A 143,472-nucleotide genomic window follows, 5' to 3' on the forward strand; every position below is an offset into this window, starting at 1 on the left:
GGGGGGGGGGGGGTGGGGGGGGGGGGGGGTGGGGGGGGGGGGGGGTGGGGGGGGGGGGGGGTGGGGGGGGGGGGGGGTGGGGGGGGGGGGGGGTGGGGGGGGGGGGGGGTGGGGGGGGGGGGGGGTGGGGGGGGGGGGGGGTGGGGGGGGGGGGGGGTGGGGGGGGGGGGGGGTGGGGGGGGGGGGGGGTGGGGGGGGGGGGGGGTGGGGGGGGGGGGGGGTGGGGGGGGGGGGGGGTGGGGGGGGGGGGGGGTGGGGGGGGGGGGGGGTGGGGGGGGGGGGGGGTGGGGGGGGGGGGGGGTGGGGGGGGGGGGGGGTGGGGGGGGGGGGGGGTGGGGGGGGGGGGGGGTGGGGGGGGGGGGGGGTGGGGGGGGGGGGGGGTGGGGGGGGGGGGGGGTGGGGGGGGGGGGGGGTGGGGGGGGGGGGGGGTGGGGGGGGGGGGGGGTGGGGGGGGGGGGGGGTGGGGGGGGGGGGGGGTGGGGGGGGGGGGGGGTGGGGGGGGGGGGGGGTGGGGGGGGGGGGGGGTGGGGGGGGGGGGGGGTGGGGGGGGGGGGGGGTGGGGGGGGGGGGGGGTGGGGGGGGGGGGGGGTGGGGGGGGGGGGGGGTGGGGGGGGGGGGGGGTGGGGGGGGGGGGGGGTGGGGGGGGGGGGGGGTGGGGGGGGGGGGGGGTGGGGGGGGGGGGGGGTGGGGGGGGGGGGGGGTGGGGGGGGGGGGGGGTGGGGGGGGGGGGGGGTGGGGGGGGGGGGGGGTGGGGGGGGGGGGGGGTGGGGGGGGGGGGGGGTGGGGGGGGGGGGGGGTGGGGGGGGGGGGGGGTGGGGGGGGGGGGGGGTGGGGGGGGGGGGGGGTGGGGGGGGGGGGGGGTGGGGGGGGGGGGGGGTGGGGGGGGGGGGGGGTGGGGGGGGGGGGGGGTGGGGGGGGGGGGGGGTGGGGGGGGGGGGGGGTGGGGGGGGGGGGGGGTGGGGGGGGGGGGGGGTGGGGGGGGGGGGGGGTGGGGGGGGGGGGGGGTGGGGGGGGGGGGGGGTGGGGGGGGGGGGGGGTGGGGGGGGGGGGGGGTGGGGGGGGGGGGGGGTGGGGGGGGGGGGGGGTGGGGGGGGGGGGGGGTGGGGGGGGGGGGGGGTGGGGGGGGGGGGGGGTGGGGGGGGGGGGGGGTGGGGGGGGGGGGGGGTGGGGGGGGGGGGGGGTGGGGGGGGGGGGGGGTGGGGGGGGGGGGGGGTGGGGGGGGGGGGGGGTGGGGGGGGGGGGGGGTGGGGGGGGGGGGGGGTGGGGGGGGGGGGGGGTGGGGGGGGGGGGGGGTGGGGGGGGGGGGGGGTGGGGGGGGGGGGGGGTGGGGGGGGGGGGGGGTGGGGGGGGGGGGGGGTGGGGGGGGGGGGGGGTGGGGGGGGGGGGGGGTGGGGGGGGGGGGGGGTGGGGGGGGGGGGGGGTGGGGGGGGGGGGGGGTGGGGGGGGGGGGGGGTGGGGGGGGGGGGGGGTGGGGGGGGGGGGGGGTGGGGGGGGGGGGGGGTGGGGGGGGGGGGGGGTGGGGGGGGGGGGGGGTGGGGGGGGGGGGGGGTGGGGGGGGGGGGGGGTGGGGGGGGGGGGGGGTGGGGGGGGGGGGGGGTGGGGGGGGGGGGGGGTGGGGGGGGGGGGGGGTGGGGGGGGGGGGGGGTGGGGGGGGGGGGGGGTGGGGGGGGGGGGGGGTGGGGGGGGGGGGGGGTGGGGGGGGGGGGGGGTGGGGGGGGGGGGGGGTGGGGGGGGGGGGGGGTGGGGGGGGGGGGGGGTGGGGGGGGGGGGGGGTGGGGGGGGGGGGGGGTGGGGGGGGGGGGGGGTGGGGGGGGGGGGGGGTGGGGGGGGGGGGGGGTGGGGGGGGGGGGGGGTGGGGGGGGGGGGGGGTGGGGGGGGGGGGGGGTGGGGGGGGGGGGGGGTGGGGGGGGGGGGGGGTGGGGGGGGGGGGGGGTGGGGGGGGGGGGGGGTGGGGGGGGGGGGGGGTGGGGGGGGGGGGGGGTGGGGGGGGGGGGGGGTGGGGGGGGGGGGGGGTGGGGGGGGGGGGGGGTGGGGGGGGGGGGGGGTGGGGGGGGGGGGGGGTGGGGGGGGGGGGGGGTGGGGGGGGGGGGGGGTGGGGGGGGGGGGGGGTGGGGGGGGGGGGGGGTGGGGGGGGGGGGGGGTGGGGGGGGGGGGGGGTGGGGGGGGGGGGGGGTGGGGGGGGGGGGGGGTGGGGGGGGGGGGGGGTGGGGGGGGGGGGGGGTGGGGGGGGGGGGGGGTGGGGGGGGGGGGGGGTGGGGGGGGGGGGGGGTGGGGGGGGGGGGGGGTGGGGGGGGGGGGGGGTGGGGGGGGGGGGGGGTGGGGGGGGGGGGGGGTGGGGGGGGGGGGGGGTGGGGGGGGGGGGGGGTGGGGGGGGGGGGGGGTGGGGGGGGGGGGGGGTGGGGGGGGGGGGGGGTGGGGGGGGGGGGGGGTGGGGGGGGGGGGGGGTGGGGGGGGGGGGGGGTGGGGGGGGGGGGGGGTGGGGGGGGGGGGGGGTGGGGGGGGGGGGGGGTGGGGGGGGGGGGGGGTGGGGGGGGGGGGGGGTGGGGGGGGGGGGGGGTGGGGGGGGGGGGGGGTGGGGGGGGGGGGGGGTGGGGGGGGGGGGGGGTGGGGGGGGGGGGGGGTGGGGGGGGGGGGGGGTGGGGGGGGGGGGGGGTGGGGGGGGGGGGGGGTGGGGGGGGGGGGGGGTGGGGGGGGGGGGGGGTGGGGGGGGGGGGGGGTGGGGGGGGGGGGGGGTGGGGGGGGGGGGGGGTGGGGGGGGGGGGGGGTGGGGGGGGGGGGGGGTGGGGGGGGGGGGGGGTGGGGGGGGGGGGGGGTGGGGGGGGGGGGGGGTGGGGGGGGGGGGGGGTGGGGGGGGGGGGGGGTGGGGGGGGGGGGGGGTGGGGGGGGGGGGGGGTGGGGGGGGGGGGGGGTGGGGGGGGGGGGGGGTGGGGGGGGGGGGGGGTGGGGGGGGGGGGGGGTGGGGGGGGGGGGGGGTGGGGGGGGGGGGGGGTGGGGGGGGGGGGGGGTGGGGGGGGGGGGGGGTGGGGGGGGGGGGGGGTGGGGGGGGGGGGGGGTGGGGGGGGGGGGGGGTGGGGGGGGGGGGGGGTGGGGGGGGGGGGGGGTGGGGGGGGGGGGGGGTGGGGGGGGGGGGGGGTGGGGGGGGGGGGGGGTGGGGGGGGGGGGGGGTGGGGGGGGGGGGGGGTGGGGGGGGGGGGGGGTGGGGGGGGGGGGGGGTGGGGGGGGGGGGGGGTGGGGGGGGGGGGGGGTGGGGGGGGGGGGGGGTGGGGGGGGGGGGGGGTGGGGGGGGGGGGGGGTGGGGGGGGGGGGGGGTGGGGGGGGGGGGGGGTGGGGGGGGGGGGGGGTGGGGGGGGGGGGGGGTGGGGGGGGGGGGGGGTGGGGGGGGGGGGGGGTGGGGGGGGGGGGGGGTGGGGGGGGGGGGGGGTGGGGGGGGGGGGGGGTGGGGGGGGGGGGGGGTGGGGGGGGGGGGGGGTGGGGGGGGGGGGGGGTGGGGGGGGGGGGGGGTGGGGGGGGGGGGGGGTGGGGGGGGGGGGGGGTGGGGGGGGGGGGGGGTGGGGGGGGGGGGGGGTGGGGGGGGGGGGGGGTGGGGGGGGGGGGGGGTGGGGGGGGGGGGGGGTGGGGGGGGGGGGGGGTGGGGGGGGGGGGGGGTGGGGGGGGGGGGGGGTGGGGGGGGGGGGGGGTGGGGGGGGGGGGGGGTGGGGGGGGGGGGGGGTGGGGGGGGGGGGGGGTGGGGGGGGGGGGGGGTGGGGGGGGGGGGGGGTGGGGGGGGGGGGGGGTGGGGGGGGGGGGGGGTGGGGGGGGGGGGGGGTGGGGGGGGGGGGGGGTGGGGGGGGGGGGGGGTGGGGGGGGGGGGGGGTGGGGGGGGGGGGGGGTGGGGGGGGGGGGGGGTGGGGGGGGGGGGGGGTGGGGGGGGGGGGGGGTGGGGGGGGGGGGGGGTGGGGGGGGGGGGGGGTGGGGGGGGGGGGGGGTGGGGGGGGGGGGGGGTGGGGGGGGGGGGGGGTGGGGGGGGGGGGGGGTGGGGGGGGGGGGGGGTGGGGGGGGGGGGGGGTGGGGGGGGGGGGGGGTGGGGGGGGGGGGGGGTGGGGGGGGGGGGGGGTGGGGGGGGGGGGGGGTGGGGGGGGGGGGGGGTGGGGGGGGGGGGGGGTGGGGGGGGGGGGGGGTGGGGGGGGGGGGGGGTGGGGGGGGGGGGGGGTGGGGGGGGGGGGGGGTGGGGGGGGGGGGGGGTGGGGGGGGGGGGGGGTGGGGGGGGGGGGGGGTGGGGGGGGGGGGGGGTGGGGGGGGGGGGGGGTGGGGGGGGGGGGGGGTGGGGGGGGGGGGGGGTGGGGGGGGGGGGGGGTGGGGGGGGGGGGGGGTGGGGGGGGGGGGGGGTGGGGGGGGGGGGGGGTGGGGGGGGGGGGGGGTGGGGGGGGGGGGGGGTGGGGGGGGGGGGGGGTGGGGGGGGGGGGGGGTGGGGGGGGGGGGGGGTGGGGGGGGGGGGGGGTGGGGGGGGGGGGGGGTGGGGGGGGGGGGGGGTGGGGGGGGGGGGGGGTGGGGGGGGGGGGGGGTGGGGGGGGGGGGGGGTGGGGGGGGGGGGGGGTGGGGGGGGGGGGGGGTGGGGGGGGGGGGGGGTGGGGGGGGGGGGGGGTGGGGGGGGGGGGGGGTGGGGGGGGGGGGGGGTGGGGGGGGGGGGGGGTGGGGGGGGGGGGGGGTGGGGGGGGGGGGGGGTGGGGGGGGGGGGGGGTGGGGGGGGGGGGGGGTGGGGGGGGGGGGGGGTGGGGGGGGGGGGGGGTGGGGGGGGGGGGGGGTGGGGGGGGGGGGGGGTGGGGGGGGGGGGGGGTGGGGGGGGGGGGGGGTGGGGGGGGGGGGGGGTGGGGGGGGGGGGGGGTGGGGGGGGGGGGGGGTGGGGGGGGGGGGGGGTGGGGGGGGGGGGGGGTGGGGGGGGGGGGGGGTGGGGGGGGGGGGGGGTGGGGGGGGGGGGGGGTGGGGGGGGGGGGGGGTGGGGGGGGGGGGGGGTGGGGGGGGGGGGGGGTGGGGGGGGGGGGGGGTGGGGGGGGGGGGGGGTGGGGGGGGGGGGGGGTGGGGGGGGGGGGGGGTGGGGGGGGGGGGGGGTGGGGGGGGGGGGGGGTGGGGGGGGGGGGGGGTGGGGGGGGGGGGGGGTGGGGGGGGGGGGGGGTGGGGGGGGGGGGGGGTGGGGGGGGGGGGGGGTGGGGGGGGGGGGGGGTGGGGGGGGGGGGGGGTGGGGGGGGGGGGGGGTGGGGGGGGGGGGGGGTGGGGGGGGGGGGGGGTGGGGGGGGGGGGGGGTGGGGGGGGGGGGGGGTGGGGGGGGGGGGGGGTGGGGGGGGGGGGGGGTGGGGGGGGGGGGGGGTGGGGGGGGGGGGGGGTGGGGGGGGGGGGGGGTGGGGGGGGGGGGGGGTGGGGGGGGGGGGGGGTGGGGGGGGGGGGGGGTGGGGGGGGGGGGGGGTGGGGGGGGGGGGGGGTGGGGGGGGGGGGGGGTGGGGGGGGGGGGGGGTGGGGGGGGGGGGGGGTGGGGGGGGGGGGGGGTGGGGGGGGGGGGGGGTGGGGGGGGGGGGGGGTGGGGGGGGGGGGGGGTGGGGGGGGGGGGGGGTGGGGGGGGGGGGGGGTGGGGGGGGGGGGGGGTGGGGGGGGGGGGGGGTGGGGGGGGGGGGGGGTGGGGGGGGGGGGGGGTGGGGGGGGGGGGGGGTGGGGGGGGGGGGGGGTGGGGGGGGGGGGGGGTGGGGGGGGGGGGGGGTGGGGGGGGGGGGGGGTGGGGGGGGGGGGGGGTGGGGGGGGGGGGGGGTGGGGGGGGGGGGGGGTGGGGGGGGGGGGGGGTGGGGGGGGGGGGGGGTGGGGGGGGGGGGGGGTGGGGGGGGGGGGGGGTGGGGGGGGGGGGGGGTGGGGGGGGGGGGGGGTGGGGGGGGGGGGGGGTGGGGGGGGGGGGGGGTGGGGGGGGGGGGGGGTGGGGGGGGGGGGGGGTGGGGGGGGGGGGGGGTGGGGGGGGGGGGGGGTGGGGGGGGGGGGGGGTGGGGGGGGGGGGGGGTGGGGGGGGGGGGGGGTGGGGGGGGGGGGGGGTGGGGGGGGGGGGGGGTGGGGGGGGGGGGGGGTGGGGGGGGGGGGGGGTGGGGGGGGGGGGGGGTGGGGGGGGGGGGGGGTGGGGGGGGGGGGGGGTGGGGGGGGGGGGGGGTGGGGGGGGGGGGGGGTGGGGGGGGGGGGGGGTGGGGGGGGGGGGGGGTGGGGGGGGGGGGGGGTGGGGGGGGGGGGGGGTGGGGGGGGGGGGGGGTGGGGGGGGGGGGGGGTGGGGGGGGGGGGGGGTGGGGGGGGGGGGGGGTGGGGGGGGGGGGGGGTGGGGGGGGGGGGGGGTGGGGGGGGGGGGGGGTGGGGGGGGGGGGGGGTGGGGGGGGGGGGGGGTGGGGGGGGGGGGGGGTGGGGGGGGGGGGGGGTGGGGGGGGGGGGGGGTGGGGGGGGGGGGGGGTGGGGGGGGGGGGGGGTGGGGGGGGGGGGGGGTGGGGGGGGGGGGGGGTGGGGGGGGGGGGGGGTGGGGGGGGGGGGGGGTGGGGGGGGGGGGGGGTGGGGGGGGGGGGGGGTGGGGGGGGGGGGGGGTGGGGGGGGGGGGGGGTGGGGGGGGGGGGGGGTGGGGGGGGGGGGGGGTGGGGGGGGGGGGGGGTGGGGGGGGGGGGGGGTGGGGGGGGGGGGGGGTGGGGGGGGGGGGGGGTGGGGGGGGGGGGGGGTGGGGGGGGGGGGGGGTGGGGGGGGGGGGGGGTGGGGGGGGGGGGGGGTGGGGGGGGGGGGGGGTGGGGGGGGGGGGGGGTGGGGGGGGGGGGGGGTGGGGGGGGGGGGGGGTGGGGGGGGGGGGGGGTGGGGGGGGGGGGGGGTGGGGGGGGGGGGGGGTGGGGGGGGGGGGGGGTGGGGGGGGGGGGGGGTGGGGGGGGGGGGGGGTGGGGGGGGGGGGGGGTGGGGGGGGGGGGGGGTGGGGGGGGGGGGGGGTGGGGGGGGGGGGGGGTGGGGGGGGGGGGGGGTGGGGGGGGGGGGGGGTGGGGGGGGGGGGGGGTGGGGGGGGGGGGGGGTGGGGGGGGGGGGGGGTGGGGGGGGGGGGGGGTGGGGGGGGGGGGGGGTGGGGGGGGGGGGGGGTGGGGGGGGGGGGGGGTGGGGGGGGGGGGGGGTGGGGGGGGGGGGGGGTGGGGGGGGGGGGGGGTGGGGGGGGGGGGGGGTGGGGGGGGGGGGGGGTGGGGGGGGGGGGGGGTGGGGGGGGGGGGGGGTGGGGGGGGGGGGGGGTGGGGGGGGGGGGGGGTGGGGGGGGGGGGGGGTGGGGGGGGGGGGGGGTGGGGGGGGGGGGGGGTGGGGGGGGGGGGGGGTGGGGGGGGGGGGGGGTGGGGGGGGGGGGGGGTGGGGGGGGGGGGGGGTGGGGGGGGGGGGGGGTGGGGGGGGGGGGGGGTGGGGGGGGGGGGGGGTGGGGGGGGGGGGGGGTGGGGGGGGGGGGGGGTGGGGGGGGGGGGGGGTGGGGGGGGGGGGGGGTGGGGGGGGGGGGGGGTGGGGGGGGGGGGGGGTGGGGGGGGGGGGGGGTGGGGGGGGGGGGGGGTGGGGGGGGGGGGGGGTGGGGGGGGGGGGGGGTGGGGGGGGGGGGGGGTGGGGGGGGGGGGGGGTGGGGGGGGGGGGGGGTGGGGGGGGGGGGGGGTGGGGGGGGGGGGGGGTGGGGGGGGGGGGGGGTGGGGGGGGGGGGGGGTGGGGGGGGGGGGGGGTGGGGGGGGGGGGGGGTGGGGGGGGGGGGGGGTGGGGGGGGGGGGGGGTGGGGGGGGGGGGGGGTGGGGGGGGGGGGGGGTGGGGGGGGGGGGGGGTGGGGGGGGGGGGGGGTGGGGGGGGGGGGGGGTGGGGGGGGGGGGGGGTGGGGGGGGGGGGGGGTGGGGGGGGGGGGGGGTGGGGGGGGGGGGGGGTGGGGGGGGGGGGGGGTGGGGGGGGGGGGGGGTGGGGGGGGGGGGGGGTGGGGGGGGGGGGGGGTGGGGGGGGGGGGGGGTGGGGGGGGGGGGGGGTGGGGGGGGGGGGGGGTGGGGGGGGGGGGGGGTGGGGGGGGGGGGGGGTGGGGGGGGGGGGGGGTGGGGGGGGGGGGGGGTGGGGGGGGGGGGGGGTGGGGGGGGGGGGGGGTGGGGGGGGGGGGGGGTGGGGGGGGGGGGGGGTGGGGGGGGGGGGGGGTGGGGGGGGGGGGGGGTGGGGGGGGGGGGGGGTGGGGGGGGGGGGGGGTGGGGGGGGGGGGGGGTGGGGGGGGGGGGGGGTGGGGGGGGGGGGGGGTGGGGGGGGGGGGGGGTGGGGGGGGGGGGGGGTGGGGGGGGGGGGGGGTGGGGGGGGGGGGGGGTGGGGGGGGGGGGGGGTGGGGGGGGGGGGGGGTGGGGGGGGGGGGGGGTGGGGGGGGGGGGGGGTGGGGGGGGGGGGGGGTGGGGGGGGGGGGGGGTGGGGGGGGGGGGGGGTGGGGGGGGGGGGGGGTGGGGGGGGGGGGGGGTGGGGGGGGGGGGGGGTGGGGGGGGGGGGGGGTGGGGGGGGGGGGGGGTGGGGGGGGGGGGGGGTGGGGGGGGGGGGGGGTGGGGGGGGGGGGGGGTGGGGGGGGGGGGGGGTGGGGGGGGGGGGGGGTGGGGGGGGGGGGGGGTGGGGGGGGGGGGGGGTGGGGGGGGGGGGGGGTGGGGGGGGGGGGGGGTGGGGGGGGGGGGGGGTGGGGGGGGGGGGGGGTGGGGGGGGGGGGGGGTGGGGGGGGGGGGGGGTGGGGGGGGGGGGGGGTGGGGGGGGGGGGGGGTGGGGGGGGGGGGGGGTGGGGGGGGGGGGGGGTGGGGGGGGGGGGGGGTGGGGGGGGGGGGGGGTGGGGGGGGGGGGGGGTGGGGGGGGGGGGGGGTGGGGGGGGGGGGGGGTGGGGGGGGGGGGGGGTGGGGGGGGGGGGGGGTGGGGGGGGGGGGGGGTGGGGGGGGGGGGGGGTGGGGGGGGGGGGGGGTGGGGGGGGGGGGGGGTGGGGGGGGGGGGGGGTGGGGGGGGGGGGGGGTGGGGGGGGGGGGGGGTGGGGGGGGGGGGGGGTGGGGGGGGGGGGGGGTGGGGGGGGGGGGGGGTGGGGGGGGGGGGGGGTGGGGGGGGGGGGGGGTGGGGGGGGGGGGGGGTGGGGGGGGGGGGGGGTGGGGGGGGGGGGGGGTGGGGGGGGGGGGGGGTGGGGGGGGGGGGGGGTGGGGGGGGGGGGGGGTGGGGGGGGGGGGGGGTGGGGGGGGGGGGGGGTGGGGGGGGGGGGGGGTGGGGGGGGGGGGGGGTGGGGGGGGGGGGGGGTGGGGGGGGGGGGGGGTGGGGGGGGGGGGGGGTGGGGGGGGGGGGGGGTGGGGGGGGGGGGGGGTGGGGGGGGGGGGGGGTGGGGGGGGGGGGGGGTGGGGGGGGGGGGGGGTGGGGGGGGGGGGGGGTGGGGGGGGGGGGGGGTGGGGGGGGGGGGGGGTGGGGGGGGGGGGGGGTGGGGGGGGGGGGGGGTGGGGGGGGGGGGGGGTGGGGGGGGGGGGGGGTGGGGGGGGGGGGGGGTGGGGGGGGGGGGGGGTGGGGGGGGGGGGGGGTGGGGGGGGGGGGGGGTGGGGGGGGGGGGGGGTGGGGGGGGGGGGGGGTGGGGGGGGGGGGGGGTGGGGGGGGGGGGGGGTGGGGGGGGGGGGGGGTGGGGGGGGGGGGGGGTGGGGGGGGGGGGGGGTGGGGGGGGGGGGGGGTGGGGGGGGGGGGGGGTGGGGGGGGGGGGGGGTGGGGGGGGGGGGGGGTGGGGGGGGGGGGGGGTGGGGGGGGGGGGGGGTGGGGGGGGGGGGGGGTGGGGGGGGGGGGGGGTGGGGGGGGGGGGGGGTGGGGGGGGGGGGGGGTGGGGGGGGGGGGGGGTGGGGGGGGGGGGGGGTGGGGGGGGGGGGGGGTGGGGGGGGGGGGGGGTGGGGGGGGGGGGGGGTGGGGGGGGGGGGGGGTGGGGGGGGGGGGGGGTGGGGGGGGGGGGGGGTGGGGGGGGGGGGGGGTGGGGGGGGGGGGGGGTGGGGGGGGGGGGGGGTGGGGGGGGGGGGGGGTGGGGGGGGGGGGGGGTGGGGGGGGGGGGGGGTGGGGGGGGGGGGGGGTGGGGGGGGGGGGGGGTGGGGGGGGGGGGGGGTGGGGGGGGGGGGGGGTGGGGGGGGGGGGGGGTGGGGGGGGGGGGGGGTGGGGGGGGGGGGGGGTGGGGGGGGGGGGGGGTGGGGGGGGGGGGGGGTGGGGGGGGGGGGGGGTGGGGGGGGGGGGGGGTGGGGGGGGGGGGGGGTGGGGGGGGGGGGGGGTGGGGGGGGGGGGGGGTGGGGGGGGGGGGGGGTGGGGGGGGGGGGGGGTGGGGGGGGGGGGGGGTGGGGGGGGGGGGGGGTGGGGGGGGGGGGGGGTGGGGGGGGGGGGGGGTGGGGGGGGGGGGGGGTGGGGGGGGGGGGGGGTGGGGGGGGGGGGGGGTGGGGGGGGGGGGGGGTGGGGGGGGGGGGGGGTGGGGGGGGGGGGGGGTGGGGGGGGGGGGGGGTGGGGGGGGGGGGGGGTGGGGGGGGGGGGGGGTGGGGGGGGGGGGGGGTGGGGGGGGGGGGGGGTGGGGGGGGGGGGGGGTGGGGGGGGGGGGGGGTGGGGGGGGGGGGGGGTGGGGGGGGGGGGGGGTGGGGGGGGGGGGGGGTGGGGGGGGGGGGGGGTGGGGGGGGGGGGGGGTGGGGGGGGGGGGGGGTGGGGGGGGGGGGGGGTGGGGGGGGGGGGGGGTGGGGGGGGGGGGGGGTGGGGGGGGGGGGGGGTGGGGGGGGGGGGGGGTGGGGGGGGGGGGGGGTGGGGGGGGGGGGGGGTGGGGGGGGGGGGGGGTGGGGGGGGGGGGGGGTGGGGGGGGGGGGGGGTGGGGGGGGGGGGGGGTGGGGGGGGGGGGGGGTGGGGGGGGGGGGGGGTGGGGGGGGGGGGGGGTGGGGGGGGGGGGGGGTGGGGGGGGGGGGGGGTGGGGGGGGGGGGGGGTGGGGGGGGGGGGGGGTGGGGGGGGGGGGGGGTGGGGGGGGGGGGGGGTGGGGGGGGGGGGGGGTGGGGGGGGGGGGGGGTGGGGGGGGGGGGGGGTGGGGGGGGGGGGGGGTGGGGGGGGGGGGGGGTGGGGGGGGGGGGGGGTGGGGGGGGGGGGGGGTGGGGGGGGGGGGGGGTGGGGGGGGGGGGGGGTGGGGGGGGGGGGGGGTGGGGGGGGGGGGGGGTGGGGGGGGGGGGGGGTGGGGGGGGGGGGGGGTGGGGGGGGGGGGGGGTGGGGGGGGGGGGGGGTGGGGGGGGGGGGGGGTGGGGGGGGGGGGGGGTGGGGGGGGGGGGGGGTGGGGGGGGGGGGGGGTGGGGGGGGGGGGGGGTGGGGGGGGGGGGGGGTGGGGGGGGGGGGGGGTGGGGGGGGGGGGGGGTGGGGGGGGGGGGGGGTGGGGGGGGGGGGGGGTGGGGGGGGGGGGGGGTGGGGGGGGGGGGGGGTGGGGGGGGGGGGGGGTGGGGGGGGGGGGGGGTGGGGGGGGGGGGGGGTGGGGGGGGGGGGGGGTGGGGGGGGGGGGGGGTGGGGGGGGGGGGGGGTGGGGGGGGGGGGGGGTGGGGGGGGGGGGGGGTGGGGGGGGGGGGGGGTGGGGGGGGGGGGGGGTGGGGGGGGGGGGGGGTGGGGGGGGGGGGGGGTGGGGGGGGGGGGGGGTGGGGGGGGGGGGGGGTGGGGGGGGGGGGGGGTGGGGGGGGGGGGGGGTGGGGGGGGGGGGGGGTGGGGGGGGGGGGGGGTGGGGGGGGGGGGGGGTGGGGGGGGGGGGGGGTGGGGGGGGGGGGGGGTGGGGGGGGGGGGGGGTGGGGGGGGGGGGGGGTGGGGGGGGGGGGGGGTGGGGGGGGGGGGGGGTGGGGGGGGGGGGGGGTGGGGGGGGGGGGGGGTGGGGGGGGGGGGGGGTGGGGGGGGGGGGGGGTGGGGGGGGGGGGGGGTGGGGGGGGGGGGGGGTGGGGGGGGGGGGGGGTGGGGGGGGGGGGGGGTGGGGGGGGGGGGGGGTGGGGGGGGGGGGGGGTGGGGGGGGGGGGGGGTGGGGGGGGGGGGGGGTGGGGGGGGGGGGGGGTGGGGGGGGGGGGGGGTGGGGGGGGGGGGGGGTGGGGGGGGGGGGGGGTGGGGGGGGGGGGGGGTGGGGGGGGGGGGGGGTGGGGGGGGGGGGGGGTGGGGGGGGGGGGGGGTGGGGGGGGGGGGGGGTGGGGGGGGGGGGGGGTGGGGGGGGGGGGGGGTGGGGGGGGGGGGGGGTGGGGGGGGGGGGGGGTGGGGGGGGGGGGGGGTGGGGGGGGGGGGGGGTGGGGGGGGGGGGGGGTGGGGGGGGGGGGGGGTGGGGGGGGGGGGGGGTGGGGGGGGGGGGGGGTGGGGGGGGGGGGGGGTGGGGGGGGGGGGGGGTGGGGGGGGGGGGGGGTGGGGGGGGGGGGGGGTGGGGGGGGGGGGGGGTGGGGGGGGGGGGGGGTGGGGGGGGGGGGGGGTGGGGGGGGGGGGGGGTGGGGGGGGGGGGGGGTGGGGGGGGGGGGGGGTGGGGGGGGGGGGGGGTGGGGGGGGGGGGGGGTGGGGGGGGGGGGGGGTGGGGGGGGGGGGGGGTGGGGGGGGGGGGGGGTGGGGGGGGGGGGGGGTGGGGGGGGGGGGGGGTGGGGGGGGGGGGGGGTGGGGGGGGGGGGGGGTGGGGGGGGGGGGGGGTGGGGGGGGGGGGGGGTGGGGGGGGGGGGGGGTGGGGGGGGGGGGGGGTGGGGGGGGGGGGGGGTGGGGGGGGGGGGGGGTGGGGGGGGGGGGGGGTGGGGGGGGGGGGGGGTGGGGGGGGGGGGGGGTGGGGGGGGGGGGGGGTGGGGGGGGGGGGGGGTGGGGGGGGGGGGGGGTGGGGGGGGGGGGGGGTGGGGGGGGGGGGGGGTGGGGGGGGGGGGGGGTGGGGGGGGGGGGGGGTGGGGGGGGGGGGGGGTGGGGGGGGGGGGGGGTGGGGGGGGGGGGGGGTGGGGGGGGGGGGGGGTGGGGGGGGGGGGGGGTGGGGGGGGGGGGGGGTGGGGGGGGGGGGGGGTGGGGGGGGGGGGGGGTGGGGGGGGGGGGGGGTGGGGGGGGGGGGGGGTGGGGGGGGGGGGGGGTGGGGGGGGGGGGGGGTGGGGGGGGGGGGGGGTGGGGGGGGGGGGGGGTGGGGGGGGGGGGGGGTGGGGGGGGGGGGGGGTGGGGGGGGGGGGGGGTGGGGGGGGGGGGGGGTGGGGGGGGGGGGGGGTGGGGGGGGGGGGGGGTGGGGGGGGGGGGGGGTGGGGGGGGGGGGGGGTGGGGGGGGGGGGGGGTGGGGGGGGGGGGGGGTGGGGGGGGGGGGGGGTGGGGGGGGGGGGGGGTGGGGGGGGGGGGGGGTGGGGGGGGGGGGGGGTGGGGGGGGGGGGGGGTGGGGGGGGGGGGGGGTGGGGGGGGGGGGGGGTGGGGGGGGGGGGGGGTGGGGGGGGGGGGGGGTGGGGGGGGGGGGGGGTGGGGGGGGGGGGGGGTGGGGGGGGGGGGGGGTGGGGGGGGGGGGGGGTGGGGGGGGGGGGGGGTGGGGGGGGGGGGGGGTGGGGGGGGGGGGGGGTGGGGGGGGGGGGGGGTGGGGGGGGGGGGGGGTGGGGGGGGGGGGGGGTGGGGGGGGGGGGGGGTGGGGGGGGGGGGGGGTGGGGGGGGGGGGGGGTGGGGGGGGGGGGGGGTGGGGGGGGGGGGGGGTGGGGGGGGGGGGGGGTGGGGGGGGGGGGGGGTGGGGGGGGGGGGGGGTGGGGGGGGGGGGGGGTGGGGGGGGGGGGGGGTGGGGGGGGGGGGGGGTGGGGGGGGGGGGGGGTGGGGGGGGGGGGGGGTGGGGGGGGGGGGGGGTGGGGGGGGGGGGGGGTGGGGGGGGGGGGGGGTGGGGGGGGGGGGGGGTGGGGGGGGGGGGGGGTGGGGGGGGGGGGGGGTGGGGGGGGGGGGGGGTGGGGGGGGGGGGGGGTGGGGGGGGGGGGGGGTGGGGGGGGGGGGGGGTGGGGGGGGGGGGGGGTGGGGGGGGGGGGGGGTGGGGGGGGGGGGGGGTGGGGGGGGGGGGGGGTGGGGGGGGGGGGGGGTGGGGGGGGGGGGGGGTGGGGGGGGGGGGGGGTGGGGGGGGGGGGGGGTGGGGGGGGGGGGGGGTGGGGGGGGGGGGGGGTGGGGGGGGGGGGGGGTGGGGGGGGGGGGGGGTGGGGGGGGGGGGGGGTGGGGGGGGGGGGGGGTGGGGGGGGGGGGGGGTGGGGGGGGGGGGGGGTGGGGGGGGGGGGGGGTGGGGGGGGGGGGGGGTGGGGGGGGGGGGGGGTGGGGGGGGGGGGGGGTGGGGGGGGGGGGGGGTGGGGGGGGGGGGGGGTGGGGGGGGGGGGGGGTGGGGGGGGGGGGGGGTGGGGGGGGGGGGGGGTGGGGGGGGGGGGGGGTGGGGGGGGGGGGGGGTGGGGGGGGGGGGGGGTGGGGGGGGGGGGGGGTGGGGGGGGGGGGGGGTGGGGGGGGGGGGGGGTGGGGGGGGGGGGGGGTGGGGGGGGGGGGGGGTGGGGGGGGGGGGGGGTGGGGGGGGGGGGGGGTGGGGGGGGGGGGGGGTGGGGGGGGGGGGGGGTGGGGGGGGGGGGGGGTGGGGGGGGGGGGGGGTGGGGGGGGGGGGGGGTGGGGGGGGGGGGGGGTGGGGGGGGGGGGGGGTGGGGGGGGGGGGGGGTGGGGGGGGGGGGGGGTGGGGGGGGGGGGGGGTGGGGGGGGGGGGGGGTGGGGGGGGGGGGGGGTGGGGGGGGGGGGGGGTGGGGGGGGGGGGGGGTGGGGGGGGGGGGGGGTGGGGGGGGGGGGGGGTGGGGGGGGGGGGGGGTGGGGGGGGGGGGGGGTGGGGGGGGGGGGGGGTGGGGGGGGGGGGGGGTGGGGGGGGGGGGGGGTGGGGGGGGGGGGGGGTGGGGGGGGGGGGGGGTGGGGGGGGGGGGGGGTGGGGGGGGGGGGGGGTGGGGGGGGGGGGGGGTGGGGGGGGGGGGGGGTGGGGGGGGGGGGGGGTGGGGGGGGGGGGGGGTGGGGGGGGGGGGGGGTGGGGGGGGGGGGGGGTGGGGGGGGGGGGGGGTGGGGGGGGGGGGGGGTGGGGGGGGGGGGGGGTGGGGGGGGGGGGGGGTGGGGGGGGGGGGGGGTGGGGGGGGGGGGGGGTGGGGGGGGGGGGGGGTGGGGGGGGGGGGGGGTGGGGGGGGGGGGGGGTGGGGGGGGGGGGGGGTGGGGGGGGGGGGGGGTGGGGGGGGGGGGGGGTGGGGGGGGGGGGGGGTGGGGGGGGGGGGGGGTGGGGGGGGGGGGGGGTGGGGGGGGGGGGGGGTGGGGGGGGGGGGGGGTGGGGGGGGGGGGGGGTGGGGGGGGGGGGGGGTGGGGGGGGGGGGGGGTGGGGGGGGGGGGGGGTGGGGGGGGGGGGGGGTGGGGGGGGGGGGGGGTGGGGGGGGGGGGGGGTGGGGGGGGGGGGGGGTGGGGGGGGGGGGGGGTGGGGGGGGGGGGGGGTGGGGGGGGGGGGGGGTGGGGGGGGGGGGGGGTGGGGGGGGGGGGGGGTGGGGGGGGGGGGGGGTGGGGGGGGGGGGGGGTGGGGGGGGGGGGGGGTGGGGGGGGGGGGGGGTGGGGGGGGGGGGGGGTGGGGGGGGGGGGGGGTGGGGGGGGGGGGGGGTGGGGGGGGGGGGGGGTGGGGGGGGGGGGGGGTGGGGGGGGGGGGGGGTGGGGGGGGGGGGGGGTGGGGGGGGGGGGGGGTGGGGGGGGGGGGGGGTGGGGGGGGGGGGGGGTGGGGGGGGGGGGGGGTGGGGGGGGGGGGGGGTGGGGGGGGGGGGGGGTGGGGGGGGGGGGGGGTGGGGGGGGGGGGGGGTGGGGGGGGGGGGGGGTGGGGGGGGGGGGGGGTGGGGGGGGGGGGGGGTGGGGGGGGGGGGGGGTGGGGGGGGGGGGGGGTGGGGGGGGGGGGGGGTGGGGGGGGGGGGGGGTGGGGGGGGGGGGGGGTGGGGGGGGGGGGGGGTGGGGGGGGGGGGGGGTGGGGGGGGGGGGGGGTGGGGGGGGGGGGGGGTGGGGGGGGGGGGGGGTGGGGGGGGGGGGGGGTGGGGGGGGGGGGGGGTGGGGGGGGGGGGGGGTGGGGGGGGGGGGGGGTGGGGGGGGGGGGGGGTGGGGGGGGGGGGGGGTGGGGGGGGGGGGGGGTGGGGGGGGGGGGGGGTGGGGGGGGGGGGGGGTGGGGGGGGGGGGGGGTGGGGGGGGGGGGGGGTGGGGGGGGGGGGGGGTGGGGGGGGGGGGGGGTGGGGGGGGGGGGGGGTGGGGGGGGGGGGGGGTGGGGGGGGGGGGGGGTGGGGGGGGGGGGGGGTGGGGGGGGGGGGGGGTGGGGGGGGGGGGGGGTGGGGGGGGGGGGGGGTGGGGGGGGGGGGGGGTGGGGGGGGGGGGGGGTGGGGGGGGGGGGGGGTGGGGGGGGGGGGGGGTGGGGGGGGGGGGGGGTGGGGGGGGGGGGGGGTGGGGGGGGGGGGGGGTGGGGGGGGGGGGGGGTGGGGGGGGGGGGGGGTGGGGGGGGGGGGGGGTGGGGGGGGGGGGGGGTGGGGGGGGGGGGGGGTGGGGGGGGGGGGGGGTGGGGGGGGGGGGGGGTGGGGGGGGGGGGGGGTGGGGGGGGGGGGGGGTGGGGGGGGGGGGGGGTGGGGGGGGGGGGGGGTGGGGGGGGGGGGGGGTGGGGGGGGGGGGGGGTGGGGGGGGGGGGGGGTGGGGGGGGGGGGGGGTGGGGGGGGGGGGGGGTGGGGGGGGGGGGGGGTGGGGGGGGGGGGGGGTGGGGGGGGGGGGGGGTGGGGGGGGGGGGGGGTGGGGGGGGGGGGGGGTGGGGGGGGGGGGGGGTGGGGGGGGGGGGGGGTGGGGGGGGGGGGGGGTGGGGGGGGGGAGGGGGGGGGGGGGGGGGGGGGGGGGGGGGGGGGGGTGGGGGGGGGGGGGGGGGGGGGGGGGGGAAGAGGGGGGGGGGGGGGGGGGGGGGGTGGGGGTGGGGGTGGGGGAAGAGGGGGGGGTGGGGGGGGGGGGGGTGGGGGTGGGGGGGGGGGTGGGGGGGGGGGGGGGGGGGGGGGGGGGGGGGTGGGGGGGGAAGTGAACATGCAGGAGAAATGGCATACTTGCAGAGAATTGTTGATGTTGTTGATTTCTCAGAATTGTTGATTTCTCAGAATGAGAAATGGGAGCTTAAACCATTGGATGAATTAAAAGATACTGTTTAAAATTGGCCCCATTACTATACATTTCAAGAAACATTCAAAGCAGACAACAAAAATACCGGTTTTGCAACAAGATGAAATAGTTTAGAAGTAGCTTACTATGTATAAATGAGACCCTTAAACTGAGATTACCTAAGAATGCTTGGCAGGATGTTACTTACTAAAGTGGGATACTACCAAGGAAAAGGGGATTAAATCATTGATCAATAAACTGAGATTGCAGAGTAGCAGAGGAAACTTGTCCTAAATCGGAACAGTAGGGAAGAGATTCCATGGAAAAAAGATCTAGAATTCTGAAGCTTGGTATAATCACAAGAAGAAAATTTCTACTATAAAATGATGTACTGATGGTAATAACACCAAAAATTGTCTAAAATGCATTAAAAAGCTATCAAACAATGCTGGAAATGTCAACAATAAGATGGTTCTTTCTTCATATGTGGTGGAATATGCACAGAGAACAAGATTGGCCCACACAGGATGCAATTTTAAAAGAGGCTGCAAAAAAGATTATAGAAAATAATGAGTAAAGGAAAAATACCCAGAGGAGAACATTCTTAGGGGTTGATGGGGGAGCATATTCCAGATCAATATGGAACACTTTTTATTTACATGACAACTGTAGCAAGAATTTTATATGCATATAAATGGAGGGGCAATAAAATTCCAACAAAACACGACTGGATTTTAAAAGTCGCAGAATATGCAGAGATGGCAAGGCTGATAGTATTTATAAAACACAAGAATATGGACAATTTCCTTAAAGGTTGGAAACTCTTTGCAGACTACCTACTGAAGACATATACAAATAGAGAAATTATGGCAGGATTTGAGATTTAAACGAAAACAGCAAATTGGAATAAAATAGTTTTATAAGAAGGATTAAAAGCAGAGGAAATGTTTAATTACCAGCGATAGAAAGCTATAAAACTAGATTTGAATTTGGATCTATAATGAGGTAGCTGGAAGTCACCATATATGTATGTAGTGATATATTGCATTTTTAAAATTATTGTTATTATTATAGTGGGGAGGGGGAATTGGATTTGGGTTTTTCTTTTTTGTCTGTGTTGTCTACATGTGTAAAATAATTTATTTTTTTAAAAAAGAAAACTTCTTCCCACCTAGATTAACTTCATTAATCCATTCAGATTTCTTTTCCAAAGTGGGCAACAGCAATAGAGGACAAACAGTGTATGTACTTGGTTGCACCAGCATAACTGCTTTGCAGCACCTTGGTGTACATCAAAGGTAGAGGGGACGTTCCACACTAAAAATGGCACTTAGAGCAAATGCTGCCCAGTGTTGAACTGTGCGTCCCATCCCCAAACTCCACGTGGACTTCAGGAGTGAGCCATGCAATTGATTGCTGAATTGATTGCTGTCAGGCCAATCCCAGCCTTTAACTGAACATTCCATCCCCAAACTTCATGTGGAGTTCAGGGGCGGGGCATGCAGTTTGACGGTTGCCCCTTTTATCCCTCCTCTTGCTCTGGGGTGACCACCTACATGCCACCTCTTGACTCCAGAGGCTGTGGGGCATGGCCCCATGCCTCCTTCATGCCCTGCCCACTCCACCCCACCCCACCAGAAAAATGCCTATGCCAAAAAGCCAGAGTACTCATCAAACAGAAGCCATGGGATATTGCCCTTCAAACTGACAGATTACAGGCTCACTCAGCAGCACCAGCAAAAGAGAATCGTAAGAAAAATTTCATTCTATCAAATTATCTTTACATATTAAATTCCTCAAAAATTGCAGAGCCTTTCCTTTGGCCTTATTTAATGCTCTTCTATCTGCCTATCTGCACATATCCCATATGCAGATTGTCTCGGATTCTGAGTCCCAGCCCAGAATGGATTAAGAACAATTGGGTGCATGTTTGCTCAAATCTACCATGACATTCGAAACAGGTACATTACTCCAATTTTGTACAAGTATCCAGGTCAATCAAACTATTTTTATACTTCCCTTCTTCTTGCCAACTGTTTTAATGAAGTTACCCTTAAGACAGCAAAATTTGTGCTGTGCCATATTTAACAAGGAAGAGCAATATGGTCTAATCTTTTTAAATAATTCTAATTTATGGTTTTTATTAATTGTATATTTTTTATACATTGTTTTTTTTGTTTTGTATTTGTAAAGCCTGGTCAATAGTTTTCTAACTGGAAAACTGAGATATTGGTGTACTGAATTAGCACATATGGCCACTGCCAATTCTTTTCAACCAAGTCCCTTCTATTTTTCATTAAAGTTGGAAGAGAGCAAGCTCCCCCAACAAAGTGTTGTTGTTATTGTTGTTGTGTGTGTAAATATACATCCGTATTAATAGCATCAAATTTTGTTTTCAAAACCATTCTCTAATCCCAGACAGCTCTCACTTGAAAGACAAGAAACAGCTCCTTTAATATTATGATACTTTTAATCCACGCAGTAATTCAGTCTACTGGTCTTTCCAGAACCAACAGAGCCAACAGAGAAAAGGCAGGAACCCTTAAGTCTGGGCAGATATCTTTCTGGGCTAATAAAGGGATTGAATCAAAGAATGAAAGACCTTTTCTGTGCTCCCAGATGCAGAACTTAGTGCAAGAAGAGAAACCAGGAAGAGAAAAACTGATAATCTAGAGGAGCATGTATAAGGACCCTAAGTATTTCAATACCGTAGAGTAACTAGACAATCAAATAGTCCCACCTCCTTCCTAATAAACAATATATACTTTTCTACTCTTAAAAAAGTATAAATACATATAAACACATTCTTTAGGACCCACTTGATAAATATAGGATTGGTAGCCATCTCTAACTGCATGAAATTTGTAAAGGCAATACGTAAAGACAATGGCTGCAGAGCAAAAGTAGGTTTCTTGCTGAAATGAAGAAAGAGAACTGGGAAAGCCAAAGTAAGTTCATTATACTGTGAGAGCTAGGAATAACATTTAATGAGGTCTTTAGATGATGAAGATATCCTTATGAGAATCTCTGGCAGAGCTGCTACTCGGTTAGCTTTGGTTATTGGAACTATGTACACTCAAGTTTCTTCCTTTATATATGTGCAATTTAAATTAAATACATCACTCCAGTTTGCAGGTGGTTGTGCAAGGGTTGTCACTGTTGCCTATGATGGGCCAGTGACGTTGCTGACTATCGCCCAGTCTGGAAACGTGTTCAGTTGAAAAAGGCTAATTCCCCAAGTATTTATTGCCACCATAACGACTGCTAGACCAATCAGATTGACACCCAAGCCAGCTTTGACCTAAGATGAAAAAGAAAACATACCACATTAAGTGTCAAGAGATTAATTGGAATCAGTTAGGGCAAAAGTTCTCAAATCAGAGGGAAAAGGCTGTGTATTGAGGGATAGGTGTGTCATACGCAGATGTATGGTACTTTGAAGCCGACCAGGGAGTCTCTGAAATTCTGACAGCCATTTGGATTCCCTTGGAAAGTGAGCCATAAAATGATAGTTATTTTCTGTTGTCTTGTGCTCTAGTTCAGAGTTTTCCAGCCTGTGGATTGGGACCCAAAAGTGGGTCCAAAGCCTCTCAAAGTGGGTCTCTAATGGCTGCCCTGGCCCTTTCCCTTGGTGTCTTTAGTATTTTGGAAACCAAGGTCTGGCCCTGGAAACAGAACCTTCCATGTCATACATTAGTTTCTTCACATCATATTAATTTTGTTCAAGTAAAATGGGTCCTGATGGTTGCTACAGTGCGAAAGGGTGGTCAAAGGTTGGAATGGCACTCTCCATATGCATGTAAGTTGGAATACCACTTGCTTGGGGTCCGTAGTGGGGGGTGACTGCAACATTTGTGTGATGTTTGTTGGGTTCTCAAAAACATCTGATTAACCATTAAAGAAAATGGGATGATGAACTAGATGGATACCAGGGCCACAGTTTGCCTAGGGTGCCAAGAAACCTGGGCCAGCCTTGTATGGGTCACCATATCGGGTAAATTTGAACTTGTGGGTCACCGTACTGAAAAGGCCAGGAACTACTGCTCTAGTTTGTAAAACTCTAGTTAATAAAGTATTCTCTATTTAAGATAGATTGTGTTTCAAATGCCTCCCCCTTGTATCTAGTCCTTGATCACAAAAACACAGGGAAAGGCATGAAGTGGTTGGGAAACTCTGCTCTTTGTACATACTCTGACCCAGTCTTTATTCCTTAGACCAGCCATTCTCAACCAGGGCTCCCTGGTACCCTGGGGTGCCTTGAGCATGTCCCAGGGGTACTGCGGCAAAACTACTGCCCCCCTCATTTTTGTGGTGTCTCCCACCAGTGCCAGCAAGGACATGGAGCTGGCCCATGAGGCAGGGCCTGCCACATGGTCAGAAGTCACCCCCACCCCCAGTGCTACCCTTCACCCTGGGAGGGGAAGGTGGGGTGTGTGGCAAGCAGGGACAATGGGAGGAGAAGGTGGAGGGTGGTGGCAGGGGTACTGTGAAATATGAAGAGTGAGGTCAAGGGTAACCTGACCTCGAAAAGGTTGGGAAACACTGCCTTAGACCATGAGCAAATGGAAAAAGCTGGGGTTTTAGTCTAAGGTAATGGCACTGAAGAAACACGTATTTCTACATGCAAACTTGGGGTGGGTTTGTGACAACTCTTACACAAGTATGCATGAGATGTAGCCTCATTCATCCTCTGGTTTATACTTCCGCTCTTCTGGCATTTCACATAATTTTAAACTAAACTCTGACCACACAATTACAAGACATTATCCACTTTCAGATTTGAGAGGGAACAGGAATAAGTTTGAAACCTACCACAAAAACAGCCACATCATAAAAACTATTATTATTACTTCCCTGCAATAGGGTACTTCATTCTTTCTGAATCTGGTCATGGGTTCATGTATAATACTTACCATGTCCTTGATTTGGCAGTGCCCATAATTGAAAACAATGGCATTTGGAGGATTGCCTACTGGTAGCATCACCGCAAAAGAGATGCACATGGCAACTGGGATCAGGGTATATAAAGGGTTGATTTGTAGGGATTCAGACTGGGAAAAGAACAAGACAGAGGTTGTTTCGTGCTAGTGAAAGTGCTGATGAAATATTCTTTTTTTTTAAAAAAACATGTTTTTATAGTATTTTGTAAATGAAAATGATATATAATTGTTTACGTATAATGAAATTCTATACCTTTCTTTTCTTTGTAACTGATCATAACCACAGAATATAAGCAATGTACTTATAAACAATACTATTGGAAGAATTCAATATACTGCTATTCCATAATATATATATTATGGTAAGGTAATGGCACTTATATATATAAATGACATATAAACATTGACTTACAGAAGAAAGTCATGTCTTTTTTGAGAAGACTGATTATCACGTTAGGAAAAATAAGAACTATCTAATTTATAATAAGCTGTATGAATTATATGCATGGCTATTTGCTGCTTCAAAAATGCCTATTTTAAACATGCTAATGTGTCCTGTGTCAATGTCCATGTGTGTATCCATCTGTGTGTCGTGTCTGTCCTTTTCCATTCCATCACGCAACGTGTGATTGGTGTTTGGAATATGCTGCCACAGGAGGTGGTGATGGCCACTAACCTGGATAGCTTTAAAAGGGGCTTGGACAGATTTATGGAGAAGTCGATCTATGGCTACCAATCTTGATCCTCCTTGATCTCATATTGTCTCTGTCCATTTGCAAGACCACATGTCCAGGAGCAGTATTTCCATATGCTCCTCCATCTTTCTGTCTTCCACCTTCCTGCATGTGAGCTCCCAATGGGATTCCTGGTGTCCACTGGGAGGTTCAGAGAGCTTGGACTTGATGGTCCTTCCACTGGATCCGTCTCGTGTGTTCCATGTGCATCTTTTTTAAATGCACATGGCAACTGGGATCAGGGTATATAAAGGGTTGATTTGTAGGGATTCCGACTGGGAAAAGAACAAGACAGAGAGGTTGTTTCGTGCTGGTGAAAGTGCTGATGAAATATTATTTTTTTAAAAAACATGTTTTTATTGTATTTTGTAAATGAAAATGATATATAATTGTTTACATATAATGAAATTCTATACCTTTTTTTTCTTTGTAACTGATCATAACTAAAGAATACAAGCAATGTAATTATAAACAATACTATTGGAAGAATTCAATATACTACTATTCCATAATGTATATAAATGTTGACTTACGGAAGAAAGCCATGTCTTTTTTGAGAAGACTGATTATCAAGTTAGGAAAAATAAGAACTATCTAATTTTTAATAAGCTGTCTACCTACCTACCTACCTACCTACCTACCTACCTACCTACCTACCTACCTACCTACCTACCTACCTACCTACCTACCTACCTACCTCTCTATCTACCTACCTATCTACCTACCTACCTACTTATATGGTGAGATAACATTTGTGCCATATGATGCAAATCAAAGATAAAAGGTTACAAAACTATTAAAAAAAAATTCCCATATAGCTGTGAGAAGGTAATAAAATAAAGAGGCTATATGTAGCTGGTTGTAAAGAGATCTATTCCGAGGGATCAAGAGTTAGCCACCAAGCATTTTAGTAATAAGGATTTAAGACATAATAAGGAGAATCAAGACATTATTTGTCGAAACTTATCCATTTTGTTCTGTAGTCTTGGCTTTTTTGCTAATACATTCTATCTATATCCAGTAGAACTTGTGCTTTTCAGTATCTGGCTGGCACTGCTCTTGCTGCTGTTGTTAGGGAATAAAGGAGTGTTTTGTGTTTTTGTAGAGTGGTGTCACTAGGATCTCAGAGTGATAGAAGATATAACTCTGGTTGTTTCTCAAATCTGTAATTTAGTGCATCTTCTAGAATGCTATGTGTTGTGTTCCAATACTGTCCAATTTTCCTACAAGTTCACCAACAGCAGAAGATGAAATATCCTAATGAAATTGCAATTTCCAAGATGCTTTAAAGGAAACTATGGTGTTTAACTGCTGTTCACTGACCGGTATTCCTCACACTTCCACTAACACTATAATGACAGACGTCACCTGAAAATCTCCCATTTTTCACAGGGGAATTGAAGTGGCAGAAAGACTGAGAAAGTTTTAATTGAAGCACCATGAAGAGGCCTGCAATAGGAGGGGGAACTGGCTGGAATATCCCCCTTACTGACTGTTAGCAGAGGTACACTATTAGAGCAACCTGATATTCCTTGTGCCTAGCAAGTTTCTACAAAGTCCAAGTGAGCCCCAGATGCATACTCACCATGCTGCTTAAGATAGGCAGGAAGATGGTTATGGTTGCTGGGTTACTAACAAACTCTGTCACTATGGATACCAGGATGCAGGCCAGCAGAGTGACAGTCCAAAAAGGAAGGCTACTCAGGGACAACATCTGTTGTCCGATCCAAGTGGAAAGGCCAGATGTCTGAAAGAAAAAAGAAATTAGCTAAAAATAAAAGTTGTCATAAAACAATGTTGGGGTCTCTACAGAACCGTGATCCTTGTGTCCTGCAAGGATGAGATGAAATACTGAACTGATTTTCCTAATCACCCCAGTCTAGTCACTGCCCAAAGCATACATGGCTTAATCCAGAGTTGGCGGGCGGAGACAGTGCTGCTTGAGTACCACTCCGCCCACTTCAAAAGGCTTTCCCGTGACATGGAGCAAGAAGCCCAAATAGGAAAAAAAACAAAATCCCACCAGAAGCTCTCCCATAGGGGAGAAGAGATGCACCACAAAAAATCATGACTTATCTCCACGGGCAAACCCGCTGGCATATGGGGGGCCAAGAGGGCTCTGAAGGCTGACTCTGGGATGCTGGTAGGGAGCTGGGTACTGCAGTCTCGTGCCCAAAGAACCCTGCTGCAGTCAGGCACCTGTGGGTTTGCCCCTCAGCCAGAGTAAGTGCCTTGGAAAGGGAGCAAAATTAAGCTGGCATAAGAAGCATAGCCACCTCCTACCTGGATTGTGCTGTAGAAATTTCTGCCTTGGCACGAGCTGGAGTCCAATAATTACAGCTGGAGCCAACCAAGAATTTTCAGGTTATAAGGTACCAGTGTTAGCAGTTGCTAGGATGTTTGAAAAAAAGGAGGAAGGGAAGGAGGGAAGGTGCTTCAAACAGAATAGTTTTTGTTGGCACTAGAGGGCAGGAGAGGACATAATCAGAGTTAAAAGAGTGTTCCTATATGAAGCCAGGCACTGCTAGTAGGAAAACCGTCATATTCTGTCTCATTATGGAGGGTCCCCTTGTATCTAAAAGCATCAGTGTTACCTTGCATCCTGCCGCTAAAGCATATCCTCCTCCAACCAGCACAACAATCTCCCAGGGCATTGTCTTCTGGAAGTCCTTCCAGGTGATGATTGGTTCCATCCAGTTATCATCTGTAGAATCTGTAACATCTTTTGTGTGAAAATAAAGGTGGAAAGATAAATGCTATGGATGTAAATGCTATTAAGTAGCAACTCCAGCAAGGGTTAGGCAAGTGAGAAGCGTAGGTGGATTGACAATGCCTTTCTGCAGTCTTCTTAGTGGTCTCCTGTCCAACTAACCACTCTACTGAGCTTTTTCTGATACCTGATGAGATTGTGCTATAGTCCAGTGGTGGCGAACCTGCATGAAAGCACTCCAGATGTTCATGAACTACAATTCCCATCAGCCCCTGCCAGCATGGCCAATTGGAGTGCCATAGGCTATACTATGCTACCATCCCTCCTGTAAAAAGGTAAATTTGAGATTTTTTTCCACATTTTTTAGCAAAACATATACGATGAACCTAGGCAACAGGTAGGAATCCCATAATAGAATTTTGCAAAGACGCTAAAACACACATACTCGATGCTTAGGCTGGAACCGAAACAAGCTGGGAATCATCATGCACAGAATCCATATTTGGAACCTTTAAACTTTTATCAAGATCTTCCAGTACTGTCAATGAATTGCTAAGTATATATCAGAGCTGGGATGAAAATTGTTTCCACATCCCACAAAATGCCAGCATTTCAGGGAAACAACTATCACTGCTCCGGCTGAAAGGAATTCTGTATGTTTGTCATGGAATTTAATATTAATCATGCATGCCGGGTTCTCCCAGCATGGCTCCTGGCCCAGAAGTGGATTATGGAAGCCTATACGAGAACAGCGTGCCAGGAATTTGCGGTTTCAGGGATTTAGTCATGTTCTGTTTTAATAGTGTGGCAGCCAAAGCTAATAAATAATGGACTTATTTGAGTCTCCATACTCCAAAAGATTGTGGAAAACTGATGTACGTTACATAGACTGCTTCTGTAGTTTTCATAGGTTTTACTTTATTCAGTTAGCATAAATAGGTCTGAAATTGTACAGGGAATCTGTTTGTGAAACTCCCTGAAAATTACCATCAGAATGCGATTTATCCCAGTCTCCAGAGTGGCACCAAAGAGATCCTGCTGCTATTGCTTTGGTTTCCCGAATGACCAAGATCAGCTCCTTGGGAGAAAATGGCTGCTTTCAAGTGTGGACTCTACAGCACTATACCCTACTGAGGTACCTCACCTCACCTCACCTCCCCAACCCTCACCCTCCTCAGGCGACATCTCCCAAATCTTCAGGCATTTCCCAACCCAGAGTTGGCAATTCTACCATCAGACATTTTTCTCTCACTGTATCACACAGCTCTTGCTGCATGCTGAGTTCCAGCGGCGGAGCGCCAAGGGGGCAGGTGTGTGTGCATCATACACCGGGCGCACGCCTGGGGGCAGAAAATCGCCCCCAGCCCCTCCCGCTTTTTCCTGCCCCCCCCCCTGCGGCGCCCCCAACCCCTTCCCACACTTACCTATGTTCCTTTTCTTTTTAAAGTACTTTTTAGTACTTCATAGTTCAGGCTAAAAACTGCCTGAGGAATTTTAGCCTGAGGAACTGGGGCTCACAAGGTCTCCTGGGAAGTATAGTTTGTCAGGCATTTTTTCCCCTGAACTGTGAAGAGGCCGCTTTTTTCAGCCTCAAAAAGTACTAGAAATAGAAAAAAGAAGCGTAAAGATAAGAATTGGGAAGGGGGTGGGAGGGTCTGCCGTCAAAATTGAAGGAGTAATGTGCTTCTTGAGGGGGGCATGGGGGATGGAAAAAACACACTGCGCACCAGGCACAGTTTGGCCCAGCTACACCTCTGATGAGTTCACATGATAAACTTGAGTGCCATGATATTCTGAATGGCTGGTGCTGCCATGTGGTCTACTGTGACAAGTCATTGCTTGTTCTTCACCTTAAGCAAATATCACAAATGGGAACCAATAGGGCAAATCCAAAAATTTCATGATGGGAAGCTCATAACACAGCCAACTAATTCCCACAGCGCTGAAAGCGTGAACTCACATCCTCAGGATGCTTGGCGGAGTTAAAGACCACTAAATTCCCTCTTAAGGGAAGAGATGCATAAAGAGTCATTACATGAAATTATAGATTCCATTGTACCTTATTTCTTTTTTTTTCCAAAGCAAGGTTTCTTTGCAGGAATCAAGAAGAGGAGAAAGCCAAGGAAAACTGAGACTGTAGCATCAGTTCGGTAGCCTTTACTAGGGGAAAGATATGGAATTGCTTTACAAAATGAAGGACAGGGGACTACCTTGTTTCCTCTCAGTACAAGGACAATAATATTTCTTCTGTGCTGTGCCTTCCATTGGAACCTGTGCTGGGGAGGGATCTGTTTAATTTATGGTTTTTCAAAGGGAGGAGGCTATTTAATTTTTTTTTGCTACTCTGTTCCAGTGAGCTCCAGTAGTTCTTGAAATCTGCTCTGCTTCATCTAATACATTGATGGTGAACCTTTTTGAGACCGAGTGCCCAAACTGCAACCCAAAACCCACTTATTTATTGCAAAGTGCCAACATGGCAATTTAACCTGGATACTGAGGAACGAAATTATAGAAAAAGCGGCTGTGGCTCCAAAAGGTGTGCGTTACTCGGGAATGCGCTAGGTGAGTAATCCCGGTGACTTTGAAACGGAAACAGCAGCTGTACAACGCTTCTAGCTAAGGTGAATCCACAGCCCTAAGGAGGGTTTACTCCAGAAACAAACCCCATTGTCATGGCAACTGAGATTACTCCCAGGTAAAGGATTAAACTTTCGTTCTTCCGTAGAAAATCAGTAGGGTTTAACAGCGCAACTAACTTCAGGGTTACCTGCATAGCTTCCCAAAGAGCTAGATCGCCGGTTTAGTACTAATAATCTCCGCAGAAATAGTTGCACTATTATCACATAGCAGACTCTGTACACGCATGCCCACTGACACGGAATCACAAATTACCCACCTCATTTTCCATTGCCATAGGTTTACCACCACCACTGATCTAATACGAATTTAAATCTGCAGTACTTTCTGAAGGTGTCCTATTGCAAAAGAAGGCCACAAACTACGGACACTGGGCTTTAAAACTTACGTCATGCGCATGCAGTACAGTCCTCCACCTCTGTTTTGGTATGCTGGACACCTAGCCTTATTAAAAGTTCTGGGAAACCTAAAACCTAAAACCTTGCAAACAATTTGATTGGTCTTAATATAAAACTCCAAGAAGATTACATTGTTGTTATAGTTCTGTAAAGGAGCAGAGAATCCACTGTCGGAGACATCTAGACTCCTGAAAGAAATTTCTTTCTTGTGTTTCAGGAAGCCAGATAATATAGCGATTTGGCATTATAAGAATATTTAGGGGTTGCCAAGGGGGTGGGGCATGGAGATTTTTTGCTATTACAACTGTCCAGATGTCAGAGATCAGTTCCCTTGGAGAAAATGACTGCTTTGGAGAATAGACTGTATGACATTATGTTGTGCTGAGGCCCCCTCTCTTTCCAAACCCCACCTTCCCCAGACTTCACCCTCGAATCTCCTGGTATTTCCAAATCAGGAGGTGACAATCCTATGACTGGTGCTCTAATGCTTAAACAAGAACAAAGTTGCACTTACCTGTAACTGTTCATCCAGTGGTACTCTGTGCAGACACACATTTGGAACTGCAAAGACACAGTTTTGACTGCAGAACATCATCTTGTAAGCCCTAGAAGGATCTAGCTAGGAGTGCTTCCCCTCACCTCAGGAATGGAACCCAGAGGCATGGGGGGGAATGGTGCCCAGGACAAAATGGCGCCCAGCCCACCACCCCACTCCCCCTGTGGCACAAAGAGCAGTGGGCTGAAAAAGCAGCCCGGGGGGAAATACACTACCCAGGAGATCTTGCCAGTCCCAACAGTCAAAATGACCAAGATGAAAATACTGCAAAAAGAAAAAGAAAACTAAAGGAACAAGAGAACAATTTTCCTCAGACTCCAAAATTTTCATCTCAGTGAGGAACAATTGAGCCACAGAGGTCACTGCGTGCTTCATCGCGGCGAAGCGCTTACTCCCTCAGTCCACATTAGGATCTTTGCCTGGGAAAAGCATTCAGGCACCATTGTTGATCCTTCTAGAAACTTACAAAATGACTTTCCACAGCCAGCCTGCAAATTATTAGAGACTTGCACAGAGGTCACGCAGATGGGTTTTATTGCGCTATCTCATTTTAAACGCCATACTTACTTGCCCTTAAAACAGCTGTGACAGTTCTTATTCTTTTCAAAAGCAGCCTCCAGCCAGCATACTTAGAGGCATACTTAACAATCTGAACACACAAAGCTGGCAGACTTCAAAAGATGAAGACTGCTACAGCCCATAAACACGCAGTATTTTATCCCGTGGCTGGCAGAAGGATTTCCAGGTGTTCCGGGAAAAGAGGTCTTCTTAATTCTGCTACCTGAGATCCTTTTCATCGGAGATGCTGTTCCACGATGACCCATTTATATATTGTGTATAACTTTAGCATAGGAAGGCAATGAAGATAGAGAGTTCCACCCGCCCAGTGGAACGATCTGTCCAATATGACCAGGACCTTGTAGGACTTGCTGCAATTTTGCAGGGTCTGTAAGACAGAGCTGTTCCACCAGACGTACAGTTGAAGGCAGCAAAAGTATTTCCAACAGAGCTGGCCTCCCTGCCTCCTTCCTTTACCTTCCTTGCTCCCTTATTCCTTCCCTTCCTCTCCCCCCCTTTTAGTCATGATTTGCTCCTAGATTACACACCTACTTTCAATGCTTGTTTTAGAATTTTGCTACATCTTGTAAAGCTGCACTGGAGCCTGCAAGGGGAAGGGTGACTGAGACCTCAAAGGGTGAGGAGTCAAGTTATATAGGTTTTTTACTCATCATGCTTGCTTTCCAGTCAGGGTTGGCCATCTCCAGCTGGGAATTAGAGATCTTTTGGAATTACCAATGATCTCCAGATTACAGAAATCACCTCCCCCAGAGAAATGGCTTTGGAAGATAAGCTCCATTGCATCACATCTCTGTTGAACTCTCCTTTCCTCCCTAATTTCCACCCTTATCAGGCTCCCCCACCCCCCAAATCTAGAAATTTCCCAACTCCAATTTGGCACCTGCTCTCCAGTCCCGGACAGGCAGTGAGAATGAGACAATTTCAGATCCCAGCAAGTCCAGTCATATGCCACGAGGCAGAAACTTGCTTTTCAAACAAAGGCGCTTAATACCAATTAGGCCTGGTACCAGAAACCACCAGTGAACCACAGCAGTGCCATCAGGATGAAGAAGAATGCAGTCACCATCTCAGGATAGCTGGAAAGGATTTTTCCAAATGGAAAATCAGGAAACTAGTTAGAACTAGAGTGCCAGCTCAGATGGCGGTTTTTTTAACTAGCGAATCTGCTTGATGGATAGCTGCGACTGGTGACAATGATAGAGAAATTGATGTGCTCCAGTGATGTTCAGAGATTTGATTATTTCTCCCTTTAGCGATAAAGCACTTTAATATAGTTTTGAAACTGGGCGAAATAGTTGCATTTGGTTACTGAAATGCAGTTGGTGTATGGTTTTCCCAAATGCAGAAGTCATCCCAGTTGGGTTACGAGGTGTGGATCCTAGAGCTGAAGCCCCATTAACCAAAGTTTATCTGGCATTGCCGGTTTCCGCATGATGTTTGAATATTGACGCCTGGCGTTAATCCTAATGGTTTGCGACCTTTGGTGATGCCTTTCCAGATTATGGAAGAGGGGAAAATGAAACCAGCACTTCTTAGGGCCGAAGCGGGACCTACAAACTGACTGGCTGTAAGATGAATCATAATTTTACAAACCTACCACCAGTACTTATTGATGAGCATTTGTTTTACGGTAAACCTGTCTAAACTGGACCATTCATTTTTTCACTCTCTCTTTGGACCACCCAGAAGCCTTTTTTGTTTTGTGGTTTGATCGCTTGCTGATAATCAAAGGTTGCAGTATCCCTGATTGTTAGCGGATATTTTACCCCAAAACTGGAATATGCTATTGTATGAGGATTGTATATTAGGATGGGTGGAATTGAATAGAAGAGTACCATGGGTTTGGGAGAGAAGATGAGATCTGAATTAACACCAATACCATGAATATACAAACATAAGGATATATGTGACTCTTCCAATCCAAGGGTGAAAGTCAACACATTCTGGATCTTTCTGAACCTGCTACCCCACTTGACTCCTGATCCATAGTCACACACATATTCTATACATTAGTTTTACCTGATACTTCCCAGTTTTTCATACTCTTCTTGGATTCTCTTCTCTGACATCTCCTCCCGTTTGGTCTTCTTCTTCTTGCTTAATGAACACGTCTCTTTGAAACTTCGATAATTTGGAAAATGGAGAGAGAAGGCAATTAGTTGATAGTCTAAAGATCAATTATTATCCAGATGCTGACCGAGTTGACATGCTGACAAATTGAATTCTTGACTGTATATGCATTAAATTCGTAACATGTTGACAATGTTATCGCCTTACTGCAAAAGCGGTATTCCCTCTGGTGAAAGAGCTGCTGCTTAAGCATCCTTTTCCTTCCTTTAAAGGTTCCCTATCCCTCGAAAGAATTCCGTTTGGCCCTGACACACATGTAATGTAATTAGCCACAGAGACTAACTTGGTCCCTCCCCCATGATATGCATAATATGTCACAGGTGCAAGTAAAAAATGCTAAACATTTATTTATTTACTTACTTACTTACTTACTTACTTACTTACATACTTATTTATTTATTTATTTATTTATTTATTTATTTATTTATTTATTTATTTATTTAAACTTCTATACCGCCCTTCCCCGAAGGGCTCAGGGCGGTGTCCATCCATTATATAAAAACAATTAAATACATTATATAAAATAAATTATATAAAAACAATTATATAAAAACAATTAAAATCCATTAAAACCATCTGAGGAAAAGTGAATAAGAACAGCGAAATCAAGGAAAATCAGGAAAAATTCCACCAAGGAACAAGTATTAAGGAGAAATAAAAAGACTGAAAAGAATCAAAAAGTGTTAAAAGCTTCCAGCTTTTAAAGGCAAATGGCATATCGAATGCTTAGTCGGATTTAAGAGTGGTGGACTCTAAGCTGGAGAACTGGGGACGGTTTCCCCCTCCTCCGCTTTGAGGCGGACTTTCTATCTATGGTAAGACTGGATTTTGTTTCCAGCTCCTACACATGAATCCTGCAGGGTGACCTTGGGCTAGTCACAGTTCTTTCAGAACTCTCTTAGCCCCACCTACCTCACAAAGTTCCTGCTTTGGGGAGAGGAAGGGAAAGAAGTTTGTTAGCCATCTTGAGTCTCCTTACAGGGCAGAAAGGCAGGGTATAAATCTAAACTCTTCTTCTTCTCTTCCTCCCCAAAACCCCACACTTTTTTCTATACAAATATGAAATTAGATTAGAAGTTTTGCAGACCTTCTACAGCTTCAACAGCGACATGCCACATCAGCTACATGCTATATCTTATGCAGAAGAAGTAGAAGAAGCAGAGCTTGTTTTTATACGCAACTTTTCTCTACCTTTCAAGAGTCTCAAAGCAGCTTAATATCATATTCCCAAGACCGCTTTGAGAGGTAAGCGCGGTTTAGAAGACTTTTGAAAAAAAGGCCATTGAAAGCTAATAGGAATCCCACCAAAGCGGTTGAAATACGGAGAATTTGGAGAAGAAACAAACCCAGTTCACCAAATTAGAGTTTGCCACTCTTAATCACTGCACCACACTGGCTCAGTAAACAAGTTGATGATGATTTATTAATGGAAAAACCTATTAACAGCTCTTTTATTTGGACTGTACTATACAATTATTTATGATGTTAATAATCTTTTGTCCTGCCTTGTATAGATAGCTGCATGGCTGTATTACACAGAGTCCATTATGCCTTTGCTGGGTTTATTAGGGTACTGCTCATTCTGTGGTGTTGTCATTTACAGATCTGATTGCTATTATTTTATTGCAGTTTTTATTAAGTGGCTATAGTTGCCTTTGCAGCATGCAAAGGAACACTGGTTGCACAAATCCTATGGAAATGAATGCAGCTTCCATGAGAACATGGAGTAATAGCCCCTGAGATCTTGAAGTGGCTCTATAAGGCAGGCTGGTGCTGTTATCCCCATGTTATAGATGGAGGCTGAGGGTGGGGGGAGGGGGATTTCCTAAGGCCGCTTAGCAAGTTGTAGATGAGCTGAGACAAGATGAGAAATGAACCAATGTAATCTTCCATCACAGCTTAGTCACTACGCTGTGCTTTTGAGCGTCAAACTCAGTGATGTGCCTGGAGGTTTGAGTGCTAAGCTGTGCCTTCCAAGGCTGGCCATCTAACCCAAAGCCTTCACTGTTTCCCCAATTAAATCTTCAGATCAGTACACTGAACAATAGAAACCGAAGCTAAAATATCTGGAGGTCCATCAACCCATGCCGTTGTGAAGGTCTCCATAAACCAAATGGCTGCGCTACCCCACCACAAAGGTGATCAGAAGTGGCCTGCTTTGACCTGGACTGTTTACAGTCAGGAACAAGTGAGCTGTGAGTAATTGAAAACTGCACTTCAGTGTAACTCAAGGGTAAATGTCACAACCAAACAGCTTCTGCCTTTTCCGTGTCAGTGATTAAATGTTATGCTCCTATTTGAGAAAGGCAATAACAAGTGTATTATACAGTTGAGTGGACTGAAATCTCATCTACATATATATGCAAATCGGGAGCATCCCTTGAGATCAAGGAGATCATCACTGCGGCACCGTGGAGACTGGACATCCTAATTTAACTGACATTCTCGCAAACTTTCTTCCCTTGTCTTTCTTTGCCCTTGTCCTGTTGCTTGTAATTGAGCTGCTGAACACCACCATGCTTGTCTGGTCAGTTTGCTTGCAACAACGACCAATTTGATTTTCCTTTCTTCTTTTAGAACCGTTTGTGGCTCAGTTGCTGTCCTTGTTGGCATTTGTTTGACTGCAGTCTTCCTCTATGGGATATTCAGCAATGGACAGCTTAACCCCACCCCTCCAATTGTTCCCTGGCTTGGGTTGCTTCCACACAGAAACCCTCATTCCAAAGTCTACCAGACTGTGGCTAAATTTAACCATATTCATCCCTTGTCTGACTCTTGTCTTTTCTCCCTCTTTTCTTTCTCGCTGCCTTCTTCATTGTCTAAATTTAGGCCAATTTGGGAAAGAGACCGGTACACTGATAATCCTGTCCAAGAAAATAAATCATCATTTCTTGCAATCTTCCAACGTGTAGGTTACTGAAAAATAATGCAGTCCTGCGGTTGGACTTGAACCTAGTAATCCTCACCTTACCAAGGCACCTTCTGGGAAGTTCCATCAAGCTTCATTTCTTTGCTTTGCAAAATGCCAGGAATACTAACGTTCTCTCATAGGGCTGAGAGGCAGAACATTGGTACCAAAAACATAATCTTAGCAATAGATAAGATTCCATTGACTAGAGTGAGGTGAATTCTGGGTTAAAGAAAATATTCCTCAACTCCTTTGCATATTTTCCAATCATTGCCTATAAAGAGATTTCAGTACTAACTAATGAATACATTCTTGAATGAACCACCCAGAACAGGAACCAAAGGTTAAGAAGTCTCGGAATCTGCTAATGTTTCATAATAACTTGCTAGCACTTTAATTCTCGTATGGATTAAAAAAAATGTGAGGGTTGATTCTTGGAATTGCAATGTAGAATTTAAATACTCTGAGAAAGAGCTGAAAGAATTGTGAATCATGTTGGGACTTGCAAGAAGATTATAAATCATTTCTGATTTATTACAGCTTTCTTTTATTGGGAATAAGAAGACTCAGGAGACTGAACAGTGAAAGCCCACAGAGCAGTTCAAAGTCAGATAAAGCTAGCCATAACTGGAAGTCATTACCATCCTCCAGCTATTCATGTACTAACTAGCATAAAATCTATTTAATATAATTTTAATGGTTAGTTTCCCACTTTAAAAGCTCTCAGCATGAGGTAAGGAAAAGAGACTTTTACAAAATCACTAAAAATAATATATACACACTACATTACTAAAAATTAACACACAAGCTAAGATCAAGAAGATTAACATTTTAAAATATTGAAAAAAATAATGGCACTGGTAATCTGGGAAAGCCTGTGTGTGTAGAACAACGTTATAACCTGTCAATGGTAGGAAATGAAAGAAGTTGCTAGGACAATCTCTTAAGGCAGGTGCAACCGCACTTGGAGTACTGTGTTCAGTTCTGGGAATTGCATACACATCTCAAAAAAAAAAAAGATATGTGTGAAGAGATAGAAAAGTGCAGAGAGAGGGCAATGCAAGGGATGATTGAGGGGACTGGGAGGCACCTTCCTTATGGAGGAGAGGCTGCAGCGTTTGGGACTCCCCTTTAGTTTTGGAGAGGAGATGTCTGAGGGGGGGATATGGGAGTTGAAGCTCGATAAAATTATACATGGGATAGAAAATGTTGACAGAGAGACATTTTTCTCTCTTTCTCACAATACTAGAACCAGGGGGCATTCATTGTTAGAAATATGCTGGGGAGAATTAAGGACTCAATAAAAGGAAGCACTTACTTCACTAAACGTGTGATTACTGGAGTGTTTTACGGAATATGCTGCCACAGGAGGTGGTGATGGCCACTAACCTGGATAGCTTTAAAAGGAGCTTGGACAGATTTATGGAGAAGTCGATTTCTGGCTACCAATTGTTGGAAGAAAGGGACTTTACGCTGTTTCCTGCCTCATCCTGCAGAGGGGGTTTTTACTAGCGAGATAGTGGCTAGATAGGGACTTAGGAATTTCTCACCTTTACTCTATCATGCTGAGTCTATCCCTTTGATGTAGACTAGAAATTTGCCTCACTCACCATCTGAACTCAAAGAAAGTTCGACCCTTATGTTTCAACCCAAGTGCTCCCTCTACATCTACTCGAGGTTTGACATAGGTTACGTCCTGCTCTGCTCCGTTCACGCATTTAAATTTTTTGAATCCATCAATGATGGTGAGGAGTGGAACCGACGGGCTAATTTCGGTTGAACTCAAGAAAAACCAAAGGAGTGGGAACGTTTGTCGGGTCGATTCGAAGTCCAGCTACAATCACAGAAGCGGAAAGTGTTTTGGGCACGCGCGAGAACCGAGGAAGACTCGGCGCTACCGGGAGAAAGTAACAGTGCTAACACTCTGATCACATCTGCACAGTGATCAAGAAGGGTAGATTGGACGCTTACGCTAGTAATAAACTGTAAATGGCAACGCGTAATTTTTTTTTTTTTAAAAGGGACGCACGTTCGCATTCCCGCCCGAGCGCGGCAGCCAATCAGATATGACGGAAAGTGAATGATGAGTCGCAGGTGAAATCCCGCCCTCTGAACTCCAGCTCCAGCAGAGGACCACACCTCGGCCAAGCTGTGGGAAGCAAGCAGAAAGGGGATTAACACAGGTCGCACTCTTTTTCAGCACTCCTCATGGAGTCGGAGGCACTATTCAGGCCCTCACTCTCGAGTGGAAAAACGGGACTTCCTCCCTTGCTTCCGCCTTCTTCTCGGAGACCCTCTCCATTTTACTCTTACCTTCACCATGCCTAGGGAGAGGATGTGTCTCCTAAGCATCCGCCTCCATCCAGCTAGATTAGACTAGATAGTGAACCTATCTCTCCACCTTTCCATCTAGAATGGAGTTCACTAATAAATACTCTTTTTATTAGATAAGAAACTACAAATGACTCTGACTTTCTTTTGTGTCTGAAGTTCTCTCTAGCAAGCTCAACCACATGTTTGTGTTCAGGTAAGCTTCCCTGTGTTTAGCCTCTGTGCCACTCTGCTACTTTTCAAGGGATACACACGCACCAGGTGTGGATCTCCCAACACCAATCTTGATCCTCTTTGATCTGAGATTGCAAATGCCTTAACAGACCAGGTGATTGGGAGCAACACCGCAGAAGGCCATTGCTTCCTGCATGTGAGCTCCCAAAGGCACCTGGTGGGCCACTGCGAGTAGCAGAGAGCTGGACTAGATGGACTCTGGTCTGATCCAGCTGGCTTGTTCTTATGTTCTTATGAAATTGTGAAGAATGGATGCCCCACCCTTCATCACAACCCATTTTAAACCTGACAAGGGACAATTTTGGAACAACCTCTGCCCCACCAATTTAAGGTGGCACAGATGAAAATTCTGGGAAAAAGTTTTTCTTATATCATTGTGGGCTTAGGACATGAAATATTATATCTAGGGTTGTCAACCTCCAAGTGATGGTGATGATCTCCAGGGCCTGCAACTGATCTCCAGGCTACAGAGATCAGTTCTCTTGGAGAAAATGGCTGCTTTGAAGGGAAGACTCTATGGGATTATGCCCAATTGAAGTCCCTCCAAGTATTTCCCAACCCAGAGCTGACAGTTCTGGTCATATCAGGTCTATCATTCATACAAATTCCATTTAATAATTCCAATTTTTCTACAAGTTATGTGGTGATCACAAGTTGTGATGGTGTGAGGAAATGAAAATACTCCTTCATTCCCTCAAGTCATATTTGGAGACCTTCTTGAAACTCTTGAAATATTTGTTTTAAATGTATACATTGTAATTTATCATTTCAGAATTCTTGGAAGGCACCCTGAGCCCACCTGGGAAGAGCAGCATATAAAACTAATAAAATATATAAATAGAATGAATAAATGCATTTTGCTCCATAGGCCTTTGATGGAACTAGCTGACATCTGGCTGGGTGGTGTTACAGGGAATGAGATGCTGTTGTTTGCCTTATATTGCTTTATGCTTTTATGCTTTGGTGTGTGGTATTGTTGGTATTGCTTTCATTGCATATTTTCTTTCATTTGGTAATTGCCTTGACTATTTGAATAAAAGTGAAATATAATTGCAAGCAATCAAGCCATTAAAAATTATTTCAGATGTTCTAGGACTAAGATCTGCTGAGGTTTTGTTGAAGTTTAACCCTCCTTTGTTGTCAGCAAAACCTAGGAAGCTGCTGCCTGGCCTGCTATTCTGGATCATACCTGTAGCATATCTTGCACAACTTACTTGTGTGTGTTAAGTACCATCAAGTCACTTTCAACTTATGGTGACACTACGAATCACTGTGCTCCCAAACATCCTACTGTTAACAGCCTTGCTCAGGTCTTGCAAACTGAAGACTGTGGCTTCCTATTTAGAGTCAACCCAACAACTTACTTGCAACCGAGGAAAAGCCAGTGCATCCAGAACCAGGTCAGCACCAACATGATGAGAGAAATGGGGAAGCTGAATAGGAACCAGGTGCCGAAATTTACCACATCAGCGTTGGGATAATGGCTGTAAAGCAAAGAACCTCATCAGTGATCAAAAACATATTTTATGCTGACCCCTCTCAGAGGAGAAAAAGGACAAGCAATGTGCAAAGCCCATCAGATCCACAAACGTGGCATTTAACAATTTGAATGGAGATAGGACAATAGGGAAGGAATGAAACAAACTAATCAAAAAGTCAAGTGGGTCAGAATGCAAGGACTGTCATGTTTGGAACTCCCAAGAATGTTTCCTTTGTAAACAGCAGACACACAGGTGTTTGGTTCTGATCAGGATCACAGTGTGGGTAGGGTCTTTTTTCTCTTTTTGATTAATTCTGAGTTGAAACAGCCCCCTAGAGCTGATGTTTATCCCATTGTCCCAACAGTTTGCCCTGGTTCTCCAGATTTAGTGGTTAGGCTGCTGGATTAGATCCCAAGACAGGAAGATTCAGATCCCCTACTTGATCACAAAGCTCAATAGGTCACCTTGGGCCACTCTCTCTCAGCCCACCTCACTGGACTGTTGAAATTACAAAAGCAGAAGGTAGAGCCATTCATGCCACCCTGAAGGAAGGACAATAGACATATATTAGATAGATTCTTCCTTCCGCACTATAATCCCAAACTGGATTGGACCTAACAGCTGTTTATGAAGGAAAGTCACCTGGAAGCACCAACCATTACCATCTAAGCATCTCAGCTAGTTGCAGTTCTAGCAATCAAAAGCAGGTTTCCCAAAGTTACTAGCTATCAACAAACACCAGAAGCTAACAGATAATAGTGAAGCCTGGACACAGAAATGCAGTGATGTAGAAGAAGATGGGACAGACAGCACTCAGAGGCAAACAACTCATCAGATGCAGATGAGTGTAACTAAATCCTAACTTTTTCTAAAAAAACCATTGAAAAGTAGCCTTGGGAAGAAGTGGGTGACAGGGAGAATAGATGCTCAAGCCCTCTCCTGACAGTTGTTTTTATAGTCAAATAGCTCCTAGTTCCATGAAGCTGCTTCCCCCCAGCCCAGGAGCCGCAGATAGTAATGTAATTTTGTAAACAAGTATCTTCAGTGGTGGGATGACTATGGGGATGTCATTTTGAATGGGAAAATGGCCACTGAGACATGTAAGGGTGACTCACTGCATCTTTCCATTTCCTCTCTCCTCTCCAAATGGAATAAAACAAGCAGGATGTGATGCGTAGACTGGGACAGGGGAAGGAATACAGGTGGAATGATATATGGCTTGTGAATCTATACTTTCCCAAGAGTCATAGGAAAAGGGCATGTCAGCAAAATGATGTGCCCGAAAGCCTCTGCAATTGCTTCTGTGTTCAGATGAGTCTAACCTTAGGATATTTCACTCATTTCACTCATTGCGCACATTGGTGCTTCTGTTGCTAGCAGTTCAGCTCCAAGAAAATGTGGATTCTCCTTCAACGACTTTGTTTTGCTCTAGCTGATGGCACTCCAGTGGTTCATTCTTTGTTCTGATCATGTTAATGCTGAGCCATGTTCACACTGAATAATAATACATTTCTTGTGGTGATTTTTTTATAAGCCAATTTGAACATGTTTTTTGAGGGAAAGTGGGCATAATAACAACTTCAAATAGTAAAGGCTGGCTTTTTGTACAGATAGAAGTTCAAGAGGGGCAAACATGGCCACCATTTAGGGCTCTAAAAACCCGAGGTTTTGATTCCCAGGTTAGACAAAATATCAAAAATTGGATCAGGTAGAGGCAATGGTAGAGAGGAAAGGGGGAGAACTGGATTTCCTCCCACACAAGTTTTTGTGGGGACCCCCCCACCCCAACTTATCTATATGGAACATGATTTAAAATTTTTGGTTATCTTAGAAATACTTTACATTTTACATGTATGCTAATATTTTTTTTTGAGTGGAGCTCTGTGTGAAATGGCCTTCAGAACAGCCAAAGAGATAACATTCCTTCTGGCTGTGTAAACATGCACTGAAAATCTAGAACGGATTCTATTTTGTGAAGCTTTTGATGGTATTTTTTTCAAAGTATCTTACTTAAATTCTATTGCCCTCCTAAAGCTTTTCTTTGAAAACAATTCTTAAAAATAAATGTGCACAAAAATGTTCATAAAATCAGATAGTTTTTTCTTATGTAGTCGTTTAAGCATGCCTTTGGCTTCATAAATTTCCATTTAATTTTCTTCATATTGTTTGTTACATTCAAAAACATAATGATGTTGCACTTTGAGAATTATTGCTTTGCAGGGGGGAGAAATCACTAGAACAGATGGAGCCATCTGAGAAACAAAGGAAGCTCTTTTTTCCCCCTTCATTCCAGAGACTATATAGATAACAAAAATTTTTTTTCAGACAACTGAAGCAGCGTACTGTTAAGGATAGTGAACTACAGAAATTCAGCCTGTTCAAGTTTCCATTTGGCCATGAATCCATTGGGTGGCCTTGGGCAAGCTATGATAGGAGCAATCCTAATCAGATCTAGTAGGGTTACCAGGTGCCTGCTAATGGTGGGTAACCTTCCAATGATTTCATCTACTGTCTGCCGAAACTCAGCTACTTGGCAGGCAGAAGCAGGCTGGCCAAAGGGCGTAGTGAATTGTCAGCACATGATGATGTCACTTCTGGTGTGATGTGGAAGCACCAGCATTGCACTGGGGGAACATTCTATCACTGTCCCCAAAACTGTATCATTTCCAGGGCATCACTCCAGTGTGATGCTGGCCCTTCCACATTGCACTGGAAATGACATCATCATACAGTGATGCAGATTGCCACTCCCCTGCAAGAATAAGTACCTGACTGCCAACATCTTCCACTGGTTGTCAGGCAGTTCTAAGATCTACTTGGAACTGTCAGTCTCATGCCTTTTACTGGGGGTTATTCCCAAGCAAGAGTTCTTAGGAATGCAGGGCAGCCCATTACTTGACCTCAATAAGCAGGGCAAGCCCTGATATCTCTATAGACCTGTTGTAAAATTCACAAAAAGAATTCACATAAAGCTGTTGGTGCATTCAGTCTGAAATCTGTGGAATTTAGTTACGAGCAAACATGAGATGAAGTTGGCTGTTAGGGAAAAAGCATATAAAAATACTGGGTTGGATTTAGATGAAATATTTAATGGGCAAACAATTTCTGCCCACAATTTTTCAGCCTCCCTCCTCCTATGGTGGTCGTGCTTGCCAAGCACTACCTTCCTTGGCCATGCAGGCCACAGCCCTTCAGGCTGTAGAAGCCTTGGGAAAGCCAGGAACCACCTTCGCCAGGCCGAATGAATTTTGGGCAGGCCAAGCTCTGCCTCCTCTGCCTGGAATCTCTGGCTGGAATCTCCTTGCATGGATGGGCTGGCTGCTGCCTTGACCACATGGGCCCTTCCTACCACTCTGCTGTCCTGACTATTCAGTCCATAGCACAAAGTCCTGGTGGCCATAATGGCCAATCTGCTCCTAATGTCCAGTTTGGCAATCAGCCTTGTGATGTCACTCCTCTTCTTATTCCCAATCTGACAAACTCTAGGGCACAGGTGAAAAACTCACGGCCCTCCAGATGTTATGGACTACAGTTCCCATCATCCCCTGCCAGCATGATGCTAGCCCCTTTAGATAGTCCCCATGTGGGAAGTTTGCTGGAGGAGGAGCAACCTCTCAGAAGTTGCAACAAGGCCATCTGATCATGGCTCCACACCAGTCTTGATGAACAGAGTATACAGAAAGTGTACATGACTCACTTGTTAAAATACTCTAAGAAGATGAGATTAGTGGAGGTGCCGATGATGGTGGTGAGTCCTCCGATGGTTGCTGCATAGGAGATGCTCAGGGAGAGGCACTTGCAGACCATCTGATCATGTTTGGACTGATAGTGGCGTTTATTGCTGAGATCCAGTTTTTGAGGTTTGGGCGGGAGAACAAGGATCTGAGCCTGTAAAGAAACCATGTCCTGTAAGTACAAACAATCCCAGCACTGTGAGTGCATCTCTAGTGCAAGAAATTAGCTGCTCTTTGCTAATCTGCCCATATTGATTCTTTTTTCTGAAGAGTCACAGCTAATGTATGGTGACCCCTACTGGGGTTTTCAAGGTAAGAGACATTCAGAGCTGGTTTGCCATTGCCTGCCTCCATGTCATACCCCTGGAATTCCTTGGAAACCTCCCATCCAAATATTAATGCGGGTCAAGGCTAAGATTGTGTGACTGGCCCAAGGTGACCCAGCAAGTTTCTATGGCAGAGTGGGGATTTGAACCTGGTTTTTTTTCCAGATCCTAGTCTCACACCTTAACCACTTTACCTCACTGGCTCTCCGCCCATGCTGAAACGTGTAAAAAAAAGACTCTTGAGTTTACAATTGCCTAAGGCTCTAGCAGCATCATTAAAGACCAGCTCCTCCAAATCTAGAAGTTATTTAAATCAGTATTTTCAAGCCATCCATTCTCACCTCTCCAGATCCCTGTGCAACACGAATGTTCTCACTTTCACCTTCCCCTCCCCTCTAATTTTTTTGGACCTTGCTATTTCACAGGTATCCAACAATCAGCAGTCCAAAATGCCCCCTGAAATACTCTTTCTGTGAGATGGGGGACCCCAAAGATCAACACTGAGGGACAAGTGGAGTCCAGGTGCTGCAGGAGAGGAGAACTGTGCCCTTATGTATGTTTGTAGGTATGCAGATTTTTTTAACATAATACTTTTTATTAATTTCCTTCTTAAAAAAACACTGAACATAAAACACACATAAAACCATTGAAACACCTAAGACATCAACAAATATTAACATGTAACAAGTATCAAAAGACCCACGTTTACAGTTACCCAAACATAATCTATCCTACCACAACTACCCATGACATAAACAGATTTTGTATGCAGGTATGTATGCAGATTCTTTTTAGACGAGATCCGATATCTTTCAAATTCTCAGTTTTTCCCAGTTCTGATGGGACATGGGCTGTCTTATCCCTAGGCTGTTGTGAGTTTTAACTTCCTGCCAGATTTTCACATAACTGACTCTTCTCCCTCAGTAGCAGAATATCTGTGAGCAGTCCACAACATTATGACAGATCATCCAGTGAATATTCTTCGATAAGCAGCAGACAATGGCAAGCATACTGGAAATTATGTATGGCATCAATTTGTGGCGGAGCAAACACTATCAAATTCAACTCCACTCCACTGTGTGGCAGAATCATTCATCTGTCAAATATATAAAATCTGTATAATGTAGGCCATGATATACTGTAACTGCAGAATGCTGCAGATAGTTCCAGATGACTCAGAACATCCCGAAATCGAGGACTGTTAGTCACTGAGGATAATTGAATAAGTGATGGTTGCCCAGAGCGCCTGCTTTTAAACAGGATTTGTAATGTGTTGTCGACTTCAGGGTAACCGTTCTAGAAGGCTTATTAGGTATTACAAACTTTAGGCCTGGGTAGGAAGAAAGACTCCCTGGATGGGAGAGCACTGGGGGATGCGCTTAGGATGCTTGATCAGGGTCATTTCCAAACCAGAAGCTAATTACCATGATATGGTCTATTTCTCTCATTCCTGAAATAGCATCCCTTTTTCATGATTCAGAAGATCATGCCTAGAACTTCCTGAAGCACCAGAATATTTCCTGATGATAAACTAACTGCCTTCTGCTTCTTTTCTGTGGGAAATGGAACATTTCAGTCAGACCTTCAAGTCTTTTTGACCCAGCTAGCCTCAACACTAAACCACATTCAAAGAGGCCCCTAATGGTAATATGACAAAACAATTTAACCACAATTCTGTCAAACCACATTGGTGGAAGTGTTATTTTTGACAGATTCTCTGTACTGGAAAATGTTGGGAACCCTATGAAAGGGAAAACCAGAGCAGGAATGCCACTGGTCACTATTACAGAGATTTAATGCAGAAACTGAAGTGCAAAAATAAGGACATCAGAAGGGCACTGCTACATCAGATCAAGGCTCCGAATATTCCAGCCTCCTGTTTCCTACAGTGGCAAACCATGGAGAGTTCCATAAGCAGAGTACAGAAGACAAAGCATCCCCTTACGGTAGTCTCCAGATGTGGGCTACCCTGTGCTGATTTATCTTTTTTCTGGACAGGTGGATTGGGTTATTACCTGAGGTAGATGCTGCCCATTGGTTTTGGAGCTGATAGTTCCTATTGTGTTGGCTATCATGTGTACGCCATTCATGTTCTAAGGGAAAACAAAAGGCCATTCATCAGATGGGCATTTGCTAAAACACCACACATGTAAGAATCTTGATTTAACCATACGTACAGTCGTATAAATGTGCCTGCTATGGTTTATCAGTGCATACATATGTATCAGTAATGTGGGAGGGAGAGGCACATGAACAGGAGATACCAAAATCTTTGGCAAGCTGTGTGTGCTTTCTGTACCAACTTTGAACAAGAAGAAGAAGGGGAACATCTTTCTGAGGGCTGGATGAGATCTGGGAAGAACTTCTTTCCTCCTCTATTTGCGAACATTGAGTCTGGGTGTTGCCAGATGCATTGTTCCTAGTGTAAACCAAAGGGCATGAGCCAACATTTCCCATGGCTTGTAGTCCAAGGCCTTAAGGACTAAACCACGCATGATCTTTTTTTGCCAAGTCAGGTCTGAAATTGACTCACTTTCCCCACCGCTGCAAGAAAAGTCTTTTTGAAAATCAGTGGAAGCCTGATATGGCTCGGAATTGCAGTATGTATATTGGGGGGGGGGGGTTCCCTTTGCACAATTTTGGCTTGGGAAGACAGTGCAGGGAAGAGGCAGGACCCCCTCCTCCACTCACACCCCAGTTCTGAGCTGAATTGGGCTTCCACTGATTTTTATAGCAACCTCTCTTGTAGCTTCTGTCATAAGAACAAGCCAGTTGGATCAGACCAGAGTCCATCTAGTCCAGCTCTCTGCTACTCGCAGTGGCCCACCAGGTGCCTTTGGGAGCTCACATGCAGGATGTGAAAGCAATGGCCTTCTGCGGCTGTTGCTCCCGAGCACCTGGACTGTTAAGGCATTTGCAATCTGAGATCAAGGAGGATCAAGATTGGTAGCCATAGATCGACTTCTCCTCCATAAATCTGTCCAAGCCCTTTTTAAAGCTATCCAGGTTAGTGGCCATCACTACCTCCTGTGGCAGCATATTCCACACACCAATCACACGTATAAGAACATAAGAACAAAATGTCCGGCTATGAGGAAAGTGAGTTAGGTTGGATCTGACTTGGCAAAAAAACATACTGTGTAGTTTGGCCCTAAGGCCCCTTCCACTCATGCAGAATGAGGCATTCACTTTCACAATTGTTGGCAAGTGGATTTTGCTGTTTCACACAGTAAAGTCCAGCTGCAAAGTCCACTGAAAGCACATTATTCTGCCCGTGTGGAAGGGGCCGAAGTGAATCAGGCCAGTGGATCCAGGACTGACCCAATATCAGACGTACTACATTGTTTCTTTCCCCCATGTTTGCTTATTTAAATTGCATTTTCATATTTTGTAAGTTGCTCTGGGTCTCCGTGTGAAGAAAAGTATATACAGTGGAACCTCGGTTTTCGTTGGTAATCCGTCCAAAAAGAACCGATGAAAACCGAATCCGATGAAAACCAAGGCAAACTTTTCCATAGGAATCAATGTAAATCCAATTAATCCGTTCTAGGCTCTCCAAAAAACATACCCAAAACATATTTTTGGTGAATAAACATAGTATTTAATGCTGAAAACAGTAACAAACAATAACACTAGGACCAGCTTCAGAGCCAGTGGACCAATGTTGCACCAGACAGCTGTCCAAAGAGGTCTGTTTCTGACGCCTCTTTAAGATTTGTCTGAAATGGGGCAAGACATTGTCATTAAACAAGTTGCAGACACGGCCTGCAACAGCTTTGTCTGGGTGATTTTTCTCCACAAACCCCTGCACCTTACTGCAAATAGATGAAAACCGAGGCAAATCTATGAAAACTGAGTCAAATTTTTCACTGAAAAAATTGATGGAAACCGAAGGCAATGAAAACCGAGGTTCCACTGTAAAAGTATTTAAATGCACCCAAAGAAATGGTAACAAGGACTTATCTCTACTGCACTGATTCCATTTCAGAGACAGGACCAGCTATTTTGACTTCAGAGGACTGAGAAGGGTATACCTTTGCTTAGGACTGCACTGCAACAGGACTGAAAGAGCACCGAGGAGTCAGGCTCAGTGGCTCTGGTGAAGTAAGCCGCACATTAATCCCTGCTGCTGAGCCAGTGTCTCATGATGATCAAAGAAGGGGAGCCAATAAAAGGCTTCACTCTGATGCGACAGCAGCTTTAGCTTTCCCAATAAAAGCGACTGTCTGGCTTGCTTGCTTTCTGAGCCTTACAAAAATGAATTTTTACATCGTCTCAAACATAACGCTTGTCAATCGAGACAGTTCTCACCCTGGGTTGTGAGGCATCAAGCACAGAAAGACCAAGTAAGGAATGTGAGTTTATCAATCAGTCATCACGTATTCCACGACCAAAAACCGGACCAATATCCCTGCAATCCTTTGATGCCATTAAAGCAAAGCTACAACATCAGCCCTTGAGAAGCATTAAAGCCACATCAAACATTCTCATAAGCATGATGTTCCTTTAAACACTGAGCGTAGCACTCCTTCAACTAGGGGAAGGAGAGGGAGGGAATAGTGCTATCATTATTGTCGAACTTCAAAGCGGCTTTCTGTCACAGATTTGAGTGTCATTTTACAAAGGACTAAGATGGCCTCTCAAACTACCTTGGAATGCATCAGGGAGTTGAAGCCGGCAGCTGTGGCACTAAAAAGAGGGGAAAAAATAAAGTAGATGTTGATTCACAGCCCTTTCATTGGAATACAGTTTTTGGAGATGTAAATTTAGAGCAGGAAAATATTAGGAGGGAAAGGAATGCGAAATCCTCTCCCCATCCACTGTATTTGGAGTTTTCAGCGGATTTCCTCCCAACATGTTCCTTAATGAGATCAAGTATGTGCTGGAACTTTGCAGGAAGAAAATGGCAGGCAAGGAATGGGAGAAAGATGGTGAAGGATGGTGAAGCAGAGAAATTATGGGCAGGGAAAGGATGCAGCTCAGACCCATTAGACATATTTTAACATTTAAAATAAATATTAAATGAACATGCTGTGCCATTTCTCTAAATGTCCCTCTCTCATGTCTGATTTTATTTAAAATGGTGAGAACGTAAAAAAAAAAAAGCCTTGCTGGATCACACCAGTCCTGTATCCTGTCCGACAAAGTGGCCAACAAGTTCTTCTGCAAGTCCAATGACAGGGCATAGAAGCGAAGTTCCTTTCCTGATGTTACCTGATGACACTGGGATTCAGAGGTTTACTGACTCTGTACATGGTGGTTCCCTCATAGTTGGGCTCTCTTATGTATACTTTTTCCCCCCCCCCCCCCCCGTATGTTGTTATTGCAAACTCTTTCATTTTGGCCTTTTTGTTGTTGTTGCTGGTATTCCCTCTGTTTCCTTTTGGGGTTTGTGCTATTATTATTATATCGTGTATATGCTACTGGCATAAAATAACACAGTAGTAATAATGATAGGGTAAATTCTATGAGGGAAAATCAACAGAAGTAAACGGACAATCAACCGAAGGAAACAGAAAACAGTGCAAAAAATAAAGTTCATGGGTTCAATTAACAGATGAGAGAAATACAAATCAAACAGTTTTTTTTCAAAATTAGAACATCAGGGCCAGTGTTGGGAGGATCTCAGGTCTCATTAATTGTTCTGTTAACTGTCCTATAAAGCAATGTCTGTCCCCTTTTGCACACACAATGTCTGGCGCCTTTTGCACACGCAAAATAGTGTGTTTTCAAACCACTTTCACAACAGTTTGCAAGTGGATTTTGCTATTCCGCACAGCTTCAAAGAGCACTGAAAGCAGTTTGAAAGTGCATTATTCTGCATGTGCGGAATGAGCCTCTGTAAAGCACTGTCATGCCACCACCAACATAGGGCAACCCCTTCAGGAGTTCTCAAGGCAAGAGACAAAAAGAGGTGCTTTGCCATTGCCTTTTTCTGCACAGGAATCCTAGTATTCCTTGTGGTCTCCCATCCAAATACTAACTAGGGCTGACCTTGCTTTGCTTCTGTGACTAGATGAGATTGGGCTAGCCTGGGCCATCCAAATCCTGGCATTGTAGACACTAAAAAAATAACCATTTAAAAGGATTGGAGAAACTACAGAGTTTCTTTCTACATTTGGAAAGATTCCTTCCTTCCAGTACAATGGTAGTTGGGTTGAAGGAAAGAAACCATTGATCCCTCTTCCAGCTCCCATTGTCAGTCACACATATGCATGCAAGAAATCACCTTTTGCATTTCCACAGCAATGAACATAATCATAATGAAGTCCCAATCATCCTTGCCTCATGTCACACATCCTGTTATCCTTCCCATAAACTGATCTACCCTGTTTTTTGCAATCTGATATTTGCTTCTCCGGATGTTACATTTTATCTCATTGTGACCTGTAAGGGTTCAAATGTCCATTATTGCTGGACAGGCTTCGTTCTTACTCCTCGTTGATGAAGATAAGCTCCAAGGATGGTTGCCCACGCTTTTCCTCAATACCTGCAGAAGAAAAAAAGGTCACTTCAAAATTTTGCATGCAATATACCAAGAACAGGAAATATAGGAAAAAACTATTGACTCATGTATCTCAGACAACCCCAGTTATCTGACAATACATATGGTGCCAGAAACAAAATCTCATGGGGATTTTAAGTCTGGAGAAATGCTCGCATTGCAAAATGTTGAAACTGATCTCAAATCACTGGAGGTTTCTTAGAACTCAGATTTGGAACATGACATCTAGATTTTCACAAACAAATATAAGCACGGAAAGAAATCTACCTTCTACTGCAAAACAGGAAGAGAGTGAATTTCATAAATATGACATTTGCAAGTAGATTCTTCAACTCTGAGGCTCATTCCACACATGCAGAATAATGCACTTTCAAACTACTTTCAGTGCTCTTTGAAGCTGTGCAGAATAGCAAAATCCATCTGCAAACAGTTGTGAAAGTGGTTTGAAAATGCATTATTTTGCGTGTGCAGAAGGGGCCTGAGAGTGTAAATCCAGTTTTTAGCATAAAATTCCTTTTATCTAGAATTACTGCTCTAGATAGCATGTATACACATAGCCAAATATTATGTGTGATTTGGACTGGATCATGGATTTGAAACACCCAGAATTCACTGACCACGCTGCTGATCTTTGCAGGTTTTGAAGACACAGGACCTTTTCAATTTGGATGTATGAAAGAGACTTCCATGATTTACTCTACCTCTCTCTATTTCCTTTGAATATGCCATAAATGACCATACCAAGTGGCTGCCTTCCTGGATCAGACCAAGGTCCATCTAGCTTTCTCCAACAGAGCACAGTCACAAACCATAGGACATGGAAGTGGAAGAGATGGACATGGCTCAGGAGTAGAGCATCTGCTTTACAGCCCCCAGCATTTCCAGTTAAAAAAAATATCAGGCAGAGTGGACAGTACTTTAATTCATTTAAGTATTTTATCCCTCTTGTTTCTTCAAGGGAGATCTAAAGAGGCTCACAAAAATGTGGGGAAAGGAAATGAAAGGGAAAGAATCTAAACAAGCAAAATACAATTTAAATGACTAAACAAGAAACAAATCCACATATACTCAGCCACAGGCAGGGATGGGCCTAGAAACACTGGGCTGGGCCATGCAAGGTCACAGGATATTAAACATGGATGAAGAGTGAAAGGCCAAGCACTGCTGTAATGAGGGGAGAATGAGGGGGCTACAGCTCCTGGTGCTACTTCCTGTGCATTGCCACCCCCCCCACTCGCAGCTGCACCCCAATCTGGGGCTGGAGAACAGTAAAGGCCAGCAGAACTCCACACTGGACTAGCCCCACACTGGCCTAGCATCCCACCCAGGTCTCCACACGGAGTTTGGCACAGTAGTTTGCTACTGACCTCAGCTGGCAGGTCCCAAGCCTTGCTGAGGCTAGCAGCAAACTGAGCATTCAGCTGATCCTCCTCTACTTTTATACTGTTGGATACACCCCCAAGCTCCACCTCCTACCAGAGAAGGACTGGTTATGTGCTCAGTCTGAGCCTAACCTCAGTCAGGCTTGGATCCAGCTCTAAGCTGCAGGCTCTCAGCCAGGAGCTTAGAGCTGGATCCAAGGCTGGTTAATATTGCTCCAATCTCCATGTGGAGATTGTGTTGGTTGGCCTCACACATGACTTCCACATGGAGATGGGGGCAAGATGAACATGCCTGGTCACACTCCCAACCTCTACAATTGGGCTGGAGCCAGCTGGCTGGCTTCACACCTGACCTCCATGTGGAGATGGGGTGGGGGGTGAGCCTGGTACTTAGCTGTTTTCCCAACGGGGTGCGGTATAGTTGTGGGTGGAATTTTAACAAGCTATGCCCCTGGGGCCAAGAACCATTTGGCTCTTGCCCTTTGGCTCATGACAAAACACTCATGTGTCTAGCCATGCTCCAGCTAAACTCTTTAACTAAATGGACTGATGGATTGACTTGTTATATATGTTAGCACAGCGATATAAACACACTGGAAGCTTCCCAACAGCTTGCACAGGAGAAAGACACAAACAGCACAAGTTGCTCTTTTCCAAAGAAAGGCTTTATCTTTTGGTGCAGAAGAAATATTGTGCAGTTTCACTTTGCTCTCTGCTCTTCGCTCTCCAGCTGTCAGCAATCAAACACTCCCACTTCAACAACCAACTCCAACAACGCCACACGACACACACACTTTGTTAGACAGTTATATAGAGACACTATCCAATCAGCTTGTGGTAGAAATTGCTGACTAGCACATTTTCCTTTGACAGCTGCTGATCTAGATCTGAATATGTCAGTTTCTATTTCATATAGCTCAACAATATAATAGCTTCATGTTTGCAGCAATTAAGTCTAGGGTCATAAGTGTCTAAAAAGGTCAAGATGGTGTTCAGCATGTACCTGTGTTTTCTCGGTCTGCCTGGACAGAGTTGCCCATGGTGCCATTCATCTCATGGTCCTCCTCAACATTTACGAGCTCCTGGAGCACTGCTTCTACAATGGGCATCACCATGGCTGTGGTGGATGTATTGGAAAGCCACATGGACAAGATAGTTGTACAGCACATAAAGCAAAGGAGAAGCCTAAAGTACAGGAAAGAGAAGTCCTTTTGGAGCACATTATTATCTCCCCTCTCCTCTTTCCAACATCTTCACAGATTGTAGACATTTTTCCATATTGCTACCAAAATACACCAATACAGAATTCATTCTGTGTCCCCTAACAGATGTGGTTTGCTGTTGCCTTACTCTGAATAATGACCCTGGTAATCCTTGGAGATCTTCCATTCAAATACTAACCAGTGCCGATCCTGCTTAGCTTCTGAGATCTGACAGGATCACACTAGCCTGGGACATCCAGGTAAGGGCATACATAACATCCAAAAAGAACTCTGCTAAGATACATACTGTAGGGGAGTTCTTCTTAGATGTTACAGTTCACACACACTGGCAGGATGTCAACTATGTATAGACCCTTCAGATATTTCTGGTTGCAATGTTGTCTGAAAAGGGCAATGCCTGACGCTTTAGCTTTGCAACATGCAAACCAGAAACCTGAAAATTCAGAATTTTGCATGTCATGTACCTATTGTCTCTTATTGACAATAAGGAAAGTACATGTAGTCAGAACTGCCAATACATGCAGTTAGCAGTCTCCTGGTAAGCATGACTGCAACACCTGAAAAGTGCCGGGAGGTATCTGGAAAGTTGCTTTATCATTTATTCCTAAATGTCTATCATGCATCCTCAGTTCAATTGGCGACTGAAACAGCTTTTTAAAAGTGCTTCAGTTAAAAGGCACCACATGTTAACCCTTATTGACAGTTTGTGCCTTTGTTTTTAATCACTCCATTTGTGAAAGAGCAGATTCACTCACATGCCTGGCTTTGCTCCAGCCATCATGACCATGCGCAAGGCGATCCGTTTGTGCAGGTTCCACTTCTCGACAGAGGCCGCCACACAAATGACTCCCATGAGAAGCAAAGTAGTATTCTTGACGTATTCAGCAGCCACCTGCAGGAAAGCCAAATTGTAGGCGATCAAACACCGTCCCGATTCTTGATAATTGTAGGTGATCAAACACCTGTTCCTGATTCTTGATAAGTGTTCCAAAACACATGTCTGGAGCTTGTGTGTTGTTTGACCCACATCTTTTGTTGCGTGAAGTAGATAATGAAAAATGAATTGGATTCCGTTTTAAGTGAAGAATGTTTGATGTTTCCCATAGATGTTCTAGTGTCCACTGAAGCCGGCGCTTAACTTTAACCCCATCTGGTTTGTGATTACTGCTTTGAAAATGTGCCACCACAGACGCTTCTAACTTCTGTTCCTGATTCTTGATAAGTGTTCCAAAACACATGTCTGGAGCTTGTGTGTTGTTTGACCCACATCTTTTGTTGCATGAAGTAGATAACATTACATGAGCAACAGTTAGTAAAAAACTTCAATTTTTGAACAAAACCAACAGAGTTCACCCATACTTCCTTGCCTTCTACAGTCAATGTACATGTAGAGCATCCCTCACATTTGTAATGCTCAACTGTGCTAAAAGTTGTTACAGAGTGCCCTTATATCAGCTCTGGTCTGGTAATTACCCCAAAATCTGGTTTTTCCTAGCCCCAGAAGTGGTAGTTGTTGTCACCCAGGAAGGTCTTGAATGACTGGCCAAAAATTCTTAACGATTTGTTGAATCTTGTGGCTAGTCCATGAATATTCAAATGACCCCACTATTTTCTGATGTGTTGTGGACAGTTTGGGGGTAACTCTAAAAGCTGCCAGGAAAATGGAAGTTCAATGACTTAACAGGGGTTATCCCTGGGAGCTGATTGAAAAAAAGCCAGATTTAAGATGGAACAAGTTGACAGATCCCAATCTCCATCTGGGAGTCTTTCTGAATATCGGCTGCTGAAGCATCTGAAGATGGAGCGACCAGTCAAGCAATAGGAGTCTTCTTCAAGGGTTGACTGTTGAGGAGAGGGGAAGGTTGAAACTGATAGTGGCAAATTGGAACAAAGCCCCAAGAATCCTGGGAAATTTAGCAAATAGGGTTACCAGCCTTCAGGTAGAGCCTGGAGATCTCCTAGAATCACAGCTGATCTTTAGATCACAGAGGTTTGTTCTGCTGGAGAAAAGGGCTGCTTTGGAGGGTGCACTCTATCGTACTCTATCATATGGAGGTCCCTTTCCTCCCCAAGCTCCACTCCCAAATCTCCAGGAATTTCTCAACTTGGAGTTGGTATCCCTAAATATAAATAACCAGCTTTTGTCCATGTTTTCCAAATGAGTATCAAGGAGGAATTTTTTAAAATAATGTTTGTCACAATTAAAAAGTTGGTCAATGACTCTTGAATGTTCATATCCTGGCTTGTTTCCACTAACCTATCTCATTAGCCTTTTAATACCCCCTCCACTTCCAGGTTAGCCTGTGCAAGAATTTTTTAATAAAATGTGATTTTGAAGGAACAGCAAAGAGTTATTCGAAACTAGCAACACAAAAGCTTTTATTGTTTCCCTTTATCCCTTTCACATTTTGTGGTGTCTAGACACAACAGCTAATGTTCTTATTAGCACAAGGCTATATTGGCTGCTGAAGCATCGGCTGCTGAAGCATCTAGTGGCAGGATTGCTCTAGATCATTTGGGGAGAGAACCTGCTTGAAGTGCTCAAGCGTACCTGAGTTAAAACTTCACATGCAGATGCTGCTCCATTTGATGGCCAGACTTATAGTTCAACTCTCAGTATACTTACTCGAAAGGAAGAGCTGGTTCATTTGTTACCAGCAGATGCATGGGAGCTGTTGAAGCATCCAGATAATGGATAATGTGGCATGCAACCAACATTGTTCCTCTGAGTCATGCCAAGAACAGCCACACCTTTCTGAGCCTATGAAGTTCAAAAGATTTAAAGGGTGCACCTCTGTTTACAATCCCACTGTAAGCCGCACCATTCATTTATTTCAAATGTTTCAGGAGAAATCTTGCTGGAGCTGTATCAGCTTGGATACAGTTGCAGCCACTGGGTTAACCAGCAAACAGACGGGATCCAGATGCTGCTGCTGCAGTCATCAGAGTTATGGGATAACAGGATTGGAAATTGGAAAGCAAACCAAGCAGAGTAGGAGTAAATGTGAGCAGTGAAGGGCAGGGTTATCTAACCAAGCTTCATCTTCCTAACACAATACCAGCTAACAAGGGATCACATGGTGAACCTGATGAAATGACTGTGCTACAGAATGAATGAAATCTGATGTCATGTTGACCTTATTGAGGGACAACAGAATCAAGTTACAGTGAGTGATAGGTGTCCTAAATCCCATAGTCCTCATCCTGCATGGGTGTAGGCAAAGATGCAAGTTCAGCAAAGAAGGTTAGCACAGTTGTCAACCACTTGCTCCAGAAATACTTCCATCACAAGGCTTCCATGGCCACTGCATAATATAGGCACTTCTCTGTATGGTCTCCTCTAAGAAAGATGCACATTTTAGCTTTATTCTAAGAAGGATGTATATTTTAGCTTTATCTGAAAAAAGCTGATTATTTTAGCTTTATTCTATGAAAAATGAATATTTTAGTTTAATTGCATGTCCCCCCCTCTCATAACCTGCAAGGAGGGCTACCACATTAGGTAGTCACTTTCCACTCAAGCCCTAGCATGTACCATTACCTTCATGCACAACAACAGGCTAAGATATAACAGTTCATTTTCTGGTGTGGGATCAGCTACCCTGCCTCAGCTTACCAGTATCTGCTTTGCTGGTAACATATGATATGACTAATCCTAATAATTCAGTAGGAATTGTTTCTTCAGTAAATAAAATGGTATGGTGTATGGGGAGACTTCTGCTATTGGTATTATATAGGAACTGATTAGCAGATTTGCACACTGTATTCTCTTGGCACTTTATTAAATTGAACTTTTGATGGGGTGCTGTGTGGTTTCTGGGCTGTATGGCCGTGTTCTAGCAGCATTCTCTCCTGACGTTTTGCCTGCATCTGTGGCCCCTTCTGCACACGCAAAATAATGTGTTTTCAAATCACTTTCACAACTGTTTGCAAGTGGATTTTGCTATTCCGCACAGCTTTGAAGAGCACTGAGAGCAGTTTGAAAGTGAATTATTCTGCATGTGCGGAATGAGCCTGTGGCTGGCATCTTCAGAGGATCTGATAGTTGGAAAGGAAAACATCTGCTAGAACACGGCCATACAGCCCGGAAACCACACAGCACCCCAGTGATTCCGGCCGTGAAAGCCTTTGACAATACATTGAACGTTTAATGCTTTAATGTGGTGTTAGAAGCCTGGAGTGCAGGGATTTTCTTTTTCTAGTTCTGTTGCTGCACTGCACTCCACATAGGTTTGTTATTTAGACACAATATCACACAATAAATATGCATATGTGAGTCTATACGACCGATTATAGAAAGACACACATCTGACCTCACTGGACTTCATGACTCCAAACAGTGGGTAGAGAAAAGCAGGAACAAGGGCCGCTGCTCCAAGGGGCACAGCTTCTGAAACCCAGTATATCGCTGTCACAATCAGCACATAGGCGCATGAAGCCTCCTGAAGGAGGAAAGAAAGAAGGGGATAAATATCACCTGAGCATTCTGGACTGCAGCAACATTTGCACATCTGCTATAACTGTGATCAAAGCTTAGGCAAATTAATTACTGGACCAATAATGGAGCTTTTAATTGACTGGTGCTGCTGTCTTATATATGCACCGTTTATCTTCTTCATTTAAAATTGTTGCCATTAAAGCTTCTTTGGAAGTTCATTATTCAAGTGGTATGAGACATATTTAAAAAACAAACAAATGAAATACGTATTTTACAACATTAGAGGCGTTATTGAGGAACTGCTTAAATTACTTTATCATTTCTCAGTTCTGCCAGTTCGTTCCTTGGAATGAAAGAGTTCTGTAACAGTTTTTCTGACAGATTTTAGGGAGAGATTACCAAATCAAACTAAATCAAGCCAATTAAACTAAAAGGGTAAGAAAAATAAGAATTCTACTTCTGATAATCTCCTTTGGTATCTGAATGATATCCTGATGTTTCGGTACTTTATAGCTCAATTCTATACAAAGTTACATCCTTCTATATTCATTAAGTTACATGGGCATAGAAGGACATAACTTTATTAAGAATTGTACTCTTAGGTTATCCAAATGTGAATAAATAATGTCCAATCAAACTAATATTTCAAATGGGCATATATTTCAAATTATGATTTAAAACAGATATGTGATTATTATAACAAGCATGTGGAATTCAACTGTCCTAAAGTGGCTCTTATCAACTATTTGATAAAAGACTTGCAGAGAAGGTAAAAGCGTGCTTCTCTCACGCCTGCCGGAACCGGAAACCGTTATCAACTATTTTGACAAGGCACAGTTTTGATATCACAATAGTATTCATTAGTTTAACCCTGGTGATAGTTTTGATTGTTTTTAAACTTTATGCGTCTAAGTAAAGATAATTCATTTTGACACAATTCATTCTTTTATGGAGATAGCTTCATTGCACCTATGTTTCATGGTTAAACATATCTTGGTTGGTGGGTGGAAGCAGGCCCAGAGAAAGGAGGGGGAGTGATCATCATCATCTTCACAATGATATCACTTTCAGTCTATGTAGAAGTGCCAGCACGGTGAGGGGGGGGGCACACACATTCTAGCACTTGTAAAAAACTGCCGTGCTGGTGGCACTTCTGCATAAACTGGAAGGGACATCGTTGTGTAGATGACACCGATTGCAACACTGAAGTCCCCTTCCTAAACCTCCCTGCTGGTTGCGAGGAGGGACCTTGGCGCCCTATATATGAAACTGATGTGGTTTAAAAAAATAACCTACCAGTTTGCAGGGTGCTAAGGGCCAGCTGATATGGCCATTTTTAAATATGACTTGTTGCCACTGTCACACTAGTTTCAGTTTGCCTCATATTTGTTGCCATCAGTATTGATCCTTCTGTTTGTTTTACCCATTTTTATGCACAGCCATTTATATACCCTTTAAATCCAAAAGATTGCAATTTAGCATGAGGAAAAAACCCAAATGATGCAAAAATTAAAATTAATAATTTATTTCTCAAAAGGGAGAATCAAAACCAGAATGTGAATATTGAAATGGAACCAGCAAGCTTGAAAAATTCAGGCACATCTTTCATGGATTTTTGCAGACATACATAAACAAGAGTCTTGGAGCATCTTAAAGTCTAATATGTATTTATTGTAACTTTTGGAGATTAGGGCCTGCTTAGTCATATGTATCTTATGAATTGGGCTCCAGCCCACAAAAGCTGCTACTACCAGATTCCTACTTGTTTTTGCTGCAACAGAAGGACACATAGAATTGCCAGCCTCCACGTGATAGCTGAAGATCTTTTGTTATTACAACTGACAGAGATCAGTTCATCTGGAAAAGATGGCTGCTTTGGAAGGTGGATTTTATGGCATTATACCCCATTGAAGTCCCTCCCCTCCCCCCTCCCCAAACCCTGCCCTTCTCAAACTCTACTCTTAAAATCCCCAGGTATTTCTTAACCTGTAGATGGCAACCTTAAGGACACAACTACCCTTCTGGTATTATTTTTAAAGAGAATGGTCTGTATCCTGTCACTCTACTCAGCAAAGTGTGAAACCTTCTCTAACCCGAGGATCCTTCCTTCAATTTAAGTGGCTCTTCCTTGAAAGGAAAGATCATGTGTTGGAGGAAGGGTCTTTGGACTGGATGAACTGCCTCCATCCAAACGGAGAATACTGCCAACTATGAGCAAAAGACAGATTAGTGTCTTTGGGAAGCACTTTTAAGCATGGTTATTCACAAATACATGTGATTGTGTCTGTCAGGAAAGTGTTCTTAGGACTGTAGCTTTAAACAGTTTGTCTAAATCCAGGCTGGGGACAAGAGAAAGTGTAGGGTTGCCATTTTACAGGTGAGGCCTGGAGATCGCCAAGAATTACAACTCATCTCCAGATGACAGTGATCATCAGTTCTCCTGGAGAAAATGTCTTCTTTGGAGGATGGACTTTACTGTATTATACCTTGCTGAGCCCCCTGCCCCCCAAAGTCCCCAGCCTGCCCAAGCTTTACCTCAAAGATTTTTCTGGAACTTTCCAACCCTAGGAGAAAGATATGGGATAACAAGGAGAATGCTATTGAAAAGACAATCTTAACCAAGTCAGCAATGCAGTAGAACCACCATATCTACCCCCCCCACCACCATTTTGATGCGGTCCCAAACCCCTTTGCTCTCATTATACTAAAAGGCCATAAGTGAGGTTGTTTAACAATAGAATTATCTTCTGCAATATTTGAATTTCTTATATGATAGTTCTGCATTTTATTTCCCCAGCACACAAAGTATGAAATAGAAATTGTCCAATGCAGATTTTTATTTCTCTGGAGCTCATGGACTCATTCTTAGAGTACATGATCTAGACACTGTGACTGGATGTTTCTTTTGGACAGGAATCAGCCAAGCGCATGGCCTGGTTGGGGTCATGCCACAGTGTCTGGTGTTTGTTTTCCAAACAGCAGCCACCCTGCTGCTCTGAATCACAAGCAAATTCTTGAAAGCTGGTTGAATCTCTAAAGCAGTTGGTGATTAGATTAGATTGGATATTTGATTTATATACCGCCCTCCCCCCGAAGGGCTCAGGTGATGCTGGTTGGGGATGGGGTACAATTCACAGTACAAACACTAATGCCTTTTCAAGTAAAGAAAGGCTTGCATTAAAGGGATTGAAACAATGAAAGAAGCTGATGGCCATTTTCTGAAACATTCTGCTAAGTCTTCAGAGGTCAGTCAAAATTAGAGTTGCCAATCTCCAGGTAGAGTGTGGAATTCTCCTGGAATTACAACTGATCTCCAGAATACAGATAACAGCTCCATAGAGAGGGCTTATCTAGCCCGCAGGCCAGGCATGTCCCCCCTCTCTTGCTCAGGCCTGGCAAACCTACTGCAGGCTGCAGGCTTGCTAGCTGAGGCAGCCACCCTCCCCCCATACCCCAGTCTGACCATGGCCAAATTCCCACTGAAATTTTAATCTAGATACAACCAAGTTTCAAAAGAATCGGCACCTTTTCATCCAGGTTCCGACCTCCTCTCTGCAGCATGTTTCTAGTGAAGACTTCTAGGCCTGCCCCTTGGGGGCAGGGGTGCCTGCTGTCAGGGGTGCAATTGTTAAGCTAGCAGCACAAAAATTTCAGAGTATCTTTAGGAGACTGTCCTGATGATACCACCCAGATTGGGTGAAGCTCATGGGGGCCAAAGTTATGGACTCTCAAATATATAGCCCCCATCTCCTGCTAGCTCCCATTGGACCCCCTGGACCAAACTTCACAAAACCTGGGTGGTATCAGTAGGAGACTCTCCTGATGATACCACCCACATTTGGTGAAGTTTGGTTCATGGGGGCCAAAGTTATGGACCCTCAAATGTGTAGCCCCCATCTCCTATTAGCTCCAATTGGAGTTTTTTTCAAAAAGGTGCATATACAAGCAGATCCAGGAAAACCCTGTGATAAGAGGAGGGGGGAGTGCCAGAAACAGAACTGATCTGTGTTCCATGGTTCGGCAGTGGGGAGATCGCGAGGAAACCTGGATATTTCGGGTGATTATCCCAGGATTAATCGCCAGTGAGGATATCACCCAAGTTACATTTATGCCATACCGAGCCATCATAACAAATGAGTTCAGCACCCTGCTCTATAGTATACCATAGATTCTAGGTAAAATCCCTTCCAAATTTCCCCCTCCACAGGCAGTGCCCCCAAATCACCAAGATTTCCCAGATTGTAGTAGTCAACCCTACTCTTTGTAGCCCTGATTGGTTGCCGCTTTTTTGTTATTCTTCTTTTTCTCCCAATTGGGTCCTTTTCATCCTATTAAAATCATCATGTGGCTGCATCTGATTGGCTACTTGATGGCATCACCATTGTTAGGAGGAAGAAGACCTCTTTAAAAGTACTAACCAACCAGGGCAATGAAGAGGTTAAAAAACCGTAACCCTGAGAAAGTGTTTTTAAGAACATTCCACATCCTCGGAAAGATCACTTTTCAAGCTAGAAATGTTTGGCCCCGAATATTCAGCTCCAAATGCCTCATCATTCCTGTTTTATTGCTTTCTCTTGTCAGCATGGAGTGTCCCAGCAGGGGGTGCTTAAAAAGTCCAAAGAAGCATCAGAATAAAATTGGGTATAAGGAGTTAATGAAGGTGGGTAGGGGAAACACATTAACTGGCAGCCGATAAAGAAAAGGAATTTCAAGCAACATGGGATCAATATAGACTCTGCAAAAGTGGAATTTGAGGTGAGATTTAAGGGAGATATAATGCATAGATCTTTCATATGCCAAGAAAAGTAAACCAGTCAAAAAACTGATGCAGATATCTGCTTGGCAAACAATATACTTTTATAATCCAGTAGTGAAGTCAACTAAATATTTGCATACTTAAATCTGGTGACTGGAGCTGTTAATGGACAAGACAGATATTTCTCTTCTCAGTCTTCATTGGCACACCAATAAAAAAGAGATACAGTCCATAAAACTTCATTAGAACATCAGTAAAACATACTACATATTGTATGAAGTAAGTACTAAAATAAATACAGTATATAAAATTCAGTTATGATTAAACAAATTTACATTTAAAAATTTATACTAAAACTCTGGAGTCAGTACTAATGATTTCAGAATTACCATCTTCCAACAAATATTGGATCACAGATTCTTTATGTGTAGAATCTCTAAACTGTAAAGTGGTCACAAATAATTATCTTCTAAGATCACCAAAAAGACCCCATATTTGTAGAAAAATCTGAAATCTATAAAAAAAATTTGGGTGTTTTAAAAACCTTAAAATGTTAAAAGGAGCATGTAGCTTTAAGCAATGAATTCCCTCAGTGGCCATTGCTAGACAACTACAGATTCCAGGCTTGACTCTGTCAGTAAAAGGCAGGGAGAGGAGGCAGGGCCCTTTTCAGATCTCTTTTGCCCTTTGAGGGCAGCACATTGGGACCAAACCTAGCTAGGGTTGCCAACTTCAGTTTAGGAAGTTCCTGGAGATTTTGTGGTGGAATGTAAGAAGAGCAGAGTTTGGGAGAGAAGAGAGGCCTCAGCTGGATAGAACAACATAGAGTCCACATTGCAAAGCAGCCATTTTCTCTAGGGGAGACATATCTGTGTCATCTGAAGTCAGGGCCAAAACGAAGGGAACTGCACCTGGGGCACGCATGTGCCCTACGCTCTGCCACGTCCCTGCTCCGGAAAAACCCTGCCATGCCCTCGCCACACCCCCATACTGGTGAGCACCTGGTGCGTTGTTCACCCCCTTTCCCTTTGGTGCTATGCCACTGTCTGGAGTGCAGTTTGGAGGTTTTTAAAGAGGTTTTTAAAGAGAGACTGGATTGCCATCTGTCAGGCGTACTTTGATTATGTGTTCCTGCATTGCAGGGAGTTGGACTTGAATGGCCCTTGGGGTCTCTTCCAACTCTATGTTTCTATGATTCTGGGATTCTGGGAGATCTGCAGGTCCTACCTGGAGGTTGGGAAACTTAGGCATGGCAGCTGTCTCTGGCTGTCTTGATACAACCCAACTTGCACGACTCATCAGACCTAGCTGCTTGCAGTTTTTCAATAGCAGGCACCTTATGAAAGTCAGCTTCAGACAGATAAAGGGGCAGATGAAGGTGGGTGGGAAGGAAATAGGGTTACCAATTCCAGGTTAGGAAATACATGGAGATTTGGGGGTAAAACCTGGGGAGGGTGGGCTTGAGGAGGGGAGGCACCCCAGAAGGGTATAATGCCAGCAGCCATTCTCTCCAGGAGGACTAGGGTTTCCAGCGTCCAGGAGGAGCTGGTGATCACCCAAAATTACAGCTGATCACCAGATGACATAAGAACATAAGAACATAAGAACAAGCCAGCTGGATCAGACCAGAGTCCATCTAGTCCAGCTCTCTGCTACTCGCAGTGGCCCACCAGGTGCCTTTGGGAGCTCACATGCAGGATGTGAAAGCAATGGCCTTCCCCCACCCAAGCACCTGGTCTGTTAAGGCATTTGCAATCTCAGGTCAAAGAGGATCAAGATTGGTAGCCATGACAAAGAGGAGTACTCCTGGAGAAAATGGCTGCTTTGGAGGATGGAATATATTACATTATTCCCTGCTGAGGTTGTATCCCTCTCCAAATCTCATCTCCCAAATCTCCAGGAATTTCCCAACCTGGAGCTAGCCATTCTGAGAAGAGAAAAAAATGAGTAAAAGGAGTCTATGGTGACTGCTCTTAACCACTGCACCACACTGCCCCAAGTTGCTCAGTAGTCCTTGCAGGTTCAGTATAATTGCTTCTACTTATACTCAGTGGTGGGATTCAGCCGGTTCGCACCACTTCGGCAGAACCGGTTGTTAAAATGGTGCTTGTAAAGAACCAGTTGCTAAATTAGTTGAATCCCCCCACCGGAACTGGTTGTTAAATTGTTTGAATCCCACCACTGCTTATACTGTATAATTGCTTATACTTGGTCAGTATAATTGCTGTATTAATTTCACATAACTATGCTATTAGATAGCTAGGCTACGTAATGGCTAAGTGGTTAACAAACCAGCTTGTCTGCAAATGCTAATCTTTTGTCGATTCCATTTAATTTGTTGTTTATGGGAACTAAGGCTGGGAAAGAGCGGGGAGCTTTTTCTTAGTTACGTAATGGCTCAGTGACTGCTGACCTTCCCATTCTTCCACACGGAACCCAAAAGGATCAGCTAGATTAGGGATTCTGAATTTGTGAATGAAGTTTCTCCAAAAGGGTGGGGATGAGAGCCTGGCAGTTCCATTGCTATTTTGGAGAAGTGGTGGCAGCACAAGTCACTCTTTCTAGAGACAAAAACATCAAGTGCCATCCGGCCCAAGTGGCTCAGCGGCACTTGTTTACAGAGGCCATTTTCCACACGATCATCATAGGACCACTGAAGAGGATAAGATGGAACATTAAGATTGAGGAGAGGACATTCCTAACTTTCCTTCAGCTTTTGTCAGAGTTTCTGTTTCTTTTGCATGTATTTATTCTATTTTAGTTTTCTCTCCTCAGGAGCTGCTTTCAAGGCCTGTTGCCAGGCGGGAAGATAGAATGTAATTTTTTTTTCAAATAAACATAATAGCGTTTCAGTTCCAAAGTCAGTTGAAGCTCAGAGAAGGAGCTCAGTGAAGAATGAATTGTTCTCCTCTGTTCCATTTTATCCTCACAGCAAGGTTTTGAGGAAGAGTAGACAGAGGCTCTCCTGGAGATGAGGGTGGTATATTGAAGAAGAGTAGTAGTAGTAGTAGTAGTAGTAGTAGTAGTAGTAGTAGTAGTAGTAGTAGTAGTTTGGATTTAGATCCCCCCTTTCTCTGTAGGAGACTCAAAGGGGCTTACAATCTCCTTGCCCTTCCCCCCTCACAACAAACACCCTGTGAGGTGGGTGGGGCTGAGAGAGCTCCGAAAAGCTGCGACTAGCCCAAGGTCACCCAGCTGGCGTGTGTGGGAGTACACAGTCTAATCTGAATTCCCCAGATCAAGTTGCCAATTGTCCAGGAAAAAAAAAAGTTCTTTCCCTTTAATATGCAGAAATATGTGGTGATAAAACTTTTCACAGCGTAGCATTACATAAATAACATCACTTGAAAAGTGCTGCTGATCAAGTTGTTATGAAAGGGATAGTTAAGAAAACCTTACGAGGAAACATGCTGTCTGCCATTTTATCCTCACAGCACCCCTGAGAGGTACACTGGGGTGAAGGATTGTGACCGGTCCAAGTTGCACAGTGACCATCACAGTTGGATGGGAGGTTGCGCACGGATCTGTCTGGTCCTTCCCTGGCACTCTGACCATTCTCTCCACTGTGTCCCTTCCCTCAAAATCTGAGCGTTGGTTTGTTTTGCCACCTGGCCTAGAAAAAACAAATGTACTGTCCCTTTAATGGATGCTTAAGCAAAAGCTTCAGCAGATCATTTTGCCATGTTAAACCTCCTATAAAAGTACAGATCTTTTCTGAAGGTTTGTTGGCAACCTTACAGATCAGTGTCTTAGTGCACGTTCACACAGATAGTGCTTCTATTTTTGCTGACTATCTCTGTAGAGAAACAGGTTCTGTGTTTAGCTTATGTCCTCCGGAACACTATGTTCTTTTGGTCAAGAATGGCCCTTCTGAGGCAATTTAAGTCATTTGACTGTGCTGAATGGGAGTAGATACAATGTTTAATACTTTTTTGTGGCTTACGTCTGCTCACTGTTCTACTACCAAGGTTCAACTAATTTTCCTCAGGAACCGAGACCCTGACAAATGCATGCCAAACTCTTTGTCTGTGTCAGATTCTGATATTTTGAATAAAAATACCTTTAACACATCTATCACATTTTTATGCCGGCCTTCCTCAGAGGAGCCACAGGCTGCAATCCTAAGGACATTTTCCCTGGAAATAAATGCCACTGAATTATACAGGACTGCAGAGGTGGGATCCAGCAGGTTCTCACAGGTTCCTGAGAGTAGGTTACTAATTATTTGTGTGTGTCGAGAGGGGGTTACTAATTGGTGATTTTGCCACATGATTTTTGCCTTAGTCACGCCCCTCCTCTCAGCAGTAGCGCGCAGAACTTGAAGCAGTCTAGCAGGAGGTGCACCGGCGTGCGTGGCAGCCTTCTCCTGCGTGCATTCGTTTCCCGCCCAAGGACTGGCGCAGCGGCTGCGTCCTTGCCAGAGCCCCGCCCAGGAATGCCCTGCCCCCGAAATGCCTGGCTACACACCTGTCGTGCCCCGCCCAGCCCCATTGGAGCTACGCCACAGTTTGAAACCCACCACCATGGGAACCTGTTACTAAATTTTTTGGATCCCACCACTGCAGGACTGACTTGAGTAGTCCTGCTTAGGATTGTTCCCCAGCATCCATATACAAGAACAGCCCGGCTGGCTCAAACCAGCAGCCCAAACCAGCAGCATCTTTTTCACACAGGAGCCTTTGCTTTTGAATCCCTTGCTCAATCTGGTGCCGTACTAAATGTAAGCTTGCAAATATTCTCTTTTTTATTAAGACTTTTAAATGTTCTCTGTATCACATATACCTCCACCATCTTGGGCATGCTGTTTTATGAAGGGAGTACCAAGGGGGGGGGGTAGGCTGGCAGTTGGCAAGCAGGTATTCCTCCAGACATGCACCAGGCTGTTAACCATCCCTGAGGTACCCAGGAGTGGGGAAGTGAGAGACACAGAGACAAGACCCTAGAGTTGGAAAGGAAGTGGGGGGCTGCGGTGGCTGACCCTCCCCAGTGGGAAATTCCTACAAAGGTCAGGTGGAGACAACACACACACACACACACACACACACACACACACACACACACACACACACACACACACACACACACACACACACACACACACACACACACACACACACAGAGAAGCCCCTCTAGGAGTTCAGAATGCCAGAGAGAAGGCTGGGTAGAATACAACCTGCAGGTCAAAGCAGTCCTGTTCTGCCACAGTCATAATTGAACAGTAAATATTTATGATATCATGGTATACTAATTGGCTAAATGCTAGCTGTTTGATATTTTTGTCTTCAGTCTCCCTTAATTCCATCCTCATTAGCCACCTAGGTCAGTAACTTGTAATTGGTTGACTCCTGTCACCTTGAGAGAAGGAATCCCATTCCTCTTCCTTTCCTTCACTCCCAGTTTACTTGTTTAATGAGCTTGAAATTAGTTTTAGCTGATTTCTATGTTGTCTAATTTGCCCGATTTGTTCATTTGTTCTCTCCAACACGGATAAGCAAATGAATGCCGTTCATTAAACAAGTTCCAAACAAATTAATCAAAAGGTGAATCTCAACTTCATTAAAGCAAGCAACATGAAGTAAACAAAGCCAGATTGCCCGAGAATATTTGTAATACTTAAAACGTAAACTCAAAAGGAAATTCATCTGCAAAAGTGATTTGCAAATTATGTTGTTCTCCTTCAATTCAAACGATGGATGTAACTCAAGCCACTAATGTAATTCATCCCTGTTCTTTGATGAAAACAATGCACCACAGAAGCCCAAAAAGAACTACTCTTTTCTCCCCATATGGAAAAAGTGCTGCACCCACAACTGCATATTTAAATCTAGAACAAAAGATTGCATGAGGGATGTAATTTGAGTGGGGCTCAGCCTTGGGAGCAAAAAACAGTGTGTTCCTGGACATTTGCAAAGTGAATAGCTGAGTAATGCAATCCTGGCAATAAATGTCAGAGACTCAAAGGCAGGCCTTAAAACCTGGCTTTCGATTAGATTCACTAATTGGAATGCACCCCCTTTTTAAAAAAAATGACCTGGAAGCTATTTTCCCCCTAGCCTACAAATGCATTAATAGGCAAAGCTTTGCCCTTAGAATTTTTGCTGGTCATGCCTTTGACGACAGGAACCCTGTCAGCAACTCCTTTTTTTTGGTTGGGTCCGGGGAATTGAAAAAATGCTTCCTTGCTCAGATTCTGTAAACAAGATTCTATAAACAAGGAACAGAGGTTCATATACATTATTACAGTACTTTGTTGCAGCCAGGGGCAGAGCGAGGGATAACTGTGTGCCCTGTGCCCCCACCATGCCCCTGCAGGGGCGCGCGCCTGGTGCGTCACACACCCTCCCTATCCCCTTGGCGCTACGCCACTGGTTGCAGCAATATATGCCCTGTTAACTACATAAATGTCTTCCCTGAAGAGCCTGCAAAATGCACCAGGGATTTCACTCTTATCCATGTGCACAGAACATAAGAGGATAGCAGATAGTCCAGCTCAAAGGAAGTATAGCATCCACATAATTTGAAGTGATGGTATCATTTTACTCTGCTCCGATTAGACCTCATTTGGAATGTTGTATTAGGTTTTGACCACCACAGTTTAAGAAGGATGTTGGCAAACTGGAACATGTCCAGGGCAAGTGAGATGGTGAGGTGTCTGGAGAACAAAGCCTATAAGGAAAGGTTGAAGAAGCTGTATATGGAGCAGAGAGGATTGAGAAATGACCTGATAGCCATCTTCAAATGTTTGAAGGGGTATCATACAATGGATGGAGCAGAGTCCTTTTACATTGTCCCAGAAAGTCAGATCAGTATCAATGGGTTGAAATTAAATTCAAAGGATTTTCAACTGAATATTGTGAAAAACTGGTTGACAACGAGATTCCTCAATTGAACAATCTTCTTCAGGAGAAGGTGGACCTTCCTTCTTTGCAGGTTTTCAATGAGAGGCTAGATGCCCATTCAACAATGCTGATTTTGTGAACTTAGGCAGATCATGAGGACAGGAAGGGATGAGTCAGCACTGAGGTCCTGTGGCCCTTTTTCATATTCCTGGGGTAATATCAATAGCCACTTTAGGGTCGAGAAAGAATTTCCATTCAGGCCAGATTGGCCAGAGATCCTGGAGGTTTTTTGCTTTCCTCTGGACATAATGCAGGGGTCACTGGGGGAGGGGGGAGGTACTTGTGACTTTCCTGCATTGTGCAGGGGTTGGACTTAATGAACCTTGAGCCCCCTTCCAACTCTATGTTTCTACGTTTCAAGAAGTGTTTTCTGGCTCAGAGTTCACTAAGCCCACAAATCATACTTATTTGAGAATTGTTTTGTTAGGAAAGGACCTAAAAGGTGCACCCATTGCCTGCTCCCATGCCATCTATAAAGCCCATTGCTTACATGCCTCTGAGGGCTGGGAGTGAGCCAAGTCCCTGTGGTTTGTCACCCCCCTCCTCATGGTGCCACTGAGGAGAAAGGCACAGCATAAATGGAGTAACATATGTAGAAGCTCATTAGGGCCGGTTTCCCTGTCACGTGGCTCCATGCTTTGGAAAGCTTCCCCTGCTTAACTGTCTGCATGTAACAAGCCTTTAAACTGTTGTTTATTTATTGGTCTTGCTGCCAAACTCTCTGTCTGTGTTGGACCTGCCATTCTACCAACAGACACTTATCGGTGTTGTTAGGGTCCCCAGGTGCCATCTGGCCACTGGCAGGGCATGGGAGGAGGGAGGGGAGGGTTGCCAGATCCAAGTTGGAAACTCCTGGAAATCTGGTCTTTAGTCTGGAGATGAGCTGCGATCGTGGAGGATCCCCTGGTCCCACCTGGAGGCTAACATTCCTATCACCAATGCAGGGTTGCTAAAAGCAAAGGCACACAAAGAAACAAAAAGACCAGTTACAACATTGACCCTTTTGCCTGGTGCGTCCCCTGCTGACTGCTTGTCTTGTCTTGATCTGCTAGGCAGCTGGTGAGCCAGTTCTTTCTTTGCTGACCCAATCCACCATTACCATTATAATGAAGACAACACAAAGTACTTACATTACTGGAGTATAAGAGTGGGACAGGCAGAAGCAGGAGGGGGATTAGGATCACCAGTAGCAGATTTCTGGCTCGGAGGAGCTCCTTGACCACTGTCATCCTGGAACACCTGTGGTTTCTCCTCTTCCAGCCCCTGGACTTGGTCTCTGCCGTAGAGCTTCTTCTGCCTCCTGGGTCCTTTGCTGCTCTTGCTGAGTCTTCCTTTAAGAAAACCCTGTCAAAGGTATCCAAGAGCTTGTGCCTTTGTGTTGGGCTGACTAGAGCATCCTCATGACCGTCACACCGTAAGCACCAGAGGAACGCGTGGTGCTCTTTTCATGTCTTCACCAGAAAAACCACCAGGATGCCCCCTCGATGCTGGTTTCCCCCCCAAATTCCATCACTGTTTCTTTTTTGTGACAAAAGTCAACTATGCAGAAACTTAAATGCAAGATCCGTTTTAGGTCTCTCCCACGACCTCAACTGTCTTCCTGCTTTTCCTGCTTTCAGGTACAGCCCAACTGAGAGTTTGTTCAAATTAAACTCCTGGAGAAAATTCTCAGCTTTTATAAAGTTTTATTTTCCTTCCTTTGATGCCTTTTGCATTCCTGGCTGTATTTTTCTCTCTGAACTCCTTAGAGATTATCTCTCTCCTACTTATACCCCCCTCCTTTTCTGCTGGGAAATCCACAGAGCAGCAATTCCTGCAAAGATTACCTTGCACTCAAAATAAAAACTTTCGAGCAAGTCTCGGCCTACTGTAGTTTACCAATGAGTGAGAGGGAAAGTGGTGAAGACTCCACCCTATCTCCAAAAGACAACAAAACCAATATTTGTGCACAAGAAGAGCTATTCCCTCTCCCTCACTCCCTGTTGCTACAATTGTTCCAAATCCAAATAGTTCCAGTGAAATGAATCCTAATCAGCGATACAAAATGCTTAAATGTTCACATTCTTCTCAGTTGCTTCAAGAAACCATGTCTCTGGTATTTTACATTCTGTTGAAGCCACTAGCACAGATCTGCTTAGATTATGAGCCACAAAGCTTGATGTAAATCCCTATTAGTGTTCCAAACTCTGGGCAGGGACCTCACTGGAGATTTGTGGGTGGAACCTGGAAGGACCACAGCAGGTAGGGTTGTCATCTCTGGCCTTGGAAGTACTTGGACATTTCAATGTAGAGCCTAGGAGTGTGGGATTCAGGAGACTGAGGTACCTGCATAGGGTATTATGTCATACAGTCCACATTCTGAAGTCCACCTCAGCCCACCGTCTTTCTCCAGGAGAAGCAGAATAAATGTTTTAAATAATAAACTATCTATATAGTCTGGAGGCAAGTTGTAATTCTGGAGAATCTCCAACCCCCACCTGAAGGGCAAGGTATAATGCCATTGAGTCCACACTCTAAAGCAGTCATTTTCTTCAAGGGGACTGATCACTGCTGTTTGGAGATCAGTTGTTATTTTAGGAGACCTCTGAGCCCGTGTTGGAGGTTGGCCACCTAGACCACGAGCCAGATATGGTGGCTCATCAGGGCCTCATTGAAGCTCCTGTGTGCGGGCTGCTGGCCTGGGATTGCGAAAATAAGGTTGTTAAGGAGCTGTGGTTGAAAACTCCAAGTTATTATTCATAACACATCTACCTAGCACTTCTTCCAAAGAACTCAGGGTGGTTTCTGCATATTTCCCAAAATAAACATTGATTTTGTGACAATTTAAAGAACCACAATGTTTGAATCTTGCATGGAGGAGTTTGACAGAAGCTGACACGGTTTCCTAAGGTAGTCTGTCCCAGGGCTGTTTTAATAGCTTAACAGGCCCCCAGGCAAAGCAGTGCACTGGGGCCCCTACCTTCACAACCACTCACATGAATAAAAATGTAATGCATGAGATATGCACACATACATGCACATGTGGTTTCAGAGGTGACAGTGATACTAAATCAGAGGTGAATGCCAATGTCCACTTGTCATTATCATTAAACTATCATTAATATTGTTCATTATCTTTAGTAAAACACATGCCAACTGTGCATTTTCCAATTTAAAATATTTATAGTTTAATATGACAAGAGTATTTATTTATCGACGGCAAGTTACAACATACATAGATTAGCGTGGAGACCCTGTGCTCATGGGGCCCCTGGACAACTGCCTAGCATGCACGTGCATTAAGATGGCCCTGGTCTCTCCCCCATCAATCTGCCTTCAGGACTGACAGCACTGTCATCCCATTTGGGGACTTGGAGGACAGAAAAGAAACCAGGACGTTTGGACTTCTAGCTCACTCACTTGGAAAAGAACAAAAATGCTGAGGACCAGCTGGGGGAGAAAGGAGAGTTATATGGAAACTTCTTCATTTTTTATAAATTAAAAGGAAAAAAACTTTTTTAAAAAATCCAGTCTTGCTGTTTCAGATGTAGTGGATCCTCACTACGTGGTCATTTTACATAATGGTATAAAAATAAACCTCAGGGTCCAGGGGCTGTTTAAAGCAAGAAGTTTAGGATGAAATGCAATTATGTCAAGTTCAAATTAAATCAAGAGAATACTGAGCCCATTCACTAATTACACTAAGCTAGTTATTTCCAATGACAATTCTGCATACGTAGAACAAAAATCTTAAGGTTAACAAATATGCTTGTTGGAAGTGCAGATCCAAGCAACATGATTTCAAATGTATGTGGTGGATGAGAGGGCTTCCCATCATGAACCCTTTACTGTTCACTGCTCTGATGGGAGGAAGGAGGCATTGTGGAGATGCCATGCTGTTATGTCTGGGTTTTTGCTGGAAGTGACATCATAGTGTGGCCTCAAAGTCTGTACCTCCCAGTAGCTGGCATTTAGCTGGCAATCCTACCTGGCCACCATTGAAGAGTTTTTTGGATGAATTTTTTACTTGCAATAATAATGTTGAAATATAAAGAGCAGTCCTAAGCGGTTCTACTCAGACTCCAATAAAGATCTGTTCAATGGGGCTTGAAAGTAGGATTGTACTGATGACTTTTTGAGAGCCAGCGTGGTGTAGTGGTTAAGAGCAGGTGGATTCTAATCTGGAGAACTGGGTTTGATTCCCCACTCCTCCATCTCAGTGGCAGAGGCTTATCTGGTGAACCAGATTTGTTTCCACACTCCTACATTCCTGCTGGGTGACCTTGGACTAGTCACAGTTCTTTGGAAGTTTTTCAGCCCCACCTACCTCACAAGGTGTCTGTTATGGAGATAGGAAGGGAAAGGAGCTTGTAAGCCACCTTGAGTCTCCTTACAGGAGACAAAGGTGGGGTATAAATCCAAACTCCTCCTCCTCCTCCTCCTCCTCCTCCTCTTTTTGAGGAGTGCCCATTTTTGGGCATGGAGACTTGCTCCATTGGGTGATTGCACTGAGTTCAGCAGCAGGAACTCTTGAGATTCCAGCCGGGGCGTCTGTTGTGTGTGTGTGCGTGTACACATGCATTTGTGTATATACTGTTAATATAACATGTATGTGTGTATATATACATATATATGGGTGTTTCATGCCCTGAAAAAATGCACCCCCTGTCATACTCTTTCTAACTAAGATAGGGTGGGGAAAGTGTCCCCCCCCCCCCGCCCCAGGAGTTCAACATTGACCTGCTATTAATACCACGGAAGTTGTTGTTTCCAGAATTCAGGGTGGGGCGTGAGAGCTTGGGGCAAGTGTGGCTTAAAACAACCCTGCAAAATAGCTCAGTATTATTATCCTCCAATTGTGTTTGTGTTTGCAGCCAATATTGGCTTATGGCAGGGGCGTACACTGACTTCATACACTGTCCATACACTGACTTCAAGACCTGGTGCAAAAAAGTTGTTTGATCATGGTGGGGGAGGGTGGCTGCCCATACTGGAGGGCAGGGGGGCAGAAAACTCAGATTTTGCACTGGGCTACATTTTTCCTAGATACACCTCTGGGAGGGACCAGTAGAAATTGCCAGTTTTGTTTGGATCCCATCAGAGGTGGGATCCAGCAGGTTCTCACAGGTTCCGCCCAGGATTTCCCCGCCCCTGGAATGCCCGGTCATGCCCCCGCCATGCCCCGCCCAGCCCCATTGGCGCTATGCCACAGTTTGAATCCCTCCACCATGGGAACCTGTTACTAAATTTTTTGGATCCCACCACTGGATCCAAAGCATGTCATTTTATTTTCACCCAAAATATGATCAACAACTATACACCATTCCTTCTGGGTAGATGCGAAGACTCCATTTCCACAACAGAATTAAAATCTGCTGATACAGAACTTCCATAACAGAAAATGTTTTTTTTGTTTGTGCCCTGGATTGGGAAGACCAAAGTTTTTATTTTTACTTTTTTACCATAGAAAGAAACACCTAAAGGGTAATGCCAGCCCATTTTTTACTTCTGGGAAGGAGTTCAGACACAGAAAGGTAAATACTTCATGTGACATAACACATTTTAATTGAAAATAGACGTCTTAAATCAGATGCTTAAAACATGGTGCTAAAAGCAAGTGAAAAATGTATCTTCATGTTGTTATTTTAAAAAGATTGAATTCAGATGGGCTGTTTTTTTTGGGGGGGGGAGAACTCAGGGAGGGGTAAAAGAACATTAAAGAACTTCCCAACAGAATAGCATCTCTTATCAGTTTGTGCACCCCCTACTTGGTAGAAGCTATTTTGTTTTTGTTTTTCTTAATACAAAACCTTATGCTAGAAATAAAGTGTTGCAAATATGAGTATTCTTTTTAATCTCATTGCATATGATCATTGATAAATGTGCCACAAATGAAACCATAGCTTAAAATCCTGCTGTTTTATGTCTTCGTTAAAAATTCTTTAGTAAATGAAATAGAAGTCTTGGGGTAGCACAGCTATAGCTTGTACGTCTGACGTTAGCCATGGTGAAAGAGTGGGTGGTAAACAGATCTGGGAAGACTTCGTTTTACTAGCTCGAAGTAGAGAGCTAAATGAGTTATTTCTGAGTGTCAGTGATCCACAGGGAGCCCTGGGGTGTTTTATGCTTTGTTTGTATATGTATTATTCAGAAAGCAAGCAAAGCCCGGAGTTAAATCAACAGTACTCTGTCTTGACTGTAAGAGAGATCGCTCACTGCTCTGCAAATTGTTCTAAAAAACTAAGGCCTTGCTTGCTATGAAGTTGCTAGGCTATTAAAGACTCCATATGGTCAGAAGACCGTCAACTCAACTTGGTAGAACAAGGCAGGATCATCCATCTATCTGCCAACACTCTGATCAACCCAGCAGTGTTTTCAGGGAGCGCATCGAGCGCATCTCCAGATGACACCAGCAAGGATGTTCAAGTAAATCTTACAGAGAGCACTCCTCAGAAATTCTTAAATAGGGTTGTCAGGTTCCCCCTGGCCACTGACTGGGGATGAGGGGGTGGGGTAGGATTGCCAGGTTTAGGTTGTGAAACTCCTGTAGATTTGGGAATGGACCCTGGAGAGGACAGGGACATCAGTGGGTACCATTCCATACAGTTCATCTTCTAAAAACATCCATTTGCTCCAGAGGAAGTAATCTCTGTTGTCTGGAGATGAGGTGTAATTCTGGGAAGTCCCCAGGTCCCACGTGGTGGCTGCCATCCCTAAAGGTTAGAAGAGTTTGGATTGGATTTATTAACAGTTAACAGTGATGCTATCGAAATTTGCATCCCTTAGTCCCGTGGTGGCGAACTTTTGGCACTCCAGATGTTATGGACTACAATTGGCCATGCTGGCAGGGGCTGATGGGAATTGTAGTCCATAACATGTGGAGTGCCAAAGGTTGGCCACCACTGCCCTAGCCTCAACCCGAAAATCCCCATATACCCCATCTTTTCCATGAAAATTGAACCCGCTGTGCCATTTTCTGTTTTCTCATACTGAATTCTGTCTGTTAAACTCTTGCAATTTTAACACAATGTTTTGTGTCCGTTGTCAGCATAAAAATGGCTCCATGGTGCCATCAAAAGGAAGCAAATGGATTGGGAAGACCAATGAAGCAAATGGGAAAAACACAAAACCTCATGACAGCAACATTCGAAAACAAGATGAAACCAAAAAATGACTTCCTACTTGTAGTTCAGAGAGAGAGAGAGTGAATGAGAACAAGAGAGTGAAAGACAAAGGTGTAACGACCCAAAGGACCCCCAGAATATTATTTATATATATTTCTGCTTTAAAATCATATTGGCAAAAGCCAGTTGCCAAAAGCACTCCTATGGGTGTAGGTAGCAGCATGTCAAAAGGTCAAAACTACTTTAACAAAAGCTAAGATAATGAGTTACTCCAGCATAACTTGGAGGCCTCATTTGAGTCACTAGAATGCTTGATTACCACACCTTGCTATAGAAACTGTTAAAGCCAACTTGCTATCAGATACTGTCATTTCCCTATCTCTTCTGGGAACCCAGGTCAACAACAAATAGTTACTTCTCTGCATTTCCTTCCCTTTGTGATGACTCTCCTAAAACTACTTATCCCATCCTGAATCAATCAGCCTCATTCAAATCTGAATGCTGAAGGCAGAGACTGTAAGAGTTACTTTGCATAAAGCCATTAAGAGCAAATGGCCCCATTGTCACGGGTTTAGCAGTAGATGAGATGACTAATGACCTCAGCACCCCCAAAGTCCAGCATGGGAAATTCCAGAGGATTTAGAAAAATAAAACTTAAAACTCACTTATTCCCGCCCCTTTCTGGGCAAAAGGGTGTAAGAGTTCATTTTACCCCAACACATTTGCTCATTTCTGGCCGGTGCGTCTCTTGGACTGGTTGGGTTGAGAACCACGATATAGATCCTTCGCCTGGATTCAGATACTGGTCATTTGAAATCCTTGCCTTCTACAAGATCTTCTTCAGCTGAATTTAGGTAACGTATTACCCTGAAAATCCCCCTCCATTTCTATCATCCAATCTATCTTTCAAACCTGTTTATATCCTAGGAAACTTGAATGTATGTGCCTTTGTGTCTTACTGAGTGTGTGTATTTTTAAACAAATTTATATAAAACATTTAAATTCAATTTGGACTCTTGCTTCTCTGTGGAATATTCATTGCCAGAATTCCTTCCCCGTATCATAAAGTCTAAAAGATCTCCTCTTGGCCCCTCTCCTGATCTGCCAATGTGAGTTCATTCCCCCTTGCTACTTTTAAAAACTATATGTGTGCTGTTACACTTTTTAAGCAGCTGGTGGAGAATCCTATCCCAAATCCCCTTCCCCTGTTAAGGCCATAACAAAGGGAACACCTCCCTCAGTTATTGTCCTGGAAGAGCAGCCAAGAATAACTAAACATGGAGCTGGTGGTACATGTATCTTCTTGTGCCCTGGACTCCTTAACCTGATCTGTGCCAGGGGAGGTGTCAGTGGATGGTTAGATCTGTATTGGGTAGCAGTTAGCCCTGTTGAGATATTTTGCCCCTTCTAAACTCTGGAGTTCTTCAGCATCAGTGCCACCCCTAGCTGTGGACGTGGCTTGGATAGGCCAAGTGTATGTATGTCTCTCCAGGGTCCCATACTAAAGGTGACTCACATAATTCTACAGTTGGGAGAATGAGTGTTTGCATTTAATAAACTGAGCAAGTGATTTGTGAAGTAGCTACAGTTGCTCCAACTTGATCCTTTGCTGGTTGAGAATTCACATTCTCATCATTTCTCTATTTAGATGAGCTCACATTTCTCTATTTAGATGAGCTCACCTGAGAAGTGTTAATATTTAAATAGGCTCACCCTGAAAGCCAGCATGGTGGTTAAGAGTGGGGGACAGTGGCGTATCGACAGAAAATGTAGCCTGGGGCAATAACTGAGTTTTCTGCCCCTCCCCTCTGGGTGGCCCCTGGGGCAAGGAGAAGGGCTGGAAGCTGGCAAAGGCCAGGAGTCTGTGGGACTCACCTTCCTGACGTGCTCTGCCACCCAGCGGAGCCACCCAAAAGGCGCCCAGATGGAGCAGCAGCAGAGCTGGCCCAGCAGCATCCTTGGGGCAGCCAGGCTAGTGCACTATCTGCAGAGGGGTGGGCCCTTCCTTCCTCGTAGAGTGCTGACCCCATGGGACCTGGGGGGGGAAGGACGGGGTGGGGGCGATTTTCCACCCCCCACGTGACTAAATGGGTGCCTCCCAGGGACATTTACTCCTGGGTGGTATGCCCCTGGTGGTGGACTCTAATCTGGAGAACTGGATTTGATTCCCCACTCCTCCACATGAGCAACAGATTCTAATCTGGTGAACTTGGTTTGATTCTCCACTCCTCCATATGAAGCCTACTTGGTGTCCTTGAGCTAGTCACAGTTCTCTCAGAACTCCCTCAGCCCTACCTACCTCATAAGTGGAGGGGAAATGAAGATGATTGCAAGCTGTTTTGAGACTCCCTAAAGGTAGAGAAGAGTGGGGAGTAAAATTAACTGTTGTCCTACTACTGGGAAAGAGTTGTGGCTTAGAAACAGAGCAGCTGCCTCGCATGGGAAAGGCTCAGGATCTTTCTCTGTCTGATATCCTAAACTAGGTGAGTCAATACTCTGACTTGCTATAAGGCACCTCACCTCTTTAATATGAGGTTCCTTTAATGAGAATAACCATTCTGCTACATGGATCTGTACTGGGTATGTGTAAAGTGCCATCAAATCACAGCCAACATATGGCAACCCAGTAGGGTTTTCAAGGCAAGAGAGAAACAGAGGAGGTTTGCCATTGCCTTCCTCTGCATAGCAACCCTGGGATTTCAGGGTGGTCTCCCACCCAAATACTAATCAGGGCCAACCCTGCTTAGTTTCTGAGATCTGACAAGATGAGGCTCACCTACACCATCCAAGTCAGGGCATTGATCTATACTACATGATGGCAGATCTATTGTAGTTGAGGCATCTTGCTAAACATGATTATCTACTTTTACCCCACCCCCACCCCCTGCACAGTGAATCTGGTCCTAGTCCATTGTAGACCAAGTCTAATGTTTTTTAGCAAGTTAAACAAGGTCTGCTGCCTGTAGCTGGTTCCTCAATCAGTTGCTCTGATGTGGCCTTAATCAACCTATCCACTCCCCAGGAAATTCATCAGGAGTCTGACCCATGGCGTAGTGTCAGCCCATTACTAGATAGAAGCAGCCAGAGAATGTATAATTACATAACTAGTAGAGGCTTTGATCTGTTGTTGCTGACCATGCAGGAACAGATGTCTGAACCCACCCAGAGTCCGTTCTAGGCTCAGAGCCATGCAGGAGTATTGACACTGCTTGGGGCTTTCTGGACTGTTTGGGGAAACATGCATAAATATTAGTGTTGCTAGACCTTCTGCGTAATCAATGCTGGCTCTCTACCACATGTGTGTGAAAGTATTCACCAAAATTACTGTTGCGTAGGTACCTTTTAAATTTACTGGCTTAGGGGGTGATAACTTTTCTTTTCATCCCACTCTCTTATCTATAATTCATTGTGTTTGTCTCTTGCGTAATAACAATACATCTATTATTGGTGTCTGTCACCTTCCCCAGCTCTGAAACAGATTGTGCGAAAGATAACTGAAATAAAAACATTCCCGTTAAGACATATGCCAGCCAGGAAGTTGTTTTGTTTGGAAAGTTGACCAAGTCTCAGATCGAAATGCTGTTGTTCAAGGATGTGTCTGAACATTCAAGTTCTTCCTCAGAACATTTAATCGCTGTTTTGCTTGTACTGGAGAAACTTTGCAAACCTTCAAGCAAACCAATATTGAGCTAAGTTACTGTTCGCTGACAGTTACCACTGAAGCATGCTCTCTTTATTTTGTTCCCCTGAGGAAACTACCCAGCAGCTCACTTTTAAAAGCACATACAGATACCTTTGAACAAGAATCACGAACCACAGGAATATGTTAAGAACAGCTTAATCAAAAAAACGTGATGCCGGCAGAACAGCTTAATCAGAAAACAGTGACGCCTGAAGCATACAGAACTTAGAAACACCTTCCCAAGTTCTTCATGTGTTAGAGATACTTTGGTCTTGGTTCTCTTTATCAGAACCCTTCATTCTATCTAAGAATGAAGAAGGCAGGCAGCAGGACAGAGTCACAGCTGCTGGAGATACAAGCACATAAGAAGAGCCCTGTTGGATCAGACCAGTGATCCAACTAGTTCAGTATCCTATTTCATAATGTAGCTAACATAGAAGGTCAACTGGAGGGGATGTAAGCCAAGGCATTCCTCTGATGTTTCCTCCTAGCACTGGAAGTAAAGGTTCTCTGAAGCTACCTTGGCTAGTCACCACTGATGGACCTCTTTTTCAGGAATCTGTTTCATCTTTTTTTAAAGTCAAAGGTAGAACACACTCTGTTCTTTTGGCTCAAAGTTATCTCTGTCTATCAGAGTTCCTAGCTTTTTGAAATGCTACAAATCCATTGAAATCTGTTCGACCAGAAAAGGAAACAGACTTACACAGGGCTACTGAAAAACATTTCCTGCAGGAAAAAGCACCTGGTACCCAAAGGCTAAATCCAGCCCTTGAGAGTTAATGACTGCTCCCCTCTAATGGACACATAAAGCATCAGAGATAGGGAAAAGGAGGGACTGCCAGGGCAATGGAACCAGTCTTCAGGCTTCTTGCATTGAGGTCTTTCTCCATCACTCTTTACTAAGAGCCCCTTTGGCAAAACTAGATGCTGACCAGAGAAGTCTTGCCTGAACCATTTTTTTAAAATAGAAATATCACTACAGGTATCCTCTAGGGGGAGCTAGAGTCTAAAGAAAGTCTCCCTGCCTGAAGGGTCTTAAAAACACTTTCTTTTTCCACAGCAAAGAGAGGGATGTACACTGTTATGCAAATGAATTTCTGATTTATAAAGTCCTCTGAGATGATGGTGTTTGGCGAGATGGGAACATCAGGTCATGCTTCAGGACCTTGTAGAGACTGACAAAGGATTCAGCCCAGGCGTCTTTCTGGTGTCCTTGGGACTGAGCTGCCCGATAGGCTGTGTAGACCATGGTTAATAGTGTCCTTTCAAAGTCTTCTTTTTTCAGTATCCCAGGGTAGCCCAAAAGCCTGGCATTTAGCCTGCGGATGTCTGTGATGCTCTTGGGGATAACATCGTTGCAAAGGATGTCAAATGCCGTAGCGTCCCGCAAGGAAGCCAGTTCCTGGTCTTTGACAGAGATCTTCAGATCCTTGTTGATTTCCAGCTCTGCTAGAAACTGGCACAAACACAGAGAGAGGGGGATTTATGCTTATTAGATTCAAAAGGAAATATCCCATGAAGATTAACCATGTACGAAATGCAAAAGACTACTGAGCTGTCATTGTCAGACTATCAACTTTAGTCCCGATGTGCAGTAGTTTCTGCACGTAGGCCTGTGCTAGAGTCATCAAATGCGTGTCTAGTTTGAGATCCCAACCTGTCATTTGGCAATTGCTCCCCAAGCTGTGGCTCAGAACCAAAGCCTGAGACCTGGCGATCCCAGTGAAAAGTCACAAGTGTATGCAACACTTCTCCAGACAAAAAATGTCCTGTCCATAAAAGACACAGCTGCAGAAAGAAGGATTCTAGCATAGTTTTCTTCCAAACATGATAGTTTTCTGTGTTCATGGGGAAGTATTCCATCCCGTAAATTTACACCTGTGGTTTGAAACAGCACAGTACAGACACAGACATTTTATTTTTTGGTGAAAACTGCGACCTCAGAGTCAGGTGATGGATTGCAGACACCCTTGTACAGTTTCCGAGAGTAGCCATGCTAGTCAATAGTAGAAGAGCTAAATTTGATTCAGTTGCATCTTAGAGACCTTCAGGATTTTGGGGGTATAAACTTTTGAGTCACATACCAAGGGGAGTAACTGGAATATCTTGTCAGTTTCAAGGGTGCTACTGGACTCAAACGTAGCTCTTCATTTTGTACTGTTTTGCTTATTCTCCAATAAATTGAATCAAGATTTGTTCTTTTGGGACACTTGAGTCTGATTCAATATAAGGTGGCTCTGTGTGTCCTCATCTATTTCTATATTCTCTCAAAAATCCCACTGATGACACTGGGATTCCCTTCCAAGAAAGTTTGCTTCATCCCATTTTCAGACATTGCTCAGTGTGTTTTTGCACTGTACAGGCAGGGGTAAGTTTATTCTAAAATTCAGTGGGACAGTAGAAAACCCGCAGAAGGTGCTACCAACTACAGATTATAGTGTCCACTATCCGGGTCAGTCTCTACAAAGGAAAAATGGATTTTGCTCAAGAAATGGCCAGATCATGCGATGGTTAAAAAATAGTTTACAGCTAGTGAACCCAGGGGATTTAAGGCAGTGTGGTATAGCAGTCAGAGCACTGGATTAGGATCTGGGAGACCCAGGTCATGTCATGGAAGGTCAGGGAGTGCCCTTGGGCTTGTCACTCTCTGTCAACCTATTCTACCTCACAGGGTGGTTGTTATGAGGAAAACATGCAAGAGGAGTGAATGATGTTTGAAACTGTTTTGTGTCCTCTTTGGGAAAAAAAGTATAGTATAAATAAACATTGCCATGAACATGCATTAGGTTGAAAACAGGCATATATACGTGAACAGGAACAGGTACATGTTTCCCACACTGCAGAGTGAGCTCAGTTCCCTGCCTTTGAAGGATCAATAAAGTCTGCGAGTCAAATCCTGATTGGGGTGCTGTGTGGTTTTCGGGCTGTATGGCCGTGTATACAGCCCGGAAACCACACAGCACCCCAGTGATTCCAGCCATGAAAGCCTTTGACAATACAAATCCGGATTGTCACTTCCTGTTTGTGTCTGTCCCATTTTTCAGTGGGTTGTTCATTTCAGATTTGTATGTTTCCTTGGTCAAATGTTTGTTCCACGCTTTGAAAACATTTTTCAGCATTTCTCTAGATTCGCTGGTATTATTTTTAGAGATCATGCGATGGTTAAAAATCATCCAAGATGTTCTCTCACACATACTGAACCTCGAATAGAAGGTCCACGTCTTCCTGAGATTTCTGAAGGACCGGGTTGAGAAGAACAGCAGAGGATCTCTTCACTCGTTGAGCCGATGGGAAAAACATTGCTGAGAAAGAAACATGGGAGAAAGAGGTCGTCAAAATCAAATGTCAAAGTCAAATGGCATGCCAGCCACCCCACCTTAAAAATGGTAGCCCTGTTGTCAGTTACAGTGAAAGCGCATGGAATCCATGTACAGATTGTTCTCTGTATATGCCCTGAGTAATTTTCATGCTATATAGCCAATGTGTGTTTAGATCAACATGTGATCTTCCCCCCACCCCCCACCCCACATTTGATCCAGGTACTGGTCCCTGGTTCATTCATTAAGTAAATGGGTGTCGGGCTGGCACTTTCTTACAAAGAGGAGTATGCATGTTCAAGCAGGAGGTACATGTGTTTGTAACCTCCATGCTCAGAATGGGTTGACCCAGAAAGGGGTGAAGACCCAAAGCAGGAGAAGGCTGCAGAACTCATGAGGTTGGAAGAAGCCAGGCTACCATACTTGGACCTTGATTGGTATAAGCCCTTACCACCTTGTTAAGGTTAACTGCAATGTTGTTGGGAACTACTGGGAAGGTAGTTGTATATTTTTGCTATGTTGTAAATGTTGGAGTTTATTGTTTCAGGGTTTTTTAAATGTTGTAATGGGTGACAGTTCTCCTGGAAACCTTCATCATGTTGAATCCTGTTCACCAAGCCCTTGGAGTCTTCAGGAGCCAACCCACTTGCAGGAAGAATTGGACTTGGAAATATCAGAAGACTGTAAATATAAGGACTTGAAAATGCAACCTGAACAGGACCTTGAAGTGTGATGTTAAATGTTTTAAAAGTGTTATTTGTTAAGAGAAGTAAACTGTTTTGTTTAAATTTGGTTCTTTGCAACTCCTTCCAAGTACTGCCCCACAGAACCCACAGAAAGAGGTTACACGTTCACTGTAACATGTGGACAGAGCTAGAATTATTCCATGGTATGTGGTAGCATGCAATATCATGGCAGGTTGATAGCATCGGGCAGCTCAGTATAACATGCGAACAACTATTTCTCTCCTGTGACTCACTATGTCTTTCTGAGAGATCGCTCTGACCACACCACACCTCTTATCTTTGATTGCCAGCTTTTTGCTGGCTGTACTCCAGCAGCATTTGTAGCGGTGTGATGGACGATGAAAACGCCACTCATCACAAAACCACTGTACCGGGAAAAACATTTACCCAGCGATGAAAGCATAAAGTTGTATCCTCTGGACTAGACCAGCTGGCCAGTCAAGATCTGTGTTGTCTGCTCTGACGGGGAACAGCTCTCTAAGGTCGCTAATAAAAGTCCTCTGCTACTTTGTTCTTTTAAGGAGAGTTGCCAGGGTTTGAACCTGGGACCTTCTGCATGAAAAGCAGATGCCGATCATTGAATGACCCTGAATGATAATTATTGCCTCTTATTTGTGTGGAAAGTGTTGTTAAGCCGCAGCCAATTTATGGCAACTGGGCAGGATTTTCAAGACAAGAAACAAACTGGTAGTATTGCCATTGCCTTCCTCTGCATAGTAATCCTGGTATTCCTTGGAGGCCTCCTATCCTAATACCAATCAGAGCCAGCCCTGCTTAGCTTCTGAGACCTGCTGAGATCAGTCTCCAATGCAGTTCTTAAAGACAAGGGGTGATGGTGGAATAGCTACTGGAGCATTTAAGAGTTCCTATTGATTCACTTTTTTGCTGCCCATCAGACTATGGCTTCTTATGGTTTAAAGTGGCTTCCAACCAAAAGCAATCATATCGACAAGAGATTAAAAACAATGCAAAAAAGAATACGTTCCAGAAATATACCAAACGCTGCCTTAATTAATGTATTGTCGAAGGCTTTCACGGCCGGAATCACTTGGGTGCTGTGTGGTTTCCGGGCTGTATGGCCGTGTTCTAGCAGCATTCTCTCCTGACGTTTCGCCTGCATCTGTGGCTGGCATCGTCTGAAGATGCCAGCCACAGATGCAGGCGAAATGTCAGGAGAGAATGCTGCTAGAACACGGCCATACAGCCCGGAAACCACACAGCACCCAAGCTACCTTAATTAATTTAACTGGAATGTTTATATACCTTTTCCTGAAAACAGTAAGCATGCAGCCCTTAAAAAGTTTTGCAGGGTGCCCTTTCCTAAAGAATGGCAATGATGTCACTGCCCTGACTTTCCTGGGCTGCCTGTCCTTTACCTGTGAGGCTGCTGCAGAAGAAGCCCACTATGAAGTGGGCTTTCCCCTCTCACTGACAGGTTAGCACATGAGTCTGCAACCTGTGGCTCTCCAGATGTTCATGGTCTACAATTCCCATCAGCCCCTGCCAGCATGGCCAGTTGGCCAGTTGGCCATGCTGGCAGGGGCTGATGGGGATTGTAGTCCATGAACATCTGGAGAGCCACAGGTTGCAGACCCCTGGGTTAGTAAATACTTGCTGGGAGAATTGGAACACTTTTGTAGCAGTCCTTTTAATATATGGTCCCCAGATCAGAAAAGGCATTAAGGGGCAACAACAGTATCTGGAATTGAACCTGGGGACAAACCTGGCAGCCAGTGTTGATATTTTAAAACACCAGCAAAGGGGAGTCAATCAAGCAACCACCATACCACCGTGGTCAACTTGTGGCCAGTTGTGATTCTGGGAGATTTCTAAGCCCCACCTGAGGGTGAACATTTCCATCTTGTGTTAGAGAAAAAGCTGTCATTGCATCCGGCTTGTAGTTTGCCCAGGGCACTCAAAGCCCTTAAGCCAGTTCTGAAGTTTGGCAGTGCAAAAGTGACTGGTCAAACACCACCCGGTGACCTTTGAACTCCAGCCCTTCCATTCCAAGCCACATACCTCCGTGTGCTCATTGACTTCTCCCCAGTGCCATATTAATTTAGCAGCAAAAGTCACATATGCTAGGGACCCCACATTTTTGAGAGACACACACTGAATGTTTGCAAGCTGTCTGGTGAAATTGGTGTCTCACTGAATTCTCAAGATTTGGCAACGCTATAGTTTACATGTCAGGGTGAGCTGCAGGCTGCATAGTACACGTTAAGGGTTGTGCATATGCGCAGGTATGTCTTGGCTGCTTGTAGAGTCATGTGAAGTAGTAGTGTTAATGAAGCATCAGATGCTGGTCATGTTATTGGACTGTATATCAAATGAAAAAAAAATTATTTTACTATGCAAGGCAACCACCTATGTTTTAATAATTATATGAGTTTTTTTTAAAAAAAATAGGGCCCTTTATAACATATGCCACTGGCCCTGCACCAGCTATCTGGTTCTCCTCTCTATGTGCATCAGCTTACTTCCAGACAGTAAAAGGCCACAGACTTCCTGGGTTGTGCAGTTTGGAACATAAGATGAGATGCAGAAAGATGTGCAGGCAGAAAGTCTGCTCAATGATAATAAATGCATGTCAAAACTTTTCTGCTGACTTGGTTTCCTCCCCCACTGACTCGGAGAGAGCAACATGAGGCGCTTGTTCCGTATCAAAGAATACGGGAGCATTAATGTGACTTGCCATCACCTCCTCCTGCCATCACAATATGCACTAATTTATTTTTAACGATGCATCCAGCCCATGTCATGTCATTATGACTGCTTGGAGAAAGGAGATTTCTGATCCATTACAGGTTCTGGATTTCACATTCGTCCAGATCCAATCCACTGAACTGTGCTCCTGGGCTAATCTCTCCTCCTTTACCCTTCCTCAGATTTATCATTTTCCCATTCTTCTAAAGACCTCAGGGCTATAACGTCCCCCCTTTCCTGCTTACGTCCTCACAACAATCCTGCCAAGTAGGCTAAGCTAAGAAAAAGAGACTGACCCAAGGTCCTGCAGTGAGCTTCATTGTGAGGTGGGCGATTCATACATCCTGGGTGTATGAATTCTATTCTTTGGGGTATTCTTTAGGGTATAACTGACTGAGTACAGCATGATTTGAATCCCTGCAAGGGGGGTCAGGGGGTGTTGTCATGATGCATCCCCTTATGGCTATGAAGGAAAGTCTTTAAAACTGATAAGATTCTTTTTTTTATTGCTGTCAATTCACAGCTGACGTATGGAGATCCTGTAGGGTTTTCAGAGCAAGAGACATTCAGAGCTGGTTTGCCTGCCTCTGTATCACAATCCTAGTATTCTTTGGAGGCCTCCCATCCAAATATTAGCCATGGTCAGGGCTGAGAGGGTGTGTTTGGCCCAGGGTCACATTCTATGAGTGGGAATTTGAACACAGCTTTCCCAGGTCCTGGTCCAACACCTTAACCGTTACACCATGCTGGCTCTCGCAGAGATGGTGGGGTTGTCATGGTGCATTCGCTAAGGATTATGATGGAAAATCTTTTGCACACACCAACACAAGGAAAAACCTGTGAGGACTCATGGGGAAAGAGGAATTCTTGCTGGGTTTTTTTTTTTTTTTGGCTTTTTACCAATAATGTTTGGGTCTATTATATCCAAATCAAAACATACCAAAAATGCCAGCATTTCAGACAGCCCCACCCTGGCTCAAACCGCTCCCCTCACACCTTTGTTTGCCTTGCCTGCACATCTAATTATGGATCAATAGGAGTTGAGCCTCCCCATAAACGTTCCTCCTGATGGTCAGATATAGGAACCAACCAGTGGAGCCGTATCACAAACTTTTTCTTCCTCAAACCCCTTCCAGTTATTCATGGGAAACCCGATTGGAAAACCTCCATTATCAAGAAAAAAAATGGGGGGGGGGGGCTTGTCAAATGTCTTACCTTCAGCACATAACGCACTTTGCTCCAGCTTACTCCAGTTACTATCTTACCAAAATAATTACCAAGCCTATTTAACTACACCTCCCATCTTACCAGGCAATATGAAGTAAACAATCAGGCACCTCTTCCAGATAGTCAGAGCTGTTCATGCAAAATTTCTGCTTGGCCTTGATATCGTTAGCTAATCTCATATTACTCTCTTCAATGGTGAGTGGGCAGGCGGGAAACTAAGAAAACGAGTGCTATCCTGGAGAAACCGGCCCCTCTTAAATACTCATGTTTCTACTCCTTGCTATCCGGCAGGACACTGGAGTCTCCACGCCTGGCTGCCGCCCCCAGCATCTTCTTTCCTTGGAAAGAAAGGGCGGGGAAATAACAGACTGTACAGTGTAACAGTGGAAACCCAGTGAATTTCATCATCATGGAATCTCATCATCATGGAAATAAGAACTGGTTATTTTCAGTACAGTCCTTGAAGGAATGAAAAACCTGCTGTTGAGTCTTATAAACTAAAAGGCAGAGCCAATGGCATGCTGCATAAATACTGATGACGTTTGTAAAAACTGAGCTCCTTCATCGTTTTACAAGGCAGCCCATTTTTAAATGTATCAGGATAATAGCTAGTCTGTGGAAGTTTACTGAGTGCCAAGGCTAGCTAGGTGTGATCTGTTTTTTGTTTTTTGTTTGCTCTTGGGGTAAAGGTGTGGAAAAGACTGTCATCTTTAGTGAGCCAAAAGTGTGCTTCATTAGACAAAGAACTTCTGTGTGTGCTCATGTATGTGTGGTGATAAAAAGCATTGCTTTCAGAGGGGGGGGGGGGCGTGATTTCAAATTTCTTATCCCTGTTAGTATGACTCGACCCACAATGTACTGTGAGAGTAGACAAAAAGATGTCTAAAAGAGACATAAATGGGAAACCAGTATTAAATTATGTTCCTAAATGACTGTAAGCCTGGGGGCAAAACCTGTCCCCTTTTTGACGTAAGCCATTTTAGGAGATGGTTGTTGCAAAAGCAGGATATAAATCTAAGTAACAAGCAAATAAATTGAAGAGGTAGAATAGAGGAGTACAGGAGTGATAGAGCAGGGTAGATTCTGTTTGGTAAAGAGGTAGAGCCAATAGAAAAACTTCAAGCCAAAACATGTTCGATAAATTTCATTCCTTACAATTGTGAGGAAAAGGCTCAGAGGGAAAACACTCTTCCCTCTTACTACTGGATTCTTCATCCTGAATCTCTACTGCTGTACCTGGAGACCCTGAGAAGGCGCCTGAATTATATGGAAAAGTACTAACATATTTGGCAACTTTAGTCGACGTTAACACGTAAATAATGTGGAAAACATTTGCCACATTCCTGATTTTATTAATTGGATGCCAGAATTTTAACAACTAGCTGCCTTTAGCATTTCATACATTTGCCAGTTTCTAAAATGTCAGTGACCACGGACTCATAATGTCACACAAACCGCTGGTGTTGGTTGTGCTTTGCATCTACAGACAGCTGCATTGAAAATATCCAGCCCTGATTTTCTCAAGTCAACAGATTATGTTGAAGTGCCGGTGGACTATGATTATTCCCTTCTGCTGCTTATGGAAACAAGCACATGTAAGAACAAAGGCATACAATTAAAAAGCACTTAAATCAGTGTTGCACCACATTTCAAATAACAAATATTTGGGGAAAGACAAGCTTTCAAGAGATGCAAAGAACCCTGCCTTAAAAAAAATACACCCAAAAACACAAGCATACTGTTTTAATTTTTATTCCTCTTTGCAACCATTGTGCATCTCCTGTCTAGTTCCAGGTACCACTATTTGCCATCTTCACATCATGGTTCCAGCCAACCAAGGGTCACATCATGAATATGGTGACATTCATGGTGCCATAATGCCAATCAGATATGCCTACTATGTGATGTCATCCATTAGGACCAATGAAATCAATCAGTCACTCTGAATGGGCTGAGGAGACCAGGAAAACAGTAGTGTGTTTCCTGGGCATAGAACTGAACATGTCCTCTTTTTCCATGTTATGTCGCAGTAAAGTACATCAGTAAAGTAAATCAACACCATTGCTTTGGTCATGGGTTAATATTTCTGCCCTCACTTTGAGTGGTTGCCACCAGAGGGAGAGATAGCTTGCTGTATGCCTCACGGGAACCGAACAAGATAGTAGTTAAACAAAAGACCGACACTTTATTTGTGGAATAAAAAATGGCCATTGCCATGAATTTATTGGATTGACAGAATAGCAAGCGTAAGGCGCAGCATGGGGTCTGATCCTTGTGTTGAGCAGCCAGAAGGCTGTCCCCCAACCCGGGATTCCTCAAACTCGCCTGTTTGAGGAATTGAAACACAAACCGATACCTGGCAGTAATGAGGGGGAAATATCAGATGGGTGGTGGACCACTGCCTGAAAATTTCCCCCAATTACTGTGGGGTGCAAGCCAGCTCAGCCCACGCCTGGGCGTTAAGAGTCCTGGCTTGCTTCACCCCAAACCTCGTAAGGAGGTTCCCAAAATGGTTAGCAGGCAGCTAACCTGGCCAAGGATCAGTCCCCCATGTGCAAACCGCAAACAACACAATTTAACAATTAGAAAAAACCCGACAGGGAAATACAGGGTTGGTGGGTCGATCGGTCGGTCGGCAGCCAGGCAAAAGATGGCCTGCACGTGGCCCGCCCCTGCTTTTAACGGCGATGGGCGGTGACTGGGGCTGGCGTCAGAACCCTGCGTCCCAGCCAGCCCCGCCCCACAGCAAATGGGCTGTGCCACCCAGCGCCTTGCTCAGGGCGGCCCAGTGACACCGCCTCCTGGCGGAAGAGGGGAAGGGAGGCAGCACAGCGCCCTTCCCCCGGCGGCAATGGCAGCCCAGGTAAGTCTGGTCCGCTTCTTTCACGGTAATAGTGGCATCATTATATTTGTGACATTATTCCTGATTGGTTGGGATCACATTAAGGTAACAAAAAAAGGAAATGGAACAGCAGAAAGAGCCATTATCATCCCTGCAAATATTTGCATATCCTTTGTTAAGTCTCCCAGTCACTGAAAGGGTTTGTTTTAAAGGGGCAACAAAAATATTTGGAAACTTCATCCCCTCTTTTCAGCTCAAAAGCTCAAATTTCACATGCTGCACATCATGACTTTTAGTAACAAGGCTCACTTGAGAAGAACAGACTGACTACTAAAGTCAACCAAATGATATTTTCCCCTACAGTGATAAATATACCTTGTGCTCAGTTTTTGCCAATGTTCCCTTGAAAGCCTCTGACTTTAGGGCCAATCGCAAAAACTCTGCTAAGAGGCATTTTGCTTTTCCAGTCAAGTCAGTTCTACCAAAGGAAGCGCAGATTTAGAGCCAAGTAACAACGGAGGGATTCAGTAAAAGGGCATTATTAATCAAAAGATTTGGGGTATAACCAAAAGATTTGGGGTTATAACCACATTAACCTCAAAGTAACCAGACCTTCTCAACTGAAAACACACCCACCAGTCAATGAATCACCATACTGAACAGTACATTATAAAAAAAAACTTTCAAAGAGTGTTCATGGGTTTTTTTGATCACTGGAAACATGGAAAACTCCTGCTAGTTAAATATTCTCATTCCAAACCAGTAAGGGAGATACAAGAGCATGAAATCTGCCTTCTGCATACACAGTTGATGTTCATCAGGGCATACTTTTATTCAGCACTTATCACATTCTCAGTAATCCCAGCCTAACCTACATCACAGGGTTGTTGTGAGGATAAAATGGTACTGGGGAGAACAATACACCCCAGCCTGGACTCCTGGGCAGATTCATTTTTGTCTCATACAGAAGTAGTACAGATCTTGTGGGTGTTCAATGCAGGCTGGATCAGAACTAAAGGCAAATTCATCTAAAGTCTATTTTCATTTGCAGCCTTCCATATCAACTTCTAAAACAAAAAAAAATATTGTCCAGTTCAAGTTGGAGGAAGGCTTTTTAGCCTGGATGAAGGCTTCAAGTTGTGCTCAGTCGAGTAGTAGGAAAGGGGGAGGATCAAGTCCAGTATGTGACAATTCAGAATACCACTTTGGTGCTGCCAAAGGGGACGACGTTTTAGCGTCACCAGATGCCATAGCCAGACCTGATGTACCAGTAACATGCAGTTCTTTAAGCTATCTCAACCACAACTTTCCATGTAAGTGTCTATGATATGACTTTCAGTGACAAATTGACAAAACAGCAGTGCAAGTAAAAATGCAATAAAACCCATCAGCAAAATGCATGAATTCATGCACTACAAAAATGTGCATGGCTGAAACAGGACTTAAGGATGACTCATGGATGGCACTTAGTTCCTTTGGTGTTCGCACCTGCACAGAAAATTACTGTGATGGATGCAACCCCAAAGCCTCATTTGCAGCATTGTAGTTACTTTGCCCGGACGGCCCAGGCTAGCCAAGATCGTGAAAGCTAAGCAGCGTCAGCTCTGGTTAGTATTTGGATGGGAGACCAGCAAGGAAGTTGTGGTCTCTATGCAGAGGCAGGCAATGGCAAAACCACCTCTGTTGGTGTTTTTCCCTGAAAATCCTACAGTCCTGCTGTTAAGTCAGCAGCAATTTGACACCACTATCCACCGTCATTTATGTGAAAATTTATCATGAGTTTGCATTAAAAAAAATATTCCCAGGGCTGGGTACAGCGCAAGTACTCACACATCATCATCATACAAGTCCACAGGTGAAGCTAGCCGTGTTGCAAGTGCATCCCTTTCCCCATGCATCCTAGGGGGATTAAGATGACTTTAAAGGTTATCCTAGCCATGTGAGAACTCTTTGTTTATGAGTAGCCCAGCTGGAAAATTATTTAAATCACTCAGCCACAGAGGCAAAAGCGAACAGCGTGGGTCTTTCCTGAGGAATGTGCATCCCCGCTGAGCATGGTTGGTTTAGTTAATGTTGCCCCAGAGGCAGGCAAATGTGGCTCCTGTGTGACTAGGCTAATTTTTAAAGGGGCTCACAGATGAATGTGAAGCAGGTGTTAACCTATCACAGTGTGCCTGTAACTGGCTGGTAAGATGGCTCAGACCTGCAAGCAGAAATTATTAACCAGAAAAGCAGGGGAATGAAACAGTCCCAGTTATCATTTGGCAGAAGGCAACAGACGTTTGAAGCGATGACATGCACATTTAAAGAATGCCCACTGCCGACAGCCCCAGTCACTGCCTTCTATGCAAACTGTAAACCCTTACATTATGCAGAGTGTTTATGTCCTTTCCATATCAGACAAACCCAAAGTACCTAACTGTGCGTGTTTGCCTGACAGCAAAGGGTGAATTAAAATCTTCAGCCTGCAGGGTTTCTGTGTGTGTGTGAACACGGTCTGAGTGTCCAGGTGGAACATTCAAGATAAATTAACTGTCCTCATGGATGACACTTCATTCTAGATAAGACCTCGGCATTTTGAATTCCAGATGAAACAGCTGGAAAAGAATCAGTTTTGATTTTCTTTTGCTCGCATTAAATTGATGGGAAAGGATTTTTTTTAAAAAAAGAATACCACCCAAGGTCTTTCAGAAGTGAACACTTATTTGATAAAATCTCTCTTCACATCTCTCTTCTGTGCTTCTGTTTCTCAGCCATAAACAATTCTGATTTGTAACTCTTACCTCGGTTCCACTTGGGAGGTACAGTGGCATGAGCATTGTAATATAATAAGAGCAGCAACACAGTCTTCCACTGCATCCTTGATTTTCCAAAAGAGACACAGAGCTTTTCTATTGGATAAGTCTTGTCTTGCCAACCTTCTTATATGTCTGGAACAGCTGCCTAATTTTTATCCTTGTTTGTTTCCCTGGTAGGAGATCTTGCTGGCTTTCTCCGGGGGCAATTTGTTATCACAGTAGCAGCACCTCGCTCGAAACCAATTCTCTTTGGGATCAGGAATTCATTTGCACAGACGAGCTGGGCTTTATATCCCACATCTGGAATGACTCATGACGCATGTGAGCTTGCTGGCAGCTGTGGAAATAAATATCATTACATTTTTGCAGCTCCATTCCATTCAGCATTTGGACCAGTTGGAATTTCCCTGTGTCAACAGACACAAGTAGCTACAGTAAAAAACACTATTAAACCCTTGATCTTTTGAGCTGGACTCTGTTATGCACGTGCGTGAACATGTCTTCATGGGAAAGGCTAGGCTTTGGGAATGGCTTTTTAAACATTTTTTTGGATGTATACATAAGGGAGTTGGGCACACTTATTGAGAGAGCATTCCGTCCTTTGAGGCAGCAATTGGTTTTGCAGAGAACACTGGATGAGACATTTGCCAATCAGGTCAAGGCTGTGTGGAAGGTGCGCAGACGGAAATCCTTCACTAGGACAAGCATTCTTTTAAAACAAAGATTTAATAAGAAATCAGACACATTGGAAAAGATTGTCAGCCAAGAGCACTTGGAAATTCATCTATATTCACAGAACATGCAGGCCAAAGAATTGGCCTGATCCAGCCAAAGTAAACCGCATCAAAATTTAATTGATTTCAACGGTACAGAGGCAAGTTGATGCTTAGTTCTTTCATATTGAATTTGACGAGGCTTAAATTACTTACTTCATTAACATTCTAGCCTTCTTTCCCAATGGGGAGAAAGTGGCTTATGTCATTCTCACCTCTATTTTATCCTCACAACGACTCTAGGAGGTAGGTAAAATTTGTTATTTTGTTATCCCCATATTGCCCTGTTAGGCCTCTCCACTCCTTGGAGGAGGACCTATTGGTGATCCCTGGCCCAAAGGCAATCAGGCTGGCCTCTACATGGATCAGGGTCTTTATGGCCCTGGCTCCCACCTGATGGAACAGGCTCCCAAGGGAGATCAGGCCCTGTGGGGCTTGCAGAGTTTCCGCAGGGTCTGTAAGACGGACCTGTTCCGCCAGGCATTTGGCCAGTCTGGCTAAGTACATCTGCCTCCTGTGGGCGCAAGGGTGGGGTGGGAGGGGGAGTCCGCCGCCATCTGATATTAATATTTATATGGTTCCTGTTTTAATTATTGGGGTACTGTGCTGGTTTTATTGTGTTTTAATGCTTTGTTTACTGTGGTTGTTCACCGCCCTGGTCTGTAAATTTAATAATAATAATAATAATAATAATAATAATAATAATAATAATAATAATAATAATAATAATAATAATAATAATAATAATAAACATTTTACGCCGATACATCATGTCTTCCTAAGTTCCAGGGTGGAACTTGAAGCTGATAGAAGGCCAACACCAACCAGTGATCTGGCAGTTGTGATACAATGTGTTTGTTGTTTTGTCAATAATAATAATAATAATAATAATAATAATAATAATAATAATAATAATAATAATAATAATAATAATTTATTATTACTGTTTAATAATTTATTATTATCCAGGGTCCCCCAGCAAACTTCCATGGCAGAGTGGGGATTTGAACCTCTCTCAGATCCCAGTCCAACCCTTGAACCACTACAGAGACTGGCTGGGTATATCTCTGGCTGGACTGTGTCTATTCTTAGGCCACATGCCTTGAGAATATGTTCCCCATGTTTTAGGACCCATTGAAATGTATGCACTTAAATCCTGATGCTCATGGAGAATGCTGCTGAAAATCATTTGCAGCTGTATCTGACTCAAAAGATTTTCAGGCAAATCTATGTCATCCTCATGACTCCGGAAGTACATAAGATTTTTTCAGCACTGCGGCATATTAGTTCTCACAACATTTAATCCCTGTTAAACTATCTCCTGCAATTTCTCTCAAACCTGCAAGCTATCTACCAATTTATACTGCTTTGTCCTTTCAAAAATGATGCAGTGTTATTGTAAATATGTACATTTCCTTTACTTAAAAGAATGCAAATGGACAGGTACATTTTCAACAGAAATATGTTGCATGGGGGCCACTTTTGCATGGATGCTGGTTCTAAGTTTTTTTAAAAAATCTTGATTGATTCTTTATGCTTTGCATTCCCTTGAAGTTAAATTCACATCACTTTGTCTATCCCCCCCCCCCCCCCAAAAAAAAAAAGGATTTCTTGAAAGAAGTGGCGAGATTAGGGCTCAATTGGGCTCAGTAAATTTCCGGTTCATAAACTGTTTTTTGTGGGCCAGTGTAAGGATTCCTAACCACATTTACATGAAGCACATTTACATGAAGCACTACAAAAATGTGAATTATGGTGATCAAGATGGAGCAAGGCTTGCCTACTTGTGTTCAGATCCTCGAACATAGGATAGCAACAGGCAGTGGTGGGATCCAAAAATTTTAGTAACAGGTTCCCATGGAGGTGGGATTCAAACTGTGGCATAGTGCCAATGGGGCTGGGCGAGGCACGATGGGGGTGTGGCGGGGCATTTTGGGGGCGGGGCATTCCTGGGCGGGGCTGCCGCTGCGCCGGTCCTTGGGCGGGAAACAAATGCACGCAGGTGCAGGCTGCCATGCACGCCGGTGCACCTCCTGCTAGACTGCTTCAAGTTCTGCGCGCTACTGCTGAGAGGAGGGGCGTAACTAAGGCAAAAATCATGTGGCAAAATCACCAATTAGTAACCCCCTCGCGGCACACACAAACAATTAGTAACCTACTCTCGGGAACCTGTGAGAACCTGCTGGATCCCACCTCTGGCAACAGGGCAATCCAAGGTAGATTCACACTCCTCAAAGCCCCGTTGAACAGCCCTGAGTAGCCCTCTGTCACCAGAACTTGGAAACTAAGCAGGGTTGGCTGCAGTTAGTACTTGGAAGGGAGACCACCCAGGAGGACGAGAGTTGCTATGCAGAAGACTGAAGTTGCTATGCAGAGGAAAGCAATGACAAACCCCCTCTGCTCATCTCTTGCCTTGAAAATTCCATGGTCCTAGGGTCACCATGAGTCAGTTGCTACTTCACAGCAACTAATTGTTATATTAAGTCTCAATGACTTCAGTGGACTTAAAAGGGTGTAACTCAGCTCAGGCTTGCACTGCCAATACTGTAAACATGGGTTAGGTTGGTCGCTTGCCTTCGAGAAGCTGCCAGCACATTGAATGCACGTCGCTCAATCAGCCTTGGCGATGCCATGTAAACAGGCAAGATGGTTCCTGGGCCAAGAGCTACTTTGGAAACACCCTCTGTGAATGAGCCTTCAGTCTCTCAGGGCAGCTGCAGTTTGGCTACTTCCCTTCGTCATGTGGTCTGTGGTTCCATTTGGGGGATCCTGAATGAGGTGTGCACATTCTAATGAAGGGAAATGCCATATGAAGTTATAATTTCTAAAAATAGGATGAAGGAAACACTTCTCTTTGCATGCTGCTAGTGGAAACATAATGGGGATGCATCAGAGTCCTCAACAAGTCATGCAATGTTAATTCAGAGAATTCCATATCACAACCATAAGACACCCCTTTGAAGAAACATTAGGTTAAAAAGGAGCAGCAGTGGCGTAGGAGGTTAAGAGCTCGTGTATCTAATCTGGAGGAACTGGGTTTGATTCTCCGCTCTGCCACCTGAGCTGTGGAGGCTTATCTGGGGAATTCAGATTAGCCTCTGCACTCCCACACATGCCAGCTGGGTGACCTTGGGCTAGTCACAGCTTCTCGGAGCTCTCTCAGCCCCACCTACCTCACAGGGTGTTTGTTGTGAGGGAGGAAGGGCAAGGAGATTGTAAGCCCCTTTGAGTCTCCTACAGGAGAGAAAGGGGGGATATCAATCCAAACTCCTCCTCCTCCTCCTCCTCCTCCTCCTCCTCCTCCTCTACTACTACTAAAACTAGGGATGCTACTGGAAATGGCAACTCCATCCTTTGATGCAAAAAAAAATTGCCATCTGGAATTCATTTCCCCCTTGTGCAAATCCTATCTGAGAGTCTTTATTTTCATGTCATATTTCTTATTCCTCATGCTGAATTTTCACCAGTAGCTTCACTCATTTTTAAGAGTTTGTTGTATTAGTTTGCATATAAATGGTCTATAGGATGTGTAACATACACAAGTTGTCAAAAAGAAATGTACAAGTAGCATAAAAAGCAAGCGCATTGGAAATTTTAGAAACAAAAAGATTTCAAGCTGAACAAGAACAAAGGAAAATGAAAAGGAACAAGGACATATTCAAGTACAAGGACATCCATACATCACAGGTTAAAAATAGAGAATGATCTTAAGACAGACAGTGTAGTTCCATTGCTGAAGTGAAGCAAGTTTAGCCCTGTAAGTGTCTTGCAAAGGAAATTACCCATGAGACCTAGGTGCTCTTCTGAGCACTTGAGAAGAAAAGTATAATTGCATTAATTCATTAAGCAATTAATTAATTGAATTAGAGGCCAGAGTACTCTTCAAATCACTTTCCAAATGTATTATTACTTTTGTCAGAAATATGTTTGCCCTTTTGTCAAAAAATATGGTTGGCAAGCGGATCTAGCCACTGTGATCCATGCAACGGTCACCTCCAGATTAGACTATTGCAACTCGCTCTACACGGGCCTTCCCTTGCATCTGATTCGGAAATTGAAACTGGTCCAGCATGCGGTGGCTTGCTTGCTCACAGGAGGTGCCATTAGAGATCACATCTTACCTGTGTTGTGCTGCTGCACTGGCTCCCAGTGGAGTTCCGAATCATTTTCAAGGTACTGGTATTAACCTTTAAGGCCTTACGCAGTCTGGGACCCTCGTACTTACGGAACCGTCTGGCCCCATACGTCCCAACTCGGCCTCTGCGTTTGGCAGAGGCCAATTTGCTGGTGGTGCCTGGCCGCTCTATAATGCGGCTGACTTCCACTCGGGCCAGGGCTTTTACGGCCCTGGCTCCTGCCTGGTAGAATGCTCTCCCTCCAACTGTCTGGGCCCTGCAGCATCTTAATGAATTCCGCAGGGCCTATAAGACTGAGCTGTTCCGCCGGGTTTTTGGGGAGGCCAGCCGCTGAGTGTGCCCCCCTTTTTAACAGCGGTCCCCTCCCAGGGGAGTTTTAAGCTGCCGGACGCTATTTGTTGTTTTTACAATGAAATGTCATAGTTGAACGCTGCATTTTAATATGGATCGGTACTAAATGTATGGACTTTATTTATTTTTATCTGTGTTGTATATTTATGCTGTGAACCACCCCGAGCCCTCCAGGGGAGGGCGGTATATAAGCCCAATTTTTTTTAAACTTTTTTGCAGGACCACAAACAATGATTAAATGATCCTACTTTTGTCCGGCACTTCCAGCATACTGGTGAGTATCCTTTATATATCTTTGCTAATTTTTGTGGCGTAATGTACTATCTATAGAATATTTTAAAATTATTTTCTGTTAAAGAAGTGCATGGCGTAAATAGGTATATGTCGGACCAATATCTGATCCATGTGTCTAATTGTTTGTGTTGTTTTCAAATCCTAGTCCCATTGCATTGTTTACTGGATGTGATGCGGTATCTGGTTGGATTGTTTTTATATTTTGTAATCTGCCTTGTATCAGCAAGAAAGGCAGATTATGAATGAAATAAGGTCTACCAATCTCTTTAAATTTAATTGGGTTTCAATTGATGTATGTTATGGATGCCAGCCTCCAAGTGGGACCTGGGGATCCCTTGGAATTACAGCTCCTCTCCATAGTACAGAGAAGAAGAAGAAGAAGAAGAAGAAGAAGAAGAAGAAGAAGAAGAAGAAGAAGAAGAAGAAGAAGAAGAAGAAGAAGAAGAAGAAGAAGAAGAAGAAGAAGAAGAAGAAGAAGAGTTTGGATTTATATCCCCCCTTGGATTTATATCCCCCCTTTCTCTCCTGTAGGAGACTCAAAGGGGCTTACAATCACCTTGCCCTTCCTCCCTCACAACAAACACCCTGTGAGGTGGGTGGGGCTGAGAGAGCTCCGCAAAGCTGTGACTAGCCCAAGGTCACCCAGCTGGCGTGTGTGGGAGTGCACAGGCTAATCTGAATTCCCCAGATAAGCCTCCACAACTCAAGCGGCAGAGCTGGGAATCAAACCTGGTTCCTCCAGATCAGAGTGCACCTGCTCTTAGCCACTGCTCTTAGCCACTACGCCACTGCTGCTCCCCTGAGGTCAGTTCCCCTGAAGAAAATGGATGCTTTGGAGGGGGCACTCTGTAATGTTGTACCCCACTAATGTCCCTGCCCTCTCCAGGTTCCATCCTCAAATCTCCAGGAGTTTCCCAACTTGGGTTTGCAATCCTCCATGGAATCTAAGGGAATGAATCACGAAGTTATTCACTTTAAAGCTACATAAGCACATCTCTCATTTCCATGCAAATATTTTAATTCATTATCATGTTGCACCATGGGCTTTGTGGTATAGTAATGCATAAACAGTAAGCAATAGAACCTTATAAAGAAGTCTAAGAATGCTTCAGTTTCTCAGTTTCCTTTTAGTATAGCTAAATATAGGCCATTTTTGAAGTGTTGGCATATCTGGAAAAAGTGGAATAGTGCTCGCATTTGTATATAAAAACATACTTCCAAGGCTAATAATCTTTTAAATGCCTGTGATGGATTTCTCAGATTTCCTCCAAAAGATCCTCCAAAATATTATTTTTTTCTCTTCTAGAAGGGGGGTGGGGAAGGGAAAAAATGGAGAGGCATATTCTGAAGCTGAAGGCAGCTCGCACTTGCCGATCCTAGATGTTTTCAGAACTAGTGGGTCAAAAATAAGCTCTTAGTCCACCTATTGAATCTGAAGAACTCCAGAACTTCTGGAGAGGGTGGAGGCAGACCCAGTCTGCTCTGATGCCAGTAAGCACCCCTTTCAGTAAAGTGTAGCAGGCAGCATCTGCAAGCTCAAATCCAGTCGAATCGCCATGTTCCCCAGAAGCCTGATCCTCCTTTAATATTGTGATGTGACTTACCATAGATATAACCTTGACCTGCTGTCCATATGCGCAAACTGTTTGCCAGATGGGTACGAATAGGGGTCATGCTGCAATCGCTCTGGTGCATAGACTCAAAAGCACAATCATCACTCACTAGTATTGAGAGTCCGATAAAGAAATTTATCGGGTATGTTTCAACGGCTTTTTCAAAGCCAAAGCCAAAAGGTCAACAAGTCTCCTCTTTCTAAATAACTGGGAGAATTTTAAAAGTTAACTCTGGAATCAAAGCATGCACAGTTTGGCTCTAACATTAAGTACGTATGCACCTCCCTCCCGTGTTGCTGGTGCATCTGTGCGTAATCTCTGCAAATAAAATTAAAAAGCCTTGTTTGTTAGTCTATCTCAGTGATGGCAAACCTTTTCGAGACCGAGTGCCCAAACTGAAACCCAAAACTCACTTATATATCGCAAAGTGCCAACATGGCAATTTAACCTGAATACTGAGGTTTTAGTTTAGAAAAAATGGTTGGCTCTGAAGCGTGTGTTATTCAGCTTGGTGGTAGTCGGTGGCTTTGCTTTGGAGCAACTGTGCAACTCTTCCAATGGGTGAATCACGACCCCAGGAGGGTTTACTCAGAAGCAAGCCCCATTGCCAGCAACCAAGCTTACTCCCAAGTAAAGGATCATACTTTAGTTCTTCGCATGAAAATCAGTGGGGTTTAACAGCGCTTAACAGGGTTACCTACACTGCTTCCCCAAAACTAGACCTTAGGTTTAAGGCTAATAATCGAGCCCAGCGGCCCAGGCCAGCCTAGATGTGTGGGGGGGCACTCTGTTTGCGACTGCCCACAGAGAGGGCTCTGAGTGCCACCTCTGGCACCCGTGCCATAGGTTCACCACCACTGGACCATCTGATGGCTTCAAGAGTCTGTTTGCTGTTTTGCTGCCTGGAGAAGGGAGAGGGAGGTCGGGGGTACAGAAATAAGATACAGAACAAACCATTTTGTGGAATAAAATTTGGCCACAGCAGAGAAGCGTGGTGAGGGACTAGCCCAGCCTGGTCATTTAAATCCATGGTTCCACCTCACCTCAGCCATGTCACCTGCTCAAGCCAGCTGGCCTGAACAGCCCTGCCCAACAGGGCTGGAAGCCAACGCAGAGCCTGCCCTTCTCCCCACCCCACTCCCAGGTAGTAACAGTGGGCCAGGTAAATCTTGGGCTGCACTTTCGCCACCTGAGGAGAAGAGAGGAAGGTCAAGGGCACAGAAATAAGATCCAGAACAAACCATTTTGTGGAATAAAAGTTGGTCACAACCTTTTCATTGGTTATGCTGGCCATGGAAACAGAGGAGCAGTGTAGGGGATGGGATCCGATCACTGGGCAGCCTGTTGCTATCCTCCAGTGATATCTTTCCCCAGAGTCCAAGTGCTGGGGGATACCAAGGAGCAGCAAGACAGTGGGAACCATCTGGGCACTGGGCTCTAAATCAAACTCCACTCGCTGTCTAGGGGTGAGAGAGGCACTAGCAGTCCCCACCTGGGCATGCAGTTCTGAAACTTATCCCACACCTAAGGCCTTTTTTGGAGGCTCCCCACAAATGGGAAGGGCCGGCATACAGGGTCCTCCTCTTCAGAATAGTTCACTCCCCACGCACAACCGGCCAAAGAGTGAGGACCCCACCTTGCTCCCATCGAAGCTTCCTAAGCCAACAACCAATCACACAACTCAGACCTGATGCTGTGAAGCCTGATGTCCATGCCCCATTCCAATAGATGGACACCGTCCTCCTGCTACAGAGCTGACATGTGAAATGAGATGTCAGGGTGGGGGTTGCCCTTGCCAGGGTTTTGCTGAACCACAGGGCATTTTTCCTTCTCCTGCTGAGCACCCCCCAGGTTGCTGCTAGGTCCACTGACGCAGGCCTGAGAACTGCAGTCCCTCGCCAGTCCCGGGCTCTTTCTGCCACGTGTCACAAAAAAAGAATCGCCAATCGAACAAGTAGCAGCTTGGTCCAGGTTTCAAGCCTGCTCTCGCACTCTAATTTGAAAGTCGTGCCGAGATGCGAGGGGAAGTCCCTAGGGCTGGGCAGAAATGGAGAAATGCAGTGCTCTGTGGAACTGGTGAAACACTGAGAAGAGAGGCAAGGGATTGGCCCAACCTGGCCATTTAGGTCTGCAGATCCACCCCACCTCGGTCATGCCACCTGCTCACACCAGCTGGTCTGAACAAACCTGTCCAACAAGGCTGGAAGCTGGCGCAGAGCCTGCCCTTCTCTCCTCCCCGCTCCCAGGCAGCAGCGGTGACCTAAGTAAGTCTCGGGCTACACGTTTATTGGAGTACAGATGAGCATCAATACTAGTAAAATGCCACAAACAAAATTTATCTTGATCTAGCCAAATGTACAATCACCTCAAAACTGCCTTTTTGCAATATTTTATAATCGCTAATGTGCATTGACTCCCCCCTCCCCCCCGAAGGCGGAAGAAGGCTCAGGGGAATTGAAAGAGGCAGCATAATGCCCAAATACAACATTCTGTATAAATTCAGACTTTTGTTTTCTTAAAGAACGGGGCAAAGCGCATCAGTTTTACAACCAGACAAAAAGATTTGCAACTCTAAGATACAAGCAAAAATTGAATAACAAGTGTTTTAGAAGCAGCCCTGTACGTTATCTTCCCTAGTATCAGATGCACTTTGATATGTTTGCGCATTTGCTGCTGGTCTCATTATGGGCTGAACCTTTGAAAAGAAACAGAGTTGCTTTGATCACATTCCAAAAAAGCAAGCCACCCATACTGAAACCAATGGGACACTCAGCAGCAGCCAGAAGAAAGAGATTTCCCAAGTTAACCCAGCCATGTTACTTCTTCCTACTCTCCATATGCTGGTTTCTTGTAGAATGGACAAACCACAGCTGAATCTAATCAATCACAGGCCAGGGTCAGATTTGCTCCTCTTATGTCAGGCAGATTTCCTTGAAAGACCTCAACTCCTTTGCCAGCTAAGTCAAGACCCAATGATTGATTTCACTGTATTTCTGAACCGCCTGTTCACCAGAAGGTCTTCAAGGTTAATAGGCTTCACAAAACAGAAAAAAACAAGCACAGCTACGGATGATCTTGTATGCGTTAACTCGCTGGTGCTTATTGTTTGACCTGTGAAACATGGGAACATTCCCACAGCGTCACCTTCACTCCAGAAGCCAGGCCAGGTTACTCAGAGGCCCTTTCTGCACAGGCCAATAATGACGCCCTGGGGATGGCAAAAACACCGTCCCCAGGGAGCCGTTTGCACAGGCGGCGCTGCCAAAATACAGCAGCGCCTACCTGGCTCCCTTCCCCCTCACCCAGGGCGGCCTCAGGCTGCCTCCAAAAACCTCCTTCCTGGAGGGAGGTTTTTGGCACAACAGCGCATTCCCGGCGGAGCGGTGCGAACGGCACCGCCGGGAATGCACTGTTGTCCCCGTCCCTCTCCCACCCACATCGTCGCCTCTGTCGCCCTGCTGGCCTCCGAAGGCCCTCCCTTGCTGTCCTCCGACCCCTGGAGGTTGGAGGGCAGCGTGGGTGGGTCTGCGGAGGCCAGCAGGGCGACAGAGGTGATGAGGTGAGTGGGAGAGGGACAGGGAAGAGGTGGGTCGGCGCCGTTGTCCCAGCCGGTTCTGGGACCGTCCATGCAGACGGTCCCAGCGTCGTCAGGTCGGTGTAGATTACACCGACCCAACCCCTTCCACCTCCGTGCAGAAGGGGCCTGAATTTAAATGAAGAGAATGTTGCAAGTATCCCTAATTCAACCATCTTCCTTGGCCATCTTGGCTTCTATTTCATTATGCAAGGAAAGGCAGGAATGACGGAACGGCTGAGTTACCCCTGCACACTTCTAGGCTCACATGTGGCACAACTCAGTATTGCCAGAATAAGATGCCAACTGAGAGTTGCTTAAGACTATCCCTTGCAGAAAAGGACAGTTTTCAGGCACACCCATTGTGGCAGAAAACCAGCAGTCCCTGAAAACCATTACATGAATATAAATGGTTAAGAGAGATAGACTCTAATCTGGAAAACCAGGTTCGATTCTCCACTCCTCAGATTAAGTCTGTTGGGGGGGGGGGGCTTGGAACAGTCAGAGTTATCTCAGAACATTCAACCCCATGTAGAGGCAGGCAATGGCAAACCACCTCCAAATGTCTCTTGCCTTGAAAACCCTATGGAGTGCCATAAATCAGTTGTAATTTGATAGCACTATACACACCCAAGTGGATGGATATGTCTGGTACAAGTATAACTTACCATTGGAGAGGATGTACTTTATAGTCCAGCCTGAACTGTCCCTAGAAGCTAAAATGACTAAACTGAGGCTAGCTTACTTTGGTCACATAATGAGAAGACAAGAGTCACTGGAAACGACAATAATGCTAAGAAAGATTGAAGGCAGCAGGAAAAGAGGAAGACCCAACATGAAATGGATTGACTCTATGAAGTAAGCCACAGCTTTCAGTTTGCAAGACCTGAATAAAACTGTTAATGACAGGATGTTTTAGAGGACATTGATTTACAGGGTTGCCATGAGTCCAAAGTTACCTAATGGCATTTAACACACCAACCTTCCAGGGAAACTCTCTGGGATTCCAACTGGCTGGCGGACTAAACAAGACACCTCGAGTTTTAGTAAATAAGGCAGGATAGAAATGTTTTAAAGAAATTCATCAGCTAAAGCTTTAGAGCTTATCATATAGCCGGTTGAAACCCAACCCAACCCAAAACAGTTGATTCCTCATTCCTAACCTTTTGTATCAACTACACTTTCCATATTCCTTCCAATACCAACAGTTCAGTCACATCAACAGAGAAAAGGGGATTACAAAAATAATTCCCTCCTCCCTCCACTTTTGGATACATTCACTCAAATGTCATAACCAAAAGGCAACTTTTCACCCCTAAGAAAAAAATGACTCTCAGCCAGCCAGGGAACAGAAGTTATTTGAAAAACAGATTATTAGCTGTGAATCTCATTATCAGGAATGGCTCTTGCTTAGCCTTTTGTCCCAGAGTACAGCTGCTTGCAATAAGGGTTTATGTCTGAGGCAAGCTCTCAAGTCACCACACACCAGAACCACTAAGAAGCCTACAGGGAAGAAATACCCTTCTGTGTCCCTGTAGTCTGTCTGTCAATAAATTTCGGAAATGCTGGGTGTGAACAGGAGCTGGAGGGGATTGTCAAATGTTGAGAGTGGAGGACAATAAAGGGGGGAGGGGTATCAGAAAACAGTAAGTTAATGCTGTGTCTTTCTCTTGGTCAACAGGGGAATGAAATTCCTCAGGCTTCTCTGCCCCCTTCTTTCTCCCCTTTCTCTCCGGAGTAATTTCCTTTTCTTCTGTTTTTTTGAGGCTGAGGTTGGCTATTCCCACAGCCCCCGATGCAATAAGTTTTTAAACATGTTACCCTTTGCCATCTGGTCATGCCTCCTGATGTTTCTTCAAAGTTTCTTCTCATTTCTGGCCCATCTGTGCCCCTTCAGCAAGCGCCTTTTCCTCTCTAGGATGCCAATTCTGGGTTGGAAATACTTGGAGATTTGGGGGATGGAACCTGTAGAAGGCAGGTTTTGGGGATGGGAGGGACTTTGGTGGGGTATAATACCATACAGCCCACCCTTCAAAGCAGCCATTTTCTGCAGGAGAACAATCTTGATTGCCTAGAGAGCAGCTGTAATAGTGGAAGATCACCAGGTGCCACCTGGAAACTGGCAACCCCATCTATACCCCAGCTGAGGCAAAGGTGATCAGCAATACTTCACACTTGGCTCAGCTAAGGTACAGATGAGGTTGCCAGTTTCCAGGTGGCACCTGGTGATTCTTCCAGACTCTCAGGATTCTTCCAGACTCTCAGGGAGGCCAACACAATAACCTAGTTAGATGAGTGTGCTCTTCGGCACTGGGTCAGGCTCCCATCAGTGGAGAGATGGTCCACATCCAGGAAGATAAGAATCTCATAACCTATTCCCATACTGATCCATTCCGATTCCCAAAGCAAAGATTTAATGAAAACAGGAATGGAACTTGATGAATCTTCATGATACAATATTTCGGAGGGTTCTTATAACCAATACACCTTCCCTTTTTTAATTTATGATACAGGATTAAACTGATGGTTTTCCAGTGCATACACCCAACCTACGTGCAAAGCAGTTGCTCTACAACAGAGTCACAGCTCTCCTACCAGGAGAAATATCACAGCAGATATGTGGGTTCTAAGTTGTGAAAGATTTTAAAGGGAACAATCAACATGATGAAGGGAGCCCAGAATCAAAAGACAACTAGTGTATTTATTTAAGTACAGGAGTTATGTGTTCATAGTGGCTAGATCCCTTCAGTAAACGCTTTTCCATCTTTTGTATCTGTTGAAACTTCTGATTTTTCTCCGGGGCAGGCTAACATACAGCCCATTGCAGTGTTCTAGACTCAAGGTCACAGTAGCATGAATGACTGAATGGGCTGAGTGTAGAAAGGAAGACCATTTTAATCAGATGGAATTGAAAAAGCAATCTTAGTCACAGCTTGAACCTGTTTCTCAAAATGTAATGGAAGATCAAAAAGTACCTCAAGACATTTTGAGATAGTATATTCCACTTACATGCAATCTATAAATGAAAAATTCAAAACTAAAAATGAACAAGGGTATGAACTTTGGTAAGAAACATTTGATGGCCCACAAAATAGAAAACAGTGTGCCAAGCACCATGCAATAGAACCGAACAACTCAAAAATTCAAAATTGGCACACTGACCTGGATTTGTATGTAGACATCATTTACAAAAAATTCAAAGCAACATTTGCTCAAAGTTATTTTTCATTATTATTGCACACATGTAAATCCACTTACACTAATGTTAACCTTATTCTAATATACTATAATAAGAAAATTAAAGTGCATAATATATATAAAGTGCCAGTGTCAATAAATCATATCAAAATACAATTTCATCATTTCGTGCAAGATATAATGACAAGGTCCATATGTGACTCTAAACTAGTTAGTTCCCAAAACTTTTTTTCTTAGTATGTCCATATTTTGTATGGTTTCAGAATGGAACTACACAATTATTCATTAGCTGTATTAGCAAACAGTCATTCACAAGTCCATATGAGACCACACTGTTCAATTCCAACAGAAATTTTATATCTCCATTGTTTTGTATGTTCCAAATTGAACTTCACAACAGAGCTGATATTATCTCCTGTGCCTTGAGTCCATTCATAGATGGTACATGGAAAATGAGAATCTTGCATAGAATCGCACCACGCAGCGTCTGAATGCGTTTTGGTATCTTCCTCAGTATACCCGCATTCTCAATAGCTTCTGATTTCATCCTGGGGTACTACATAATGCAAGGTTGTTGTTATTCATACCTTTTATGTTCTATTAATAATCAAATTTAACTCCAAACTGTTAAACATACTTACAACATTCTTCTACAGTGTCATCTTTTCCCTAGAGATCATCTTATACAAGCAGGAAAAAGCTCAGATATATACATCACCCATTAATCATCTGCACCTGTCCCTATATAGGTCTAGAGCTAAAGTTAAAGGGATCCCTCTTTCATTCATAAAAAACAGGTCCAGTCTATTTCCCTATTAAGACCTGTAGCGGTCTGATTGTAATGTGTATATCCACTTTGCCTCTTTCTGCAAAAGAACTGGCCTTCTGATGTCCTTGTTTGTTGAAGGAATATGATAAAGTACCAAGAAGGAAAAAATCCTTCTCTGTGTGTTGTTTCTCCTTAAAGTGGCTAACCATAGGAGCCTCTTCTTTATTTAATCTGATGTTACTGGCGTGTTCTAAGAGTCTGGTCTGGAGATTTCTCAATGTCATTCCCACACGCATATGAGATTACAACTGCATGTTATCAACAAACACATTGGTTAGTGTTACAGTTGGAAAAATGTCTGATGGGCCATGTTCTTCCAGTGTTAGGATCTGTAATATTTTTAGTATTAAGTGATCTGTCACACATGGAACAATGGCCACATTTAAAGTGGCCACGTAAGATAGGTGTTATTTGATAAGGTTTTCTTATGTCCTATCTTATAATGACAAGGTCCATATAATGACAAGGTCCATATGTGACTCTAAACTAATTAGTTCCCAAAACTTTTTTTCCCACTAAAAGAACCGGAAAGACCACCTCCTGGCAGACCCATTGTTTCGGCCACCAATTCTATATTGGAGCCACTAGCAATATATATAGATAGCTTCCTTCAACCCTTCGTAAAAAAGATGAAATCCTACATTAAGGACACAACACATCTAATTAGTAAACTTGAAGGAAATTTTTTTCAAAAAGATGCACTATTAGTGACCTTAGATGTCACTTCACTTTACACAAACATACCACATGAGGAGATGAGATCTACTCTCCTCAGAATATTGGAGAATAGAACTGAATTATTCCCCCCTACTCATTTCTTAATTAACACTCATTGCAATTATTTTGGAGAACAATTTCTTAGATTTGGAGGACACTTTCATATATCCAAAAAATGGGGCTCAGTATGGTCCCCCCTGGCACCAAGTGCTGCCAATTTGTACACATGGAGTTTGAGAGAATTACATCATGAATCAGAATTCTAATCCCTTTCATTCCAATATCCTTCATTATTGCAGGTACATTGATGACCTTCTTTGATTATGACAATCCAAGAATCCGATTCACAGCTATTCCTTTGTCGGCTTCAGAGATACACGGGTCCATTAAATTCACAGGTACTAGTAACACTCCATAGTATAGATTACTTGGGACACAATTATCTACTTTGGGCAAAACAATCAAATATGTTTTGCCCTTTCATAAAATACATGAGAGAAACATTGAAAGTGCCACGCCTATTCTTCCCACCATCCTAAGCATTTTATGGATAATCTTCCATATAGCCAATTGGTTAGGCTGTTAAACCTACAGACCCCTACCATTTTAAAAGAGGCTGAGGAGAATAGTCAACCAGTTCTCTGAAAAGGATAATTCTAAAATGTAATAAATAGATCTTTGACAGAATAAGACAGGGTACCCAGAGAGAGGGCTTATTAGCAATATAAGCCCAGGATGGATAATAAACGTAATCACATGGGCATTAGATTACACAAATACAGGCTCTGCCAGATCAGATCCATCATAAATAGCCATTGGGTTTATTGTGGCAGACATACCTGGATGCAGACTGCCACCAATAATTGGATATAGACACACGGGCAAATGTCGGTACTTTCAGACATTGATAAGATTCGACATAAGAAAACCTTATCAACAATAACACCATTCTATCTTACGTATTACTTTAAATGTGGCCATTGTTCCATGTGTGACAGGATCACTTAATACTTCAAAATATTACAGGGTGATCCTAAACACTGGTAAGAACATGGGCCCATCAGACACTTTTTTCCAACTAAAAATACTTAACCAATGTGTTTTATTTGATTAAACATGCAGCTGTAACTTCTGCAAGGCACGTGGAACTGATTTGAGAAACTCGCCGGATCAGACTCTTAGGAACACTTCTAGCAACATCAGATTAAATAAAGAAGAGGCTCCCCATGGTTAGCTAACAATTTTAAGGATGAAACAAATAATACAGAGAAGGATTTTAAGTACTTTTATCATATTCCTTCCAACAAACAAGGACATCAGACGGATTCTTTGGTGCAGAAAAGAGGCAAAGTGGATATACACATTACTATTGACCGTAGGACTGCGATTACAGGTCTTAATAGAGGAAATAGACTGAATCTCTGTTTTTATGAATGAAAGAGGGATCCCTTTAACTTTAGCCCTAGACCTATGGGGACAGGTGCAGATTTGATTTGAATGGGCGATGTATATATCTGAGCTTTTTTTTTTCCCTGCTCTGTATAAGATGATCCTCTAGGGGAAAAGATGACACTCGTAGAAGAATGTTGTAAGCATGTTTAACAGTTTGGGGTTAAATTGGATTATTAATACGAACATACAGGTGCATGGAATAACAACAACCCTTTGCATTGTAGTAATTCCCCCAGGATGAAATCAAGCCATTGAGAATCGGTGATACTCGAGGAAGATTACCTTCCGAAAAACGTGATTCAGGATCGCCAGTGCATTACCTCTATAAAGACTTCTCATTTTTTCCATGTACCTCATCTTATGAATGGACTCAAGGCACAGGAGATATCAGCTCTGTTTTTCGTAAAGTCTAATTTGGAACATACATAAACAATGGAGATATAAAATTCTTCGCCGGAATCTGAATAGTAGCAGTGGTCTCCATATGGACTCTTGTGAATGAATTGCTGTTTGGTTAACACAGCTTAATGAATAATTGTGTAGTTCCATTCTGAAACCAATACAAAATATGTATTTTATTACTCAAGAAAAAAAGTTTCTTTGGGAACTCAATTAGTTTAGGAGTCACATATGGACCTTTGGTCATTATGGCTATCCTTGCAATCGTAAATGATGAAATTGTATTTTGATATGATTTTATTGACACTGGCATCTTCTATATATATTATGCGTAATTTTAATTTCTCTTATTAATAGTATATTTAGGAATACAAGGTTAACATTTCAGTGTAAAGTGATTCTTACATGTGTGCAATAATAACAGTAAAATGAATCTTTGAGCAAAATGTTTGCCTTTTGAACTTTTGCAAACGATGCCCTACATACAAATCCAGGTCAGTGTGCCAATTTTGAATTTTTGAGTTGTTCAGTTCTATTGCAAGAAACATTTGATGTCAGGAAGCAGAAAGTGGTGAGAAAATAAAATCTGATGGATCGTTGAAAGCTTTTACGGCCAGATTCAACTGGTTCTGGTGGGTTTTCCGGGCTGTGTGCCTGTGGTCTGGTTGATTTTGTTCCTAACGTTTCGCCTGCATCTGGGCTGGCATCTTCAGAGGTGTATCTTCAGACTTTTCTCTGTGATCTTCAGACTTTTCTTTGTGATACACCTCTGAAGATGCCAGCCACAAATGCAGGCGAAACATTAGGAACAAAATCCACCAGACCACGGCTACACAGCCTGGAAACCCACCAGAACCAGTAAAATCTGATGGGTTCCTTTGCACAAGGGAGAACAGAAATCAAAATGGAGATTTTTGAGCTGAATCAGGGAAATTGGACCCTAGGTTTGACACGCAGTTTCTTCTTCTGAGAAAACTTACAGTACAGGAATGTTTCTGGAAGGTTTGAAACACAGATTTATTATTTTGGATCCCCAGGAGCCCTCAAACAAGAATTTGGTGGCTGAGAGCCAATCTAAACATCATGGCTGCAATCAAAAAATAGCGAAAATGCTATCTAATGCCATTATGGAGGGAATTTACATTTCCAAATGAAGCAGACAGCAGCTTTGGACCTTCAACAGCTGCTAAAGGAAGGTCAACAATGCAAAGAATTTCCTGCCTTCCAGTCAGCGAAGTCAACGAAGACCATGCTGAAACGTTTGCAGAACAGAAATACTTCAGAACAGCATCCAAGCATCTCTTCAGTAAATGGTACCATGCAGGGTGTTTGGATTTGGGGATCAACACAAAAGAAAGTGGTCAGGGAGAAATCCACAAGAAAACAGGGTGTGATCGTATAAGCTAATCTAAGCTGTCTGATTTGTGAAACAGAGAAAAAGGGAATCTGTAGAGAGCTTTAAGTTGGATTAGCAACCATTGGGGCTGTTAGCTTGGTTTTCTCAGCTGGACGCAGTTCATTGAAAGAGTTGGAAATCCTGAGGGCACATGACTGCACTGAAGAGCTACTGCAATCATGAGTTAACATCTAAGCAGTGCCAATAGCATACCAGGTGCCGCTATTAAACCAGAAGTGGCACAATTCCTGCCCTGGAGCCTTTAAAATCAAAATGAGATCCAGATGTTCTGCAACAAGCCGGAGCACAAAAAAGTTACACTGTCAGGTTTGAGCGGTAATTCCCCAAAATGTTTGATGGAGTGTGCAAGCATTCTGTGGAAAAAACAACTGTTGGGGTGTCCTAAAAAATTAACTAAAGAAGAGTTGATTTTTATACCCCGCTTTTCTCTGGCTTTTCCCGCAGAGAACATTTAAAACATTGTGCAGACATTTTGAAAAGAACACTTGGGGTGGGGGTTGTCTGCATAGGAAAGAAAAATAAAGTGTTTTGGGTGAAAATGGTTCTTTCCTTTACCAAAAAAAATAAAACCATGCCATTGTATCTTTGAAGCTATGGAGACTCAGTAACCTAGGCCTTGCTGATTCTGATATAGTATCTACATAGAGTTGAAAATACCTCACACAATTTTTAAAAAACCCAGAAAAATGACATGTTTGTGTAATCAGTGGGCAATACTGACTTTATTAGTGCACAGAAATGGCAGGCAGCCATGATGCTAGATGAGGCAATGTCCATAGGACACCTCAGTGATTCCGGCAGTGAAAGCCTTTGATGATACATTGTTCACTTTACATCATTGAAAATTAAATGTGTGTGTGTATGTAAGGCTGTATTCTGTCTCAATAACTGTATCCAACGGAGTATTGAATTTTTTTTATGTTTCTGTAGCAATGAATTTGTTTTTGTAGCACAAACAGAAAGAATGTGGCTCAGATGGGAAATATGATGTGACTGTAACCTATCTTGTTCTCACAGAAGGGCCTGGGTATCCAGTCACTACTTTTTTAAACAAGGCAAGTGTAAAGCATTTCTTCACAATGGTGATTTGGATCTACCAGGACACTGAAATTGATTGCAGACAGAGCTGCAGAGATCTGAAGCCAGACATGTGGAAAGGTGAAAGGAGTCAAATAAATGTTTACACCTCCTGTATGTTCTTCATGCACAAGTACAAAGAGTGCTGACTAGAATACAAGCACCAAGCCCTGCTAAGCTGTACCTGTTTTGTGGAGCATGAATTACGTGAAAGACTCAGAGGTAACCATGTGCTTTCAGGAACTGCTCATTTAACTAGCTTTCAAAGAACGTCTGTTCCTTGTGGTGTCGTTAGACAGTTTGGTGTTGCTATGTACCAGTGGCAAAACACTGAAAAACCTTTTTACATTGCTGGGGTGGGTGTGGGCTGAGATTTTCCTTAATGCCTATTTTGTCTTCATTTCCCTCGTCTCCTTATGCTTGACTTTCAAGCCAGAAAGCAAAAGTAATGGAAACATGGCAAATACCCATCTATTTCCCCCCCATCATATATGTATGTATGCAGTTGGATATATATAGATTATAGCTAATGGCTACAGCCTTGGGAAGAATAAAAGGCATCTTTGTACAGTGTCAAGCATGGGATGGGATCTCTCTCTATAACTTCTATTTGTTTCTCATCTTCTCTTTGGATTTTTCAATGTCCAGCTCATATCAGACCTTTTGAAAAAGCATTTCTGGCTGTATTTTGATGTATGATTATATGCAGGGCCAATTGCATTCCCCATACCTCACGACTGCACCATGTAAGCACAGCATTTGGTGTTCCAATAGTTTCTGCCCCCAGGCATTTCCCTTCTGCTCTGCATTGTACCTTTGCATCCTGACTCTGAGCACATTCTTTACAAACCTCCTCTCACCTTCTGTCTGGGATATAAAGACTTGGAGATCTCCATTACTGTTCGTATCGGATGAAGGGAGCTTTGATTCTTGAAAGTTTATACCCTGAAAATCTTGCTAGTCTCTAAGGTGCTACTGGACTTGAATCTAAGGTTGTTTCCCCACTTACCTGGGTGAGGGGTCGCTGTATTGCATACTCCCGAAAGGCTTGGCTACTATTTCTGACATCGCCGCCTGGAAAGCTTCCCCACGACCCCACGCCTATGCCTGGAAACATCAAAAGGCACTATCTGCAAAAGGCTTGCCAGGAATGTCATGCGCTGAGGAGGGGAGGAATAGCGGCAGAAGGGGCTGGGCAGCTAAGGCGCTCGTCAGCCGCCCCTGTAATGGGGAGGCTAGGGACTAATCCCACGCTACTTGCCTACAGTAGCGCGAGGCAGAAGGTAAGTGGGAAAATGCCCTAAGTGTTCTGGTAGGTATCTCAACCTTGTGAGAATCTCTGCTTTCATTTTAAAATGCACTCACATTTCTAGGTCTTATCACTGGGCATGATACCAGTTCAGCATGAAAACATGTTGGCAGAGCTTGAGGGAATTTTAAAAAGTTGGTGGAGATGCCTGCCAGAGGGAAGGAAGGAGGGAAACCTGAAGGCAGAAGTCTCCTTATTCCTGCTGCTTCTATGCAGGAGGGGGTGTGGAATAGGGAGAAATTTTTAAAGCCCCAAATTTACTCCAAAACATGTCCCAAATCTGAGCACCCAGGTCTACCGCTGCACAGGCCAGAAGGGGCCCAGGTCTACTGCTGGGCAAGTCAGAAGGTGGCCAGGTCTACCACTTGGCAGGCCGGAAGTGCTGAGTTGGCGTGCCGGCACAGGCTACAGCTCCAGAGGGTTGGCGGCTCGTAGGGCCCAGCTCACTGGCCTGCAAGCACCCTTGACCTGCCTTGTGACCCCCACAATGCACACGCTGAGGTTTTCAGGTCAATAGGCTGACAGGGAGGCCAGGGAAGGCTGGAGGCTGTGGTTGCTGCTGCCTCTGCTGGCTTGATTGGTACCATGTGTGTGTGTATGGGGGCAATTCTGAAAAGGCGGGGGCTGGTTGATTTGTCGCAGTACTTCTGGAATGTGCTCACGGCACCCCAGGGTACTACAGAACCCCAGTTGGGAATTGCTGATCTAATGTTTCTTCCTCTGAGTAACACTTTTAACAATCACCTTACTTTACATTATCATTGTTTCACAGCTGTAATCTCTTCAGCTAACTTCCCAGGGCACATCAGGCAGATGTCTAAACCCATTAGACTGATGACCAACCATTAAAGTTGATGTCTGCCTCTTGTCCTTCCCAGGAAGGGCAGGGAATCCCTTTTGTCTAGGGAGATTTAGGAGCACTCTGCGTAACCCTGAGGGTCAATTTTTTTCCTACAAGAAGCCCACTTTCCCAATAGACAGTGTTCAGTATCCTGTCGTGATACTGTTCCACAGAGCTAAGCATGGGCTGCTCAGTTCTGTTCATTGGACCATTCCGCTCCAGGATCAGGTGACTATGGCTCATTCCGCACATGTAGAATAATGCACTTTCAAACTGCTTTCAGTGCTCTTTGAAGCTGTGCGGAATAGCAAAATCCACTTGCAAACAGTTGTGGAAGTGGTTTGAAAATGCATTATTTTGCGTATGTGGAAGGGGCCTATAACTTCTATTGCCCCATCCTATATTCCTTATCTATTCTAGATCTATATCCTGGGACTGTGTGTGTGTGTGTTCTGCTGCTTTATTGTGTGCTTGCATACCCCCATTTTTATCCCTTAATAAAGATTGTTGAACTTTTATCCACTCTCTTGCATGTTTCTATATAAAAGCTGACTCCTGTATACATAGGCAGTTCTGCTGACCCTACATGTAACCCCTACCTTTGGTAAACGTTCTAAGAGTCTCGGGTTCCAGCCGCCAATCTCTTTACCACACTAATTGCAAGGGGAGAGGACTTCCCACCTACTCTTTGGGCGGGTAACACAACTCACAGTATTTGCATACACCATTCCTGGAAGAAGTTAAGAATAACTTAGTGGGGGAGTTTTACCTCTCAAGGATGGATGTCTGTATTTTAATTCGGAGGAAAGTGGGAGAGGGAGATTATGCCAAGGCAGCTGTTGACCAATCTGAAAGTGAGATTAACACTCAACATTAGTCACAGTGGAAAAGGAATTTAACCATAATCCTTTTTTGAAATGATAAAGGCAAACGATCCTTTCTTTGCTCCCTTCTCTTCTATTTCATCTGCTGCCTTGACTTATTTTTTATTTTGACAATAGAAAACACACAACAGTCGAGCTGCTTCTTTTGAGCAGAGGGCAGAGGATCCGAGAGGAAAAGGACATTTCTCTGGGTTAATAGGTTATGCACCATCTGGAACAATCCATTTGTTTGTATGTCTTTTTTTCCCCACAGCAGAGAGCGCATAAATTCTTATGTATTCACAGAAACAGAATGCAACTTGAGATATAAAGTAGACACAAACAGAAGTATTATTTTGGCAAGATGATACTTCTGCATTTCCAATACTCTCCTAAGGAGGTGGAAATAGATTGTTGAATAACAATCTGTTTTCCAAAGTGCTCTTCTTGATAGGAAGGACTTGCTGGACAAAATCAAATCCATCCAAATGACTTCTCAAATGCATGAAGCTGCCTTATGCCACTTGTTCTTCTTAAGCTGGGGAATTCTTGGAAATTTGGGGATGGAGTATGGGCAGGGTAAAGCTGGGGGAGGGCTGGGATTTCAGCAGAGTAAGGAGTCATACACTCTGTCTTCCAAAACAGCCATTTTCTGCAGAGGAATAGATCTCTATAGTCTGGAGAGAAGGTGTAATTCTGGTAAATCTCCAGGCCCCACCTGGAGGCTGGCAACCTTAGTCCCTCCACATCAGCACTGGCAATCCTGCCTCTCAGCAACTCTCCAAGGTCCCAGCTAGAGAAAGTTTCTTCCTCACCTTTTGCTGCGTGTAAACTTTTAGCTAGAGAAGCCAGACATTGAACCAGGAATCTTCTGTATGCAAAACACTACCACTGAACTAGGTTTTGTTCCACACTTTTCTCTGGAGAAAGGCATTCACTTGCTTATTTACTGCATAGATAACTTTTTTAAAGCTATATAATATATATTTTTTTAAGTACGTTTTGGGAAACTAGGTCTAAAAACTAAAAAAAAAAATACTGAGAATTGGATACAACCAGTTTTTCCAGTTGGATTTAGGCAGATTGTGAGAAGGAGGGCAGGAAGGGACGTGCAAGAAAATCTGAAGACTTTCCTCTGGGCATAGAACAGGGTTGCTGGAGGTGCAGGGAGGTAGCTGTGATTTTTCTGCATAGTGTAGATTTTGCCTGAGATCTTGAAGGGCCACACCAATCTGAGTAGACAATGATGATTTTGATGGATCACTATGTGATTCAGCATAAGGCAGGGTCATATGTTCAAGCCAGTGGCAGGGCTCTAGGTCTTTTGCATGAAGAAGACTTACTTATTGTGAAGAAGACGAGTTTGGATTTATACCCCATCTTTCTCAACTGTAAGGAGCCTCAAAGTGGCTTACAAACTCCTTCCCTTTTCCTACAGTGCAGTAGGTGACGCTGAGAGAGTTCACAGAGATCTGTGACTCACCCAAGTTCATCCTGCAGACTTCATGTGTAAGAGTGGGGAAACAAATCCAGTTCACCAGATAAGAGTCCGCCACTCATGTGCAGGAGCGGGGAATCAAACCCTGTTCTCCTGATTAGAGTCTACCACTCTTAACCACTACACCACATTGGCATTCTGAACCTGTCGCATGCAGAAAATGAAACCTTTTTCAGACAAAATGGTAATCATATATACAGAGCTGTTGCAGAGTTGTAAAACATAGCATACCCTCCCATTAAAAAGGATAGTATTGTCAGAAAAATAACACCTGAAAAAAGGGCAATGTGGTAATGTAAAAAAAAAACGCACCTAGTTTTACTATTGGTTTTAGGTGTTTTAGTCTAAGCTGCTTTGAAAGCCCAAAGTGTTCAAAGAGGATATAATTAAACAACAACAACAATCCAATTACCTGGCAGGTAAGCTCTTCCAGAGGGAGAAGGGCTGGAACATTGCTAGTGACCACTGAATGCATGTAAACTGAGCAAAAGAGTGTCTACTTTTGTTAGGAATACTTGAGAGTTTTACCATTTGTCAGCTATAAGAACAGTGGACTGGCATGAGGCCAGCATGGGAAGAGTAAGATATGGTTATCATACATCCTGTAAAATGCTTCTCTATATTCTTGAAGGGGCGGAGTTACTGTGTACAAAAGGGGGTTGTGCACAACAGTTGTTCGTGCTGTACAATTAACAGTATGCTTTAATAACCACTTAGAGAAAGAAAATCTGGAGCCCATGTGACTCCGTCAAAATTCTCAGAGTTCTCAGGTGGAACTAAACTGGCTAAAAGCCAAGCTCTTGGGCTGTGGTCAACTACCGTGCTCCCAGGACTTTTAGAACCAACCTTTTAGAAGACAGTTTGAGTCACCAGAGATGAAAAGGTTGCCTCATTTATTCCAGTCTTAGAATCATAGAGTTGGAAGATGCCACACAGTCCCTCTAGTCTAGTGCAACCTCCTGCTCAATACAGGATCAGTCTAGAACATCCCAGACAAGTGTTTGTCCAGATGCTGCTAAAAGACTGCCAATAAGGGGGAGCTCACCATCTTTCTAGGTAGCTGATTCCACAGTTACACAACTCTTACTGTAAAAAATGTTTTCCTAATATCTAGTTGGAACCTTTCTGCCCATAATTTAAACCTATCTTCTGCTGCCAACAAGAACAGCTCCCTGCCCTCCTCTAAGTGACAGCCCTTCAAATACTGAGAGCGAGTCCTCTTCCATGGAGGACTTCATTCTACAACTTCTCAAAAGTAATTTTTGAAAAAAAGTCATGAAAACATTACCAAATGTCTGAGAGATATGCACAGTTTGTCCTCGTGTACTAGTGCAATCAATCAATAAACAAAAGACATGATTGTAAAATTATCATGCTCTTTCAAACTGATAGCCTGAAATCATTTTGAGGAAGTTTTCTGGGGTGGGGAATCTCTTAAGCTGCTGCTTAGGCCACAAAGAACACGATCAACAATTTACAGAAGCAGGCCGAACACTTAGATCCCCAGTATCTGTTCTAATTTATAGTGAGCACATCAGCACTTCCTGAAAAACAACATTTTTAGCCAGAAAACATGACGTGCCCTTGATCATTCAGGATGCTCGAAAACAAATTACTGCATCAAAATGTATCTTTTCCCTTTGACAAGTGGCACAGTGAGACAAGGAGTCACCTTAAAAGTGCAAAGTTGTAAGGTAAGCCCACAATGAAGAGAATTAATTATTTGTCTGTTGTCTGGGCATTATTAAACTTCCCCCATGTTCTTTGTAATAATGAGGAAAAACAATGTACTTGCTTGAAAACTAATTAAGAAGCCAGTCTAAGAGAGGCTTGGCTCATTGATGTGTTTTCCCCTTCTAGATGTTTCTCCTGAACTGGGCAGACATTATATCACAGCTGTGAAACATACCGCCCCGCCCCCGCCCCCGCCCCCCCAACCCCAGGACATTTATTAGTTGCTTGAAAAGGTAAAGCCTGTGCAAGTACAGTAGATAAGAAAATATTTGCTACCAAGAATGCCAAAGAGGACCAGAGTTTAGGATGATTTGGCTGTTGCCATATTTCTGAACTATACAGACAAAGTGGGTCACTGGGGAGGGTTTAGAGTTGGCAACCTCCAGGTGGTAGCTGGAGATCTTCCTCTATTGCATAGGTGTCAAACTCGCAGCCCTCCAGATGTTATGGACTACAGTTACCATCATCCCCTGCCAGCATGATGCTGGCAGGGGATGATGGGAACTGTAGTCCATAACATCTGGAGGGGCACGAGTTTGAGTCTATTACAACCGATTTCCAGATTTCAAAGATCAGTTCACCTGGAAAAAAATGGCTGCTTTGAAACGTGGGCTCTACAATGTTATACCCCATAGATGTCCCTCCCCTTTCCAAACCACATCTTCCTCAGGTCCTTCCCATAAAATCTCCAGGTATTTCCCAACCTGGAACTGGCAACCTTGTTAGTGTTCTATGCCTGTATTATGGGGAACTGGCCAGTCTTCCAGCAACAGCAAAACTTAACTTCTCCTGCTCCTTCATAAAGAATGGCTGTATTTTTAGGATGGTGACAATTGATGTAGATGACAAATGTTGTGACAAATCTTCAGGAATTTGCCAAACCAGAGTTGGCAACCCTCATCCCAATTTAAACATGATTCTGGATGACAGAAAAAAAAAGAACTTATCTTGATTTGGGGTTATCAACCTCAAGGTAGACCTGGAACTTCCCTAGAATTACAATTCACTTCCAGGTTACAGAGATCATATCCCCTAGAGAAAATGGGAGCTTTGGAGGGCTAACTCTATGGCATTGCATTCCTGATGAGCTCCCTCCCCAAATCTCTAGAAATTTATCAAGCAGAAGTTAGTATCTCAGATGCAGCACCCACAACATTAGTACAAGCCCTCTTTTCTTCATCTTGACAACTTTGAAGTAGGCGGGAGGAGGTGGAGATAGTTGAGAGGCTTGCAGGTTTGTTAGATATTGATATATCACCATCTATTATTGCTTAGTGATTCTGGCTGTGAAAGCCTTCAACAGTATTATTGCTTAGGTTTTAATTCTGGTTTTAAAGTATTGAATGCAACTGTTTGAATGTTTTAAATTGATGTGTGTAAGCCACCCTGAGCCAGGCCTTGGCTGGGATAGGGTCGGGTATAAATATAATAAAGTAATTAATAAGTCTGTGGCTTGGGTGATCGGTCTCAGGTGCACTGACATTACACAAAAACATGCTGAAGGCAGTGAATGACTCCTGCCATGTTGTACAGCTAACTTTTTCTGATACTCCACTTTTAAACCAGGCCTTTATTGAATGATTATATATGCTGTAGCTCAAAGTATCATCTTACTATGCATAGAACCTCAAGCTTCAACTTTTAATCAGTCAACCATTAGATTGGTTCTGATGTGTTTTCCGGGCTGTGTGGCTGTGATCTGGTGGATCTTGTTCCTAACGTTTCGCCTGCATCTGTGGCTGGCATCTTCAGAGGTGTATCACAGAGGGAAGCCTGTTACACACAGTGGAGAGAATGGAAAGTGAAACTGGGGCTCCAGGAAACTGGCCTGTGCAAGAAACCTTGCTGTGATGGATGTTTGCCCCCATCGTGCAGCAAGCACATTGTGCATAATCAACCCAAGAAGGACTTTTTAAACACTGTTTATTCCCTTCACACATGTCCACATAGACACAACTTTTTGAACTAAACATTGCAGCACATTTCAAAGCAACCCCTGGGAAAGCCTGACAAAAACCCTGCTGCAATATGTTATGTTTCTGGCAACTGAAGCTCTTCTTATAATGCTGAGTCCCCTCAAGCATCCCCTTCCCATTTTTGTATTTTAAATGGATGCTGCAGAGCCCCTCTGGGCAGCTGTCTCTGTGTTTGATATGGTAGAATGAAGGACCAGGGCTCCAAAGAGACCTCTTTCAGGTAAACCCCATCCAAATTCATCAGCCCTTTCTATTCCTAGATCACGTACTTCAGTGGAAGTGGCTCCTTAGCAAAATGATGACAGAATAGTAGTGGGGACATCAGAGAATTGTAACTAAATATGGAAAAGAGCACTTAAGCTTCTGTCTTCATATTGTTTACTTTTTAGATAAACAAGACAAGGTTGGGGAAGAAGCTACAGTTATGGGTAGGCAGAGAATGGCATTGATATTTCAGAGTTCTCCAGGCTACAGAAATTAGTTCCCTTGGAGAAAACAGCTGCTTTGGATGGTAGATTCCATGGCATCAAGCCTTGCTGTGTTCCCTCCCATCCCCAAACCCCACTTTTCTTAATCTCTCCACCCAAACCTCCAGGAATTTCTCAACTCAGAGTTGGCAACACTGTGAAACAGGACCAGTTGTGGGACATCAAGTTGTACTCTTCTGATGGAGGCCTGTAGGGATGCCATGCCAGCCTCCTGGTTGGACCTGGAGATCCCCTGGAATTACAGCTCACTTCCATACTATAGTGATCAGTTACCCTAGAGAAAATTGATACTTTGGAGGGTAGTGTATGTGGCATTGCAACCCACAGGAGTCCCTGTCCTGGAGTTTTCCAACCTGGATTTGTCCACCTTCCCCCCATACCCCATCAGTACTGAAGGGGGACCCAACAACCTTAGAATGGTAGGTCCAAGAACAGGTGGGAAAAGAGCTTCTCCTAATTTCCTGTTTTTCTTCTTGTCCTTGGAGGAACAGATGGTGCAACAGCAGAAGTGGCCCAATTTCTCCACCAGTCATAGTCAAAATCACTTTTGCATATATATTGGGATGGAAGCAGTGGTCAGATTCAGCAGGTTCGCACCACTTTGGCAGAACCGGTTGTTAAAATGGCGCTTGTAAATAACCAGTTGTTAAATTATTTGAAACCCGCCACCGGAACCAGTTGTTAAATTATTTGAATCCCACCACTGGATGGAAGACCTCCACCTCTCTTCTGCTTTGGGATGCTCCTTCTTTTCTGTTTTGTATTCCTCCATAGAAATTGTCCTTGCTGCTCTCTATCAATACATGTGATCTTTGGCTACATGTCCATTAGCAAGGAAAGGGCAAAACAAGCTATACCTGGTAATAAAGCAGAGCCCCAAAGCATCTCTGACTCAACAATATTCAGTCCAGGCATGATTGCTCTGCCTTCTTCTCCCTTCTCTCAAACAAATTTCTGCTGCTCTGCGGTAGCTGATACTGAATAAAGCTCCAAGATTTGCTGACTAATTATGGACAAGGCTGTTGTGATGTTTTCTGCTGTGATGGGACCTTTTTTTTCCTCCCCTGCCAGAGTTTGTTTTATTATGTGAGTTTGGTTTTTGTTATGTTAAAAAAGTGGTTGTTGTTAATGACTTGAGGGTTTTTCAGATGGGAAAAAGTTTGGATTAAATGAGAAAATTAAACTCCCAGCACTGTTTTGTCTTACTTTGGATGGAGAGTTGATCCAGCGAAAATGCACCCGAAACACCAATATGACGGCACTTACATGACAAGACTAGATCATGGAAGCCTTGGCAACCAGCCGGAGGATTGAGGGTGTGGAAACTGGGGAGGGAGGGGGCGCATGTGATGTTGGTGACATCACCAATGTTGCCATGTCACTTCCAGGGAAAACCAGAAGTAATATAGGATAGTTCTAATAGCCAGAATTGCCAGAAACCATCGAGTTTCCAGTGATTCCTAGAGCTACCTATGTCACTTTCCATTTTCCATGGAAGTGATGCAACAATGTGATGTCACTGTAAAAAAAAGAATTCTCCTACCTTTGCTCCAAGCAGAACAGAGGCCTGACAATGGGAAACTGGAGACCTGACAGCTCCATCTGGCATGTTGTCATAAACCCATTTGCTTGGGTAAAAGAGAAGAAGAGTTTGCATTTATAGCCTGCTTTTCTCAACCATAAGAAGTCTCAAGAGTGGATTTCAGATTCCTTGCCGTCCTCTCCCCACAACAAACACCTTGTGAGGTAGGACTGAGAGAGTTGTGAGAGAACTGTGACTAACCCAAGGTCACCCAGCAGGCTCCTTGTAGAAGAGTAGACAACAAACGCTAGATAAGATTCTACCATTCATATGGATGATTGGGGAATCAAACCCAATTCTTCAGATTAGGGTCCACCGCCCAACCACTGCAACATGCTGGCAGCGTTCATAGTACCCTTGGGAAGAATTCCTGAAAACTCAATAGGTACACAAGGACTGCAGCAATGTCTAAGAGGATTGTCTGGAACAACCCCAATGTGCACAGCCACCCGAGGTTGCAGGAACTGAGGCTGGGAATGGCAGCAGTTACTTCTTTGTCTGAGTAAGCTAATGGCACCAAGGCAGACAGGCATCTTTGTCTCAAACAAATGGCCTAATTTAGGGGTTAATGGACTTTCATTTCTAAGGGGAGATTTGAGCCCCATTAACTGCTAATTATGAGCCACCAAAGGAATGTCAATACATTAGGATGGAACTGGGGTGTCGACACACTGATTAATGAAGTGGCTCATAGATTCATTCTCCTCTTGTCTGACCACAAGTCATTAACTGACTTCTCCAATACTTTAGAGAGAATGGTCGGCTGCCTTCCAAGGCATCCTTTCTTATCCCTGTGGCTTGATAGAAGGAAAGCTTGCGTGTGTGTGTGATATGAGCATACAAGGACCACATGGGTATTCCGTCAAGAGCAATCCAGGATAAAATTAAACTGCATAAATGTATGCAGTATGTTTATGCAACGAACTGCTGTTAACGTTGGGTTTATGTTGTGATTGTATTATATCTCACTAGATGGGTTTCTTTACGTTCATATCTTTATTCTGGTTGCTGTTGTTTACTGTTCTGTGGGGGAAAAACATACTGATTGATCAATCCTGTATCTAATCCATTTACAGAAGTATTCTTCTATGGATCAATTTACTTCATGACCGTTCTGGCGAGACATGCTGCTACCTGTGAAGGCAGTTCTGTGGGAGCTGAATTTGAACATGTGGTTGAAAATGGGCTTTGCCATGGGATCCAAGAAGTGCATGAACTGATGTGTGAAAAAAAATTAATCTACATATGGAACTTCCTTCTGCTTCATCAGACCATTAGACTATTCTGACCTGGTAGTTGCTCTTTATGATCTCAAGAAATTGCTACTTGATCCTTTCAACTGGAAATGCCAGAGATTGAACTTGGGGCCATTTATATGCAAAACAGATTCTTTAAACTGAGCCAAGATCCCCTTGCTTTGTGGTGTCTCTTCGTACAGTAACAAGGCTTGCTTTGTTTGAATCCTGCTGGAGTATTGGTGGTGATAGGGAAGGTGCTGAGCTCACTTCTCTAATGTTCCAGGCAGGCATATTTTCCCAGGTTGTCTCCCAAAGCCAAGTATTTTTTTAAATTTTTAAATTTATTTTTACTAAGGGTTTTAAACTGGATTGCAGATGCATGCTGGCCTCCACCCGGGCCAGAGCCTTTACAGCTCTGGCCCCTGCCAGGTGGAACGCTCTACCTCCAGCTACGCGGGCCCTGCGGGATCTTAATGATTTCCGCAGGGCCTGCAAGACAGAGCTGTTCTGCCGGGCTTTCGGGGAGGCCGGCCGCTGATGGTTCCCCCCCTTTTCTATGTCATCTATGGACCATGCCGTCCCTTCCCCTTTCTTCTTCCTCCAAGGGGATTTAGTAGATGGACGCCATTGATATATTTTGCTGTCGGAACGCTGCATTTTAATGGGGTTGGTTTTAATAACATAGAGCCATTATTTAATGTTTATCTGAATCTGGTTTTACCGATTTTAATGTGCTCTACCTATTTATCTGTACACCGCCCTGAGCCCTTCGGGGGAGGGCGGTTTATAAATACAACAATAAATAAATAAATTTTAAAAATGCTGTGTTCCCACCCTGCTGTCTGAGAGCTGTAGTTCTGTCCTTCCTCTTCTGATGGCAAATGGTCTCAGTTGCTCAAGTGCAAAAGCAGCTCACATACTTTTGAAAATGCAGCTGAATTACGATGATGCCTGACTTGCCAAAGATGACCCTGAGTCACATGATTGAGCAAGCCACCAATCAGGAGCCTCCATGAACAGCAGTTTGCTGGCCAGCTGCTATGCCAAATGTTCCAACTGTGCAGTTACAAAACCACTTAAAATAGGGCTTGCGGGCAGATCACCAAGGCAACCACATGGGATGTTCAGCTAAAGAGAAATGACCATCTCCAGTATCTAAGATGTGCCCTCAATGATCAGTATATCAAAACTTCAGCAAAAAGCATTGCAGCCCTAACCCCGCTCCCTATGAAAATGTGAAGCACAAATAATAAAATATACTTGCCATTAACTATGGCGATAGTTATTGTCTTGATAGCTGTTAGCATATATGAGTAACAGCAGCTGCAAATATTTTAATTTAGGCAAATAAACGAGACAAAGTCATAATCTACGTTAGTGGGAGATGTCATTATACCAGGAAAAGCAAAAGCTTTATGATCCTCTAAAACATTTATACAAACAGTGTAGTTAAGAGTTTTAAAATGCATTCTCTGTTAAGGATGCGACATTAGCAAGCAATCTTCTTGTTTATATTACAGTATTCCTCTAGGTTGCCACAATATCATTGTTTCCAGATGTTAACGCATATTTTGATGGCAAAAAACATGGGCATTTATCATGTGTCTTGAAAAGTACTACCACAAAACTAACATCTGTTCCCAGTCCTCTAAATACGGAAGAGCTTCCCAAGTCATGCTGAAAAAAAAAATAAGGCCAGCTCAACAGTAGGCTCAAATGGTGGTCTTGGATTTCCCTGGTAAAAAAATGAGACATGCCTCCAAAGCTGGTTTTGAACTTGTGATTCCTATACAGTACACATCAGGACCACTGCTTCAAGTGAACACGTTTATCCCTGATGGTAGTTATTTTTTCCAGGAGATAGAATCCCCAGTGTTCTGACCTTGGTCCATTTTGAACAGCCTAGAAGACATCCTGGGGATGCTAAAAAGATGTCCTGGGAAGGTACTCTGCATAGCTTGCTTCCCAAGAAATCCTCAGGACGCCTCATTTTAGCTCAAGACATCTATTTTGGAGAATGCTTCAAAGTGCACCCTTTCCCCCCTAAGCTGCCTGCAAGACATCTCCTGCCTGGCTATGCACAATGCAGTGCTCTGGAGGCGCCTCATTTTTACCACCCATTGAGAAGCATTGCCTCAGCAGGTATTCTAGCAGTAAAACCTTATACTAAATCTGTTGACAAAGGTATTTCACTACTTTATGGCTCCTATCACCCCAGGCACTTCAAGCACAGATGACCCTACATTTAACTCCTTAGAATTAAAAGAAATTCAACAGAAATTGGGGATTTTCATAGACATGGTATTAAATTAATGCAGTGCTGCTTCCAGAGAATATGGTCTATTTTTGCTACACTTTTTTTGTTTTTGTTTTTTACTCATATTTAGTTTGCAATTCACCTATACCCCAAGATCTTATTCACATGCACAGCTAACCATTGCAGTATGCTGGTGCCAGACCTGAGAGGAGATCTGCAGACAGTTCTAGCAAAGCATACTGAATATTAAATCCAAACCCTCAAAAATGGGCGAAGGCTTGATGTGGCTGAAGAACCTAACCACTTCAGGTGTTACGTGGGAATCAGTTTGTCATGTATGATCAAACAGGAATGACTGAACATATTGATGGGAAGCAATAGGATGGCTTTTATTATGGACAGCTAATTTCTGGTTGTATGGATAGCAGGTGCTTTTGCTGGAGTAAAGGGCAGAGCTATGTAGAATAAGGTAATGAGATAATACTACCTTTCAACTGAAATCGTCATCTAGTAAGAGACTTTCCACCCCACCAAGGGAGAATAGGCAATGCAATTTCCTCTCTCACATTGCATTAGATTTCAGATTTTACTGAGGTAGTGGAATAAATGTCCAAATTGCTCCCACACCATTGAAGTAAAACTGAAATAGTTCCTTAGGCACCATTGGAGATTAAGAACATCAGGCTTGGTGACATTACTCACAGAATGTATTCTAAATGCAAGCAAGATATTGGGATCGTCATATACCCATTTCTGTCCAGAGACCTCCTGGCAATGGTCCCCATCATCTGTCTTCACTCAGTATGAGGTAAAAAACATAGAGATTTGGGAATTATTTGAGGGTTGTGACATCGCTTCTTGTTTGAGGAATGGAAGTGACACCAGAACACTCTAAGAATTTCTGAATCTCTACAATGTTTACTACTGAGATTTGAAAATGCCTAGAGTGCCATGACAGGATGTGACATCTCCACTATCTCCACTACCTCCAATAGTCACAGGGATTGCCAGCCAAATGCAATCCTACAAGTTATACCAATTTCCTCCTCTCATGGGGCCACTAACGAAGATTAAGTTATGTCCTTGCCATATTGCTGCAGAGACTCAATCTAGGCCCATTCTCCACATAGACCAATAAACACACTTGGGGTGGGGTGGGGGCTTTGCAAGGATCGGACCCCTACAGTGAGTCTGCCCTGTGTTATCTCCCCCAAACCTGGTTTTTCGAGAATTGCACAATTTAAGAGTCTTTTACAAAATCCCAGGTTGCAGCTGCTTGAGCCAATGGCCAGGCAGGAGGTGCTTTATTTGGCTGAACTTTCCTTTTTTTAAAAATTCCCAGCTTACATCTACATAGCCACGCAGATGCAAAGGGTCATATTGTGTTATTGTGAGACATCAGCATGGCTTTGTGGGGTTCATTTGTGCATGCTGTGTAGCTACCCATCGATGGGGGGTAAATAGAAAAATAGACGCTCCTCCATGTGAAGGTGCGACAGCAATCCACATTGTTTCCATGGCCTCCAATCGCTGCCTGCATGGATGCATCCGAAGGCAAAAACGAGACAGTGGGTTACTTTATCCCAACTGCAACCCGCTATACGTTTGCTGTGCGGAAAGTGTCTTTGCCTTGCCAAATAGTGGTGCAGATCTGAAAGGGTGCCCAGAGAGAATCCATTTTGTTTGCTAAAGATCTAGTAAAATCCTTTTGTCATTCTCATGAGCCAAGGAAATTCAAAACAGCAAGGACTGTTAAGTAGGATTCTGTCTCCTCAAGGGCACTATGTTTGTTAGAAGAATGGAGTAATCCTCATTAATTTTAACCAGCTGAGACTAGTGACCTTGGAGAAGGTTTGAGAAGGAGATGGGGGGTGGGGTGAGTCCACTCACAGCCCAGAATGTTCTGATGAGAGCTTACCCAGATTGGTCAATTGACAGTGATTACCTGTCATGGCCAGCATACTTTCCCTCTTCTGTTCCATGCCTTTTGCCCTTCACTCTGCCTGAAATTCTATTGAAACTTTGCACATGTACTTAAGAGAACTACTATCTTTTGCTTGCAAGTATTTCTTTACGGTATGTAGTTTTTTGCTTTTGTGTGTGAGTGTAACTGTATTGCACCTTGATAGGTGTTTACTGTTGTTTTAAACCTGAGTTTTACTATCTTAAAAACATATTTTTAAAAACCTATTTTGGCATTTGGAGTTTCTGGTTCAGAGCCCATGGCTTGGTGTTGCTACCACCCAAAAAGCCAGGTCAGGTCTTTGACAAAGAGAATGTTTGTTCCCTTTTGTAGTATCAATAGTTGAGAGCATGCTGAGACCCTACAGTCTGTCATTACCGTAATCACAGTGCTATCCCACACAATCCTTTGGACAGGTTAGCCAGAGAGCTTGCCTTGAATAAATTTGGTTGAAACTTCAGCCTTCTAAATATGGGGCTCTCCGCAGTTTGCAGAGAGATTAGTAAACAAACAAACAAACAAACCAACCAGGATGTACATCATCTTCACAGTATATTCGGATTGTTTTAAGGAATTAAAATAATTAGAAGAAGCCATGCAGACCTCACAGCTCACTCAAATACTCAGAAGAATGTTAGATTGTTGATAGATAATAAAGATTGATGTAATGAAAAGCTTTTCAACTCTGGTCTCAGGTACTTCAGAAGATTTTGGTGGACTTGGGAGCTGTTTAGAATTAGCATCTTGCTCAAGTCTCAGGCTCTTATAGACTGCTCATTGGTTATAAAATGAGTCCAGCAATTCCGGACAGAGTTCCGCATGCATTCAAAACAAGCATTTTGCTAACTGTGAAGATCTGGGCAAAGAAACTTTTGCAACAGTCTAGGGATTGCTGGAAGCCAAAATAAAGATACAGACAAGGATTAAAGAAGAAATTGTTGAAAGGTTTATGTCTCCTCTGGGAGCAACAGTAAAATTCTCAGCCGTCCATTCAGACATGATGACTGACCCTGGAAGTAGAGAGAAGGGACAGAGCTGACGGGGGTGGGGAAGATAAACCTCTAAAAACTGTATCTTGAATGAATTTTTACCTAAAATAAAAAAAGGTACCGGAAGGCTGTAATTGTAAGAACGCTTTTTAAAAATTATAAAAAATGACAGAATAATAAATTATAGAGTTGAAAGAGACCACAAGGCACATCAAGTCCAGCTCCCTGCCATGCAGGAATTCACAATCAAAACACTCTGGACAGATGGTCATCCAGCCTCTGTTTAAAAACCTCCAAAGAAGGAGACTCCACCGCACTCCGAGGCTATGTATTCCACTGTTGAACAGTCCTTGCTGTCAAGAATTTCTTCCTAATAATTAGATAGAATCTCTCTCCCTGCACTTTAAATCCATTAACCCTTGTTTTAGCCTCTGGAGCAGCAGAAAACAAGCTTGCCCCATTTTCAACATGACATCCCTTCAAATATTTAAACATGGCCATCATGTCACCCCTCAACCTTCTCTTCTTCCAGACTAGACATACTAGCTTCCTAAGCCTCTATGGAATCCAGACCTTTAACAATTTTGCTTGTCCTCCTCTGGACCCGTTTCCATTTGTCAATATCCATCTTGAACTGTAGTGCTCAGAACTAGACACAGTATTCTAGGTGAGGTCTGGCCAGTGCAGACTAGAATGGTACTATTACATCCCTCAATCTAGACACTATACTCCTGTTGATGCCGTCCAGAATTGCATGGGCTTTCTTGGCTGATGCATCACACCACTGACTCATGTTTAATTTGTGGTCTACTCAGACTTCCAGATCCCTTTCACGTGTAGTGTTGTCAAGCCAGGCGTCACCCATCCTATATCTGTGCATTTCATTGTTTCTGCCTAAGTGTGGTATCTTATACTGATCTCTGTTGAAATTCATTTTGTTAATTTTAGCCCAGCTCTCGAATCTGTCCAGGTCATATTGAATTCTGACCTGTCCTCTGGGGTATTAGCTACCACTCCTAATCTGGTGTCATCTGCAAATTTGATTAGCATGTCTTCTCTTCCATCATCCAAATCATTGATAAAAATATTGAATAGAACCCTGTGGCACCCCACTAGTCATTTATCTCCAGGGTTCAATCAGTCACACAATTACGAATCCATCTAACAGTTGCATTGTCTAGCCCACATTTTACTAGCTTGCTTGCAAAAATGTAATGGGGGAATCAAAGTATCCATAGCGTTCCATTTGTCTACCAAGCTAGACACTCTATTAAAAAAAGGAGACAAGATTAGTCTGGCATAGCTTGTTTTTGAGCAACCTATGTTGCATTTTAGTGATCACAGCATTCCCAATGAGATCACTGTTGTTTCTCCCCCACCTTAATTTTTACCCAGATGCTCTCAACCTGACTTCCAGGATTTAAGTCATGAATCTGCTCACAGGTGTAATCATCCATGACATATAGTGCTACTCCTCCTCCTGTCCTAGTTGGTTTATTTCTCTGAAATAGGTTATGCCCCTGTTCCGCCGGGCCTTTGGAGGTACCAGCCGTTGATGGTGCCCCCCCCCTCCCATGGCCGTACATCTGCGCCTGTCATCTTGGGATTTGCTGCTCTTCCCTCCCATAAGAGGGTTTGAAATTGGGATTGCGGATGCCATCTTATACATTAATTTATCTATTATAGTCAGTTTCTATTTTACCGCTGCTTTTAAAAGTTTTAGTTGTTTTTAACTGTACCTGATGGTCATTATGTTGTGCACCGCCCAGAGCCCCTAGGGGATGGGGCGGTCTAGAAGTCTGAAAATAAATAAATAAAAATAAATAAATTATTACATTCCAATCATCCCACCAGGTTTCAGTGATGCCTATTATATCATATTTGTTTAGCTGTGTTAAGAGTTCCAGTTCATCTTCTTTATTTCTCATGCTCTGTGCATTAGTGTAGAAACAATCCAGTCCATGGTTCATCCCCCCTGTCTGGTTATTTAAGGTTTTTTTCCTTCCCACTGTTGGGTTCTTGAACTATTTGCTCAGTTCTCTCGATAACCTTCAGACTATTATCACTAGCACTTTATGAACTCCACCCTGCTTGAATACTGTCTCTCTCTCCCTCACATGACTCAGTTTAAAGCCCTCCTGATTAGGTTTGGGTACCTCCTAGCAAAAATGTTCCACCTACAGTCATGAAATGCAACCCATCCCTTGCCAGTAGTCCATCTTCATGAAACCTGTAGATCCTGGTACAAGAAGCCAAAACATTTCTGGCAGCACCATCTGACAAGCCAGTTGTTCACCTCCACTATTCTTCTTTCCCTCCCTGGGCCATGTCCTTACATAAGAACAAGCCAGCTGGATCAGACCAGAGTCCATCTAGTCCAGCTCTCTGCTACTCGCAGTGGCCCACCAGGTGCCTTTGGGAGCTCACATGCAGGAGGTGAAAGCAATGGCCTTCCACTGGGAGTAGAGATGAAATGATGACCTGTGAATACAGATCCTTCAGTTTCCTTCCCAGAACTTCAAAATCCCTTGTGACATTCTGAAAGCTACATCTTGCAGTGTCATTTGTTCCCACGTGGATCAAAAGGAAGGGATAACGGTCAGTGGGCATCACAAGTCTAGTCAGCCTCTCTGTGACATCATAGATTTTTGTCCCAGGGAAACAGCATACAATCCACATGGTCCATTTTAGACAAACACAATTCAGGATCTAGGAGTAAGGCTTATAGAATAAAATGGGACTGACTGCTAAGTAGATCTGCTCAGAAATGTTCCCTAAGGGTAAGTGAAAAGTTTTAACATTTTACTAAAGTTTAACAAAATAAGAAGTTGCTCCCTACAAAATTAGCACCTGCAAAATAACCACATAAACTAAATCCAGACACAGTTCCTCATACAAATTACATAGAGAAATAGATTATTTTTTCATTTGATGACTCGAACATGAAATTGGGCAGATGTGCTATGATAGATGTCTTTTAAGTCTTCATCAGATCTATGTAAAATAACCTAACTCTGATATAAATCATACATTTACGTTAGCCAGTTCTCGCTACAGTTGATAGCCCTGTTGAAATTCTTAACATCATGCTAAATTATAACATCCTATATTTTGGCCCAGGATGTAATTGCTTTTTGCAACCCGATACTGAATCTGAAACAGTTACAAATAAAAAAAAATCCCCTACCCAAAATAAAGACAAAATGAAGAAATCTGGAATGCTGACACTTTTTTTTGTAGTCAGGAAATCTGCAGACGCAAGAGCTCAGTGTCAGGGAAGAGTCCTCATTATCAGGGCTGTGCTATAAGGACTGTCTAGACCTCCTGCTGTGTTGGCAATGGCATGTCAAACCTTCCGGGAACTAAAATAAGGTCGCCTAGTTTTTCTCATACTTACATCAAACTCACATTATACATTCATTAGTGAAAAATTCTCCATTTAAGTGGAAATCTGTGGAAGAAAATTCCACTGGAAAAGTACAACTTCAGAGAAAGGCCTATCTGTAGTGGCCAGTAACTTTTGGAGATAAAGTAAGGCCACAGTGCATTGCAGTGTTAAAAATAACTCTGGGACGAACAGAGGTTAGTGACCTGTCATTGTCATTGCTCCCATGGTTCAGCTGAGCAGTCTTTGTGCAGCTACTAACACTATGAATGCTATGCTTGCTTTGCCAGTAGCCTTCCATGGCAGCACCCTACCAGGGACTTTCTCAGAATATTTGTTTATCTATTTAGATTACATTTCCAAATGCCTCTGTCAATCTGCTCCTGAATCAAAAGAAATTGTAATGAGAGATAGAAGTGTTATGCACATGAAGGAACAAAGCCTGCTGAGGGAAAATCAGCATGGCTTCTGCAAAGGAAAGTCCTCGCCAACCTTTCTGATGTCTTTGAGAAAGTGAAGAAGCATGTAGACAATGGTGACCCAGTAGATATTATATACTTGGACTTTCAAAATTTTGACGCGATAACTCACCAAAGACTCCAGTGTAAACTGACCAGTCATTGGATAAGAGGATGGGTTCCTCTTATGGATTAAAAGTTGGTTAAATAACAGGGAGCAAAAAATAAGAATAAATGGACAGTACTCACATTGGAGGGAAGTAAGCAGTAATTTTATCCAAAATGTCGAAATGCCAGGGTCTGCCCCTTTTAGAGTGGAGAATTAGCAAAGGGCAGATGGTGTTTTAACAAGAGACTGGGTAAACTCAGGATCTTTGTGGGCAACATTTACAGAGATGGGTCTCCACAAGAAATTTGCAGGAGAACAGTGTAAAAGTTAACAAGTTTATTAAGAAATTTGAAATAATAATAGTACACACAAAGAGATCACTCAGATTCTCCTATTAAAGTGACTTGGCTCCATTGCAGCCAATGCAGAATTTTCTGTGTGTGTACATGCAGGGAGCACATTTTTCAAGATAGAGGTGTCAAACTTGCACTTTGGGAGAGCCTCATGATAAGAGCATCCGTGTTAGGTGAATTTTGATTTTGGGGGGCCAATGCTACAGGCCATCAAAGAAGTAGCCCACAAATCCCCTTAAAAGCCATTGGAAACAATGGGCCGAGGAGAAATTCCTAACCAGTACCAGCAGAACCCAGTAGGTTGGGGTAACCAGGTGGGAAGAGGATCAATGATGAGCTACCAAATGCTTATCTCCATTCCACAGCCGAAACCCTGGAAAGTTCTTGAAGGTGAGCCAAAGGCATCAGATCACCACATCCTACAAGCATTTAGTGTTCAAAATGGCTTTCAATATTTAAATCCAATACAAATACAAACTTATCTGAATACAGCACAATCTAAATAAGCCCCCCTTCCAAAGCAACAAGCAACAGACAGCAAAAACCAACATCCTTTTAATCTGGGAGTGCATTTTGAAATCCCTATAAAATCTGGCCATTAAAGGCTTTCTGTATTTCATTTGGAAGTCCTTTGAGAATGGATGCAGCCACCAAAAAAGAATGGGACCTGAAGGAATGATGGTGCCTCAAGGCAGCCTTTGTTCAAAGAACTTCATCTGATACATGAACTGATATAGGAAGAGGGACTCCTTTATGTAAGGAGGTCCAGGTTGATAGGGGCTGTACAGGTAATCACCAGCACCTTAGAATGAACTTAGAAAGGATATGAGGAGCAAGTGAAGCTATTTCAAAATGGGTGTCATATGTGTCTGGGCATGTCAAAAAATGAGTCACTCCATGTTGGATCAACTAATGTTTCTGGAGTCTTCTTAAATAGATAGTCTGTCAAACATCCCAGCAGAAAGGAAGTGGAATCCTGATTACTCCACGTCTGCTTATTGAAGGCTTGCCAAAGCTACTCTTTAAAAGCCCTATGTTCAGTTCCTGTCACTTTTCATAACTATAGTATATACATAAATTCCCAAGAGGGGTTTTTAACGTTGACTGATATTCAACCTGCAATTATTCTCTGGTGTGGGGTTTTTTTTGCAGTGTAATTAAATGGTAACCGTAGGTCAAGCTGATCAAATCATGCGTGGAATAGAATAAATCAGAAAACTGACACTGTTGGATTTCCACAAGATGGCACACTTTTCTTATGATAACAGAATAATACAGGCTGGAAACTGGTCACTTGCTGAGTTAGAAACTGTGTGCTTAAACATCTACCATTGGGCAATTATTCAGCTGCAGGGGACAATATCTTCTTAATATGCCATAGCTGGGGATGTCCAACTGCTGAACGATGCATTCAAAGAGCAGGTGAGAAAAATGGCTAAGGTGCTCTTTGATTTTGATCAACTAAATCATGACTGATGCAGTCACAAAGAGGCTGGCCATGAAAACTTCTAGGCCGTTTCTGCACGGCCCAAAAACAGCACCCTAGGGATGGTAAAAACATCATCCCTCGGGCGCTATTTGCACAGCTGTCGCTGCTACCTGCTCTGTGCTCACCCCCCAAATGGTGCAAAAACACTGCTTTCAAAACGTGCTCCATGAGCGCGGTTTTTTAAAAGCAGCGTCTTCCCACCTGCGCCGTGCAAAGGGCACCGGTGTGAGAGCTTCATTTTCAGGCACTGCCTGTTTGCATGTGTTGTTTATCTTGTCTTTCCTCCAAGGCTCTGAAGGGAGAAGAGACACGCCCATGCTGCTCTCCAACCCCCGTGGGTCAAAGGGCAGTGTGGGCATGTCACTTCCTCCCTCTGGAGCCTCGGAGGGAAGCCAAAGTAAACAACACATGCAGACCGGAGGCAGCTCCATGTGGAGCCATCTCTGTGGTTCACAGCAGCTTGGGGGTCGCCTGCATGAGACCGAGTGAACAGTCCCGGGGCTCCATCGGCATTAATTATGCTGGTGGACAGCTGCTTCTGCCGCCGTGCAGAAATGGTCCTAGATATGCCAGAGGAATAAACTTCAATAAATCCATTCAGGGCTGGCATCAGCATACTCAAGCAGGTCAGCTGCCAAGGCCCAGGACTTTTGGCAGGACCCACTGCTCTCTTCACCCCCTTATTTGCTAGCCCTCCACTGTACTTCCAGCTACAATATGCACTACTTAGTGGCACCAGGATAAGGGCTGCAGGTACCAGTGAGCATGGGTAGTGGGTAAGGTTTCCAGCTCTAGGCTGAGAAATACCTGCAAATTTTGTCATAGGCTTGTCATTCTGATGATAAAATGGATAAAATGGAGGAGAACAGAGTGATGATGTACGTCACTTTGATTCCAGAAGACCTCCAGGCCACACTAGGATAACTCTAGTCCTAAGTGATTGGCCTGAGATCTCACGAAAGCCCCCCAAATTCCCCCCAATCATGACTTTCAGCACCAGTGCCTAAGAGCTGTCAATATTTCGTTCAGAGTATCCTTGAGCATGGGCAAAGGGCCTTTCTCTCACTACTGCCTCAACCAGCTGGGATGAGGAGATGCAGCTTTTTAACAAGGAAGCTTGAACTTTGATATCACCCCTTTTCATTGTTAAATTAAGCATGGATTAAGAATCTATACCAACTGGCACTACTTCACAAAATATTCCGTAGCATTTGCAATGGCACCCAGAATGAGAAGTGAAGGCTCTATGAATCATGGTGAAATTTCATTTCCACAGTTGATCAGGTTTTTCAAAGGCTGCCCTTCCGCTGGTTTTGTATTTAAAAAACACTCTGGTCTCTGGCAAGGTGAAGAGGATAGCAACGGACATCAGTCACGCTAGCAGAGCTTTATCATTCAGATGTGTTAGGTTATTTCCCTAAATGAATAAATGTGGCAGCTAAGTGAAGAATCATCAAAGGGAAGGGGGAAAACTCATCAGCATAACAATCAAAGGGAACTGCAAACGTTATTTTGGGCAATGAGTAAAACAATTTCTATAAGCAGATTCAGAAATTGCAGTACAAATGACAGTCAAACTCTGCTTTCTTCGGCATATTCTAATATTATAAATGATGTTGTCATCCATAAGAGCTAGGTGTGCTGGCTGTTTCAAGAGCTGGATCCTGATCTACTTGCTTGTTTTGCATATAGATGCATGATGGTGAGAACAATTTCAGCCAGACTGTTTTACTTGCAAACCCAGAGATACTATGTCTCCCTCAAGGCTGAGTGGAAATCATATCAACTGTTTTGTAAACCCAGATGCATAGAAGCTGACTGTTCATATTCAGCGGGAAAGGGAAGATGGTCAACATACATGTTAAAACCGTCTTTGCTATTGTGGAGTGAGGGGAATACAGAAGAATGATAAGTTGGGCACTAGGATTCAAGGCCATCAGTGGCATTGGGCCCACATATCTGAGGGACCACATCTCCCCATATTGCCCTAATAGGGCCCTCCGCTCTATGGAGGAGCACCTGCTGGAAATCCCCGGCCCAAAACAGATCCGGCTGGCCCCTACCTGGTGGAACAGGCTCTCTAAAGAGACAAGAGCCCTGCGGGATCTGCAGAGCTTCCGCAGGGCCTGTAAAACGGATCTGTTCCGCCAGGCTTTTGGCCAGCCGGGGTGACCACCAGACCCTCATACCATCCTGGTCTCCCTTGGGCGGGTATAGGGTAGGAATGTCGCCATCAGTTAATATATCGTAATATAGGAAACATTGCTCCGGATTAAATTATATCAAGTGGTTTTATTGTATTTATTGTTTTATGTGAATGTACACCGCCCTGAGCCCTCCGGGGGTAGGGCAGTTTAGAAGTGGAATAAAATAAATAAATAAAATAAAAATAGGATGCTGGGGGAATTCAGTTCTCCTTGTAGTAATTAACTGTAAGGGTCTTAAAGACAACAGATATTCTGGTGTTGTTAACCTAGACCCGTGGTGTCAAACCTTTGGCACTCCAGAGGTTATGGACTACAATTCCCATCAGCCCCTGCCAGCATGGCCAATTGGTCATGCTGGCAGGGGCTGATGGGAATTGTAGTCCATAACATCTGGAGTGCCAAAGGTTCGCCAGCACTGACCTAGACAATACTCATGTAATTGGCCTGACGTGTAATCACAGGTGACAAATACTCTGGGGCCTAGAGCACAGCAAGGATGGGAAGATGGGCTTCAGCCTTTCCTCCTGTGCCATCCATATCAAAATGGCAGTGGAGGAGCCTGTTTACCCTGCTGTTCCTAGCCTGGCAACCCATGGGAGATAGGAGGGCAGTGACATGGTGAGGGGAGAGATGGTGCCAATAGCATGATGTCACTTCCAGGAAAACCCCAAAGTGATGTCAGTCATCTCTAGGAACTTTGGTGATTCTTAGAGGGGACTGACATCACTTCACAGTTTTCTACTGAAGGGAAGGCATCAGTCCTTTTCAGGATTTCCCAAAACCTCTACGGTTTAGTATAGAGGTTCCAGCGATTCCTCGAAGGTGAACTATCATTTCCACATTTTTCCCAGAAGTGATGTCACGCCATCGCTAAACGTGTTCTTAAAATTTTTCTTCCATCAACTTCCTGCTTCTTCTGCACTCTCCACCATTCTAGCATCCACACTTCTCCACCTTGCAATATGTGGAGAGGTGCAGACAGCATTTCTCACCATCGAGCTAGTTAGATTAGAATAGGAAACCTAAGTCTTCATTTTCCTTTCTAGAATATAGTTTTCGAATAAAGACTGTTCTTGTTAGTTAGAAACTGTGAATTATCTCCGAGCTTCTTTTGTTTTCAACATGCATGCATGCCTGAGTAAGCTTGGGTGGTTTTTTGCCTCTGTGTACTCTGCTGCAATGAAAAAAAGTACCTCTTACCAGAAAAAAATACCAACAAATTGGAGCCCTAATGACCAATACACACTAAATAATGGACATTGTGCTCATTTTCTTAGCATGCATAGTTTATATACGTTGCAGAATCCAGCTTTTTTGTGGTCGAATTTGGGTTTACACATCTTTTTGAGACTATCAGACTTTTGGAAAATAATGTGGCTATTGGGCTGACTGTCTGAACAGCCTTGGAAAAGCCTCACAGCTTCACTTTTAAGTGTTTCTCTGTGTGCAGCCTTTATGATAAAGAGCCGCCACTGAACGCCTTCTAGGTCCCAATGCAGAAATGAAAAAATCACTTCACATATTTGAAGAGAGAGAGAGAGTTCAACTTCCTTTTTAGGCCCTTGTTCATCATTTCTTAGAACTGAACGTTGGCTGAAATATTTAAAATGATATGAAATACCCCCCCCCCCTCAAAAAAAATCCAGAGGAGGGCAGGCAGATGTCTGGGGAAACTGAAGGGCAATCGCAAGAGATTAGGAGAATGCAAATGATGAACACTTTAGAAAGAAGGGGGAAGAGAAATCGCAGTCAATTCAAAAACCTGCTGACAGTTCCTCTCTATCGCTGCCATTTCTCTTTCCGGAAGAGGTATAAGGGCTGAATTGCTAGAAGCTTGTTAGAAGCAAAGAATATTCGAAAACCACACTAATGAAAAAGGGTGGGGAGAAAATTCTTGATTTCGTTCCTGGACAAACTGTAAGGATACCAAATGAGAATTAAAGATATCTTTTTAAAAACTAAAAATGGATATTTTTGGAGGAATGCTAATTGGCTTAGAGGACAAAGAGGCCTTGCCATGAAATATCCTTTGAACCTTAATTATATATAAGGTTACCAGGTGACCCCTCACCACCAATGGGGGATGAGAGATAGGAAACTCCTGAAAATTTGGGGATTGAACCTGGGGAAGATGGACCTCAGTGGTGTACAATTGCCATAGTATGCCCTCAGCCCTCCAGGGATGAGGCGGTCTATGAAATCCAAATAAATAATAAATAGATAATAGAACACACCCTTCAAAGTATTAGTTTTCTCCAGGGGAACAGATCTCTGTAGTCTGGTGATGCAATTCCTCAGATCCTACCTGGAGGCAGGCATCCCAAACTATATGTGCAGAGGTGGGATCCAGCAGGTTCTCACAGGTTCCTGAGAGTAGGTTACTAATTATTTGTGTGTGCTGAGAGGGGGTTACTAATTGGTGATTTTGCCACGTGATTTTTGCCTTAGTTACGCTCCTCCTCTCAGCAGTAGTGCACGGAACTTGAAGCAGTCTAGCAGGAGGTTCACCCGCGTGCATGGCAGCCTGTGCCTGCGTGCATTCATTTACCGCCCAAGGACCGGCGCAGTGGCTGCGTCCTTGCCACAGCCCCACCCAGGAATGCCCCCCCCCCGGAAAGCCCCTCCCGCCCCCCCGTCGGGCTGCCTCCGCTTCCAGCCCCATTGGACGCTTATCAGCCACAGTTTGAATCCCACCACCATGGGAACCTGTTACTAAAATTTTTGGATCCCACCACTGTATATGTGATAGCCGTAGAGCTGAATGTTGAAATTCAGGCCTTCTGTACTGCTATAAATCGGAAGGTGCAGAAAGGAAGATGGTTTAAGGAACAGCAATGGGTAGATGTAAGGAATCAGGGTGGGACCCTAATTTAGACTCCAGCCTGAGGGTCCCATCCTCCAAGTGGCATCAGTATCACAACCAATCTTCAGACTACAGAAATCAGTTTCCCTGGAGGAAATAGCAGAAGAAGTGTTTTGATTTATCCCCTGCCTTTCCGTCATGTAAGGAGACTCAAAGCACCTTACAAACCCCTTCCCTGTCTCTCTCAACAACAGCCACTTCCTCATAGAGTCCATCCTTCAAAGAAGCCATTTTCTCCATCTTGTACTGTGGAGGTGATCTATAATCTAGGGGAACCCCAGGTCACACCTGGAGTCTGGCATTTCTGCAGAAGACTCATCACTCAGGATTAAATCTGGAGTGCTCAGTTTGATTCTCTCTCCCACACATGAATCCTATTGGATGACCCTAGGCTAGTCACAACTCTCTCAGCACTCTCTCATCTCCACCTACCTCACAAGGTGTCTGTTTGGGAAGGAAGGGGTTTGTAAGCCGCTCTGAAATTCCTCACAGGAGAGAAGGGCTCCTTCCGCACAGGCAAAATAATGCATTTTCAAACCACTTTCACAACTGTTTGCAAGTGGATTTTGCTATTCCGCACAGCTTCAAAGAGCATTGAAAGCAGTTTGAAAGTGCATTATTCTGCATGTGCAAATTGAGCCAAAGATGGAGCATAAATCCAAACTCTTCTTTTTCGTTGTAGCACATGGCAATCCTTTCCTTCCCCCAAATCTCCAGGAATTTTCCCAACTTGGATCTGACAATTCTACATGCTCATTCCCCACCAGTGGGCAGGGAGGTCTTGGCTATCCTTATCCTCTGCTCAAGTAATCTGAGAAGATATCCACTTTGGGTTTTTTTTCTTTCTTGTTCCTGACCCTTGAACTGACAGTGAGAGGTGGTCCTATGGGCTCCCTTACAATACCTCTTCTAGAATAAGTCTCCTCAGAAGAAATTTGGCAGGGGAAAGTGCTCCAGGGCAAAAATATGGCAAAGAAATTGAGGATTTCCCATCTGCCACCTCTCTGCTTCAAATCTGTCAAAGAGTAGGCTAGGGGAACATTTGGAAGGGACTAGGACACACAGAGCTCAGTGAATTTGTCATCACATGGATTATGGGTGGTGTGAAGGGCATTTTTATTTGAGACCTGCAGTGGCTCTTGACATCCCTGCCCCCTGAGCTGCCTACTCATGTACTGTCTCTGTCTTTTTCTCCCATTCCTTTATTGCCATTAATATCTGGTGATAATCAGTTTTCTTTTTTTCCTGGAATGATTTCTTATTTCCACTCAATTGTCAAGCACCCAAGGGACCCTCTGTAGGAAACTTCAGCCTAATAAAAGAAGAGAGATTCAATTTATGAGGAATTATTCTCACCTGCACATCTGGCAAATTGGGAAGAGGGCAGGAAGGTGCAGGCACAAAAAATGCCTTCCCATTGAAACTAATCGAAACAAAGTATATAGAAAAAAGTGAAGTAATTAATAGTTAAACTAAAATTAATCATTTATTTTGTGCACATCCTTACTGTAGAGTCTTTTTTAAAATTTAGATTTCTTTAGAGCAAACAATTTCAGAATTTTGGCATGATGGATTAAGTTGAGAATACTGTTACCATACCACCCTGGCATAGTGAGGGGAGTGCTTATTCTCAGATATCCCTCCCCGCATGCCAGCCAAAAGGGTAACGCTGGCATTGCAGAAATGGGGAGCCATCTATCTACAAGGAAATTCCTCGAATTTTTAAAATCTTTCTGTTCTCATGCTCTCAGCTTACTTGCCACAGCAGCACATTTTCAGCTCCATAGCCAATAAGAATATGTCCTCAACATGATACAGTAGCAGAGGTGTAGCAAGGGGGGAAAGTGCCCAGTGCACCGGTGCATCTTCTGGCCCCGCCCTGGAACACCCCGCCACACCCCCGGAACACTCCTGCCACACCTTCATAGGGGTGTGTGCCTGTGCTGCACACCCCCGTTCCCTTGGAGCTACGCCTCTGTACAGTAGCCATGCTGAATGGATACTCATTTCCAGCCACAAGAGAACCCCTGATGACATTGGCCCCTTCCACACATGCAAAATAATGCGTTTTCAAACCACTTTCACAACTGTTTGCAAGTGGATTTTGCCATTCCGCACAGCTTCAAAGAGCACTGAAAGCAGTTTGAAAGTGCATTATTCTGCATGTGCAGAATGAGCCAATTGTCTCCCCTGATTATCTTAACCCAGGTACTCCCTTGTATAACAAACTTCTCCTTTACCTCTATTTATATCCTATGTGCTCCTTTACAATACCTCTTCTAGAATAAGTCTCCTCAGAAGAAATTTGGCAGGGGAAAGTGCTATGTGTGTGTGCGTGTTGCCAAACTGCATGCGTATCTTTTATTATTTTTATTCGTTAATAAAATTGTTAAACTTCACTTAAATTCGGTGACTTCCTAAAGAGAACATCCCCTGAAAAAATTGTAGATATCTCAAAGCTCAGCCAATCACATTGCAAGCTGTCTTCCTGCTAATTTTTATTTTATTTTTATTATTAGATTTTTATATTCCCCAACCTAAAAGGGGACAGACCCCCCCCCACTCCCAAATTCAGGTAACACTCATGTGTAAACAAAGAAATGCTGTGAAACATACAGCCATGCTGCAGATAGTATGTGCATAATGGACTAATGAATCTGATCCAGCAGCAAGGCTTGTGTTCTTACATGGATGATCTTCTATAATATTTTGCAGACTAATCAGTCACATGATGGAGCAACTGCAGTTTACCTGGGGAAGTGATCTTATACACAATAAAGTCAGTCAAAAATCTCAGCTTGTAAACATTATATGGCTGATCAGCAGCCTATGAAATCATGACTGAAGAACACAGATCAGTCCACCTAGTTCAGTAATCTGTTGCCAAGTATGGCTATCTGTATATGTTTCTGGCACCTATGAGCAGAGCATGGGGGTAATAGATACTTCATATTTTCTGAGTCTTTCCACGTAACACAGAGGTACACAATCCCTCAACACATGACCACTCTGCACATTCAGACTCATAGAGTGGGCATGAGTACCGTGGTCAAAACCCACATCCACCTGACTGCTAATTCATGAACATGATGCCTACATGTGGAGGAAGGCACATGAGCACTCCTTTCCAGAGATCAAGGGTGTTGCTTTCCTAACTGCACATATACTTTCTCTTTATGTAGGTGCTCAGATTTGCTCCCCTAGTGTATGTGTTAACTGAATGCTCAGAGGGGGAACATGTATACAACAATACTTTCTGAACAGGAAGGTCTCATTTAACTGCAGCCATTCCTAGACTTGTCCTCCATGAATGGTTTTTGAAGGTATCTCTGAAGTAAACAAGAAGAGTTTGGACTTATACCCCACTTTTCTCAACCATAAGCTCCAAGTGGCTTACAAACTCCTTCCCTTCATCTCCCCACAACAGACACCTTGTGAGATAGGTGGGGCTGAGAGAGTTCTGAGAGAACTGTGACTGGTCCAAGGTCACTCAGCAGGCTTCATGTGGAGGAGTAGTTAATCAAACTGGCTCACTAAATTAGAGTCTGTTGCTCACGTCACGCTGGCCATTTTCGCATGACCACGCTTGGGGGTGCGTCGGCGTATACAACGCCGATGCACCCTCCCTGGGACCA

The 143,472-nt window shown here is 49.0% G+C and overlaps 2 protein-coding genes across 3 annotated transcripts; both read right to left on the reverse strand.

Moving 5' to 3' along the window:
* Positions 1-19,534: 19,534 nt before the first annotated feature.
* On the reverse strand, positions 19,535-69,213 carry SLC13A4 (solute carrier family 13 member 4). Its single transcript, XM_048501521.1, has 18 exons — positions 69,115-69,213; positions 56,205-56,333; positions 52,647-52,783; positions 51,672-51,853; positions 49,217-49,271; positions 47,431-47,470; positions 44,797-44,874; positions 42,419-42,609; positions 38,605-38,724; positions 31,657-31,758; positions 30,638-30,713; positions 30,198-30,220; positions 29,142-29,322; positions 27,535-27,755; positions 25,352-25,484; positions 24,343-24,504; positions 21,997-22,134; positions 19,535-20,384 (listed from the first exon to the last, which is right to left on the reverse strand). Exons 1-18 carry the CDS (start codon positions 69,211-69,213, stop codon positions 20,247-20,249), a joined length of 2,205 nt encoding a protein of 734 aa, XP_048357478.1. The 3' UTR covers positions 19,535-20,246.
* A 9,585-nt stretch (positions 69,214-78,798) lies between these two features.
* FAM180A (family with sequence similarity 180 member A) lies at positions 78,799-92,647 on the reverse strand. Of its 2 annotated transcripts, none has more exons than XM_048501337.1 (3): positions 92,391-92,647; positions 81,971-82,071; positions 78,799-80,225 (listed from the first exon to the last, which is right to left on the reverse strand). In XM_048501337.1, the coding sequence occupies exons 1-3, from the start codon at positions 92,464-92,466 to the stop codon at positions 79,872-79,874; spliced, it is 531 nt and encodes a 176-aa protein (XP_048357294.1). In that variant the 5' UTR covers positions 92,467-92,647; the 3' UTR covers positions 78,799-79,871. The 2 variants fall into 2 exon arrangements, with proteins under 2 accessions (XP_048357294.1, XP_048357295.1); XM_048501338.1 differs by lacking the exon at positions 92,391-92,647 and adding an exon at positions 91,438-91,522.
* Between the last annotated feature and the right edge of the window lie 50,825 nt (positions 92,648-143,472).

The sequence above is a fragment of the Sphaerodactylus townsendi genome, linkage group LG06, assembly GCF_021028975.2.
Source record: "Sphaerodactylus townsendi isolate TG3544 linkage group LG06, MPM_Stown_v2.3, whole genome shotgun sequence".
Taxonomy (NCBI): domain Eukaryota; kingdom Metazoa; phylum Chordata; class Lepidosauria; order Squamata; family Sphaerodactylidae; genus Sphaerodactylus; species Sphaerodactylus townsendi.

What these genes read in the sequence shown, in the direction of transcription:
- FAM180A (XM_048501337.1), bottom strand. Translation starts at nt 92,466, where the DNA reads ATGCAGTGGAAGACTGTGTTGCTGCTCTTATTATATTACAATGCTCAT. An exon ending in ACCTCCCAAGTGGAACCGAG is followed by an intron (nt 82,072 to 92,390) that starts GTAAGAGTTACA and finishes TTTCTTTCTCAG; the next exon opens with CAATGTTTTTCCCATCGGCT. An exon ending in ACGTGGACCTTCTATTCGAG is followed by an intron (nt 80,226 to 81,970) that starts GTTCAGTATGTG and finishes TGTTTGTGCCAG; the next exon opens with TTTCTAGCAGAGCTGGAAAT.
- SLC13A4 (XM_048501521.1), bottom strand. Translation starts at nt 69,213, where the DNA reads ATGACAGTGGTCAAGGAGCTCCTCCGAGCCAGAAATCTGCTACTGGTG. An exon ending in TGGCTTTTCCTCGGTTGCAA is followed by an intron (nt 31,759 to 38,604) that starts GTAAGTTGTTGG and finishes AAATTATCGAAG; the next exon opens with TTTCAAAGAGACGTGTTCAT. An exon ending in GAAAAACTGGGAAGTATCAG is followed by an intron (nt 30,714 to 31,656) that starts GTAAAACTAATG and finishes AATCCTTTCCAG; the next exon opens with CTATCCTGAGATGGTGACTG.